The sequence below is a fragment of the Melopsittacus undulatus genome, chromosome 13 (genome assembly GCF_012275295.1).
Source record: "Melopsittacus undulatus isolate bMelUnd1 chromosome 13, bMelUnd1.mat.Z, whole genome shotgun sequence".
In the NCBI taxonomy this organism is placed as follows: Eukaryota; Metazoa; Chordata; class Aves; order Psittaciformes; family Psittaculidae; genus Melopsittacus; species Melopsittacus undulatus.
In genome coordinates, this window is record NC_047539.1 from 1,853,444 (window position 1) to 1,997,622 (window position 144,179).

The 144,179-nt window shown below is 41.2% G+C and overlaps 2 protein-coding genes across 3 annotated transcripts; both read right to left on the reverse strand.

Annotated features, from left to right (window-relative positions):
- Window positions 1-16,876: 16,876 nt before the first annotated feature.
- Window positions 16,877-89,186, reverse strand: USP32 (ubiquitin specific peptidase 32). Of its 2 annotated transcripts, none has more exons than XM_034068860.1 (34): window positions 89,080-89,186; window positions 68,909-69,036; window positions 63,688-63,793; window positions 62,988-63,106; window positions 59,884-60,043; window positions 50,392-50,523; window positions 48,862-48,969; window positions 47,977-48,092; window positions 47,531-47,593; window positions 45,578-45,661; window positions 43,141-43,202; window positions 42,920-43,022; window positions 41,114-41,159; window positions 39,683-39,852; window positions 37,960-38,100; window positions 35,432-35,591; window positions 32,332-32,486; window positions 31,548-31,629; window positions 30,374-30,448; window positions 29,629-29,767; window positions 29,243-29,348; window positions 28,747-28,920; window positions 28,060-28,234; window positions 27,264-27,415; window positions 26,417-26,528; window positions 25,508-25,719; window positions 23,911-24,095; window positions 23,420-23,506; window positions 22,765-22,885; window positions 21,905-22,096; window positions 21,023-21,314; window positions 20,225-20,658; window positions 19,800-19,892; window positions 16,877-19,278 (listed from the first exon to the last, which is right to left on the reverse strand). In XM_034068860.1, exons 1-34 carry the CDS (start codon window positions 89,135-89,137, stop codon window positions 19,105-19,107), a joined length of 4,716 nt encoding a protein of 1,571 aa, XP_033924751.1. In that variant the 5' UTR covers window positions 89,138-89,186; the 3' UTR covers window positions 16,877-19,104. The 2 variants fall into 2 exon arrangements, with proteins under 2 accessions (XP_033924751.1, XP_033924750.1); XM_034068859.1 differs by having other exon boundaries at window positions 35,474-35,591; window positions 40,967-41,159.
- Window positions 89,187-120,200: 31,014 nt separating this feature from the next.
- Window positions 120,201-142,606, reverse strand: APPBP2 (amyloid beta precursor protein binding protein 2). Its single transcript, XM_005154333.3, has 13 exons — window positions 142,446-142,606; window positions 132,349-132,437; window positions 131,075-131,226; window positions 130,391-130,514; window positions 125,846-126,014; window positions 125,040-125,129; window positions 124,510-124,577; window positions 124,320-124,425; window positions 123,842-123,966; window positions 123,560-123,645; window positions 122,986-123,176; window positions 122,395-122,560; window positions 120,201-121,653 (listed from the first exon to the last, which is right to left on the reverse strand). Exons 1-13 carry the CDS (start codon window positions 142,584-142,586, stop codon window positions 121,400-121,402), a joined length of 1,761 nt encoding a protein of 586 aa, XP_005154390.1. The 5' UTR covers window positions 142,587-142,606; the 3' UTR covers window positions 120,201-121,399.
- Window positions 142,607-144,179: the final 1,573 nt, after the last annotated feature.

Sequence of the window (144,179 nt, forward strand, 5' to 3'; positions counted from 1 at the left end):
TTTAGCTAACTGAAAACCATTTGAGAAGCAAAGATAGATGTAAGATTAAAGTTAAACAGAGACCTATATTTTCATTGCCTTGAGTTTTTATTTATTATTTCCTTCATCCTTGCTGAAAAGGAATTCACACAACTCTCATCCAGAAAAGAAATGTGACTTTTTTCCCCTATTTTCTTTATAATGTTTAGGGTTGAGTTTGCATTTTGGGAAGGGGCAGGAGTTGAGGGATTTGCAGTACACTGGGCTGTTTCTGATGTCAGCAGGCTCCTGGAGATTTCCTTTCACATGTGGCATAGGGGTATTATCTGCACACAGCACAATTGCTTTGAGTGTGGCACCTTGCTCAGCAGAGCTGGTGCATACATGCAGCCCAGCAGGCAGATTACAATGAAGGACAGGGTGCTATGGATTTACCCAGTGTAACTTCACCTCTGTACAAACACTTGACTAGGTAGTTAACCAGGATAAATGGTTGCATACTTACCCACTCATTGAACATCTCTGTGTTCACTATTTTCATTACATCCCTCAACATCCCACAAGTAGAGAATGCAGAAAGATATTAAGAGGAAAGATGCTTGGTTTTCATGCTGTTGTACAAGATGTAATGAATGCAAACACTCTGAAAGGCTCATATTTTAGTGCTCTTTAAAGATTTACATGCAACATAGTAAACAGCACAGCCATGTAAAAATTCCTGTAGGAATGGTATCTCCTGTTTTAAAGACCAGTGATGTGAATACTCCTCAGGACACCTCCACTGAGAACAATGTGTTTTGCACTACAAAAGTTTCTTGTATCTGCTGGGAGTAGGTATAAGAGACGACCATCCCTCATTGTTCAGATTATTTACTGAATTCTGGAGGAGATTCTCATTTCATAGCCAGATCTCTTAAGGATGATTGGAAGAAACTATGGAGGATCTGGGTCAACTATTGATTACTGCTAGTGATAAATGATAAATCACACAGGAAACTTCTTAGTAAGTTGTGACTCGGTAGTAATGTTATATAAGCAGTAATTAGTTATGATGTGGAAGAATCTTATTTATCAGGAACTATATTAAAACATAATTATGATGAATAAAAATGCTGAAGAGATAGATAGTCCTTTGTAAGCACTCTTCTGCACCAATGTCATGGTTTAAGCCCAGCTGGCAGCCCAGAACCATGCAGTTGCTTCCTTCCCCCACTCCCAGAGGGATGGGAAGGAGAATCAAAAGAATGTAACTCCCACAGGTTGAGATAAGAACAGTCCAGTAACCAAGGTATAACACAAACCACTACTGCTACCACCAATAAGAATAATGATTAGGGAAATAACAAGGGAAAACAACTGCTCACCATCCACCGACCGATACCCAGACTGACCTTAGCAGTGATTTAGCCCTTCCAGGTGACTACCCCCCAGTTTATGTACTGGGCATGAGGTGCTGTGGTATGGAATACCTCTTTGGTTAGTTTAGGTCGGGTGTCCTGTCTCTGCTTCCTCCTGGCTTCCCCTCCTTCCTGGCAGAGCATAAGACCCAGAAAGTTTTTGGTCAGAGTAAACATCATTGAGCAACAACTAAAACCATTGGTGTTATCAGCACCGTTCCCAGGCTGAAATTGGAAAGCACAGCACTGCACCAGCTACTAAGCAGGAGAAAAATGATTGCTACTGCTGAACCCAGTACAACAAACCTCAGCACGAATAAAATCTGAATAGACAAGTATGACTATTTTTACACAGTGAATCTGAATTTTACACCAGTGAGGAGAAGGGAAACACTACAACCTGCATCTGTGTCAGTGATCTAGTTCAATCTGTTCTCTGGCAGAGGCACCTCTTTGCAACCACACAGATACATTTTGTTCTAGCACAGGACATGGCAATTACAGGATGAGTATTAATACAGTGAATGAATACAAACCTACAGCAAAAGCTATTTAATTTAAAAGCCGGTAAAAGGCAGGAAGGCTTCAAGTGGGACCTTTGGTTTTGTTTTGTGAAGATAGTTATGGAAAAGTAATTTGCTGTTCCAGAGGGTAGCTTCAGGCACCAGACTTCAAGAATTTTGTCTATGCTACATTTGGCATGAACCTTCTTGATACTGCAAAGACACTAGGAAACAACAGTGGCTGCTGAAGGACAAACAGCCAGTCTGTATGCGATAATACAGGGAAAGGGTGGGGAAAGGGACAGAGATATTTAGAAAGACCCAGAAAGAACAGTATTTTCCCACGTACAGAAAAGTTAGCCCAGGACTTTGCTAATCCATTTCACATATGTTGGAGCCAGAGGTGAAGAGAGCTTCGCTTCTGTGACTGAAAACTGGAGTACAATAGAAAATGAAACAATACCGGAAAACAAAATTCACTAGAGATGTATTGTCAGGTTTAAAACAAAAAAGACAAGCAGGGGCTGTGTCAGTTTGCATCACGTCAGAGGTAAATCAGCATCTGGATTGCAGGAAAACAGACGTATGAACTGATCACATTCAAGAGTGCAAAGATATTTTAAGAGATTATCAACATTTGGATGTAGCTTTGCTTGAGAGAGCTCTGTCCTTTGGAAGCAGCAGGCATTTTGGCTTAGGGTTTGTGTTAAATGGCTGTCAGGGTACAGTCCATTCACCTTATGTAAGGTTGAACAGTAAGCAAGGACTCACCAGACTTCAGTGAGTCTTCCCCATTTCTGAGAACACACCAAGCTGACGTAACATGGTTTTGTATAACACATCCAAAAAGCAGTCCTTTTCCATTTGTGGACTGGACCTTGATTTGAGTGCAAGCCTTCAGAGGCCTGAGAGGTGAAGGAGCACATACACCATATGAACACTCGTTCACAACCATCTGACAATGGATGGGGGAGCAGGAGGGGTGACAGGAGGGGCAGGCACAAAAATAATTCCTAATACAATATGTTTTCAGCAGAACATTGTCTCAGGAAGCAGAAAGAGACAAGGAAACCCAGCCATTACTCACCAGAATTGTATTTACATTATCCACATGGAGTTTTAACAAACTTGCTGGGTTCATTGCATGGTCAGCTCCTCCTGCTGACAAACACAACCTCAAAATACACTTTTCTTCTGTACTGAACTAATTTGCCATCACTGCTTGGAGAAAAGGATAAAGCTTTTTGCTTCCTTGCCTGTCCAGAAGTGAATTTCACAGTGAAGACAACATTTGCCAGCATAGCCACATAAAATATGTCTCCATCCCTCTGTAGCTGGAATAAAGGATACAGAGAAGCCTACCTAGTATCCCAGGCTGGTTTTGAAGCTTAATAAACATGCTAGTACCAGATGTAACATCAAACACCTGTGACCCAGAGACAGAGGAGGCCCATTGCCTAGCACCGCACCTTGCACAGGAGGCAACAGCCCACCACAAAAATGACATTTGGATTCAATGATCTTTTACAACCTAAAACATTCTATTCCACAGGAAGCCTCTAAACCCCACCTCAGTCATTCAATGTGTTCCTCGCTGCTTACAGAGCCTTGCAAATGCATCTGCTTTAACACGGGGTGATGCAGCCTTAAGGAAGGAAGATGGAATGCCCATCTGAGGTATGCCATGCCCCTGGCCACTCAGACCTGGAAAATCTGTGCACACCTTGTTTTTCCCAGTGTTATGTCCCTGTTTGCAAGCTCCCCAGCACACAGGACTGACTCACTGCTTTGCCATTCGCAGGCTGTGGGAAGCAGCAGCATGGCCAGGCTGGGGTCCCTCTGAGGGGCCATGATGGGTGGCTAGGCTGCAGCACTGGCTGTCACCAATGGCAGTCAGGGCAGCCCTGCTGCTTAAAAAGTGAGCTGAAAGGGGAAAAAAAGAGGGGAAATATAAGGAAAAAATGGGGAGGAAAGAGAAAAAAAGACCCTCTCAGCACAGCAAGTAACCCACAGACCTCACCTGCTGCTGGCCGCCATGTTCTGAGGTCCCTGTCAGTGAGGCTGAGGGCAGCGGCTGTGCTGCAGGCGCCTGCTGGGACCTGTGTCAGGAGCAGAAGAGCTCCACTTGCCTTCCCCTGGCACAGGTACTGCAGCTTCAGGTGGCAGAGAAGCAGCAGTGAACACTGCAAAGGCCTCACCAGCAGCCTTACCTCAGGCTGGATGTGGAGCCGGCTGTGGAGCGGCTGCAGGGAAGAGGGGTGCCATTTCCAGACCCCACTGAGGAGCTGGAGGCCACCAGCATGGACGCGAGGATGTCCCTGCCCAAGGCAGGGGGGTTGGAACTGATGATCCTAAGGTCCTTTCCAACACGAAGCATTCCATGATGTTGGGAGCACAAGTGATGGAGCAGTGTCGGCAGCATCAGTGGTCTCCTCAGCCAGAGGAGTTTGTCTTCTTGATGCCCTCCATGCTCTTTCTGAACAGACACAACTCATGCAGGCAGACTGGTGAGAATGGGAACATGCAGTTTGCATGGTGAAGTTTAAATATATCCTAAAAGATACCTTCCTGTTTGCGGGTTTTAGAATGAGGAATAAATCCACATGCACCCATAACACCTGACTGGAATTAGTTACACAAGTATAATTATGAGTATAATTAACTACAGTAATTAACTGAGATGCTTTGGGGACATAAATTCCCTCTTTGCAGTTGAATTTGCATTTAAAGTTACATTATAAAAGGTATATGGCTGTCATCAATGTGGGATATTTTATCATCTTTTACTTATTAATATCTTCTGAGACAATTTAGCCATCTCAGACTCAAACATATTCTGATCAAAACAAACACTATTTAATAACTACAGTGTTTGTTTTCCTATAATTTAGCTCCTTGTAGCTAATTCTTTCCATGCCCTTTCTATCATACAAAGAGAACCTTAAAAACTACATTAGTTTTCATCGACTGAAATCACCTTCATAATGTCAACACCCATTCACTTCCCACGTTACTAAGACTACTCCTTGTTCCCAGCACGTAGGAGAATGATTTTGATTGATTAGCTTCCAGATACGTGTGGTTATGAAGAACTTACGAGAGAAAGGAAGGCAGAAGTGTTACATTTTGCTGATGTTGAGATTAAACCCTAAATAAGTCATTTTCTGTCAAGAACACTGTATCTGAAAACCTCAAGTCAGTTGGAGTTTGTTGTGTACATTACACAAAGCACATTCTTACCTGCAGTAAAACATCATGTTTTACATCCTGGAAGCCAGCAGCCACTGCTGAACCTATGAATAACCATGGGAGAAAACCAGTGATCTCCTAAGGTAAGAGAAAGCTGCTGCTTGAAAGAGCAGGATAAAGACATGTAGTCAAGCACTGAGGTGCTGAAGTCTTCCTCCAGCCCCTTCAGCTGAAACCTATGGCAACTGATGGCTACCCAGCTCTGTTCAGCACACGGCTCCAAACAGGGATAGGCAAACGGGAGGATTCACCATTAACATGCATGTCCTCAGAGAACTTCAGTGTTCCAAAATGTTGCTGTAGCTCAGACATTATGGGCAGTGGGTGTTGGGACAGTCCCAGTCCATGGAGTGTCCCTGTGGATGCAGAGCTCAGGTGAAGCTTACGATGCAGGTTGTAAGCAGAAAGATTTCTCAAGCCTCATTTACTTCTATGCTTTCACAATAGTTTGATTGGCAGAGACCATGGTGTCTTATCAAGGGGATGAAGGACTCCAGTGCCACTCATATAAACCTGAAATGGGTTTCTATTGTCCTGGTTGTTAACATTGCAGGGCCAGAGCATAAACGGGAAGTTTGGGTTTATGATATGAATGCACATGTTATGGAACAAGATTGATTTGTTTTAAAAACCAGCTCTAACCACAAAGAGTTCATAAACCACAAACATTCAGATTACATGCAAATAGATATTGAGAATCAGTGCAATTCCTAGTGCAACCATAGGAATGTTTTGAGATTGAGACAGAGGAGGCGACGACAAGAAATCCCAGTTCATGGTTTACAAAGGCACCACATAAAGCTTATTCAAAAGAAAAAGCACATGTGACCATTTCTCAGCAGTGACCTTGGTGACAGATTCCACCTCAAGAAAGAGATGTCAGTCCAGTGAAACCTGGTGGCTTGTTCTGCTGACACAAGGCAAGCACCTTCCTAAAATGTAGTAGGATAGAAGAGATAGGGAGGATAATGCAATATATAGCCACATTGTACACAAGAAGGAAAGGTTAAGATTCAGGAGTAGGTGGCTGCCTTTACCTATAGCTGACAGACTCAATCACATATAAATATTCTTTTTATAATAGCATTTAGTAGATATAAATGGCAAATGGAAATGCTGGCAGCATTCCACAAAGCCACCCAACGGCTCCTGCGTGTCACAGCATGACACTGTAATACGGGTTCATCCATTATCAGTTCATTGGCTCCCTGCAATACGTTCTGGGACAGGGAGTTAGAGAAGTGGGGCAAAATTGATCAAATCACATTTCTGTTCAAAAAGACAAAGTGTAAGCCAGCCTGCAAGACACTGTCCTCTATGCAAAGTACTATAATAGTAATATTTTTAACTGCTCTGTTACAGTTTCCATTAGAAATGATTGTAAGTTCATATTTAAGTCAACCTTCATGGGGGCAGATGGCAGGGAATCCAAACAGTGACAACTAGTATGACTTACTATTGTGATGGGAGTTTGACTTTTTTACCAGTCTGCAGTAATCTGTGCTGGTTTCCTGAAGGTGGGCTCCTACAGCCCCTACCAGAGAACCAAGGAATTCAGGGATAGCTTTGGAAACAACAGTAAATGGCATTTCTCCCCCCAAACCACCAGTTCTCTAGAAAGCTGCTGTCCACTGTTTGCATTTCCAAAGTCAGGCATTTAGGCTCAAGTCATGGACACAATTTTAACCTAAATCAGCCTGGAACACTATTTGTTAAAGCAGGGGTTCTTTCATGAATTAAATCAAAGTGATTTATAGTGTGAAACTGTAACCCAGGCAGGATCATCTGTGTAAAGGCCAAAGGCACAAAGCTGATAGACTGAAGTGCCGAGGCAGGGAATAACCTATCACATGAGAGTCCCTCCAGCAGGTAACTGCAAAGACTCCAAGAAATACTATTCTGAAACAGAAATTCAATTAGGGCCCTTACAAAAGCAATAGTCCCACATAGGGGACAGCACAGCAGCCAGAAGCTAACACAACCATGTAGTATACAAAGGGTATGAACTGCAAAGCAGAGAGCAGAGATTTACAGCCACCCTGCTAGCAGCTGCATCATGTGCTGTGACAAGTTAAAGTATCAAATCCATCTTCAGACTGACCTTACATGTATCAGAGTGATGCAGCTCTGAGGAAAACCACACACACATCACAAGGCTTTCAGTTAAATGGTGAGAATAGATAGTACCAACTGTGTAAAGAACCCTAGTAGAAATAAAGGCTGTCAGGACACTCGGAAACTGCTTCATACTGGACCTGTTCACTCCGAGCTAGGACGTACAACTGTGGATGCAGAAAAGCTCCAAATAGGACGAGTGACCTGCCTGTAAACACGCTTAGTTTTTGGTATTCCAGTTATTTGGGGAATATTTGGTACCTCTTCCAAGGGATTGTCAGCACAAGTCAGTTCAGCTAGGCCAGGTATTCTACACTAACATTAGCTGGGGTAAAGGCAACTGTGAGCAGACTGAAGGTCTCTATAAATTGGGCAGGCTGTTCTCTAGCTGATAGAGCAGAATAGCAGCCAAAATAAACCTGGCCTCTCTCTGCAAGCCTTCTTCCTCAAATACCTTCCTTTGGAGTAAGCTTTTATTTTAAGCAGAATACATAAACAAAAGAAAATGTTAGTGTTTTACTATTGTATAAATGAATCCAAAATACCCTTTCTAGTCACCACCAAAACAAATCATTGCACCAGTTTGAAATGGTGGGAAACTTCAGTTTTCCTTTCATTGAGATGGAGAACATTGTATAGTTAGACACTCCTTTGGGATAACATGTATTTTCATGGATTCACCTAAAAGTTATCACATATTCTTTCATACCAAGGCTTCATGCATTAAATTTGGCACTGTGGAAAACAGCAACTTCCAATGGCTTTTGCTAGAGCCCCTTAAAACAACAGCTGTCCACAGACTTCCTAAAATAGCAGATATTTGTGCAAACCCATTTTCATATTTCAATGACTGTAGCCCCTTTCTTTAGGCTAGTAACTGTGCAGCAGTTTTCCAGTAAGCAGTTTACAGCTAAATTAGAAGACACAGAACCCAGGTAAGGAAACACTCCCCTGTCCCCCTTTTCCTTCTTTTTTTCCAACCACAAAGCAAAGAAAAAGAAGTTTTGTTTCCCAGACTGAAGCAATCTGAAGCATCAGAGCTCAGGTTGCGGACGTGTCAGCTTTTCCATGGCTGATTCTGTTTCCTTCAGCTATTCTGCATTTATTTTTAAAAGGTCATTAAGCAAGATACAAAAGGTGAAGTGCAATGTTACAGATTTATAACCTGCCTGAGCACTTGTTAGACAAAGGGTCAATGCTGCCTTTAACACAAAAGCTTAGGTAAAACAGGCGTCTGCTTTCTACCCTGCAACATCAAAGCCCAGCAGTTAAAGGAAGCAAGACCAAACCCAGCTAAGAGTGAAATATATTAGGAGGGGATATTCACATCTGTGTTCTGTCCCTTACCTTCCTTTAATCGGCTGTTAATAAATGTTATTTATTTACTTGAACTCTACCCTTCTTCACACTCAACTTGTCTTTTGCTGCATTAGACTGCCTGCCACTCACATGAAAGAGAAGGCAACTTTAAAACACAGCTTTGATTTTGGCCAAGTTAAATCCAATAGGTCAAACAAGAGCCCAAGCTGCTTGTCCCTGCAGATTTAGTGCTAAACGCTAGTAACTTTTCAGGTCAGTCTTAATTCTTACTACTTTCAAGTGCTGCTAGTTTGCCTCCTATCTCATTAAGCAGTCCAACCTTTGGATAATACTAAAAGCAAAATGTAATGAATTCTTCAATTGAGTTGCCATTTGAAAACTTCACATACATGAAGGCAACCACATCATAGCTTTCATTCATAATCGGTTAAAGATACATAACTGGGGGGAAAGGTAAAAAGTTGAAACCCGCAGCGTGACTTCTTTGTTCATATCTTATGGTCAAATGGATCCTCTGATATGCTGCCAACTGTTTATCAAAAAGCTTCCACTAAAATTCTTTGTTACAAGTTACATACAGGGGCTGCCTGCACTCAAAGAGCCTGTGGGCCCAAAGATTTATTCCCTTGTGTGTGTCTTTTAAACAGGAACATTTCTGTAATCAAAACTGAAGATAAAAAGGCAAGAATTCATTTGCTTGTGAGCAACGTCATAAACATGAGTGCGCACTAAGGGTGAACACGCACCATTTGGATCTTCCTATGTGGAATCTGTTCCTGCCCTTGAAGAAGCATGCGAAGGGGTTTTACCCCAAATCAAATAGAAAACATCATCTAAAAGGAAGCCATCTTGCTAGCGGATCACAAAACCTCCAGCATCAAGACTGAGGCATGATTTAAATTGCTACATGAACATCGAAATATCAGAGCTTGAAATTCAGCCAGATCTGCCCTTGGGAGTTTGGAAATGAGTTCAAATCATCGGAGGACTCGGACTGAAGGGCCCTCAGAGGTCTCTAATCCAACCACCTGCCCAGAGATGGGTCCTTGTGCAGACCAGGTACATGAGGGTTTCATCCAGGGGGTGCTGGAAGCCTGTCCCACGCTGCACTGCCCGTCTGGGGAACAACTTTCTCCTTGTACCAGGTCAGAACCACTCTTCCATGAATTTCTGTTGTCTCCATCCCCCTGCCTTGCACCATTGAAGAGGCTGGCAGCATCTCTGCAGTTGCCCTGTCTGTCCTGAACTGGAAACGGCTCAGGGAAGCACACACTGTGCTCTACAAGCACTGAGCAGAGGAAGATCATCACTGCCCTCAATCTAGTGCCTCTGTTCCTGCTAACAAGGCTCCGGGTGTTCTTCACCTTCCTTCCTGCTGAGCTCATTGTCCCAGTCTCTTGTTCATGCCCAGGCTGCATTCTATCAGTGTGCGTTCATCCATCCATTGCTGAGCTCTTCCTCCCTACCTTGGGTAAGCCTTGATGCACAAATCCCATACAGTTTGTTCTCCCTGTGGCACTCCAGTGGCACTGGAACTGAGTGTGGTCCATGGGGCAACTGTCAAGTGTTGATGGAGAGCTTTGGAGGAGGGATCTACTTAACAATGTAAGGTCCAGACCTCTGCAATCACACTGTTCCTTGCATTGTCTCACTACTCCAAACATCGTAATACAAACATTGGTTGTAAGGCTGTCTTAATTTGCTGCTGGTGGTGTTGGATGCTGTTCCTGGCTCTGAAGCAGCAGCAGCTTTCTTTTGTTGCTATCCAGTACTTAAATAACGTGCTCTCTTCAGTTTTCCTGCAGTATCTCATTGGGACCCCAAGGGTTATTTATAACACGTATAAATATTTTCTCCAACAAAATGCTGCATTAAGTGGAGGAACAACTTTAAATCCACAAACCACCTCAGCCACTGCACTTTAAACGTAAAGAAGGGTTTCAATGAATGCTGTGCTTTCTAGATCCCAGTTCAGCAAATTTGAAACATACCCAGAGCTACTGAAACACTGTCCAAATGTCTCTCTGATGTTAAGACTGAGTTAAGGCTGTTGCCTCAAAACCATTTCTCTAACTCCAAACCTAGCCAGCACACAAGCCACCACCTTTCCAATGAATTAATCGAATTAGTGTCTTCCTGCTATCCCAGTTTGGCCAAAAACCCTCTCAAATGGTTGGTGTAAATGCAATGTAAGTTGCAAGATGCTTTCAGGAAATACAAAGCTGGAGAAAATCTAGCATTAAGAAAAGCTGCATTTGCAGACAGGCTCTGAAAGTCCAGATAAGAGACGTGTCTGTGACAGAATCCCAACAAACCAAAAGTATTTCAGAAAAGAAAATGTATTTTATTATTTATGAAATTAATCTATTTTTTAATCCACTCTATCTGCAAGCGTTAGGGCATGCCCGAATTCAGTGATGACACTAAGTGGAAGGCTGGACTGGATCACCTTTTCTTTCCAACCTGAATGAGTTTATGATTCAATAGTTCTATGCAAAATTATACACCCTCCTATTATTAATATCTATTAAGTCTATGTTACACACTGCAGAAAAGGCAGTTGGTATAAAACAACCCCGATCCCTTCAGTTTGAGTGGAAGGGAAACATATCTGTTTTGTTCATGAGAGAAAACGCCATCTGCCCTGGTGAGGCTCCAAAGAGCTCCCCATGCTTCCTGCTTTCTGAAGCAGCACAATATTGCAGCATGTGACACACAACTGAGAAACAACTCACTGAGACATGTTGGGAGCAGCTTGGATACACTCCTTCCAAAATCCAGAAAGCACTGTCATCACACACAGGAGCTCTATGAGCTCACTCCTTTGTACTCTGCCCCCAATACAACTCTAATGCTGAAAAGAACACCATCAGCAGTACTAAGATAAATAATTGCTGCATGCAGTAGTAGGGGCTCTGTATTTTCAGAGAACAGACATACACCTTAATAAAAGCTGTGAAGCATCTGCTGCTATATTGAGTTTTGCAGGGGATGGACCTACATGAATTCTGATAAACAAAACCAGTGAGCAACCTGCCAAGGGATATCTCTTTGCTCTCTGGTCACAACTGTTAAAAGCTGGAAGGCTTTTGGAGGTGCAGTAAGACAGGTAATGTGGGAGAGGAGATTCAGCTGCCTTAGCTCTGGTTTTACACTTTTATATTGACAAGAGACATGAATGGCCACAGCCAGCACTGAGGTAAGGGTTTATGCCTAAAGACCAAGGAGAACATCAGAATCTGAGTGCCACACTGCACTACAAGCCAGAAAAACCACACTGCTCCTTGAAGCCATGGGATGCCTTCACCTCTCTCCAGACACTGACAGGACAGTCAGGAATTACTCTGATGGAAGCCTGCACAGTGGTAATTGTACTGGTAACAAAAGGTAGAATGGCAGCTTCAAATCCATCAAAAGGAAGCATTGAACTGTTAAGAGACCTGTCTGGAATTACCCTCTATCAAAATGAAAGTTGCATTTTGCCATTATTTCTCCTCATTTGTTTTCTACACCAACAGTGAACAGCGAGTGCCTGCTGGCCTTTGTACAAATAGATGTTCTTTTCATACTTGTTTAAGTCATAAAATGAACATCCATCCATGCGTTTGTCATCTCTGCACTCCTCACAAGCTTGTGCAAACACAGGAAAGCAGCTCGGGTTGATTTTATCCCCACGCCTGTTCTAGGGGCATGACCACACCACCACCACATGAGATGCAAACACTGCCAGCAACCAGCTGCATTAGGGCACAATGATTAACAGAGGTAGAAATTTTCCTTGTGATTTGCAGTCTTGAGGTAATTTTTCATGAAATCTGAATAAAACACTAAATTTGATTTCCCAGTATCCTTCCAACTATGCTTTTGGGCGAACAATTACATGAGCCTATGACATGTCCTACTGATGCTCTGATGTCCTGCTCCATTATCTTTCCTCAAAGCCTACTTCCGGAGTAAAGCACTGAACTGCAGAAAGTAGGAACACTGCTAAAGTCTGGCTCACTGGTAATGATTATTTAATCCCCAAAAGGCAAGAACCTTGAGTTTGTGTGTCTATATGATAAAACAGCCAGGATATCACCCACCTGTTTGAGTTTCTTAGTGAGTTAGTAAGACTCGAAGTGAGCAACTAGCACAACTGAGAGCAGCACTTCTACATCCTATAAATACACTTGACATTTTTGATTTCTGTTAAAACCAGAAGCACCCTTAATATATGTTTAAGTTTATGCCTGATTTTGCTAAAAGGACCTTATCAAACATTGCTTTTAATTTTCACAAACAGGAAATCTTTTACACATGAACAAGGAAGTCGGAGGTTTGTCCCAAACAAAAGGCACAATCTTCCAAGCTTCTGTTGGGTTTTATTTTCCTGAAACCATAAATCAGCAAGCATGGATGGCTGCATTTTACTAACTTCTTGCTTCAATTTACTGGACCTAAGGGAAAAATGTAACAAAAGCTGCAATTACTACAGACACTGATCCTCCGGGCCCTCGGCCAGCTGTGCCTGCAGCCCATGGGGCTTTCTCAGGACACTTAATGGCCTCGATCTGCAGATAATGAATAAATCTATGATACAGAGAAAAGCAGTGATGCAATCTCCTGTGCCAGCTAAAGGGAGAGCAGGGAACAGGAGGATACACTCTGGCCATAACCAGCAACCCCAGAACAGATGAGAACAATGGGATGAAAACGAAAAACACTTCTGGAGTTGGGCTTTTAAGATCTAAGGGGAAGTGAGAGTGGTCAACTCCTTTCAGTAGCAGGACACTGGTGCACCCATGCTTCCTGTCACACTGGGGGAAGTAAGAGGGCTTTGCATAGGAAGGTACTTTCCCCCTCTCTCCTAGGAGAGAAGCCAAAACCCATTCAGTTGATGGACTTTACTCAAGGTTTAAAGGAAGGCTACCTACCTACCTTCAAGTGCAGACCATGTATTTTTAACACTTCCAACACACATAAAGGTATGTGGGCAAATTTCCAGCACAACTCATTCACAATTGTTCCTGTCTTACAAAATAGGCCCTGCAAATTTCAGAGTCTCCTCATCTGAGACTCGTGCAGTTGTGATCTGGGAAGTAAAAGGCATTCAAGAGCAGAAAATGGCTGTGATTCTTTTTGGCAGTGGTATGATCCTTCATCTATTTAATGGCCCTTGGCACCTTTCTGAAGCAATAAATGATGAAAACAGCACATGTGAATGTGACTGGTAACTGTAATTTCTGATTTTCTAAAATTGCACTTTCAATACCTAAAAGCCTTAACAGAGGAAAGTCATGACAGGAACGACTACAGATCATATAGAATCATAGAATGGTTATGGTTGGAAAGGACAATAAGATCATCGAGTCCCAACCCTACTTAAACAACACTTATGAACACTTATTAACAACACTTGTGAAGAATGATGACCATGAATGCTCTGAGAACTCATCGCTAGGTAGTAAAGGTGATGCATTGAGCAAGTGTCCTCATTTAATACTGTGTGAACCTCCAATTGCAACTGATAAGGACAGCAAGAGATAGCTTTCTTTCCAAAGCATAATCCCTCGTGATAGTGATGCATCCCCAATATCCATTTAGCACCTCCAAGGGCCATAAAATAAGAACAATAGTCCATTTCCAGGTAAACATGACCACACTGCTTTGGGAAACAGTCAGAAAACAAACAACCCCAAGTGATAGGTGGCTCCTGCCAGACCAGCTCTTACTGCGGACTTTGGTCCAGTTGCCAACTCAACCAGATTCACTTCCTTTTTGGAGGAAAGCGTGACAGTACTTGCAGTAGGTCACTCATAGTCAGCGTCTGCTCACAGGAAACATCTCAACACTGTATACAATCGAGAAGAAAATACGTGAGCAAACACTCATAGACGTAAAGCAGCAGCAGGAATGTATCAGTACACCAAGGCTGTACATAAAGTACCTTCAGATCCTTGTTTCAAAGGCATTGCTTCCAAGAGTGAAATCTTCACGTACATAAGGGATCATTTCAGTTTTGCAATGGATTGCTTGGTAAGAAGTGTCATTATGGTTAACAGTGGACAAGGGATTCAACTGAGAAAATATCACTTACCTTTTGTAAACTGAAGGGTTTCAGCTGAAAATGTAGTTGATGTAGTTTGCTTATCAGTCACTGGAGTTAGCCTTTCCTTCCTTTTCCATGGACCAGCACCCCAGTGAGTCACCTGCAGGAGTTCTATTTTCCTTCTAAGCTGCAATCTACCTGCAAGCACACACATCCAAGCAGCAGCAAGATCAGTTCTGACCTAGCTCCTGTGTGCTTGTCTCTGAGCTGTTACTCTTCTACCGACTAAGATTTTTGCCTTGAACTTTCCAGTTTGTTATCCTTACATCTTGCAGCAACTCACAACTTAGGATACATCTGCATGCATTAAAATAATATCCACAAACACAAGCATCGTGGATGAAAACTATTCTAGATGAAATCTCATATTCAACCTGCAGTAAAAAGGTCAAATATTTCCTCAAATAGAACAGTCTCTTTCTTTCTTTCCTTTTTCAGTCTCTGTGTTATGACCTGACACATGCAGGGAGTGCTTCCTCTAGCAGTAACATTATCAAATGAGCCAGATCTCCAGCAGAATTTCCCTTGCTAAACTCAGTATGTGTACTCTGTGCAACATATTCCAAGGACTGTGGGCCATGCGCATTACCCTCACAGCTATTTGGATGCAGGAAGTCTGCCTTTCTAAAAAGCCACCGTTAAGTCTGTGTTTAATATGAAACTCCATCTTCTTTCTGCAGGTGGGACCAGAAACCGGCCTTCAGGATGGCTTCAGGTTTTTTTCTCCTTAAAGACACCCAGTGGCCATGGTGGCAAGAAACCACATTTGCCATGACTTGTAAAGAAAACTAGAACGTAACCAAACACATTGCCCTGTGCTGACCACAGCCACAGTACAGGGACCTGCTGTGTGAACTGAGGCGAGCTTCCAGCAGTCAGATGGAACAGATGACCTCCTTTTTCCCAGCCCAAGTCATTCCATGATTTTACACTTAGGAGGTTACAAACCACGACTGAAGGAAGCGACGACCGCCTGTGCCACAGTGTGGGGCTCTTCCTTCAGCTACAGGGAGGAATTTCCTTTGCTACGCAGCAGTTTCATTCCCCACCTGTGCAAACTGCAATCTGGAGAGGAGCAGGCATCTGCACTGAGGACACACACATTATTTCTTGGCCTGTTCTTTTGAAGAGTGTCTATTTTAACTTACAATTTTCCTTGTGTGTCTGTGTCTTGTATGAATCACATATCGAGAGAAGGGTTTTTATCTCACATCCTGCTTGACCCAAAATGCCTACTGATCGGTTACACAAGCACTATTAAATGCTTACATGCAGAATTGCTAAGCGTCACTTAATTCACATTCATTTGCATGTAAAGAATTTTAACTGCAGACACTGTTCCCCCTGGTGAGGCAAATCCCTCTGTGCCACCACAGGCAGAATGAGTGCACTGAAACATGGGTTCAGGTTTCTGGTCACACAGGGGAGCAGGCAGGCAGTGCTGCACTGACCCAGCTCCAGCTGAGAGCAGAAGTTCAGCACATGCCATTAAAAGGTTCTCATTGAACCCTCCAATGATGGAAGCTGATTTTCTCATCATCCCATTCCTGGAACATTCTAAAGACAAGGTTTTTTTGTATCTAATTCCTGTTCAACTCAAAAGGAGCCTTATTTACCACAGCATGAGAACCTGGAATGAAATTATTACAGCTCAAATTTTAATTGTCCAAGTACACATCCAAAAATTAGGGAATTGAATATAGATAGAGGCATTTAATTTCCTAATACCACCCCCCAATAACCTGCAGAAGGATTTTCAAGGGTAGGTAAGAAGGAATTCCATGCACAGCCAGTGTGCTTCTAAGCCATCACTGATCTCACTTCAGCTCTATGAGAATTACACCATGGATAAGAAAATGTGAGAACCACTAACTTAATGTGCTTTAGTGCACTAGTTCTTCAGGCTTACTTGTAAGAAGGAAGGTCTCATTCTCTCTCATGTATATAGGCATGTATTTTAAGTGATTAAATGGATCAATTCTTTAAAATAAGAACAGAATGTTCTCCAAAGGAAACTAAAATAACTTAAGCCCAAAACTTAAGAGGAGCTGAACTATCTGGGTATCTCAGAACTAAGTGCTGTGCTGGACAAACTGCAAAGAACTGCTCTACGCTTACTCACACGTTTCAGTTTTTCTGATTGACAAATACATTTAAGCTTAATGAACAGTACAGCGACTTCAAAGCAGGCAAACAGCTCTTAAAAACCATCTGACAAGAAGTGACACTTCATCTGCATCCACAGTATTTAATTTGCTTGAATAATATAGTTACAGATAAACAGGTTCACTCCATATACAATTACCGATACCTTTTTTTAATACAGTTCATATTCCAGTACATCAACACTATTTTATTTACAAGGTATTTATGTACATTAACATCTTTCTAAAGTCAGTGCATTGTCAATAAGTTTTATACAATAATTTACAAAGTGAATGTAGTTAATAGTTAACTTAATAAATTTACTACTAATTCATGAATTAATTTAATTTAAAAAAATTAATTACAACCAATGTAACAAACACAGAAGATCAAATAACATTAGTAGATTGTGCTACCTGCTTAAATTAAACATCTCAAAGTAAATCAGCTGAAAATCTTTCACTTTTCATGGAGTTTGCAGAGGGAGGAGTAGACAAACGGGTACTGAAAAAGCTTCTAACCTAGAAATTCACAAGTCATGTTTGCTTGTCTTCAGTCTCAATGCTTAGACCACTTTAAAGATAAAAGACCATAGAGGATAGGGAGCAACACTTTACAAGAAAGACAATACTTATTTTGGAACTGATTTGCTTCCCTTTAAAGAGGCACAACCTCCAAGGAAGACAGGGAGGTATTTGCCCAACTAAAGACAGCAAGACCAGTTGGTATCATTTCTTAACTGGATAAATCTCAGCTCCTTCTGGAAATGATAAACTTACTGGTAGGTCTGGCATTCCTGTAAAACACACTAAAATGAATCCAAACATTTATTTCAGATCAACCGGATGAGTATCGATGCTGTTAATGAAGATACAAAACCTAACGAATTTGGTAGATGATATATGACAGAATTAGTAAGCTGCTTAGACTCAGCTGAAGAACAGAAGGCCAAAAGAGTGAAACGTTTATCTTCATTCAGATATGCAAACGATTTAACACTGAAAACGTTTAAAGAAATGCCTACTCAAAAAATAACCATCCTTCTTCCAGTCTCTGCTAAGACTCAGTCATGCTTTCCTGCATGCAATAAGCCCGTTGACTTAAAAGAGCATGTTGCAAGGGCATGGAAAGCAATTCTGGTTTCACTGCAAGTATATGCATAACCTGTTGCAAAAAAAACCAACCAAAATTTGAAAAGGCAACCAAATTTTGACAAAAAAAAACTCCATTAAATCATGAAACCAAGAAAGAAAGTCCATCCATGAATGCTACGACAGCTACCTGACAGCCACAGCTTCTTCTCTGTTTGAAATACACAGTGGATAATTCACAGCCATTCACTCCAGAGCCCTTACAACAACAAAAACAAACTCTGTTTTTGAATTTAATTATACGAATCTTTAAAAGTGCAAATTTAAAAGCAACACCAGTCATGAAACATAAGCTCAAGCATCTCTTTCCTTCCAAAAGCTGGGAACGTTCTGTGCAATGTGCACATTTTAAGACGCCACGCGTGCAACCGCAACTACTCTCTCCAACCTGAAGTTTCTTCTCGAGGCATCTCAAGAGTCTGAGATGGCACTCTCCAGGCAGAAAAGCCATTCCTGAAACATGTTGATCCGCACAGCCAACATGTGGAGAAAAGACAATTATAATAAACCATTCAAGTGTAGAAATTAATCTCTTCTCAAATTATCATTTGGTTGTGCTCCCAACATACAGAAAGAAAGCAACTGACACACATCAGTGGTGGCAAAACTGGAAACTTCTCTTACTCTTGATGATAATCCTTCATGTTTGTGCACTTTTCACTCTCTTGCTTTCCCTGTTTTGCCAATAAAATGCAATAAAACTGCAGGAAAAAGGAGGTAGCAATATCATGTTGTCCAAAGACAACACTACAATTTTTTTCCCCCATTATCTTAAACCTAAAGAGACCCTTGGGGGCTTGTTAGAACAGTTGGTAAACTCTACACTACTTTGTTTAGCTCTTGTTTGGACTGTTTAATTTAGCTCTTATTTGGTCCTAGTTGGCTTTTCTCAAACCATTTTACTTAAAGGCCAATGGCAGTCTCAGCCTGATGTCTAACATCAGAAATGTTTAGAGCATGTAGTGAGATAACAGAACAAAACAATACTATCTTTATATTAACTGCTATTTAATTGGGGTTTTCTTCTTGTGCTTTCAGGTCACAGGGTACAACAACTACACTTACGTTATCTGGTTCAACAACATTTTCACCAAATGTAAGTTTCAGGATGTTATCCCTCACGTTCTCTGAACAGTCCATGGAAGATCACCTGCTTACTGTAAAACACAGTACTTCTTATAATCGGACTCAAAATCTTCGTCCATGCTGCTCGTGTCTGCCATCTTTTTGCCGTCTATCTTTGGCAGAAATTGTGCATAGTCTACCCCCTGCTGCTCATAGAAAAGAATGTAGGCAGAGTCCGTGTCGATTTCATCGGGATGCAATTCCTGAGAAAGAGAAAGGCATGCTCTGAAACATGCAGGGGGACTGTTGCTTTACTGTCACTGAACTTAAAATACACCCAACTGCCCTGGAAACCATATTTTTAACTGTCTATTTACAACAAGAGGAAATCCATTTTCCTTCTCCCTTATTACAGTTATCAGGCTCCATTATTTACTTGAAAAGTGTGACAAATGTTATAGTGAGAACTGGAATTGCTTAGAAATATCGGAACTTAATTATTCAGTAATTGAATACAAAACTGCCAGCATCATGAAGAAGTATTCTTGGCCTTCCATTTTTAGTAAGCTTTCCATCAGTGTATAAAATAAGCATCTTTCCTTAACCATAGCAGCAGCTGATGAACAGATGTTAACTTGGAGAAAATACATCTCGTGTACAGTTTCAGTTAATTTCCATATTAATCTGATGTGACTTTTGAGACGCTCCTGATTGCAAAGAGCAGTTCACACCAAATGTTAATTTCTCTGGCTCTAGGTAACCAAGACAAAAAGAAATGATTTACCTTACAGCTACTGTCATTGTAGCAGTACCACTTGTTGTTCGGGTTTTTGGCATACGTGACATAATGACCCCCTCCCATAATTCCTGAATGGCACTGAGGAAGATGAAAAAGAAAAGAAATTCTTTTCTTAACCCCCACAAGTCACAGAATAAATGATTCATGATCTTTGAGTGACAATAGTTCATGACAATCTGTACGTCTAGAGCTGACTAACTCTGTACACCCAAGCAGGAAAACCACCGTGCAGAGACACACTTTCAGCTGTACTCAATTTTATGACAAATTAAGTTTTGCTGACAATGGCTCTGCTTTGGTCTCCTCTCCAATATATCCCTGCTTTCTGTGATGAAAACAATGGAGTAAATGACTTATTCAAACCAATGCCACACAAAGACAGTTTACCTGAGTAAAAGAAGTCAACTTACCGAAATTGCATATAGATTGTAAATTGGGTTAACACATACTTCTTCTCTTTGGTCATCTGTAATATCATCCTCACTGTGGTTATCAATTTGACCGTTGATGCTGCCATTACTATATGCATTCTGCTCACAGATGTATCCGTTGGCTAGAGTCATCTCATTTTCCTGAGCAGTATATAGTTCACTCTGGCTACCACCTAAGATACGCCCTCTAGTAAGAGCATCACCTTGATCAGAAGTAAATCTCTGTTCCTGGTCAGTACCGTTCTCTTTACTTGCATCCAGATTTTCTTTGCTACTCGACAGTTTGTTTTTACCCAGTTGTGGCAGCCGCAGACGCCCTTTACCCCTTCCTAAAGTCCTTGGGCTACTATTTGGGCTACTGTTTTTACTTGAAGGACAGCTGGTTCCACTTTTCCTCCCCAAGGACGGAGATGCTAAAACAGAAAACATGCAGACTACTAAGAGAAGAGATTTTGTTGGAGTGGGTTTTTTAATAACCAAACACTGAAAAACACTGTTTCACTACAACTAATGAGTAGTATATAAAAGTAAGATTATCCTTGCACACATATACACCTATAAACTCAAACTTAACCCTTTTAAGGAGCACATTCCTCACTATTTACAAAAGCAGACAGGTCCAGTATCTATTGTGACCAGGGCAAAACCCAATAGAAATGAGTGTTTCAAAGTAAAGTACAGTGCTTTGGCCAAAGAAACATTAAAATTTTGCTCATAATATAACTCCTCCCCCCCAGGTATCAGTACTGACTGGAATTTTCCCCAGTTATTACTTACCTTTGATATTATTCAAGACAGTAGTGTTAAGGGAGGATGGACTTCTGTTCAGTACATCTGCTTCTCCCACTGTGTAAGTGATCGGCACATCTGTTTTCTTGGCCTCCCCCTGGAGAGTCCGTGGTTCTGGAAGGCTGTCAACCTGCAGAGTTAGCTGCTTCCTTTGAAAATGACTTGGATCCCTTTGTACCAAAAAGGCACTTGGGTCAAAGCTTTCTCTGGGAAACTTAACAATTTTCTGAGACTTTATCCAGCGGCCATTTACAAACTGAAATCTTTTCAGGTGAATGATCTAAGAAGAAACACATTAGAGAACATTAAAGGAGGACAATTCCATCCCAGTGAGTAATTCCACTGTTTAAAAACAGCACTTTTACAAACCATAAATTTTAGCGTGTGCAAATAAAACCCAGGAAGCATTGCTGCATGTGACAGGTTGCATTTTGGGATCCAGGGGTAAACTAAGGAACTACTATTTTCATGGGGAAATGATGAAAAAGGTTGGTTGGATTCAGTGATCAGCACTGTGGGTTTTGAGTAACCCACCAAATCTGAAAAGCAACAAATGCAGAGCTTACACAACTAGAAAGAAGATCATGTTCCTGGAAACACTGCCTAAGCGTGAATTCTATGTTAGAACAGATGACACTGAATGCAGAACACCACCATTTCCTGCAATCTATCAGCTAAAAAGATTCAGAAGGATTTGAGGTTCATTTTATTTGCCTGCATTACAGAAATGCATGATGCAAAGTCAATGCCCCTCATGAGACTGGGAATAAAAGCTAATCTTCTTATTCAGAGCAAGCGGACATATGGAGCAATTTGTGATGAATGCACTTTGGTTTGGTTGCTGCAGAGGAAAATTACACAAGATCATACCAAAATAGGGGGAAGTCTCCAAAGATCCAGTTTTTTGGTGGCCAAACAGTGGGTCTTGCATTTGGAACAGTAGTACATTTCATCCTCCCCCAGTTCTTCCTCACTGGTGAAGGCTCTAAGACAGCTGTCCAGATTGATGGGCTCTGCTTGAGCTCGTCGGCTTTGTTCAACACTTTCATGTTCTTCTACAATCTAAGGTGAGATAAAACTGTATCTGACTTGGAAACACGTACAAACTGCTCAGAGGAAGGCTCTACTCACAGTACCATGAAAATAACATCAAATAGTTATTTAAGATTAAAGGTAAAAACTAGATGCCCTGAGTTTTAGCAGATATTTTATTTCAATTAAGAAGAGGCAGACATACAAATACCACATTGTCCTTACTCTTGGGTTCTACCTACAAAATTATCCATAAAGCAAAAGTTTATGGATTCAAGCCACAAGTCTGAACATCTATTCTATATTATTTCTGCTACAGGCTTACTTTCAGATATGTTTTGCTGACTCAGAGGAAACGAGTTTACTCACATGCATAACTGGTTCATAGCACTGGTGTGCTTAGAAAATGTATCAAATTAACATACTTTGTAATACACCACGGAGGCTAGATCAAAAGCAACTCACAACAGATCGAAAATGCATTTCTGTGGTTTCTTAAAAGCTGCCCTTCCACATTATGGTCACATAAGAGGTCTAACATTAAGACATTCATTTATCCAGTATATACTGTTTGATGGTTACTGATTTCAGTTTAACAGAAAATGGACAAAGGAAGCATCAAATGAAACAAAAATGGTGAAATGGGGTGGGCTTCAGAGCTATGAACGAACAGCAAAGGGTTTACGTGGCAATTTTACCCGTTCCTGCGACGTCTGGTAGCGCAGATGGAGCGCTGTTGGATCCCAGTCTACAGCAATATAAGCATTCCCAACACAAGCTCTATCTTCTGTGCACTCAATTTTACAGCCACGACAAAATCTAAATCAAGAAGTTCAATAGTTATTGGACAGTTTATATACCACAAGTTTCACATTACTTCACACTCTAATTCTGCTCCTTATTCTATCATCAAAGTCTCAAGCCTTGCTTTCAGTGTAAAAGAGAGGCATTTCTATAAAATACTGAGTGTCAGTTTGCTATTTTACTGCAAAACTTTAACAGAGATGAGAAATGGAACCTGTGTACTTGTGTATAATGCTGGCAAAGCTTACCTGTGACTCAAAAGAACTACAGGTACTTTACAGCATGATAGCTAATGTAAAGCTGTGAGTAGATGATCAGAATACCTTCCAGCAAGCATCTGGAATTTTCATTAGTATGTTTTTATATAGGGAAAATTCCAAGCCTTATCATCCAGCTTAGTTCTTACTCTTCAGATGTGAGCTTTGGTTAAATTAGATTCCAGACTGTTGTTGTTTAGTATCACCTCTGAAATGTATCACAAATCCATTATCATAAATCACCCTTCTGCTGGAGTGATCCCCTTTCTTAAATCTAAAAAGGACAATTTACCTGTACCAAGGACACCAAGCACAAGAATTTCCATCCTTCTGAACGACCCTGAGGGTGAATGGATACTGGTACCCCATGCTATCATCACTGAAACAGAAGAGAACACAACATGAAACATGAGCACTCATTCAGACTGCCAAGCACCTTCCTTCACGGTGCTTGCTATGTTTACTTTATCAGCTCCCCAGTTATAATTTGTATTAATGAAGCTTGCCTTTATATTGCCCCAATTTGTAAGACAGAATTAATTATCAGTCACTGGATGAGAATGCATCAGCCGATTTGTGTAAAGCCACCTCTTGAGTGCAGCTACAGGTTATACCACATTTAACTGCAAATGCAGTTAAAGGATTAGAAGTTATTTATGACTGCCATTATTGTAAGAAGTCAAAACTAATAAAGATGAACCTCAATACTGTTCTACACCTTGTAAGCAAGTCCAAGCCACTGTATTATGTCATCCAAGGCAAAGACTGAGATGCCAAACTCACCAGTCTTGTGCATGATTACTGGCTTCCTGAGGCGGGAGAGGGCTGGCAAGCCTGGAAACCTGAATCCACACAGCATCATAGAGGTCTCTCTTCCGTGTATGAACTGTGCAAGGAACAATCAGCGGCATTCCAAAGAGACTGGGACGATTCTTCTGAGATGAAAGAAAATACAGTTCTGTCCGCATCTGCATAGGTGAAATAAAAGAATGACTCAGATGTAAGTATGCATGAACTCACTCACATTACCATCATTATGGGGATGCTGACCTTGTCACTTAGTTCAGGCTTTGGCAATTAAAATAAAGCATAAACTCTATTAAAAGCACTTATTTCAACCATTTTTTCCCAGTATGATTACTTCAAGTTTTGCACACTGACCTGAAAACCTTTTTCTGTTTTATGATACTATGGCAATGTTATTTAGGCATCAGAACATAAGTTTGCATTTCAACCATATTTGATATTTTTTATGATGAGTATTTCTTACTTTTCCTACCACGTGGTAATACTGTAATGCAGACACACACCTCATGATGCTAGTACCTGTCCCAAAATGACCTCTACACTAGGCATGCTAATGCCTGCCAGAGAAAGAATACCTTTATGTCTAAAAGGAGCACTTGTACAGAATTTATTCCAAGCAGACAAACTAACCTTTGTGCTACATCTCCCATAAGAAAGATTTCATGCACTGACTTAAAGACACAGGTACAGCAACAGCTACTGCCCTGCATAAGGTTTACACCCCTTCCTTTGGTAAGATTTTGACAATGACAAGCATGGATTCCTGGAATAGCTTCTACAAAAACTTTCCCTAGTTTTTAAGCTGTATATTTAGCAGCTTATAATGGCTCAGAAGTCTTACACCAATCACCTGTGAGAGTCTGCAGAATCTGAATCAAGGTAACAGTGATAACAGTGGTTAGCAGCCAGTACTTGAGCGAATAAAGCAAAGGAACCTCATACAAACAGAATAGAAAGGGAAGCTATAGGCCTCCTGGGCCATATCCACCAGGCTCTAAACATCAGACTTTCAAGTGTCGACACAGTACACACTTGATGTGTGGCTACCTGAGGTGTTCAGTCATCCAGCTTTGACATTTAGAGCTCAACTTTACAAGATGCTTTCACGAAGAGTATGCCAACAGAATGACCCAGGAATGTACTATATATCTTCACACTGTTTCCACGTAAGAAATAAAGACTTCCACATAATGGATAAGAAATGCTTTCCTAGCAGCTCCTTTAATTAGAAATTTTTCTCCTCAAAGAGTCTGTAACATTTAATCTGGGACGTAGTGAACACCCAAGTATGCATCTCAGCATTAGAGAACTGGGAAGCATGCCAGTACTCAGGGAAGAAAAATACACCAACATTAGACATTATGATTTAAATTCACAAGAGTTGTGTTTCCATAGAACTGGGTGCTCACTTACGAGGGAAATGTATTCATGCTCCTTCTTAAGAAATAAGGACTAATTCATCATATAGGCATTAAGAAAAAGCTTTTGCTGGCTTTCCTTCAAAGTGTGTTATGCCAGCAATTCATAACAAATGAATTAGCTACTAACCATTTACTAACCAATAGCTACTAACCATTTTTCTGTGGACTGCAATGATATACCCTGTACATGGACTATCAGAAAGCAAGGGCACGTGACCGTTGAGAGTCCAGTTGGCAAGGTTACGCTCAGTTCCACATGGCACTACAGTATTTGGCATTCCGTTTGGAATTAGAGTTGGTTTAGGAATGTCCCCGTTCATCATTATGTTGGGTGCTCCATTAGCTGAGGGTCCAGTTGAGACATCTGTAGATAGACAATTACATTTGCAGTTATCTACAGTGACCCAGAATTGATGGTGTGATTTTTATCCTTTCAATTCTGTTCAATGCGTTTTATGAAATATCTTCTACTCTCCTAAGACCAACATAGAATCATAGAATAGTTTGGGTTGGAAAGAACATTAAAATCATCCAGTTCCAACCCCCTGCCATAGGCAGGGACACCTCACACTAAACCATGGCACCCAAGGCTTCATCCAACCTGGCCTTGAACACTGCCAGGGATGGAGCATTCACAACCCCCCTGGGCAACCCATTCCAGTGCCTCAGCACCCTCACAGTAAAGAATTTCTTCCTTATATCCAATCTAAACTCCCCCTGTTTAAGTTTGAACCCGTTACCCCTTGTACAACTCTGCAAATCAGCACATGCAAGAGCAAAGAGTACCTGAGGTGTTTATAACCCACGGGCAAAACCACAAACAATAAAATCAGAACCAAAACTGGACACCATGATTCCAAGTTTTCACATGTTCAACCTTGGAGCCAATCCACAATAAATAAAGTATTTTATGTGTTTCTTGTGTCTTTAACTACAGTAAGTATATAGTGATCTTCAGACTGCTATCCTGGGCATGATTTGAAGGTTTCCTCCTGAATTTCTCCAGTACCTAAGCACAATGCATTTGAAATTAACAGGAAAATGAGTGTGTTTACTTTTACCTGTCTGCACAGGACTCGATGCTGACGTAGGGGATCCTGGAATTGGTATTTCAAATGCACACAAAAACCCACTCACTGATAACCGGACTTTCTGGTTGTCTTGAGGAAAGTTCTTCAGTAAGAAAAAGTTAGTCAGACATGTACATACTTCTACCTGTGACTCTGAACATGCTTTGTTATTTTGAAAACATCTATCAGTTCAGCTCTCCCCTCCCGTTTGCTTTCCTATGCCTTTCCAGAAGGAAAATAGGAAGCCAACAAGGAGACCTTTACAGATCTCTGCAACAAGACCTGAGAGAGTTATGAATGGTTCTCTAACCAGACTGAGAGCATCTAGTTTCAAGCAGTTTTAATCCTATTCAGTGACAGCAAAATAATCTGTATTACATACACACACTGCAGAGAATGAAGCCAGTCACTACTTAGGCCTCTGATGTGTTGACAGTGTTTAAACTCATCACAGCACTCTAACTTGAGATTTATTACCACAAGATGATTTTATCCTTTTTTTCCCCCTGAAAATATCATTAGTAATCAATTCAATTAAGCTTCTCCAAGCTTCTGCATTGCTATTAATTCTGTTTGCAAGTGGTTTATTTTGATTCAGCTTACTCTGATTTAAAATCTATTCAAAGCAAGTCAAATCACAGTTTAAGAACAAAATCAAAGTTCATCTGTAGATGTAACTATGCTGACTTTTCAGTCATACTTTTAGTTAAATTATTTCACAGTTCCTGTAAGCAAAGCTTAATGTCAAAAAGAATGAAGAATTATGCCACTGTACACAAATAACAAAGAAAAATACCAAAAGTATGTTAAAGCAATAACTACTTTCTTTTGTTCTTACCTTTATATTGGAGCTATGCACCTCTGCAAGTAGAATCTGTTCTGGTTTCAGCCCACAGAGTTCACTTAACTGTTTTTTCAAACCTGTATACTTTTCATCCATGTTTAATCTCAGGCCGTATCGAACAGGAGTAGTACCATCTAATTTAATTACTTTAAAGGGCAAAAGAAACACACTGGTCAGCAAACCATGAAAGTTTCAATAAGAATATTACATTACAGCAACTTACTTATTAGAAAGCACTTTTTGCCCCCACTTGAAGCTATGATTTTTTCTACCAGTTTGTATTTCCAAGGTCTGCAGACAAGTGTCACAACACCTCCTGCTGCACAGGCAGTAACAAATGGTTTCAAATTTGGTGTCACTGTTTTAACCATCTTTCCTTTTGCCTTTTCTCCAACAATACAGGGGGTTCTTCATAGTATAGCTCATGATCCAAGTATTTCTTGCTTATGCACTCCCCCCCAACCCTTCTTTTTCTCTCTAGGGAGATTTAAGACAACCTCCACAACACAGTGAACACAAGGATATTGCTCAGAATCTCCATTTTCCATGTTTCTGTATTAAGTCCTGTAGTTAAGGCTGAAAATGGGTTATCCATGCTGTTTTGAAAGGTTTTATTTTAGTTTCACTGTATTCCAATGCAAATTATTTTATTCTATTCTATTAAAATGGTTATACTATTTTTCAAGCGTAAATACTAGCACAAAATGTAAATGTTTTATAGGTGTTCCACATATAAAAATGTTTATTTTAGCAATGACAAGTTTATAGGCAGTTAAACACTACTACTCACCTGTAATTTCTAAGTGCATGTAGCTATCCATTGGCAAGGGCAAGGATAAAAAATTAAAAGGGTCAAACCTAACACTTATATGTCCACAAGTTTTACATTTTACTTGGGACTTCAGCTGCCCATGGAATAGATCAACAACAATGGATCTGTTTCTTCTCAGGTGGTTTTCCCAGGCCTAAAATGAAGCACAAAAACCCAATACAGAGTTAGAAACTAAGGACTATTCGCTTCAACTACCAGAAGCAGGATATGCTGGAAAACCTCCAAAGTTTCAGTGGCTATGGAAGTCAAAGTATTTCCATAGAAGTTCTTTGCCAATTTCTAAGAAATAGAAGTACTTGGTTTCAACATGATTAAATTAAAGTTATTTCAATTAACAAGTTATGACATAACTTAAAGTACTTCTGAAAGGATCATCAGAATCTTGAAATATTCTGATACTTCGTAATTTTGAATTGTTCAAAATGATCATGAGCTATCATCTTTATACCTTTATTTTAGTATTCAAAGCTCATTTTCAGCTCAAAGGTGAAACTGGCTCCCGAAATCACAGCTCTAACAAGTTACAAAAGGTCATACAGTCCTGACAGTATTGCACAGACAGCCTCATCAGCAACTTAGCAGCATAGTACTACAAGGGGTGGGGGGAAGCAAACAAATCCCAAGCCCAACATTTTTATCCCATACCTCTGCTGCTACTTCCCAGTCTGGTCGACCATCACTGTCTTTGAGTTCAACATACGGCTTATCATGAACTCTGTTCAAATCCTCATGAAGACCATCCAAAAGAAAAGCCAAAAGCTCCTGTGAGTCTTGCTGTTGAAAGCCATTAAATCTTGGAGCATATTTTGCTATTGTCCACTAAAAAAAAGGGAGACAGAAAGTTATTTAACATCATGTAACAAAAGTTTTTACACTAGATCAGACTATTGTAGGCAAGATGCATGCTGTCTGTGAGCACAAATTCAATTACCAAGAGTTAAAGAGAACACTTTATGATTTCGGAATAAGAAACAGTCAGCTTCTAACATGTGAAATATATGTCCAAGTTTCTTCTCTTCTCTAGAGGAGACTGAAGTCCCAGAACCATTACAATACAGGTAACGTCAATTAAAAGTGCATTACAATGTTTCTGAAGAAATTCTTGCTTTCTGCCTTTACACAGCACACATCACAGACTTACCCGCAGCTTTAATGGTGCTATATTCTTCTGAGTTCCACTCCACAGCTCCTGAACCAAATCCCCATAGCATTTGGCCATGTGTCCTTTCATTCCTATTGGATTTGTCCTAGAAATCATACAGTAATTAATATCACACTAAAATTAAAACACAGTTCAAGCATGGGGATAAGTAAGAAAGTGCAAAGGCTTCTTGCTGAACTGTTTCAAGTCTCCCAGAAACAAATGTTGTATTTTCATGTAAATAATCAAGAACCTGCTGTAGAGCTGATGGTTGGTAACACTGAACTTCAGGATTTATTCACACTGTCTGCTTCCAAAGAGCTGAAACTCATTTTAAAGAAATGCTACAACACTGAAAATGCCAATGGGCTCAAATAGAAAATTACCTGTTAAGCTCATAAAGATGTCTTCCTGAGATGAAATACCGTGTTAGAGGTTGTGTGTTACTGACACACTGGATACTGGAGTTCATGAAGCACGTGTTACCCAGGTTGCTTAATCCAGTAGCACCCTTTTCAGTAGGAACTGAGAAAAAGAAAACATAATTATAGCAATTGTGCAGATGTGAGACATTCAAAACGGTCTATCAGTGAAGTGAAGAATGTGACCTTTTCACAGTAACGAATTCAATTTAACCTGCTCCCAGTTATGAGACTACAGCCACATAGATATGACAAAGGCCCAGCCTGTTCAAAATGCCTGCTCTCAACTCCACTTGGCAGAAATTGAAGTATTCCGTTTGATCTGATCCACCATGGCCATCAGTACAATCTAGACAAACTATTTTCAGCTAAATTAATTAAGGTACTGAAGTTTCTGGGTTAACTGGTTAAAATCTTACTTTACTCCTTACCTTAAAAATAGGTAATAGACACAAAATACAGACTTTGCTACATACCATATGCTACTGTTGCATCTGAACAGCTATATATTTATCTGCCTGTACATCCAACCCTCCCATATTTCCAGCATCTCAGTTAATACAGCAGAAAGAACAAGCAAAGCAGCAGAGGCATAAAAGACCTCTTCCAGTGTTAAGAGCACATAGATTAAAAAGAACTGTTTCAACATAATATATCCTCTTGGATTTTTCTTCTCATCATAATTCAATTACTATAGTGAAACACTTACCTTTATGTCTGTCTATTTTACTGCTGTTTGCTATAAAAGACATCTCTTCCGGCCAGCTCATGTCTTTGTTTCGAACTAGAAAGAGATATGGTGTAAGGATTTGTTTAAATGGTTTGTTACTCTAGAGAGCTCACACAGCTCAAGAGGCTGAACTCACATCTTCTAATATTTAATACTTGGCTTATTTTGAGTTATTATTTTTGCTCTTTTCATTTCAGTGTTTCCAATCATTATTGGAAGTTGTTCTAACACTGCCATCATTCCAACAAAGCCACTCTTGTCTTTAGAAAGTAGCCCTGAGATTTCTTTCCTGTCAGATGATAAATTTTTCAGTACTTATTCTAATATTTAATAAGCATCCCCCATTAAACAACTTGGGCAGAAACAATGCAAGACCTAGATTTCTATATGACCTCTGGGATACAAGGACAACAGTAAAGTGCATTATGTATGTACTCTTCTGTTTCTCATCTTAAAAACTTAGCCAAAAAGGTCAAACCAGTTGAAAACTCAGCTGATCTGTGCACCCTGATACCTCTGACAATGGCTTTATGTGTTTGCGACAGACAGCACCACGTCATACCACATGGCAAGAGGATGTGACACAAGAGACTAAAACAAGAAATGCTAAGATTGCTTATGATGCCTTTGCACCATGACAAGAGCCAGTCAAGCAGCCAAGTCCAAATGTGCTAGGTTCTCTTCCGATGCACAAATGAAAGCAGCTTGTAATGAACATCTTAGAAATGAACCCAACATTGACTGACACATGCAGTTTTCTTCCCCTTTTGCTTTGTGAGAATGTGCTCCTGCAAATAACATAACCTGAGCTCTTGTAAAATTAGTGAAAGAAGAATCAGGTAATGATAAAGCTTCATATACCTCTCACTGCTTTCGTTAAATCTGGTATTTATTACACTGGTTTATTTGAAGTTTTTGTATTTCTTCCTGTATTTCTTTCAATACATACTTATATAGACAGAGATCTATTTACACATACCCTTCCTTCCCAAAACAGTTACAAGATTCAAGCATTTGGGCATTATGCCTATATATTTGTGTAGTTTGGGCAACTACAGAAATGGGTGCTACACACAATTCATTAACTATATATACACTCATATAAAACTATTAGTTTTTAGTGTGTAAACCAATTACAGGCCTTTTTTAATACCTTCTATTACTAAATGCTGCTCATCTTGGATTTTAAGATACTCCAGTCTGTGATCTTCATCATCCAGCAAAGTAAGATAGTTCTGCAGGAGAAAAAATACTTTATATAGTTACTGTTTCTACATCTAAAATTCTCTGAGGATATTTTAATCCCAAAGTAATGAAATTAAGAGTATTAACAACTTCTTCACAAAAGTGAGAACACCAGGTTCCGAATCATGTCCATTAAACACAGGAGCTCACTGATCTCCAGAAGCATTTAGTTCAATGCTTTAATTTTACATGGTATTTCTCCAGAATGGAGAGAATTACAGGCATGATTCCAAGGAATACACTCTGCTTGTTTACTGTGATTTGGTCACATACACATCTGAAAAAGATCCTGGCTAGCTGCTGGCTTTTGTGCCAAGAGAAACCTACAGCATCATCATTCGTGTCAATGAAATAATATACTTTTGTTTCCATTTAAACCAGTTTCTATGAAGCTTCAAACCTTTTAGCCAATTGTTAAATACATGACAGGATAATTAAAAGTTTACCAGGCTAAGAGGGAAAAAAGAGATGTTTTCTGGGTCATTAACACTACCGGTTGGAGTGCACAAAAACCTCCAGAGAACAAGTGGCAAGAATTTCCCAACCTGGGCAATTAAATGGAAAGAAAAGCTACATCCTTGTTTTTTTCTCCCTCTGCATGTGTATGTAATAGCTTCTAGAAAAGAGGAAGATACACAGTATCCAATAGGTGATTGAAAAGAAAAGGAAAACGGACAACAGACGGACATTACCTCACTGTTGTATAACCACAGGCGCATATCTTCTTCCTTGATTCGTAACCTCTGGGAGAGATATTCGTGTATCTCTTTAATCGTCTGCATTCGACTAAAGCAGCCGGTGTAAGCCAACACTCGCTTTAAAGGAGCATTCGGTGAAGGTACATTCCCTGGATTCACAATCATAAGAAAAGGGCAAAAGGTAACACATATACCCATAGGCCAGCTGAAATCAGATCAGAGACAACTTATACACTACCTATACTAAAAGTACTCCTAGGTACGCTGTTCTACTGCTTTTGTTTATGGATAAAAGGAGTTAGATTGAAAGCTATTTGTTATCAACCCTTCGAGACAACAAACTTACTATAACAAAGCAGAAAAATTTACTTCCCTTCATACCAAAACCTATTAAAAAACTGCTCCCCTAAGGTTCTCATAGGAAATAATAACTTAAAAGAAGTTTTAAAGGACTGAACTATTCTTTATTTCTCTTCAAAGCATTAAATTTCAAGAGAATTTCCTTTTTGAGAGAGCATTGTAAATAAAAAATGTCAAAAAAGACAATCTGCCTATTCTTGGCAGCGGCGTGACTTTGCTTCAGCTCTGCTACGGAGATGAATGCTGATCTGTGAAGATGAAATCAGCCTGGCACTTTCACAATAGGAGTATTCTTAATAACTAAATTCCTCTCCATATATTCTGTGACGATGCCTGGGATTTTCACCAGAACTGCTCAACACTCTCACGTTTGCAACACTGATTAATTCCATCACTCCTGCTCTTTTGTGTAATCCGAGCTCATCTAAAAGATTTGCACAAGGGATGAGACCAACTTCACATGCTTTATTTGTTGAGCTTCCTTAGTTTTAACTTGGGAAGTTGCACACTCCTCCCAGAGAGAAGTCTACAACATATTCATGAAAAGCTTTTATTATACAGCCAGTCTTCACTGGGCAACTGCATTACTTAAGTACCCAGAGAAGGGAGTGTTCTACTTTCACTGTCAAGAGATTAAGATAAATAGTACCACATGAAAAGATGCAATATACCATGCGCTTCGACAAGAGAGTAAAACTCTACTGTAATAAAGGCAGCAAAGCATCAGTTTTGCTTCAGTATACCAAGCAAAGTACTAATTTTTTAAAAGAAAACATAAAAAGCATTTTCTGAGATTAGGTATCAGAGGATTAGTTGTAAGATTACAGCAAGAAAGCGTATCTGAAACCCCAAAAGATTAATTACTGATTGGACAAATTAGTGCAGAGCAAAATTATTCCAAATCAAGATCAAATCTGGCACATCGAAAGATTCTCTTTATTTGAATTTTGGCATTTTAGGGTGTCCAAACAAAGCAGTTTCCATTTTATTAGGTCAAGAAGGAAAAATGAATTTGGGTAGCAGGCAGTTTCTGCAGCGGAACTCGATCGAGCAGGCAGCTGCATCCACACATTATGTTCTAGATTCTACCAAAGCAGTGAAGAATTGAGCATCTGCATGAGATTTTTAAACAAAGGCTAACACTAGCAAGGCTAAAGGATTTAATTAGTCAGGAGAGCCTATTTCTGAGCACGGGTTACTGTGGATGCATATGAATACCTGCATGTATCCAAACCCACATGCATGTGAGTGTCAGGGATGTGCATGTATGCAATTATGCAAACTGGTAACTGCCAACAAACCCTGCAACACTTTTCAGCTGAAACATGAAGCTGCACTCTAAGGACTGTTCTTACATTGTACCATCTTTTTGGTGAATATCACCACATCTATGGCACATGTATTTCACTTTCTACTGAACTGTCTTTCAAAACCTCACCCAATAGTAGGCTTCATGTTCCATTAACTCAAGTGCTTCCTAAAGATTATTAAATAAGACCTCAGAGCAGCCTTCCAGTATCTGAAGGGGGCCTACAGGGATGCTGGGGAGGGACTCTTCATTAGGGACTGTAGTGACAGGACAAGGGGTAACGGGTTAAAACTTAAACAGCAGAGGTTTAGATTGGATCAAAGGAAGAAATTCTTTCCTGTGAGGGTGCTGAGGCACTGGAATGGGTTGTCCAGGGAGGCTGTGAATGCTCCATCCCTGGCAGTGTTCAAGGCCAGGTTAGGCAGAGCCTTGGGTGCCATGGTTTAGTGTGAGGTGTCCCTGCCCATGGCAGGGGGGTTGGAAGTGGATGATCTTAGGGTCCTTTCCAACCCGAACTATTCTATGATTCTATAAGTTTGGGCACTAAATCCTGGCTGCCCAAGTAACTCAGAACTCGTTGGCTGAACAGTGCTCATCCAGCCACACCTGGAATAGTTTTGGTCCTGGCTGTATAAAAAAAGAGATGGACAGGCTGGAGAGGGTCCAAAGAGCCACAATTATGCAAGGACTGGGCAGCCTTGCTGAATGAACCGGGTTTGTTCAGCCTAGAGAAAAGAAGGCTCAGGGGAGACCTTGTCACCATGTTCCAGTATTCAAAGCATAGCTAGAAAGAAGGAGACTCCCCATTTACATGGAATCACGTGGAAAAGATGAGGGGCAATGGGTACAAGTTACACCAGGGGAGATTCCAACTGGACACAAGAGGAAAATTTTTCCCAGTGAAAACAATCAGCTTTGGAATAATCTCCCTGGGAAGTGGTGGATTCCCCAGTCTTTTAAGATTCAGCTGGACAGGATGCTGGGCCATGCTTTGCCAAGAAAGACTGGACCAGAAGATCCTTCCAACCTGATATGCTATGATTTATTATACACCACTGTACTACCAGATACACCAACCCCAATGCAGTTGCATCTATCCTATGGCTACAAAATTAACTACCACCAGGACTACCCAGACCTGCCCTTCTCCACTGTTCAGTTTATGCAGTGCTCATTTCTCACTTTCAACTCACCAATCTACTTGCAGTAACTACGCAACTGAACCCGCTTCCCTGAAAATGCTCCCTCATGCCTCTTCCTTTCAAGAGAAGATAGGAGGAAAGCCTTTAAATCTTTACCAAATGCTGATTGTGCCTTTCAGTTGATTAGCTGGTGCACAAGCACAGTGGGAGCAAGCTTCTACAGCTGTGGGTCTCGCTTGCTTAGAAACTGCGCACTTGTATTCTTGCTGCATTCTTAAGTTACCTCTAGGTAAATGCTGAGGAAACATTCTCAGGCTCATCATACCCATATTCACCCAGATGTTTGACTGCTGCGTTCGAGTGGCAGGCTGCTGTCTCAGGAAGAGCAGATAGCGAGGAAATAGCTCTAGTTCAGGCACGTTTGTTTTGCTGTTTTTGATCACCTAGTAGAGACATTTAAAGCACATTTTAGAGGCTGCTGTTCAAACGTGTAGGAGATGCCAACAGGAACAGGAAATAAGGATGAAAGCAGATGGTTCAAAATATAAACTGTTTTATTATTATGAGAAATCTTCTGATCTTCTTATGGGGTCTTAGGCAATACCCACAGGAATAGCAATTTACTCAATTCCAAGCACTTTTGGAAACTTATTAGTTGCAGATTTTCCAAAGCAAACACCTTATTTAGTGGAGCACAGACTCCTGTGCCACACCAGGGAGAGCACAGCTTTGTAATTCCTGAAATACACGTGAATCTACAATGAAGCCCATTAATTCTATTCAGTGTGTATTTCCACGTAAAAGTTTCACAGCTGTTGAAGAAACACACATGCTGAAGGCATTTGTTCTGAAGTTTATCAACAGCATTGAATTAAAACCTTCATATTGTAACAACAGACTGAAACTTCTGCTCCATTTTTATACATTGACAGAAAAAGCTTTTCAGTCACCATTTCTGTGATGACTCTGCTGTCTACATCCAAATGCAGACATCCATAAACAGCAGAAATGTTCCCTATTTTTGCTTTAATTCTGCTCCACATGAAGCAGAAGAAAACAGCTTAAGTTGTGAGAAGCACTCTAATGCACTGAAGTGCATTAAGCTTCAGTTCCAATAAGGATGACATTTTCTGGAAAGAAGCAACATAATAGTCCCTACTGTGGGGTGGGAGACAGGGACTGTGAGTGCCTGTTTATGTGGTTGCAAGTAACTAAATGTCAAGCTATTCCTTAATTATGGACTGAAAAGCTCCAGTTTATACATACATTACTTATAATCTTTTACAGACAGGATACCCAAACTCAAATCCTCTCATTCTGAACAGAATTCTCTTTCTCAAATGACCCCATCACAAAAAACACATCTGTTCATGTATAAAGAGATATGGCCTTTTCTGGATCAGGAAAGGTGTTCGTTTCCATGGAGAAGATGTGGGAGGAGGGTAACAGAAGCCAGTGATTTTTCACTGTAAAATAATTGCCAGTATTACAGCTAACAGACCAAATCATCAGAAGTCACACAGCTAATTCCCTCCCATTTGTGACACTGAATATTTGTGACACCAACCACTTAATCTCTATTGTTACCAAAAAATCCCTTAATTTCCCTTTTTTTTGTGTAGCTCCTGTAAAAGGCTACCTGACACAGAATAAACCAACCACTACATAGAATAAATATCTTCAACAGAAACTGAAGGAAGTTCCCAGTGTTTTTAGGTGAACAGACCAAATTAACTTCCATTTCTCCTGCCTCTAAAATCAGCCTGTCTTTGATAAATTCAATATTAATAATTCAAGGCATGCCAGCTTTAGCTCCAAATGATTATGACCTGTTAATCGTTTTGCAATGTTACACATAGAGAAACAGAGAGACAGCTCAGTAAATTGTGAGTAAATGGTATGATTCAACATTGGCTATTGCTGTGTAATTACTGCTTCTCCATCAGAAATCTCGTTGCTCTTTTAAGTGCACCCAAAAACCCCAGAAACTCATTGGGATAACACACTGATTATGAGCCCACTTGGTCAATTCCACTCAATATACGGCCCTTTCACATCTGAACATTATATTCTGCAATACGTTCTGCACTGTGCCTAAAATTAATTGTTAATTAAAGATATTACAGCTTGAATATAGGAAATGCCAGTGTCAGTCACAAAAAGCAGTTTCAGTTCCAGTTTTTTTTCTTAACTAAACGTTCCTGCAAATAATTGTTGCTTCTGAGCAACAATTCTGACAAAGAAGAATTATTGCCTGATTTTGTTCACTGAGTTCACCTATGGCTTTCTGCTTTTTAGATCTTCACCACCTTCCGCATTGTGCTTTCTATGACACTGCACCCAAAGGACAGCAACTGTTCCCTTCCTCCCCACTTCATGAAATTCAAGAGAAGAAATGCATTTTCAATGCTGCAGGTGCCCCACTTGTAATTCCAGTGGTTTTGCAGACCTTAAATTTATAAAAATGAGTGCTTTGAAGCCAAGTCTTTTAATCTGATCTCAAGCTTACTTTTGCCTGCTTTAGTAATCATGATCAGTTGAGCACCACTTCTGCCCTGCTGCAGTATCTCCTGGGGATTGTGGTACAAACCTTGTGGTACATATCCACAACTTTCTATCCATCTCCATTTCTGCGACTGCTTTTCCCCAGCCTGCTCTTCAGGGCTTTTCATTTACACTATCCATTTTGGATGATGTGAGAGATGACCATAAAGGATTGCCTTGTGCAACTGGCAGAGCTCAGACACATTAGGCTGTTTACATTATCTTGGTGGTTATGGCAAGTAAACTGTGTCTATAATCACAACTTACCGGCCTGGGCAAGGACAGATTTGCTCCATACCAATGGTAAAGTGCTCTCCAAACTGGTTCTGGTACCATTACATAGTCCTTTCCTTCAATCAATTGCGGAGATCGTTTTAGTCTTCCACCCTCCATTGTTAATGATGCAGCCTTGAAACAAAAAGGGATGTTGTCAAATCTTAAGTGGAAAAACCAGTACACAACTACAACGATTTTAGTTCACAAACACACAGCACTTTGTAATTATTAAAACAACTTTTAAGTAGTAATTAGCAACTGCTCTTCACACTGAAAGCTGGCATAGAAATGCAACAATAATGAACCCTCAGGTTTCACTATTTACTTTCTCTAAAAAGCTGTCCAGTATAAAACCCATAATAAGTTTCTCTCTTGTGTCACACTGACAACTGCACACAGAAATGCAATCCTGCTCATCACTGATGGTGCTGGTCTGTGTTTTACATTCTGCTTCCATGAATACTGGAACAACTGTCAGTTTTGCTTTATTATTTTGTTACCTATATTCTGAGCTTATGCAACACCAATAAACTCATAGAATCATAGAATGGTTTGCGTTGGAAAGTGCCTTAAGATCATCCAGTTCCAAACCCTCTGCCATGGGCAGGGACACCTCACACTAAACCATGGCACCCAAGGCTCTGTCCAACCTGGCTCTGAACACTGCCAGGGATGGAGCATTCACAACCTCCCTGGGCAACCCATTCCAATGCCTCACCACACTCACAGTAAAGAATTTCTTCCTTAGATTCAATCTAAACCTCTCTAAGTTTCAACCCGTTACCCCTTGTCCTATCACTACAGTCCCTAATGAACAGTCCCTCCCCAGCATCCCTGTAGGCCTCCTTCAGATACTGGAAGGCTGCTATGAGGTCTCCACGCAGCTTCTCTTCTCCAGGCTGAACAGCCCCAACTTTCTCAGCCTGTCTTCATACAGGAGGTGCTCCAGTCCCTGATCATCCTCGTGGCCTCCTCTGGACTTGTTCCAACAGTTCCATGTCCTTTTTATGTTGAGGACACCAGAACTGCACACAATGCTCCAGGTGAGGTCTCATGAGAGCAGAGCAGAGGGGCAGGATCACCTCCTTCGACCTGCTGGTCACGCTCCTGTTGATGCAGCCCAGGATACGGTTGCTTTCTGGGCTGTAAGCACACACTGCAGCCCCCTCATGTTCATTTTCTCATTGACCAACACCCCCAAGTCCTCCTCCTTGGGCTGCTCTCAATCTCTTCTCTGTAGCTGTGCCTGGGATTGCTCCGACCCAGGTGTAGGACCTTGCACTTGGCATGGTTAAACTTCATGAGGTTGGCATCAGTCCACCTCACAAGTGTGTCAAGGTCCCTCTGGATGGCGTTCCTTCCCTCCAGTGTATCAACCGAACCACACAGCTTGGTGTCATACTTAGATTGAAAGCACTAAAGTGTTCAGTTATTAAAATATTTCAATACTGAAAGTTGTGTTCGATTTCTGAGTTTCATTTAAGAACATTTTGAATGTTTCTCTTCTTACAAAGCACTTTATTGTAGCCCCAGAAGTAGAACACATTTTTCTCCTCTTAAAGTAAGAGTAAGAAACCCCAAATTTGTTACACGACAAAGCAGTGTTAAACCACAATCAGGCCACTAGCTGAAAACAAGAAAGAAATAAAAGGCTGTGATGAAAGGATGCTAAAAGGTATTTTCTCCTATATATACATGACTCCAATGCATTTACCTTCACTGGTTCTTGTGTTACTAGGGGTTGGTTATCGATAGCTCCTGGCTTCTGAGGATTAAGCTGTAGCAAATTATTCCCATTGGTTCCAAGGAAACACTGGTTATTATTGTCCGAAGTATTATGCTGCCTAGCAAAATCAGTCCCTGGTGTGCCAGGGTGAAGGTTATCTGTAATGCAACACAGGAGAAAAAAAACAAACCCAAAAACCTCAATTTCAGTTCATGATTCCATAAAACCATAATGGAATGAGTTAAACACTTGTATCCTTTTTTGTTTGTTTCTAAAGGTGGTCATTGATGAAGCTTTTATCCTTCATACTTCAGTAAAACATGCAACTCTTCCAAACTACAATGACAAATATGCTGTTACTCTCAGAAAAGAAGTGGATGTACAAGAGGCAAATACCAAAGCAGATACTTACACAAATATTGGTTTGAAACAGCCTAAGTTTGTGTGAGTAAATGTGTTTAGCATTTGCTGTCTGGATGTCTGAGTATCAAGCTCCTGAAAATCTCACATGCATAACTGAATATATACATATAATATATATATATGCAATAACAACTTTTTAGTTTTTCTCCTCAAAAAGGCAAATGTTTTTATCTCACAGCATCTCCTTTGGTTATGATGCAGAACACTAAACAGAAGGAAAAAGAAACTTGTCTCCCTTCCTGCCCTTTGTCCATCTCCCCTCACCCTCACACCAGAAACAGACACTGGAATTCATCTACTTAAAATGGACATTCAGCTGCCTCTTAAATAAAAAGATAAATCTCAAATTCTCACAAGAACTGACTGAAAATTATCACTAAAATCTCTTCTTTCACAAAGCTGGCTCCTGAATTCTGCACTCATTTGGATCACGTCCTGTTAAACTCTAAGTGTGCTTTTCCTAACTTCATTTCTGCTTCTTTCCTCTTTCTATTATCTGAGGTCAACCCATTGCAAGACACTACAATGCCAGCTGGGTATGAGCTAGAAACAACTTTATGTGAAGAGGGGACAAAAAAGTCCACTCAGAAAACAAATGCTAGGACAAAAACCTGTAAATCTTGAAACAATTCTGGAACCTAATCATAAAGTAACAGATGAACTGCTGTTCTAACAAGGCTGTTTCTTATCCACCCCAGCCTGAAAAACCCTGTAGCTCACCCATGTCCATGCATAAGCCACTTCTGCAATCTAAACTGTTATCTTCACCTGGAGGAATCCATGCAGTATGTAGCTTTCTCAAAACCTGCTCTACATTAAACCTCCAAGGAAAGAAGATGTTATGCTTACTGCTGCTAGTGGTCTCTGAGGCTTCTGATGCTGTAGAAATATTATCTGAACACTTCTCTTCTGTTGCACTGAAGTAATTAAGACCTCCCATTTTGTCTTCTCCCTGTTCTGAAGCATTGGCTGCAGCAGCTATGAGTGAATTCTTACCTCCACTCAAGACAGATGAAGGCTCTATCACAACAGGGTTTGCATCCTAAAATTGGTAGGCAAGTAGAAAAGTTAATGATAAGCCAGTATCAAAGATGTTTAGCATCAGCCAAACCAAGCACCAAAATTCCAGCTGTGTGACCACCTCTGCATATCCCAAATGAGCTTTATAGATAAAACAAAGTAGAATTCTACATGTGCAAAAGCAAACAGCCAAAATGGTTAAACCAATGGAATCGACTCTTTGGTAGAATACAAAAACTGCAAAATACCAGAATTATTTCCTCTATCTCAATGCACAAGAAGACAACCATTTTAGACAGCTATAATTACAGTCTATAAATACATGAAGATTTGTCCCTGTTGAATTTCATATGGTTAAATGAGAACACCAGCACAACAACAAAAACATTCTTTCCTCAAACCTGCAACAATTTAGTCTTCCCTAACTTTGTTTTGAAACAAAGTTCCCTTGTTTCCCTTGGAGAAACAGCACTGCAAGGGCAATCTGGCTCAAAATGAGGCAAAATAAAGGGGGAGAGAAAGATCTGCATCCCTCCAAAAGTGTAACTTGACCAGTAGAGACAAGATGCAAGAAGAATCTTAACCAATTTACAGCACCAGCCACAACATGAAATGGCAATAAATGAGAAAACGGAAGAAAAAGGGAGCCTCACTGAGCCTTAGAGAGGGAAAAAGAAAATCCATGTAATGAACATCACTGATAAAAGGGATTTTTCCAGTCTTATGTTGTCCCCTATTTACCACATCACTAAAGATCATATTCTGTCAAATGACAAACTGTGCAGTACAGCTAAAAGTATAAAAATGAGACTAGAATGTATGCTGGAATTACAGTAATCATTTATAGAGTTTCATGGAAATTCCAAGTGTTCTCTTTGCTGAGAGGCTGACAGAATGACTAATGGCATCGTGCTATTATGCAAAGGATTCAGTATGAGATCTTGTGCATCTCTGAGCACTTACACTATGACAAGGATCATCTTATCTATTATCTCAGGCATTTAAGCCATCATTTGTCCAATTCACTGTGCATAAAGAACAACTGTATTGCATTGTTATTTAATGCATATGTTGTATTTTCTGACTATTTTTAGTTATTTGTATTTATAAGACAACTCAAATACTTTGATGGTTATCACTATACCAAACTTTCCTGAGAAATAGTTTACTTTTGGGTAACCTGCAAAGAATATTTATCTCCACCTCAATTAAGTGTTACTAAATTTACTAAGTATGATTTCTTCTGTAAAAAATCAGAGTGATGCTTTAACTTGAAAGTTTAAGTTGGAGGGTATTTAAAGAGCACTCGGTGCCTACAAGGTTTTAGTAGGACCCCCCGATCACCATCAGGTACTGGGCTACTTTTCCTCATTGCCTATAAACCAAGTACGTCAATTCCCTCCTGTTTGTCCAGAAAAAGCACAACTGTGTATCTGCGGTCCAAAGTCAGAACCAATACAGGCAACTTCATTATCAAACTAATCCAAAGACTTAAGCGAAGTACTATTGTGAGAGTATGCTTTTATTCAAACAATATTTTGACATGCAGGAATGATGAAGTGAAGCACAGAAAGAGATGACAGGTTAATGAAATTACACTGAAAACCTCACCATGTGGCAGTGATTCAGCAAAACAATCTTTGCCACTAAGACAGAGAAGATGCTTAATTTCAAGCATTATTGGTTAAGCAGTCATTTGCTCCATGCTGTTTTTTTCATCCACATGTTCACAGGTTTAGAGAAATCACTTATTCAGTACATTATTATTATTATTATACTTACATATTTGACATATTCTTTCCACTGATGCCACCACGGCATTGCAATAAGAAACCAGTTGTGCCCTGGTTGAAGGCCATACCTGCTTTCTCTTTCTAACCAGCCTCTGCACATAAAGAATGAACAACATGAAGCACCAGCTGGAACAGGGAAATTGCAGTCCTTTTGAAAAGGACTAAAAGGTGATTCTGAAACCCATTAAAAATTCTGAGCAAAACATGTACCTAATAATCTGCCCTTCCTCCTCTGGAGTGGCAGGTCGTAGCCCCAAAACTATATGACACACCTGGAAGAAGAAAGCAACTGTTATTGAGAACCAAACCAGTATGAAAGCACTGGGCAAATGAAAGAAAAGAACATGAGACTTTTCTGAAAATCCTTCTGAATCATGTAGCAAGACTACCTAAAATTGAACAAATCACTAAGAAAGCAGTATTGTGAGCTATGCGATTCACAACCTGTTCCCACTGTTAAGACGAAGATACCTAGAATGACAAATGACCTACAACAAATTAAGGTGAACAGAGAATGAATTTTCAGGGCTGAAGCGCATGCTATAAACGATCACAGGAACTGACATGGATCAGATACACAAAATGTTAAGGTGTCTGTATGTATTGGACAGAGGGCATGAGGAACAGGAGCAATGCAAGTGGTTGGGAGAAGATAAGCGAAAGGTTAGGGAAAAAAAGCAAAATGGGAAGTGGGATTTTATCCCAAGGACAAGACAACAGCCCCAGATGGCTAATATTTTACTCCTCTCTTCCTAGGAAAACCATCCCAGCCTTGCTGCAGTGAGTACATCTCTGCTGGGCTCTCCCAGCAGCTCCCTGCCACAGGGCATGCGGCTGGGAGGGCTGAGCAGAGAGGAGCAGGCTCTGCAGGAGCCTTTGTTTCCCATTGCAGGAGGAGGGTCAGCTGTCTGGTCTGCAGACAGTTCTCAAATTGGTTGCTACTCATAACATGATTTATAGTCTTTTCCTTATGTCTCTTTGGAGGGTATCAATTTGCGTCTCAGCTGGAGATTTCTAATGACTGGTGAGATATCTTATTTAAATTTATACTGCAGTGTGAGGGACCATTTCACATTCTGAATACAACAAAGGCCATTGGCTGCTGGGAAGCAACAGATTTTCCAGCACACACAACACAGCTGGTTCCAGTGTTTCTTTTTAAACTCATGGAGCACTGTGCCAGTGTCAGATTCTTCCTCTAAACTAACCCTGCTGCAAACAAACCAATTTGTTGACAAGCTTTCCAGGGTGCTCCACTCAGACTACTCAGCTTTTGTCTGCAGATGAGACACACAAGCTCATGACAGCTTAAATAGATGCCCAGACAAATCAATGGCAGACTCTGTCCCCTGTGTGAGTGTGTTATGAAGCCTGCAGCATGAGATGGGGGTGCCTCATAGGATAAGGTTTATCAAAAGATGCTACACTCAATATATTACTTTTAATGATGATTATCATGAAGTGTTCATTATTTCTGTTTCAGTCTGGCTCAGATATTTGTTAGTTCATTAATATTAACTTATAATAGGATATTTAATAGTAGACGGTCCAAAAATAAAGACAGCCCTTCTTGAGAAGGTTGCAATGTAAGTGAAACCTGATGCAATCAGAGACAGAAAGAATCTGCAGAACTTTCTGATTTTATTCTTTTCAGCTGTGGTGTTGTTGATGGCCCCAGAATACTCTCCCCTCAGTCGCCCTGAAGCTCTTGGAAAAGTATAGTTCAAAATACAGTATATAAAGTAGTCTGGGGCCATAACCAGGAGAATGAGCCACATGCAACCATAATTATTGTAAAAGCCACACAGCTTCTCCCTGATGAAATATGTTTCTGCTACAATTTGACCCTGTAACCATTTAAGCTTCATGGTAAGATGAGAATAGAGCCCACTGGTTCTCCCTGGTCTTCCTGGGAAGAGGTGAAGCTGTTGTATGGGCTGGAGGTGAATGCTAAATTGGGGCAAATCTTCAAGGCTCCATTCGGATTATTATTACTTCAAGTATCAATATCTACAGCAAATGTGTAAGGAACAAGCTGCAGGGAATGAAAACACACTTAGGGGTTTATTTTCTGTACAAAGTGAGCCAGTGCTAAAACATGAATAAATTATGAAAATCCAATTCAAGCTCAATTAAAACCAAACTCAGTACACACTTAATCCTCAGCTTCTGCAACACAATAGTGATATGATATCACAGCTTTCAAGGACTGCTTCATTAAGAAAGCAATGAAAGGTTTCTTAGAAGGCCTTAACAGAAAACATAAAGGGAAAGTGGTTGCAAAGAGTCAGCAATACCTTTTCTCATGTCTTGTGTCACTTTCTCAGCAAAGATTTGCAAGAACTGGTCAAGAACAGCCTTTTTCTAATGGAAAACACAACTGCTGATACACTTGAAATTTCATTGCATAAACAGCAGCCTATGTTCACTTTAACAAATTAGGCATCTCCATACACTAAAAAGAATAATAATCAAATAGAGAATCATTCTGTCAAGGTAATGCACAACTGCAAACCCACATGACTTACTGCAAGAGCCAAAGCAGTAAGCATGGTGACACAAATGCTACCGCTGCACTTTGTGGCCACACAAAAAGCTCATGAATTATTTGCCATCATTTTTGAGTTTAAATTAACTCTAAACATACCTGAAAAAGCAGATTTAGAAATTCATTGGCAAGTGCACTCTTCACACTCCATATCTGGTAGTCCTCCAGAGTGAGGTGTCCAAGCTTAGATAAAAGCAGGAGGAAGGAAATGGGAAGGAAAAACCATCAAACCATTAACCTATTCCTATTACACTGCTCATTAAATGTGTCACACCAGGCAAAAGCCAGTAAGTTGATAAAAATTAGCATCTACCTCTCTGCTAATAAAATTTGATGCAATCAAAGAGGAAAAATGCAGTTTTAGCATAACCTAGGCAGCCTATAACAGAGAGAACCAAAAAGCTTTGAGAGTACAGAGGATGAACTATGCACAGCATGTAACCTTTGCTCCTCCTCTCCACTGTTCAGAGTTAGTATTCATGCTCAACTGCAGGAGTCATATTTTCTCAAACCATGAAACCAGCAGCAGCAATATGTGACTGGTTTTGTGTCCTACAATGTGATTGCCCTGACAAGATTAAGACAAGCTAGGACTCTGATAGTCCAAACAACCTCTGCACATGCAGATATTTGCATCCATTCAGAACCCAACCATCCTCCTTTGTGGCTTGGGAAAAACTATTTTGGATGATCAAGTCCTTGTGACCTTACCTTACAACACAAGTCCTATTAATTCTTAACCACTTAGCATAACACTGACCAATGTCAGAGGAACTTGTGATTTTCATCAGTTCAGTGACAGGATCAATCTGAATTTCTTATATTGTACTATCATTCAGAGCCATTTTTACAGCAGTGGCAGTTACTCTGCCTCTTCTTACAGACCATTTCCTCCAGAGTTCATATAGGTCAAAGCTAACATATGAAAAGAGGTTAAATAATTTATGTAATTACTGCACCATCAGCTCTTTCAGCACTACATCCACGATGCAACTATTAAAGATATACTGAAGACTTAGGGAGTTTCTTTAACTCTTTGTGGAAACAAGACTGCAATACACTTGCTTATAAAGTACCCTTCTGAAAAAAGCAAACACTAAAGCCTTTACATCATGAAAGAAAGAGCTCAGTGAAGCTGCAATTTCTACTGCTTTGGTAATAGAAGAATGAAAACATTTGCCTACCACTTTGTTGGAGTACAAGCAGGCAAGGCGAATATTAAAACAAGTAATTAAATATTTCTAGGCATTCCTTATGGTTTTTATTGAATTATTTATAGCTTCCAGACACTCTTCCTAATTAGTGAAGCGAAAGATGAAATAATGGAAGCAACTTCCTCTCTATTGTTTGCAGATGATAGTGCCCATCTTGAAAAAGCAAGAACGTAATTAAAGGTTTACACACAGCCAACTATAAAGCGCAATATAAGCTACTCAGGCTTTTTGCTGTGTGTCCTGACAGTCATGACAGATGCCTCCACAGTTTCATGAATACTTAGCTCTGAAACAATATCGCTGGTATATAGTTCACTGGTTGTATACAATATTATTGCAAGCAAAGTAGCTTGATAATGATAATGCATAACTTATTACTGAATTAATATAACTCTGTCCTAGCACAGGAGGATAATGTGTCTTCCACAGCATAAAATATAAGATACACTAATGCACTGCCCCCCTTTTTTCACAAGATCATTTATAACATGAAACCAAAGAACAGTTTCTCCAGAACAATAGTCAAGCATCAGATTTAAAACTGGTATTCATTTTTCAAAGCAAAACCTTGCAAACAGGATGGGTATGCTTCAAATTGGTTTTGTTGGTTATGTATTTTTGGTTGAGCTTCCTATATAAAAGCTGGTTTATAAAACTCAAACATGTTCCTTCTCTCACAGAACAATGTGGAAAATTTAATGGAAAAGTGACATTTCTTGAGAGTGTCTTTTATTGACATGTCTGTGCTTTAATGAAAGCCTAAGATTTTACTTTCTTTCCTGTAAATAAACTGAAGAAGCCAGGGTATAAAAACAAGGGAAGAACTTCAAATTCCTACCTTTGTGTTATCATGCATATTCAAAATATCTTCTACAATTTCAGACAAATCCATGTTCAATTCCTTAACAAACAAAAGGGTTACAAAAGAGAGTTAAATTCCCACAGCAATCCCTGGAGCTGCATGTGTTCAGAATAAAAATACAACTAAGAAATATTGATGGTTCCTCCATGTAATTCACAACTGAGTGCTTCCAGACAGTTGTACTTTTGTACCTAAGGCTTCTTTATATGAAACAATGGACATTATAGTCACACCATTCTGCTTTGGTCAAAGTTACACAAGGTAAGTTACACCCAAATATCAATACCCCTCCGCTAAGGTAAGTAGTTCAAGGAAGCCTGTGTTTCACTGAAACCATGTTCAAACAACATTCCCATTCCTGCTTCTGAAGGATGATTTTAAGAAAGAGAAGCAACTGAATAAAACCCCCAAACAGAACTTACAGGTATTTTATCAGTACGGTTATCCTTCCAGACCTCTAAAAGTGCAACCACCATCTCCTTAAGCTCAGTGCGAGACAACACACCATCTCGGTCAATGTCAAAAACCTTGAAGCAAACTGAGAGAAAAGGAAATTACTTTTCTATGTCAGAACTACTCAACAACTATTATTTTCTGCGCTTCCCTTGCAGAATGTAAGTCTGCAGAGTCACAAGAACCTGATTTAGTGCTGACAGTTCTGATGAGGCAGGATGCATGTGTGGTAGTGAGGAAATGGAGCAGCTGTGTTTAATAAACTGAAATCTAGATTCTTGCAATTCCGTGCTGTGTTTTCTGATGTGACATAGAAGGGAACATATGTGCATCCAGAAATTTCCAGGGAATGATAGCCTTTAAGCTGCAGCAAGAGGGCTTTGGAAAAGTATGGAACAAAGGTATTTCAAAACACAGGAATCTTGCAGGGAGACAGCTTAAAACTGGACAGTCAATCAGCCAGAACATACTTTTCACCACAAAACAACCAAATAGGAGGATCAGATTATATTATATCTAATGAATATGTGTTTGCATTTCCTTTACTGAGATCCACATTTCTGCATCATAATGCAGAACACTAAAAAATAACTTGTGAATTTTAATCTTTTTCCCCCAAACAGGTTGATAATTTATATGAAGCTATGGGTAAGCGGCAAAATATACAGAACCAGGTTTAATCATCCTTTATAAAATGAAGCCTTAATAATTAGAATTCCTTTATTTTTTTAACTTCTGCAGCCTGCCTCACACTTATCCAATGGAAACATTCTAAACACGTGGAAACAACTGAACTTCATTGGTCAAACTGTAAAGCTTCTCTAAGATAAACAGTTAACACTTTGCATACTTACACTTCTGTCTTTCTGCCAAGGGTCCCCTGCAACATGCTGAGAGCCCACAGGAAATTTCTTTAAAATCTATGTGATTGTCTCGGTTTTCATCAAAAGCATTAAATAAACCTGCAAACCACAAAAGCATCTCCTGTTACAGCATCTGGCTGGAAGAGCTGACAGTCATAGTCAGCATTTACATGGTGGGTTAATGGTTAAAAGAGAAATACAAACACTTATAACTAAGCATAAAAAATGTAATTAAGCCCTACTAAGACCATTTGAATGGTGAATCAGATCACTCTTGTATCAAGAATTCTGAACTGTAGCCTTATTCTCACACCTTCCTTGTAATGATTGATTTACAGAGTGTCCACCCACCCCAGCATGGGCAGGACAAGCAAGGAACAAGATGGCAAAGGTACTCAGATGCAAGATGCTTTCACTCTTCACAGTGCCTGATAGAAACAAAACTCACTAACTAACACTGCATGTTTTGCCATGAGTGAGTGAGGAGTATCAGTTACCAGCCTTCAAATGATTTGAGAGTTCTATTCATTCAGCACATATAACTTTTTTTGTCCAATAATCATTTTTTTCTCTTTGTGCAAATGACTCAGTTGCACTATCCACAGAAGACATATTAAATGATCAGAAACCATTTGAGTTTCCCCATAGCAGCTGCATAAATTTATATCACTAAGTAGATAAAACACACTTCCGAGCAAAAGGATGTGGGGAAATATCCCTGTTGAATTGAACATAAATTCTGGTGTTTTAACAGCTTGCATCCACTGCAGATGAATTTCCCACTTTGTGCTTAGTGTTGCCACTTGTCAGTAAAGCTGACCATTTGGTGGTAAAAAATCATCATTCTAGGACTGCAGACAAGTACTAGAACACAAGCAGAATGTTACTTAATGTCCTTATATTGTGCAGTAAATGGCAATTAGACAGTTGCAACCTCCACTTATTACCAGAGTGGCTTCAACTTGAAAGACCAAGCTTGGTTATTAATGGCTAAGTTGCAACACACGAATCTCCTGACCAACTCTTCTGAACAAAATCTTCCTTCACTTCCAGTGTTTGGGTAGACTGTTTCATTGACTGCATGATACAGCTTCTGACCTGCACACTGAATTCTCATTTAACAGATGAAACTGATATTTATCAGTTTAAGAATGGTCTTGTATTTTACCTCATTCAGGGACAAGAGTATATCTTGTCATTAAGGAGCACAGTGAAAAAATATAAGCAATCACAGGGCAAATTATACATAAAATTTGACATATTTCCTGACAACTAAGAAGAATGCAACACATATCACTTCCTTTGTCATTCTAGATTTCCCGACAAATAGAGATTTCTCAGGCATCTTTTCTGCTCTGCAAACATTCAGAATTCAGTGGAACAAATCTCTCTAATTTAAGCTTAAAATACATTTTTAAATAGGTCCACTGTTAAAGCCATAAAATGTACATGTCAGTAGAGCATCAGGTACTGAACACCTCAGCAACATCAGCTCCTCACAGGTTTGATTGAATTCCATACCTTCACTCAGAGATGGATGAATAGGAGGGGAAACTAAGGGGGCAAACGTTTCTAAATCAAAGCGTCCAGTTCTTGATTGAGCTTTTAGCAGCCAGTATCGTTTTTCGAGATCGATGATGTCAGATTCTTCCACTGTATAAGCAAGAGAAATAAAAGGAATTGTTGGTAATACCTAGACCATGTTAGAATTTAGCACCAAATAAAAATGCAGCATTATTTGTCACAACAAAAAATAATGTGCATTTTTTTATACCCAGCTCCTGCTTACAAACATTAAAAATGAGCAACAGAGAAATAAAGATCCAATTTTACCTTGTTTATCTACAGAATCATGTCACCATCTAGGAATTCCCATCAACAACACACAAGTGTTCAGAGATACAGAAATGAACTTTTCCACTGCTAAAGGCTAGAGCAGTCTCTTCATTTTCACTTATCTCTTCTTGGTGAATTGCACAGGCAGATTACATGTGCAGTACCTTATTTTCCATAGGATCTAGTATTTAAATCCTCTAAAAGGATGCAAAGCAGCATGTAAAAAAAATCCCAGACTTTCAGATATATATATCTAAAATATATATATTTATATAATATATATATTTATATAATATATATATTTATTTATATATATATATATAAAAGTATATAAATAGTACTTGGCTGCTCTTGAAAACCCCATGTTTGCAAGTTCTAGTCTTCTGAGACAGTAACAATGCTAAATTTTAACGTGACTTTTAAACACTGCATCTCATCATTAACTTTTTCTAAATATAAACCACATTTGTTTCACTTTATTTTTACACTACAGGCACACTCAGGAACCCAGTCAACATTGGGGAGTGAAATACAAACCTAGAAGATACTTTAAAGGGAGGAACTTACAAGCTAATTTACAGAAGGGAGGACAAAAAGCCAAACTCCCAGACTAACAATGAGTAAAGCAAGGTGCTAGGCAAAGGAGAATAAAAACAGGCAGAGGAAGAACTTGTGTTTTCTTTCAAAACCTTCTATACAGATTTTGGTCTCTATGTTTTATCCTTGGAAATAAAAAATATAGATAGATAAACATGCAGTTTCTGCTCAACAATAGTTTTAACCTTTTTATACATGCAAGTGTGTCACAACACTGCTTTAGGTCACTACAAATTAATTGGTTCTCAAATAGATATGTAATGACAAAGCTGTCTATATTAAGAACCGCTACGTGTGATCCCATTCCCAGATGGTTCTGAGCCTTTAAATCCACGCCAGCTTTCTAATAGGTTTAACTTGAGCTATTTGGCCTGGTTTAGTCAACAGAAACAATAATAATCCTGTAAGGCTTAAGAACAGAAGAGAACCCAAAGAAGTTATATGCCAAATTGAAACTTTATTGATTTCTTTTCTTATTTCTGTCCTAAGTAGTAGTAACTTGCTCAGAATAGTAACTTAGGTAACGTAAAATAAGAATGAATTAGTAGTAACTACCCAGCACATCATGTAATGCATCAAAACTTACATAGTATCTTGCTCTCAACAGCAGAAAGTGTGGAAAAATTCTAACAAAAGTGCCATGTCTGAATGAATCTTTCCATGCTGCTGAAGAGTGCATGGGATTTACATCTTCTTGTAAAGTATTTTTGGACAGGCTAACTAGAAGAGTAAGATCAGTAAAACATGTCCTCTTTTTCCTTTGTACAGTCAGTACAATCACTAGACCAGCCATACAGTAACATTCAGAGCATCCACACCAAAGCTACAGTCCCAGGGCCACATTAAACTAACCCAACTTCAGGCTGAAAAGTTTACCTTCCCCCTTAACCCCAGGTATGGGTGCAGCATCCTCATTTGCATCATTATCAGCTATTGTGCATCTATAAAGTAAATGAGGTAAGAGAACTGATCCAAAAATAAAACTAAACTGATTTTCCCCTTCTCTTCTCCCTCTCCTTCCTATATGGATCAATTCCTTTATCTGGCTTATCATCTCCTGGCTCTTGGCTACGTTGTAAACATAAAGTCATTTGGGTGTGAAGGGACCTCATAGATCACCTGGTTCCAACCTCCTGCAGTGAACAGGGACATCTTCAATTATATCAGGTTTCTCAAACTCCATCTAACCTGATCTTGAACATGTCCAGGGATGGGGCATCTATTGCCTCTCTGGGCAACCTGGTCCAGTGTTGCACCACCCTCATCATCTAGTCTCAATCTACCTTGTTTTAGTTAAAACTATTACCCCTCGTCCTGTCACTACAGGCCCTACTAACAGGTCTGTACCAAATCCATAAGGGAACAGTAATCTAGAAATACAAAGGAATGTTACTCTACTAGAATAGGAAGAGGAAGAGAAATGAAGTAGTTATTTCTTTGAAGATGAGCACACAGAAATATCATAGGTGCTTTGGACTGGCACAGATGTAAGCAGCTTCGCAGTCCTAAGCTGAGCAGTCAGGTGATGTTGAACTGCACTGCATGTGGTATGTTCCAAGACACAGAGGGATGGCATGATGTAACAACATACATGCCCCATAATGGCCAACGTATCAGATGGGGGCAAATCTACCAAATTAAATGCACTCTCCTTCAGTCCTGTTGCCTCTGCAGGTACCAGGGTGCTACAGTATTGATAAGAAAGAGCTTACAAGACATGACATTAAGACTAGAGCACCAGTATTCTGCAGGAAATCCAAGAGAAAGTATACTTGTGGAGTTCCAAGAACAGAAATAAACAAAAAGTAAAATAATAAAGGCATAAGCCACTTTATGAGACAGAACCATAAGCACATGAAGAGAATCACTGTACTATTGTACTACCTAAACAACTGCACAAAAAGGGCAAGTTTGTACTGGCATTTAGAGGAATTGCACATACACATCATTTCCCTCATTAGCAAACACAAAAGCATTATGCTAACTCTCTTGAGCATACACATGTAAATCAGTTTCCTTTTAATCTACCTTTGTGACTGGGAAGAATAACAAATGTGCTAGTTTGCTCTCCATTTGTGAAATAATGCAACACTAAGAATATCCAGAACAACAGAAGTTCACATTGTCTTTACTGAAGAGTAAATCTGCAGAAGCCAGCTTTAATGGCAGGTGCATTATTTCTTTTTAGTAATTAAGAACTGCAAGCCAGGGTCTCTGGCCAAATAAAACATTCTCCACATCTACAGGAGAAGCTATTTGTGCTCCAGTTTTTAAACTGTACTTCACAGATGGTTTTTACAGTGCTAACTTTATTGGTTTATTGTTTTAATCTCAGACAAGAAAGGTTATCAAAAAGCATCTTATCTGCAGTTCTGGTCAGCAGTGGCTGAAATAACATCATCATTTAAAAGACAAAGAATAGCTGGTGAGTATTAGCATAAATGCTACGTTGATGTTATAGCCAAGGCAGGTCCAGGCTATTGATTTTCTGCATAAGAGCTGAACATTTTAGAAAGGGAAACTGAGAAAGTGGTAAATAACATTTTTTGTACTGATGAGACTGAAGTAAGGTGGAATCCAAGTCAAAATGTGACAAAAGAATACTTTTCACTCATAGCAACAACTAACTGAATTGTAGCTCACTGCAATAGTTTCACTTACATAAAATACAGAAGGATTTATTGGATTACAGCACACATGAAGGAGTAATTCTGCAGCTGAAAAGCCAGCTCTTACAGAATTTGATTTCTCCAGAGTGATTTTTGGCACATAATCTTGTAAATCAGTCTCGGGATATGCTGTGCACCATCTATTCCTCCATAAAAGTAACCTAAAAGAAATCTCTTGCAATTTATGATGTATACATATAATCATATTTGGTAGTGAAGTTTAAATGAAGCCTGATAAAAGCAGACTGCCCTTATTATCCAAACATACTGATGTGTATGAAAAAACCTGGTGTGTTCTAAAGAGCTTTCATAAAACGGATTTTACTTTTCCAAAGTATGGGGTTTTTTTCTCCTGAGTCCTGCTCAAATCCCATGAGAAGTGTGAACTGGGCTCTCATTCAGCAGTTCAAATCTTAAATAACCTCTGATTATATTTAGACGTGTACCTCATACATCCATCTATACAATGTAGCCCAAACCATCAGCACAGCCTGGCTTTCTAGGCAAGTAAGTGCTCATTTTTATCAATTAGAAACATGATCTGATTATTTCAGCTCATGCAGAGGTATTACACATCTGTGAAACTTCACCATATACTACCACATTACTACCATGTGCTATTTTATATATCACTCATCCCTTGTCCATTAAACATATGAAAGCCTTTCAGAGCTGATCATGAATAATCATGAATAGTGTTTCTTAGCTCAATTCTCTAAAATGAGACAAGTATCATTCGAAGAACGATAATGTCAAGCACACAGCAAGTTTCCTATTGTAAAGGAAGGACAAGTAAACACCCTCAGTAAAAAGAGGCATCTGAGAAACTGTAAATATACTAAGAATGTGTTAATTTAAACCCAAAGGCCACACTAAGATGGACAGTCAGGTCACACAACAGTGATAAACACTGGAAAAAGCATCCCTCATTTCAATGCCATTCCCAAGGAATGTATGCCCTTCTTAAACAATACAAAGGTAGCAAGCCATGAATAATCTTCTGTCAGGAAAAAATTAAAAGCCTGTTTTAATTTTAGGCACTATTTATGATAATTCTTTATACAACCAGAATTCATTATGGATTTCAGTATATATGAAAACTTTAATTTTTACCCACCTATTGGCACAATCCTCTCTGGTTCACAGCAGTAGAAGCATACCATATTCCCAGCATTTTAACGGAAACTGGGTTTGCTTTACTGTTTACCATGATATCCTCCACACAAACCCCAGTCCCTGGTCATGGAGAGCACTCTTCATCACGCAGCAACAGAGCCAGAGCCCCTGAGTGACTGAACACCAAACTCTTCCTGACAGACCACACCTGTTTATTGCTTTCAGATTAACACATGGAAGGCTCCGGGACCTGGGCACAGAGAGCTGCTTTACAAGACACAAAATAGCCTGGGAACTAAGAGGATAACTAAGTGACAAGATGCAGATTAAGTGAGACTGAGGCTTCTTCTTATTTGCCTGGTCTGCTGTAATATTTCCATCTTTTTCCTTGTTCATTTGAAATATGGACACACATTAGAGAAGGGAATATTATAACTTCAGCCAAAATCCTTGTCAGACACACATTCTATGCATTCATCCAGCAGAATATGGATTATCAGTGCCATAATACAGGAACACATACGGAACAGGTATTAAACATGCACTTAAAGGCACCTTCCACAAATCTGAAATATTCAGAGTTTTCTTCCAGTGGCCTTCCACGTATCAGGATGAGATGGTGTTTCAAGAGTGGGTACCACAACTGAATTAGGGTACCTACAGAGCATGTATTTTACATCCAGCCTTTTAACGTGAGCAACGTTAAGTCATCACTTCACTTTTTCTTTTATAGACTCACATCTTCATCTTATAGTAAAGCCCTACAGGTTTATAAACCCATCTCTGACAGAAGAGGTTACTTCTACCACATTCAGTTTCAAATTCATTGTGTTTCAAAACCTCACTCTTCCATTTCACCCATGCTGCCTGGTTAGCCAGGGTTTCTCTCATTTATTATGCTAAATTAGCAACAACTTTATGCTCTAGAATACAATTATTATACTGATTACACATTGTCTTAACTGCATCTCAGAACATGAGAGCTGTCAGAAAAAACAGGAGCATTTTGATGAATATTTCTGATGACAGAAGAAAATGCCTTCAATTCAAAGGAGAATTAGGGTGCTATTTAGTAAGAACTCAGTGACACAAGAACCGGGTAACAATGAAGTACAAATTACAGTCTTCCAGTTTGAAACCAGTAACCCCTCTGATAAATGGAAGTATTCTCCCCCTGAAAGAGGACTGAAAACCTAAGTATATAAGCCCATCACATGTCACTGAGACACACCAAAATGAAACAGTCATGAAAGAAGGCAACCACCACCTATGCTGCACCAGAAGAAATCACTCCAGCCAAGTGAAGGCAAGCAATGAGGACTCACCTAGAGGACGACAGGTGTCATCTGAGTCTGAGAGGGAACAGAAGGAGCACCTGGTCTGAAACAGACCCAAACTGTGCTCATTTTACTTTGACAAAAAGGTCAAGAAGAAACATAACAGTCACTTGCATTTATAGTGAAGGGTAAAAAGGAAAAAGAGCAGAGACAGTCTGAAACCAAGGACATTACTGATGGAAAATGAAGATAAACTGCCCACAAATACATGTAGAAGATGTACTGGCATCATTTTCCCCTACTGGATAAAAAACCCCAACAAAACAAATAAGCCTCAATATCTCATGAAAGAAATGACACAGTGACCCCCAGGGTCTGCACTGGGGGGGGCGGAGGAGATCTTTCCACTTCTCATGTTCCTGTACATGACTCTGACAAACCAAGCCACAGAAAGCTGTGCTCTGCAGGTACAATGGAGTCTGCTCCATTCTGATACCTACAGGAATAAACCAGTCAGAGCAGGCAGAAAAATGACATCCACCAGTGGCCAAGGACTGTTGTATTATTGAGTTACTGCATTTGGACTTAGAGCACTGGAGAAGGTGTTTAATTTGTAATGATTTAGGATGCATAATGATTTGGGAGAATATTCCCCTGCAGACACTGTTTGTATTAGTAGCAGTCCCTGAAAAGATTTACCTTGATTTGCATGCTCCACCACAGTGCTATTCAGGATGGCATTTAATAACAATAATAAGTAAGAAAACCCAAATTCCTGCTAGTTGGTCAGTACTCAGTGGCAGGTGACACCCATATCCCTGAAAGTGATTTTTAGGAATAAAGGTCTAAGAGAAACTTAAATTATTTTGGTAGTTTCCAATTTAAGTGATTTATATTTATGATATAAGTGAAATGGAACAAAATTTGATTAAAAGCAGCGTGTGCAACTTCCTGTAACTTTAAAAGTTCATTTCTAATTACGTGTTGAGGAATATAATTGAAGTCATCTGCATACCAAAATAAATGTTATTTACAAGCAAAACAGTAGAATTCCTTTGTTTCCCTGGTAGCTTGGCTCATTAAGCAAACCTAAACGGAGTTACTGGTGCTTTGCAATAAAATGTTTGCTGTCTGTTTCTAAATCAGTGTTAATAACTTCCAGCGTTTTTATCGCTGTGATTTCTCATGTCTCTGACAAGACCCTGAATGGGAAGCACGCTGCTGGGAGAGGAAGCAGGGCTTGGCAGCAGGGGCTGAAGCAGGAGCCAGGAGAGGGCGCGCTGCAATCCCAGCTGGAGCGCAGCAGCAGGTGAGACATTCCCAATGGCACCGCGGAGGTTCACAAATTGCTGTTCTTTTTACAGGAGAAGAAACTGGACAAGCTTTGCTCTCTCAGTGTATTCTGGTAAGTGGGTGCCCAGATCCACTAAACCGTACTGCGGGTACAACCGTTATCCTAGGAAAAGTATTAGAAACAACCTTCACTTAGAGAAGTGTCAGAACAGCTCTTCCTGTTTTACACATTAAGATGTGTACACATGTTAACAAAACTTCTGTACTAAACTGTTCACTTTAGACTGACCCAATTAGACCTCAATTCCTCCCAAGTGCTCAAGCATTGGTACTCCCCTTACTTCTGCATCTGTTGGGTGGATTCCTGTACTGCCTGAAATCACAAGGGAAATCATCCAATACATTTTAAAGAGATGTATTTGTCCCGACCTGCAGAAGGCTGGTCAGTTCACCTGCAGGTTAGTTCAACAGTTCACCTTCATATTATCTTAAATTCCCATCAGTTTACCGTATATATCATCTGAAAGATCCCAGGCTGAAGACATCCTAACACAGACAACTACTTTCTGTTGCAATTATTACAACACTCCACTGGGAAATCAAAAACACGGTAGCATTTTGTCTTATCTAGAAGTCCAAAACTAACTGTCATATGATCTTTCCACGACTGGTTAAGTATACTGAGCCTGTGGACAGTATGTGGCTTGAAACACATTTTACCCATTCAAAAATACATGGAAGGTACATAGTTTTCTGGAACACAATGAAAAGCTTGTCCCCCAGATCCGACATGCACTTAAAGATCCAATAATGACTTCAAACTGCCTCAAATATTTTATCTTTTTAATCCTAACAACAGAAAACTTACTTTTTTCACTCAGTTCTACCATCATTATACTCAGCCAACAGCTTATAAAAGCTGTCAGTAAAGAAACAGAGACCATCACCACCCACTAGAAAACACTGGATTTCTCAGTAATCTGACACAATATAAAGCAACAGAAGTTAAATAAAAACTTCTGAAGAAGTTTTAATTTCAAAGCATGGAAAAATCAAAGACAAGCATTCAGAGGCATGGGGTAAGGCTTTCTTTGAACACTTAAGGCCACAGGCACTTGACAAGGATGGAGGCACAGCACATCTCCATTCGATACAGCTTGAGAGATTTTTTCCCAGGGCTGAAGTCTAGAAAACTCAAAGAGTTGGTTTGTTTGGGGTTCTTTAGCATACTTCTTTCGCTACCTTGCCTATTAGACCTCAGAATCTTCTGTAACCTCACTGTCTACTGCAGTCTCATGTAACGCAAACAATTACTTGTCTATAAACTTCTAACTTTATTATGCATTTTCATTTCAGATGGTCAGAACAGAATTTTAATGCTCACATTTGAAACCAAGAGAAAAACCTGCATGTTGCTTTATTCAAGTCACCCATCCATTTAAGAGATTAAATGCCACACTGACACCAACAAAGAAAATCTATGAGAGCACAACCAGATTGCTCAAATCCCTGACATCTCAATAGCGAACACCCTTCTCCAAGGGATACCAAAGTCCCTTAGATGCTTTACTGCAATGTATGCTTACATTACACTTGCACATCAAGTATAATTTATCAGCCTTCTGGTTTTACATTTAATTTAAAAAACAGCTGCTCCTTCTTTTATATCAATATAGACATAAGGAAGCACTTGTTCTTTGGAGATTATTCCTAAATGCAAATGCTGAGGACGTTTCTGTTTAGAGAATTTAGCTCCCTGCCTGTATCACATGACAGGAATATTACTTATTTTACAGCAGAACACAAATTAAGAGGTAAAACTTGTTTTTGAAACAGGCATTATTTTCAGAACTGCCTCCACAGTTTTATGATTCACAACATCTGAAAGACCAAATATAAACCCAGTATTAATGTCAAGTCACTTTAGATAAATGTTTTTGTCGAAAGAGAAGATATTTCTCCCCCCCCTTTTTTTTCTCCTATGAGAAATATTATAATCTCAGTATTGTCATCTCTTAAAACCAATAAGCCACAGTGTCCCTGTTCTTAACGTTTTACAGGTTACAGCACAAAAAGCAGAGTACAGATTAACAGAGAAGAAATTTCCCTCACTGAACATGTATCAGCGTAGTGAGATTTCCTGAACAGCTACACAAGGCAACAGTTTCTGTCTCTGGAACAGCTTTGAAAACCACACATAATAGCACCCAGCTTCATTTACTTACAGTGTGTGACTCCAGCCAGGGTTTGATAGAAGGTAGGGGTGTCGCTATCATCTGTGAGTGTCACATACACACCTCCAGACAGCAGCCAACGGGAAAACGTGAAAGCATCTTTGTTGTGCAACAGCCAAATCCTGAACTTCTCATAGTTTACCTTTTCACCCTGTAAGAAAAATAAGGAAACAGGAGCTGTTTTCTCTGCTTTCTCAGTGCCAGTAAACAGGAACTGGGACAATCTCCCATTAAAAAAAGTACTAAAATAATTTTTTTCTTTGGAACCATGCCTGCTTTTCCATTTCATTCTGAAATCCAGCACTGGGAAGGAAATTAAGACTCCTCAGCACTCTCCGTATTTCAACCACCTACTCAATGTGGTCTTTGGGAAGTCATTTACTCTAAACCTCAGGTTAAAAGGATTAGAAGAAAACCAGTTACTTACAACTCTAACAGAGGGTATTTTTATGAATTTGAATTTATTATGATAGATAAAAGCTCTTCTGTGCCAAGCAACAGGTGCTATAAAATCACAAACATTCTGTTCTATCTGCATGAGTATACAAACAGCACAGAAAAAAATGATTTTTGAATAACTAACATTATGATTAACCATGGGAGTTGCATGTCTATTTTCTGCCTCTACTGACCAAATCCCACTTTGAAGCATACATGTAAACATGACATTCACAGTATCTCCTGAGTTTAACTTCCTGAATATCTCACGGAGCTGCCTGTTCAGGAATACATAAAAACTGAAGACTCACAGAGTTTAACTGCTGGAGAGGCTGTTTAAACCATTTAGTTGAGTGGCTTCCAAGCTGTGGCCATGAAACCATAGGGATCAACACACTAATTTCTACAAGACCCACAAAACTAACTAAAATAAAAGCAAACCTATTATCAGTAGACAAATGCATTATGTGGAGATCCTCATCTCCATGGGAAGTAAAGAGGGGTCTGCAAAGTGAAAAAGGTTTCAAGTCGTTGATTATTTAAACTTCCCTAATATCACAGACCATTAAACTTCACTGAATTACACCTCTATAGAATTCAGTAATTTGCATTTGGCCACAGACTATCTGCAACTGCCAACTATGGAAAATGGAAAATCCACTTCTTCCTTTGTCCGGTTGCTCAAATCACCATTATCGCTAAAGTATTTGCTTCATATCTCAATTGTAGTGGATTATTTCAGGTTCCAGGTATTCATTTTTATTCCTCTTTTTCCTAAAGAGTGTTACATTTTTCATCAACAAACACATGCAGAAATATCCCAATCCTTAAATCTACTATCACAGATTTCCACATGGTTCTAATTCAAGGAAGTCAAGATGCTACATTGCAATTCCATCACCAGTTTAATCTGTATGTACCCACAGCAGTAACTGACAGCATGGCCCTAACCTTCCTCTTACCAACACAATTTCTGATCCTTCATCCCCTCTCTCATGTGACTGCAATCACATTAGTGCAGTCAAGTGGCAAAACACATCTAGCTGAGAAATAACCTACAGGACTAGGAGCTACAGGAAAAGCGCTTACTTCTCAACCAGATCAGTTTCCCAATCCTGTTTACCAAGGCATCACACAAATACTTGAGCCAGCACAAAGGCAGGAGAATGAATGACAGACAGGAAAAGAGTAACTCAACATAGTGGGCTTCGCAGGATTTAACACTTGCTAAGCAAAAAAAAACCCCAACAACCTCTACTGGGAAGTTAGTAGAGAAAAAGCAGGTTTTTGCTTGAAATTCCTCTAAGAGCTCAGATTCGAGAGAAAATCATATACTTTAAAGCTAGTATTTCTAGATGAGTACATGCAATAATTCTGAAGAACAGAAGTACCTACAAACCTCATCCTTGAAAGCATAAACTCATCCACCATACGGCAGGCAGGAAGGCCCACAGCAGGAACATTAAACTCTCTCATTCTCCAGCAATGACCTGGTATGGTTAACAGGCCAGTAAATCCTGCTGAGTGACTTATTATACTGTTTTCATTTTAAAAGAGAAATCAAGATACATCCTTTTCTTGAACAGGAGAACAGTACAAAGCCAGACTGATGCTTCTCTTCCTGCAAATCTTCATTAAGTATTTCTGGATTTCTTGGACAGCTTGCAGTTAACTTTTAGGGTGTAATTTATCACACAATATTGATAGGGAATTATAAATAGGAAATACTGAGGTGGGCCAGCTCCAGAAACTGGACTGCAGTGTACGTATGATTTATGATTCCAGCCAAGAATAAAGAATGTAATCATTGCCTACAAAGCCAACACGATACCACTGACAGATTAAATGAGCTGCCTCAGCCAATGCCCATAACCAAGGTTATCTTCAATACACTACAATAAAATTTAGGTAATTGAGTAACCTGATATCCGCAAATAAAGCTTCTAGTCAACCAATGGAATGTATAATGACAGCTAGGTTCTGCTGCTCTATAGTCCTCCAACAACAAATGAAGCAACCAAAGCACAAACCTCTGACAATTCAACAGGATCACTAGTGCCAGGGAAGTATCTGTAAATATTTAAAAGTAACAATAGTCTGTTTTAGAGGAGGACTTCAGCAAGCCTCATAAAGATTGCATCTCTCAACCAACCCAAAGCATAAATAAATGTTGTAGCTCTGGGCAGGCACAGTGAGACAAAACTAATACTATAAAACTATTCTTTTCAAGCAACCAGTGCTGACAGGCATTTTTAAATCCAGGATGCAGATTTTCTTCTCCCTCTCAGATCTGTGTTCTAGATTTCTTCCCCACTTGCAACAAAATGTCCACACCAATGAATAAATTCCCACTAGTGACATTAGTATTCAAATTTATTTGATAACGTGATTACCCTTAGGAAGTGACATCTTTCAAACTAGCACCGTAAGTAAAGCAGCATGGAGAATGCCTACATTTACATACTAAGCTGCTATTCACATCAATACAAATCACATGTAATATCAAAACATAAAAAACTATGAGCTTTTATCCAATTTAGACCAGGTCAATTTGTTTCCACACATGCATGAACATGTCTATGTCAGAGGAAAACAAACTACCCAGTCTAATTTTCACATTTGTGTAAATGCAGGAGGCTAAAACCTGTATGAAATACCTCAGAGAAACATTTCTTGAGCGACTCTGGGACTTTCCCATCCACCACATGCAGCATCTTCTCCATCTCTTCCCGGACAACATAACTCCCAGATTCGTTAGAAAAGAGACTGAAAATGTCTGAGGAAGCAGAGATTTGTTTAAGCAACAGTTTTCAAATACCAAATTTACAGCTGGCTGAGAATACTGGAACTGCCTCTCCAGCAACTAAAGGACTAAAATCTTAGGTTGATTCCATTTCAATGTAGCTCAACAAGGTTTAGGTCAAGAAGTATCTCCTTTTTCTTTTATCACTGTCTGCTAATCAAAAGGAAAATAAATACTATCACATCAGACTAACAAGGAAGACTAAACAACAGAAGTCAGTAGGCAGATGCCTTCCTTTGTTTTGAAAAACATCAATGCCATCCTCCTTCCTCTGCCCACATACAGTTATCAACATTCTTTCTGTAGGATCCTAACATTTATATTCATGATGACTTATCAAATATTTCACTTTGTTGAGCACAGAAAACAAAAATGCAGCAGATTTCAAAATATACAGCTAAAAATGTCTAAAAATACTACATTTATTGGCAAATATATGCCCTGGTTACATATAAAAATAGAGACTCAGTATATCACAATTTACGTTTACTTTACGTAGGGTATTTTACACTATCCATTGTCCTGTTGCTGTTGTTGTAAAAGACGTTACTTACATTTTGCTTTCTCTTCCTCCCTGCCTCTTGTAAGTAGAACTAATCCGACTATCAAGTTATTGAAGTGCAGCCCTTTGGATATTCCTCCAAATGAACAGTAGATAACCTAGAATAATAAAACAGAGAAGTTAACCAAGAAGTTAACATGGAGATCAGAGGTGTCAGAACTAAAAGCAACAACTTATACTGAGGCTCCACCATATATGGTTTTAGGCTCGTCACCTCACACTCAGCTAAACACACTTCCAATATTAATTCTGTTACACTTCTGCAGCTCCAGTACCTATAAAATAGCCTTTCCAGGGTCTTTTATTTAGGGAAATGTGGGTACTTTTCATGAACAGCAATATAAAAAGCATCCTAGAATCCTCCAATGAAGAGAGCTTCTTGCTTGCTCATTGGTGCTACTTCCCCAGACTTCTTTATCAAGGTAGTAAAGATGAAGTCTCCTCCAGACTAGGCTTTGATAGTCTCAACACCATCAAGAAGTTGTCAAGCATCAAGTGTTTCATTGCCCCAAACACAGGAAATGCATTTCCAGTGAGTCATCAAAAACTACAGCTTTGAAAAGATGTGGCACACACAAAAAACCTCACAACTTTTCATCAGCTATACCATAACTATCTCACCACGCAAGTGCTGGTAGCATGATCATTCCAGCTTAGCACTTCCCTCTAACAACAGGATTTAAAGCTTTCTTACAATACAATCAAGACTTCAAATGAGAAGTTACTCAAAAGATCCACAGTGTGGATGCAGTCAGTGGAAGGGCTGAAGCATTCATCTTTCCCATGGAAAGTCTGGACACTGCAGCTTGCCTTGATAGCATCTTAACAGTGATTCAATACTGATATACGAGATACGAAGTTAACAGCAAGTGCTTTTAGTGAACAAGAATTACCAACTTGCTTACTGCAATATATTACTTCACCTTGCCTCTAATAATACAGAGCACAAGTGAAAAGATGTATGCTGTACTGCACTTAAAACATGGACTCCTGCAATCCCAAATCTATTCCTACAAGCACCAGCACTTTATCAGTATGACACGAGCAAAATCTGCATTAGGTGTTAGAATTTACATCAGACAGAACTTATCAATTATTCTTACCTAGAAGAATTATTACAGTGTCTATGTCTTCTAATTCTATTTTCTTACCAGTATCACACTGAGCATCTAACCATAAAAAGAAAGTATTAGGTCTAGCTGATGGGGAACTATTACTGTGAAAGACCAGAACAAAGTGATTTATCACTGATCATGGTCAGGATAGCAGACTTGTTTGTTGAACTTGTTTCTTAAGTACAACTTCTTCAGAAGGAAAGATAAAGAGATCAACTTCTATTAGGAAAAGTATTGTGCACATTTAAAATAGTATTTTCCTTGCTGGCACCTGAATTAATTACATTTTAAACATGCAATATTAAAACCAGGATGTGTAGACAGTTACGTATTGTTTTTTCATTTTTCTCCAGTAAAACCTTGAGTATGTTCTTTATATGAGAATTTAGCCAAATAGCAATAGCAGACTTCAGAAGTTAGCAGAGCTTCACAATTATAGTGGACAGATCAACTATTTTGCGTGTTACCATTCATTAGGAGAGTGAATCATTAGTAAACCTTGATGAAACCCACAGATCTTAACTGCAACACTTATGTCACTTCCCGTTGCCTTTTGCTGGTTTTTAAACATCTGAACTCCAACCACACACAATTCTAAAGAGCTAAAATAACATTTTTAACTTTTCTGTACCTCCCAAGCTCTGTTTGGGTTTTTCCCCCCTTTGAAATTACAAATGTTGCATAATGAATTTCATCTTTTTTTGCAAGCCTTTCAAAGAAGCTTTGACACCTTAGGGCCCACAGACAAAAATCCACCAATCTACAGAATTAAAACTCTCCTTTCCTTCCAATAACAGCAACCAAGGTGCTGCAGTCAGAACCCTCAAGCAGAAGGCAGAGGTGGAGGACAAGCACTGAATACCAGCCATGTGTATGAGTGGCTGCTCTCACTATCTCAGGTGTGGTTTCCAGCTCAAGGAACAATTAAGCCAGGCCTGGGAGTGACCAAACAAAACAGCCATGGACTCCTCAAGGGCACTGGGCGGGTCTGGCTAAGCCACACAGTGGCAAAAATGAGGGAAAATATCTAACAGTGGCTAGCTACATTAGATTTACTGCTGCAACTGCCCTTTATGCTCTGTGTATAACCTGGTGTGGAAAACATATTGCTGTTCCCTTTCCAACAGTAGGAAGCAGACCAGCAGATTTCATTTGCTGGATATGTTCTTGACAACCTCCAAAGAGATACTGGGCAACAAGGTAGTAAAAACTGCTAGAATTTTGTTCACTTCTCTATCACAGTTATTACCAGACATAATGCTGCAGCAGACAAATTCCCTGAAGACACTCTATATAGCTCTGTGCATTACCTTCAGCAAATCCTCTCCTTGTTCACCCATCAAGCTATCCCTTTTCATTGCTATCCTCTTATTAAAAGATGTCTGAAGGCAAGTACATGCAAATGAGGCCAATAATACCAAAGGACCCAATTCTACAGAAAACATTATGCAGAACCTGCAGCTTCATTCCACTGTAAGACACAGCGCTACCCAAATACATTAACTTCCCATAGGGTGCTGAGATCATCCTCTTCTATTACTCAAGTGTAATCCATTTACAAATGCTTGCAGGGCTAAATTATTAAAACTAAATTTGTGCTCTATTTGAGCACAATGATTGTATATGCTTCATGGACAATGTCATGGCAGAAATTTCAATTCCACACTTCCTACATCTAATCATTCTGATTTCACAAGATGCCTTAGAGGCTACATTGTGTGTGTAAGCAATTTACCTTTATATGTACATTGGAATCATTACTTTTTTAGAAATATGCAGTTAGCTCCGCTGAATGCTATAGTTTAAGTCCCAAAATAGCTATTTTTGATTTAAAAAAAAACAGAAAGAGCACAAAAAAGAGAATTCTTCTGTTTCAGATTAACAGCACTTCCAAAACACAGAAACACATATAGGAACAAAGAGATGAACAATCACTCGTTTTCTTTCACAGATTTTAGTAAAACATGATCTTTTCTTTATACTTCATTCTCCATCACTCCAAGGTAACTTTCCTTTTAGACTAAGAACAGCTATGTTATAAATTACCTCAAATAAAGCTATCTCCTATCTTCATCCAACTGAAAGCATATTTCTAATTCATACCCATTTCTGAGCCTCTTCCACTGATTTCTGTTGAGCTTTGTATATCTCAGTTCTGACTTCAGTTAAATGCCAAATATTACATTCCATAGAATCACAGAACAGTTTGGGTTGGAAAGGGCCTTAGGATCATCTAGTTCCAACCCCCAACAGGGACAACACTATGGAAGGTTTTTAAACATGCACAAGTGCAGGAAGGTAACTATTTTTTTACAGGTATTTATACACACACAATATTTATATCCATGGAGCATTTAGATATTTCAACATAACACATTGACTGTTCATGATATAAACACGGAAAAGGAATTCTACAGATAATGCCCAGTGTATTAGTATTATACATAATTACACCCATGGCAGTGGCACTACTTTCAGTTTAGCTGCTTAATCATTCTTTGGGATGAGTTTATAAGCACTGGCTAGTTACCTAACAATACATAACAGAGATTAGTTCACATTTCTAAGGAAGGAGCTCCACAATTTTTCACATTAATGTGCTGTTTGGAAAACTTCTAATAAAATGGACCATCAAATTATGATGCTATGTTGTATTTCCCAAAATTCCTTAAGACTGTTGCAGCTTTACTTAAAATAGCCACACCCGGGCAGCATCATGGTAATTTACATTGCAGAATGTAAAATTTAGTATAATTATATGGTACATAGGCATAGTTTTTTACTAACTTAAGTCTGATGTGTTATGTTTCATGGATAACGTCTTTAAAAATAAAGTAGAAAGGAGGCAGCAGACATTTGAAACCCACAGTCCCTATTTGTGACCAAGTTTACTTCACTCACATCAGTAATTTCACCCTAATACTTGCATAATAGGGATAAAAAAAGTACAAGTTAACTAAAAATAAAGTTCTTCACATTTTATATTATTTCAAACCAACCCTATACAATGTAGGCTACATTTTTGGTTTAATCTTATGGTCTAACAGTCAAAGTATCCAGACAACATAATCAGAAATTAATACTGAAGACAAGTTTTAAGCTATAGGTAAATCATATATTTTCTTTTAATTTCATAGTGCTAACACACACTGCATTTTTTCCTGTTATGTGATTGAATACCCACATTAAATCAAACTGTTCATTATACTATAAGAAGTAAGTAATACCCTTTTTGGCAATACTTAGGAAAAACAGATGAAAAAAGAACATAGAAAAGATTAAGCTTAGGATAAAAGTAACTACCACAGTGTTAAACCTTTTGCAATGCACACTTCACTACTCACATTATCTAAATAAAACTGGAAGCCTTGTATGCTGCCTGTGAGGTCAGTAACACTGAAGATGCCAGAAATAGAAGCTGTGATTAGAAATTACATGAAGCAAGAGACCATTCAAAAGGTCTGGCTAATCTTTTTTTCTTCACCGAGAGTATTTTAATTTCTCTCTCAAAACAGGGGCAACACTATGAAAGAATATAGTTTTTTAAATATGCACATGTGCAGAAAGGCAACTTTTTTATAGATATATATACACACACCGTATTTATATTGCATATAAAATATGCTGGATTCTGGCCATGTTTCAGTCCATTCATATGTTTATTATACATAACATTTTTTTAAGAGCCTGTAAAGATTAATCTGCACTTTAGAAAGCAAAGTAAAAACTAATGTAATCTCAGAGAAACCAACAGCAAGTGCATCTCCAAAGTACATTAAATCCTCTGTTATAATGGCTACATATAGTGTTAAATCTTCCCAACCTTTCATCTAGCCAAATCTACATCTGGATAGTCACCTTTACTTTAAAGTCATCTAACCACCTATTAGTTGGGCTGGAATCAGACACTCAATCAAGCACATATCCCTGACAACCCACGATCCAATTCTGGAACGTTACTGTCAGAGAATGTACATTGTGATATTGTATGAAAAATGGACAGAAATCAAACGAGTTGGTGTATGAGTGCAGCCACCTTTGTGTGCATTAGCAACTGTGTGTATGCCTCCCCAGAAAACCAGCGAGTTCATAGATTACCTCAGCAACTTTTGGAGGAACTCCATCACCGAGAACTTCCCTGATGAAGCACTGCTGAGTCATATAATACGAGAGGCCACAAGTTCTCTTGAAAGCATCTTTCAGTCGCTTTAGCTCTATGTCTGTAACTGTGTTGCGTGAGGGGAGAAAAAAAAGAGTTGGTCAGTAAAGGTGCTGTAGAAATGTTATAGTTTACAGACTCAAAATCCCATCAGCCTTATATTTATCTTAACAATAGAGATTGGAAGAAATTAAATGCACAATTTCACCTAAATAGTGGGAAAACCTGACTACTAGAAAATGAGATCTAGTAATCTAACTCTTCCAAAAAGAAAGAAGTAGACCTAAAGTTAAAATCAATGATTACAACAGTTCACTGCCTAAGTTTTCTCTGCCTGCAATAGCATATTATTATTTGTTCTAAATTAAGCATCGTTATTGTCACACAGAAGGCAAACAAGCTAGCTTTATGATCAATTTTACATTGCATGTAAGCCAGAGAAATGATCTGTAACCAACAGTGGTGAGTATTACTAAGAGCAGCTGCAGCAGCACACTTCAAGCAGTTTCATCAAGCAACCAGTCTACATTTCTGGATTAAAAAATAAAACTATTTAAGCACCACTTTTGTGCTCATAAGACAGTTCAGCAAATCATGAATTTAACAGGAATTGTACCGTTAAACTTTGCACTAAATGTAATTCCTCATGTAAGATTTTCTGGCACAGCCAACATCTGCTCACCAGCTAAAACCTGCTCAAACTTGTTTCCAATCTGTAAATGTTAAGTTTGATGACAGACATCCCGTTCATACATGAGCTTCCTGAAAAGCAGCCCCTGCTTCCAGATTGCACAAGCATAAAGCAACTTTGTAATGAAGTGTTGAAGTATCTTGCTGAACAAAACAAGTGACCTGGATCACACGTAAGTACCACATAGTGCAAAAAGAGCTACCTACCATCTAGAAGCCAAAAGCAATGATGCTGTACATGATAGCTGCTCTACTGTATTTATAGTAAGGCATTTTCCATGCCCTGATATAACAAGCCAGACAGAAACAATACTGACATGGCCAAAAGCTTGTCAAGCTTTTTGTCAGCCAAAATAAAACAGGATATTTGAGAGCTTAATCCAGCATTCTCTTCAAAGCTTCTACACTTCAATTCATTCATCAAAAGAAAAAATCACTCCTTAAATCACATTGAAACATTCCTCCCTAATTCTAATCCTAGTCAACACTGAAACAGACCAGCGACTTCCTGAGCAATTGTGGGTAAAAACAGATATTGATATATGTTTCTTTTCAAATTTTATTACAGATTCTGGGGACTTTTGACCAAAGAAACCAATCAAAGGATCTAAGAAATAAACCTAAAATGTGACATCCCACCACCATTGCTGCTATCAGTTAACATGGACGTGGCAAAAGACATACTCAAGTTATCATCACCACATACCTTGTTTTTACAAAACAAGCATACTTCATATGGCAGATGAATGTTGGTATAATATTATTACCTGGTTTATATGGTGTATAATTTCACTGTTTCATATTAGCATCCGTGCACAGAGTCATTCCTTTGTGTCTTTCCATGGGATGCTTTAATGAATGCTCAGTGTTGGCCACACCAGTTAAAGCTTTCTTGCCTAGCTAAGTGGAAACAGACTCTCAGATATGATATTTACAACCTGAAGCACCATTCCCCACACTCCCCAGCTCTTCTGAATTACAGACACAGGAAGCAAAAGAATTCTGCAAAGAGCCAACCCCCAGGCCACAGCCTTCCCTCCAAACATGCGCAAGGAATTAGAAGTGCTTCCCATCAGGGATGCTTCACCTCTGCTCCTCCTCGCTTCTTCTGCACACTGCAACTAAAGCAAGTTTTCAGCCAACAGAGACAGCTCCCCACCACATGTTTAATGGGTAAAAGCTTGGGATTGCTGAGGGGACATAAAAAGGGGAAGCAACCAGCTTTGTTATTTTGGCAAGGTAAAGCAAACAACCCAGATCCTAGAGAGACTCTAGCAACAGTTCTTTGAGGAAGATACTTTAATTCATTGTATTTTTTAATACACACACACCCTTTTAATACAAACATACTCTGGATTCTGCTTCTTTTCTCCCCTTTGTCAATTGCTGTTGCTCCTCACCAGCTAATTCAACCTGGTTTGTGGTCATTTGGCAAAAGAAATACACATACAAAGCACTAACTCACCAGACGCTTATAGCTTTACACCTATTACAATAGACTTTCAGGGAACATAATTACTGCTTCCTGCTAAAATAAGGCTGAAACATACATAACATATGCAGCCACTTTCTACAGGATTGTGTCACTATTGATGGTTACAGGTTTAGCTTCCTGGCTGCAGAGACAAGTCAAATAATATTCATCAGAAATCATGACAGAAGTATTTTTTCCTGCCATTCACTTACAACCACTGACTCTGTGTGCTCTGATCTAATTCCTAAAGGTTTCTCCCCAGAATGGCAACAAGATGGGGAGGAGCAAAGGAGGCTCCATAAGAACTCAGCTGCACACCAGTTCCACACAGTTCTGGTTACCTTCCAGCTACTGTCACTGCTGAGCCCATATCCTGTAAAAGCACTTCTCAATGGGAACACAAGTATAATCCTGTTGTCTTACTCTTGAGCACTATGTTGGTGTTAGAATTAATTACAAGAAATGCAGCAGCCCATAGCCATGTAAACTTCCAATTACTGGTTTAAGAGAAGATTTTATTTATCCAATAAATGTGAACTGACTACACTTAACAGGCCAGAGTATGGAGTGATTTTAGTCAGGTACTTCCCTAATCATAAAATTTACTGGCCATTCCTTTATGAGATTTACCTGTATTACCAGAAATAAAAGTAATTTCTAATACAACAACCTTAACTGCAGACCATATTACTACTCCATTCCTAAGTGTACAAAGCAAATTACATGTTTGCAGTAGACACTGAAATGCAACCACCTTTCTGGTGACAGAACAGCATAGAGACAAACTCTAGTGCAACTAAGAGCAGTGAATTAGTTCAGCCCTGGTAGTGCTGCAGTTTTCCTGTTTCATAGGGCAGTGAAGGCCTCTACTCCAACCAAATAGGTCTCACTGTATTGAGTAAAGATGACAAGCAGAGTGGGGAAACTTGGACCAACTACATCCTGGGAACACATAGCAGGCAGCAGCCATGGGTACTTCCTTCCAGCTACGACTGCCAAGGGTGTACTTGAGGCAGTGTTCAAGAATAGGAAAATTCCATACCTAAATATCTACCACAGAAGGGACTGAACTGCTGCTGAAGGTGAGGAGAAGGTTGGGAAGACTTGGTCAACTGAAACTTCAAGAAGAACTGTTGGTGTATCATTTAATAGTAGATGATAAGCTGATACCACTAGTCCATGTTACATTCCAAAAGCAAGTTATCAGTGCTACAGACCACTTAATATCGTTGGTTGCTGGCAGAATCTACAAAACAGGTCACGGACTTACAGGAAAGGTAATTACTTCCATTCTTTCCCTGGGACATATTAAAATGACTGATGTTGGCCATTTAAAATCATCTGTAAAGCTTTGTAAAAATAAGTTCATTAGACATTTTAGATCCAGGCACATGAAAGCACTACTGAAATGAGCAGAGCATAAATTAAAGATATTATCAATGTTTAATATGAGTCTGGAAGATAAATAAAATATCTGAATACAAAAACCCAACACCAAAGTAGCAATTATTCAACAGAGACAGAACACGACGGCATGGGGAGAGAAAATAAAACCAACTCTTACATTAGGAAAGTAACATTTCTAGAAGCAATACGTCTATGACTATAATGATATTAAAAAAAATGGAGCACTGATATACCCACAAGCCATGTTTTTTTCTCTCAATTCCACAAGTTTTGTGCCCATGGAGGTATTTTTAATCCCACCTTTAGAGGTAAATGTAGCTAACAGCCCCATTTCCTACACTGACTTAAGTTCCTTCATCAAGGATATTCACTTTTTCCAAAGGAATGACTTTCAGGAGCCAGTTGTCCACAAATGCCTCAAAGAAGAACATTCACAAGCTGCTTTCACTACACATACAAGCAGACACTACACCATCAGATACGCTGTTGCTGCATTCATAACCTGACAGTGAAAAACAGAACACGTAAGGCTTCCCAAAATAAGCTTATAGTAGTCAACAGAGCAAACACCATCTCCACATCACTCCTACCAGTAACAGGTGGCACAACTTCAATATTAAAAGCCGCACAATTGGAACTGCACATCTGATTCTTCACACTTGAAGATTACAGAAGCTAACTTTTTACTGTAAGGTTGTAATTCAAAAGAATAAAACCAAGCTTCAGTATTTAGCTACTGTATTGTAAGTCTTCAAAACATATCTGCCCAATTCCAAGAACCACCACTGAAACAAATGGTCTTTTCCATAAAAGGAACAGTCACAGACTGTGCCATTCTGTCTAGGTAACTGTACTTACACAAACCTCCTCAATGCTATGTTAGCTGGATGGTTTCCAGTAAAGTTAAAGACAGTTTAACTGAAGATTACTGCTGCATCCAACTCACCAGAGAATATTCGAGCCCCAGTTTGTTTAATAATGTTTAAATGAAACCATGAAACCTCAGCTAAAAATGTCACCACTGAAAGTAATTGTAATAAACCTACAGCTCATCCAGCTGCTGAGGGTGGTTTTGGTTTAATGGTGTTACCTACACTTAATACTGTTTATATGGATTTACAACTCTACTAATTCTTTTAAATTCATATCTGTCCAAGTAATGGTTTGCACAATGCCTTCCAAAACAGTCCTGTGCTGGGAGCCACCCTCTCTGTATCGCTTTCACTCCACATGTTTATCACCAAGTCATCATAGAACTTTCCTGTTAGGATCAAACTGCACGGAAGCTCAAATTATGCATGCTTAGACCCCTAACTCTAGACTTAAACCTTATTTTGCCACACATATAAAAGTGACCTGAATTTCAGAGGGGATCCCCACCAGCTGCGTCACTGGTATAATAAATGGGAGCTGCAGGGAATCTGTCTCAGAAAAAAAGGAAGATGCTACATTGATGCAGATACCAACATTCTGGGCTTTAGATAGCATGTTCCACTTGAAAAAGAAAGGCAGGCAACACCCCTGAAGTTACTGCCCTCTGCCTCCTTAAAGCTAAGAGGGGTGTGTAAAACCAGGGTTAATTATCTGCAGAATTTACTGTCTACTGCTCTGCAGTGTTTACATGTGCTCAGTCAGCTAAGCTCAATACCAAGTTTTGTATAAAAATTGTAGCCCAAAGAGTATACATAAAACCATAACTGATGTATCACAGTTGCTCTTCAAGAAGCAGATACTATTCTTTTTTGCTTAGCCATTCTGTAATGGTGAAGTAACAGCTTTAGATATACCTTAAGTTCTGTTGAACTAAACTAAGCCGGAGGAAACCAACCCTTACAATGGAGTTTTGGCAAGTTTTGCAGACACATTCTCTGTTCATTTTATCTTCATTTCACATCCTGTAGCAATAATCCCACCCCACCTTCTTGTCTTTGGCTTGGAAAGTTTTTAAATGCATTGTGAGTAATGTATGGTTCAAGGTACAGCACAACCTCTGCACTTCAAGACAAAGGTCATACTGAAAAGCCCAGGACAACCTCATACAACAAATATCCATGCAAAACTCAGCAAGCTGGGAAGCAAATACCTGTCTCAGCAAAAGTTACTCTGCTGTTACAAGACTACTAGTAAAATTTACTGAGTCATCATAAAAATATGACTACATAACTAAATACATCTAATACTGGTACTTTTGCTTGTTCACTTCCTGATTTAGAAACATAGAGGAGAACTGCTACATCTAAGCCAATTCATCACTAATCGAAGTACCTACATTGCATACTGTGTCATAAATCCTTAGAGACTAACGAATCTAAGCTAAGGTTTGTGCAGATCACCCCAATACCATGCTTTATTTAAATACTGCAAGAAAGGAGTTTTAAACTTCCATAATTTACTCTTTTTTAATGAGGCAGCACTAGAAACACTACTGAGGCCAAGAATATAACTGCCATGCACTACAGCCCCTCTTGGCACCAGTAACTAACCTGCACCTGAAGCAAGGACCAACAAAGAAACTTATCTTCCTATCTTTCAGCATATGGCTGCTCTCCAATGCCCTTGCAAAAGAAGTGTAAAGATTTACAGAGGCACAGAAGAGAAGCAACACCTTCTCAAAGGTGCTTTAAGATGCAACAGTCCACACGTGAATGCTGAGCATTGCAAGAAACATACTCATTTTTAAGGGAACTTGTCTAAAGGTTAAAAGAAGTGGTTAGTCAGGCTTAATGGATTTATTACAGCTTATATAACATAACTACAATACACCTTCCCTGTGACACGCTCAGTGAGAGCAAGTACAACGAATGCATTTTAAATTCCTATTTACTATTTATCAGGAAGGTCAGGCCAGCCACAAAAACACGTTCCTTTGCAATGATTCTTCCCCTACCCACCAAAATGCAGGCACAACTATTGTAAAATGCTGTGGTGATACAGAATGACATACAAACTGCAGCTTTCAAAAGCATGCAGCTGTCTGTTGTAGGAAAAGGTCAGAATAAAAGCACAGCACTTGAACTCTTGATACTGCCCAAGACATTCAGGCGAGAGACACTTAAACCTCTCCATTTCTTAATTGTCTCAACCCTCAAATGAATACAAATTCTAATCTACATCAGACAGATGTTTGATAAATGATCTACTCTTTAAAAGTACTGTAAGCTACTACTAAGAAGCTTCTTTAATCAGTAAAAAGGACAGAATTCCAAGAGTTTAACTGAGGGTAGGTGGAGTTAATCAGCCTGGGCTACTATAAACTGAAAGCCAGTTTACATAATCTGTAACTAACTGGACATAGACACAATGCACATACCCATTTTCTTTCTTTTCATCTTATTAGAGAAAGCAGCTGAAAACAAATGACTGGTTTCATAGCCTCTATTTGCACCAGAACCACAAAAGAAACATGCATATCATCACTTCCATTAGTATGAATAGCAGTAACAGCACCAAAAAGCTGATAAAATCTTTGTCTCAAAAGCTTAAAATATTTTATTTGGCTACATGAAATCATTTATTCTAGTATAAAGGTGGCCAGCCAAAAAAGAGAAGAGAAAAGCCAAGGTAAAAAACCACAGTGTAGTGACAATGCTGGAAATCAAAACAGGAAACTAATTACTACATAAGCAGGAAGAGAAAAAACAGAGGATAAGAAGTTCATTTAAGGTAAAGGGTCAATAAACTTGGAGCTCATCTGACTAAAGTATCTTACCTAGTAGGCTGGTACTTTTCCCCAGAATTGGAAGCATCCAAATGCCCACAAAACTCTACAAACACATACACAGAGTTAGAACTTCCAATGTCACTACTGGATGCAAGCCAGCTTGCTACATCAGGCCCCTAAAAACCCCATAAAACTGAAACCAAAAGGACACCACCAGCCCTGCAGATCTCAAATCTACAAAGCAAGCGGTAATTTGCCACCATGAGCACAGTGTTGCACTTATTCTGCACTAAAAATAACCAACCCTGAATTTTAACAGAACAGACAACTCGACCATCCTTTGGAAAACCAACTTCACCCACCCCAAACCCCTCCTGACTTTCAGCTCAGGTTTGAAGAACTCTAATATTTGGATTTCTAAGCGACAGGTTTACAGGTTCAATATCAAACTCAAAGGGCATATAATTCTCTATCCAGACAATTATCTTCCCTGTAATCACTCGCTCAGTATTTCCCCCAGGAATCTTCATCCTAGTTATACATGGAAATTTTATTACTTTTTTCATTAGTCTTTATTGTGACTTAATGGCTGCGGTTCTGCAGTTGTCAAGAACCAAAGCAATTACTAAAAAGCTTCAAAGAGGCAAAAATGTGCAAGTGAACGTAGAGCAAGCTTGGTAACAACCCCAAATAGGAAGAACAAATTGCAAAGTACAATTGAGATAAATGAACCAGCTCTGACTAAAAAGAAAACCTCCACACCCACCCCTGTATGCCAAAAAGGGATCCACTGGAGAATATTCTGGGGGAAAACAAAGCCAAAATATCCTGCCTCCCCTAAGTTTTTGCTCCTGTCTGTTCTTTGAGGTTTGGTAGTAGTGGCTCATCCTCGTTTTAGACTGAACTATAATTCATATCAAAGGTTTAACATCTTGTGTGCGGAGACAGAAGATTTCGTTACTACAATAGGATTTGCCAATTTTCTGTAACATGAATACTTAGCACTTATGTGATGCTTTTATTCTTCAAAGAGCTTACTTCTCACAGTTACCATCCTCAAAAAGAATGCCAGTAATAAGCATCACCAGCCTGTTTTATCCATCTATAAAGTCCATCAGGACACACAGACATTACTATTTGGATTGTGTTTGCTTCACGCAAAGCTAATCAGTCCAGGTTCTTTGAAGACAGACAGACAGACAGAAAGAAAGAAAGAAAGAAAGAAAGAAAGAAAGAAAGAAAGAAAGAAAGAAAGAACTTGAGGAAATGGCCTCAAGCTGTACCAGGGAGGTTTAGACGGAGATGAGGAACAATTCCTTCCCCAAAGGGTGCTCAGGCATTGGAACAGGCTGCCCAGGACAGTGCTGGAGTCACTGTGCCTGGAAGTGTTCACACACTGTGTAGATGTGGCCCTCAGTGCCATGGGTCAGTGGTGGCCTTGGCAGTGATGGGAACGGTTGGACTGGATGAGCCTAAAAGGCTTTTCCAGCCTGGTTGATTCTGTGATTCTGTGAAGTTAAAAGAAAAATATTACTCACTTGCAAGTCAAGTGTTTTGGCACAAACACACTGCACATATGTACATATACACACAGCTGATGGACAACAAAAAGCTCTGTGTTCCAAGTCTTCCTATTCTCAATACATTTGTTTATATAATCTCAAACACAAATGCAATGCGAAGTATTTTTGTGTCAGGTCACAAATTAATGTCTTCTGTTAGACTGTTATAAACACATCACCACCACTCTGCTGCACAAGCTGTAAATGGCTTACAACTCAACACAGAATCACAAACAGAGACAGCAGTCTATATGGTCAAGAAATAAAACAAAACCATGTTGTTCATTTCAGGACCCTATTCTATGGTCAGTAGAACACCAAGAACTGAATCAGAGATATATTTAACAGACAAGAGCAAACAATCAGTATCATTATTTCCAAACTCCATTTCCACTGCTGCACCTACAACTAAGAGAAATCTCCACTAACATCCAAGGACCAACATTTTGAAGCACTATCCTGAAGGACACCACACCAGCTTTAAGTATATCTGTGCTCTGTTAAAGAATTTGTCTCTAGAAACATTCATCATTAGATGTATACTATTCCTAAGGTCCTACTTTCAGAAGAATAAACCAGCCAATTCAGATACACCATGTAACAGCTGCCTGGGAAACAATCTTCCAGTCATTTCACTGCTGCTGACCAGCTGAGGTTGATGTGATGACTCAAACTGCAGAACTCCATATAAACACGCTGTTGTTTCACACAAACTGAAAAGGTATCAGAACAACTTAACACTAAAGAGCTACATAGCGTCAGCAGTTGGAATGTCTCCTTTGAATCCCTGAAGAGACTCACAGGATACCCTCAAGGACATTACAGCCTCTGCTAGAAGCAGGACATCTAGATAATAACCTATGAACATTTTAAATGAAGATATGTTTATGAAATATTCTGTTCTTGTAATATTCATGCTTCTGCAGATATTTTGCCCGTGTTCTACATTAGAATTAGTGTATATTATGGCTCCTTCCTCCTTTAACCTGTCTGCATTGCAATCTACTCATTACTGAAAGAATAAGATTAGTTTACACAAAATAGTTACACAACTGTTCTTTAAGCAAGGTGATTAGAAGACAATGCTGAACTGCAGGTAACACAATGAAGTGGGGAATTTGCTAGTGGTGAAAAGAGTGATTCTAATTCTTCAGGAAAAGAAAAATGATGCTGTTGGCTGGAGGACTGGAAAACAGGGATGAAAAAGTTCTTCTATTATTTTTCCACTGATAACAACCTTTGTTCACATCCTCACAGAAGGCAGAGCAGGCTACACTGACTGTACTAACTGCTGCTTCTTAAAACAATGCTGCTCCAGCTATGTGAAGTGCTAATCCACTTATCTAACTTTTAAACTAACATCCAGGATTTAACTATATCACATTGTCAAGGAAAAAGGGGTAAAAGTCTTTATGACAAGACTAGGAAATTTCCAGTGCAAAGTTAGATTTTGTTTCTGGATAACACCTAACAATGAGAAACATGGATTGAAAGGAAGTGCTTCTTCAGCCCGAAATAGAGTCATGAAACCATATTCAAGTTCATTTTTAGAACAAATTCAATCTGTGAAACTGAAGTTCTCATAATTACTCTCCCAATACTTTCAGTTCTTTTTCCTCTACATCCACGGCCATTAAATCTGGCACCTCCTGTTCTGCTCAGGTTTCTGAGTTTCTCCCACATCTTTTTCATTCAAGGTTTCAGAATTTTAGAAGAAAAAAAAATCCAAATTAAAGTGATAAAATTAAACATTTAAGACAACTGTTTGTTGTAGAGCTCCACTGAGACAGTAGCATATACCTGTTAAAGCATTTCAGTTCGTGACTTGCTGCCAAAGCAGCCTGCCACAGGACAAAACCTGAGCATTTCCACTACCACTTGAAATTAAGATAAGGAATATCAATTCAAAACACAAAAGAAATGTAAGTACCCATTCTATATTAAATACTTGACATGAAATTAAATCATATGAGCAGATGACAACTGAAAGACCAGCTCACAAAAAGACAAGACACAATGAATAAAAAACACGGCTTATGAGGAAGAATTCCAAACGGCTTTAATAGGTTTTATTGTTAAAGAATGAAGAATACATTTTTCTACAGAATGCAATTATCCCTTCTCTTCTGGCCTGGTGACACTGCCTCTCATAACTTCTTGGTCCAATTCAGACTCTAAGAGAAACTCTGAAGGGTTTCTCCTTTATAATAATCATCAAAATAAGTGTTTTACAAGACACTGAAAGGTATCATTGTGTTTTCTTTTGTAGTTACTGGTTAGAAGCATGTGTGGCACTGATGACTGACGTGGCTGCCTCCCTGCAGGCTAGTTCTGTGCTGCCTTTCCTTGAGGCTCATGGCATGTACCTGTGGAGAACATGACTAGAAGAGAACTCAAATCCCCTTTAAGGTACAGGTTGCCTCACTGGCTGTTTAAAAACAAGTGTATGGTAATGTGTAAAGCCAGATGATATTTCTGCCCATTTCCTCAGTTCGTCCAGAGATACTCATTATGATTAAGGGGCTGTCCTGGTAGTTTCAACAGCATCCAAGTACCAGAATCTCCGGATTGCTTTCAGCACATTGCACCTTAATGCATTACTGAATGCATTAACCTATGCAGATTATGAATACCATTCCAGAAAAAAGAGCATTATTTTGCCCCAAATGCACCACAAGCCAAGCACAATAAGCTTCTAACCTTACCAGCATATTTCCATGGGATACAAGAGGCTCATTATTGTTGAGACAGACTAAAAGGAGAGGGGAGAGAAGGGTGTAAACATGTCAGAGATCATGGCATGTCACTGGATATTCCAAGTCACCCTACCTGTGATAGCTCATTACTTTAGTGGCAGCAATGATTCACATAAGTAACTATTTCAGCACTTGCACCATTTTAACGTAAGTTATGCATACAATGGGAAATAAACCCTGTCCAAACTGTCTTGACTATCATTTGTCTAAACCTTTCTCAGGCATGTCCCATTTTGCGTCAAAACTATACAAAAACCTTGCTGTAAATCAACAAAATTACCCTTTCATTTTCTAGAATATACTAACTTATTAGATTATTTAACCAAGAAACACAGTCTTCTGGTTCCTAAAGCTCAGCCATGTGTCCATAGTACACTAAAATCACAAAGGAGATTTTTTGTATTGTCATTATAGTGAATGATTTACTGGTCTGCACAGGAAAATGCTGTGGCTGCAGCAGTTCTTAAACAGATTTGGTGAATGACTACGAAGTGTATGCAGACACATTTTGTTTCAAACCAAGACCTGAACCCAGCTCATAGCCTCTAAGAATCAGGAATCCAGAAGAGCTTTTACACTGATTTCATAAAACTGCAGTTGAAAGAGATGCACTCTTTCCAAACGCATCCCTACCTATAAGGATTACCCAGCCTTGCTCAACTGTAAACACAAGCTCATTAAGAAAACACTTCAGAGGTGTTAAAATTCATAGGTAAAAAAGGAAATGCTAAGTATTATACACAGCTAAGCTGAAAACACTAAAGATATACAGACACAGTCCTCACTAGCAAAAGTAAGATGTCCCTGAAGAAATCACAAAGAGAAAGTGCATTAGGATTTTGCCACTCTTTAGGCAAGCAGGGTATTTTCATTCCAGTAAGTGCTAGCAATAACATAGTATTCAAAGTTTTGTGAATTAGATCCTTTCAAACTCTTAGGCAGAATCTACCTTAATGGCTTTTTCTTTTACATTCATCTTTGCCCAAAGGCTTCATTGTCTCATTATGTAAATGACTTTTTCATATGAAAATTAGATGTTAAAGATGCTTTTTGTAGTTTTTCAATACTGCAAAATATCACATGGACATTCACAGTAATTCAGACTACTTAGAATTAACCTCCAGAACTTTCTTCCTATAAAGAAGCTTTAACTAGGAAATCATCAGTTTTATTATGAACAATATCAAAGACTAGATTGTAAAACGCAGTTCAGAAAACACGCATGCAGAACTTGAAGACCTGTATGTATACCTTCAGCACACTTTCCACTGCATGTCCTTGTAGAACACAGCTAGCAGTTAATGACACTCAACTGGAGCTCGCCTGAAGAGAAGCTGGGCAGCTCAATCATACGCTGTGTGCTCCTGAGTAGCCTCCACTGAACACCAAGTCCCACATGTTATTCAGAATAATTCTGTAAGTTTCCACCAAATAGTTCAGTACTGATAATAGATACCAAGGGCACAGCAACAGAGTGGACAGCAAACACCACACTCATTACAAAGGCAAAACTTTTCAGTTAAGGGCAGGCAGAAAAAGTCTCACTCTTATACTAGTGAAGAATACCACTTTACAGGCATCCATAAGTACCCAACTCCAAGGTTCCACAATGAAACAGCAAGCATTTCTTGGTGCAATCCCTCAGTCAGCTACAGTAAAATAAGACCACAATTCCCAACCCAAGGAGGAACACAGCACCTATCCAGCCCTACAGGACTCAAGTGGATGCACAGCTCCTCATTGAGCAAATCTTTACAATTAACAGACTACTAGGAAATAACCCAGGATGCCTTAAAAACCCCAACTGAGCAGCTCTGGGTTACAACAGCCCTTGCAATAGCTAAGTCAGTGGACAAAAAGAGTTATGGTATTTGAAAATGCAACACTTGCTCTATCCCCTCCTCCCTCCTTTTTCTGTATGCTCACTGTATTTGGAACTTCCAGGATGAAAAAGAGAAAGCAGGATTATGTTAAAAATAATTAGTAGCTAAGTCATACAGATGCCATAAGAGCTCAAGGACATACGACTCATTAGACCTACTTGGCACTTCCCATATACCAAATAATTTAGAACCAATGTAGAAATTCACAACCTAACCAAAAATGTACTCAACTTTCAGAAGATATTCTGTTAAATTACAGACATTAATAACATCTGGGGTTATTTGTTTCCAAATACAGAAACATAATAATCAGCCCTATCACAAAGCAGCAGTTCTATAATAATCTTGATTTATAGGATTACATAGACATATCGTGCCTCACCTAATCACATCACTCGCTGATGTTACGTTCTTTTTCATTCTCACAAAGCCTGCCATCCCTTCACAGGCCCAGTTTTTGACCATGATTTTTGTCTAAGTCTTAAGGAACTGAATGCTTTTCTGACTTCCCTTTGAGGAGAAGGGGGTGAGTGTTGTTTTACTCATTTCTTCTACAGCGCCAGCAGCCAGAAAGTCTGATGCTGTTATAAGTCAAGTACAACAGGACTCAAGCAGTCCCCTCTTTCTTCCCCCCCCCCCCCCTTCATATTTCATTAGAGATGCTCCACATCATTTTGAAAAGCTTCCAGTTTCTATTTTGGTCTTATTTTATTTTCCCTGTAGAACACTGTCAGGTAGACATAAGACCCTGATGTTGTATTTCACAAAAACAAGGCTTTACAAAATTCAAGATGAACAGAAATATTTCATAGAATCTATATGGTAGGAAAGAATCTCAGGAGGTTACCCAGTCAACTTTGTGCTTGAAACTGAGCCAACAGTGAACTCAGCCCAGTATGGGTATTTAATAAAAACAAAAAGCCAGGAGTGAAAACTAGAAAGTGATCAGAAAGAGGTGCCCATTAAAATAATTACTTCAATGACTGAAATACAAGAAACAAAGCAGGACAAGCAACAGCTGTATGACCTATGAGATATATAGGCATATAATCTATACAACAAATACATGTTTTGAGTACTCAGTTTTAGTCTACATCAATAGAAGATAATACATTGTGTCTGTAATAGCCTGATAGTGTACTTTCAGCCTCTATCAAGATGTTTAACACTCAAAATCAGGATTTGTTCAGCTTACCCTTTAACTTCCAGCCAACATGGCTGGAATATTATATATTTACACTCACTTGGCAGCTTTCCTGACCACTTTGATTCAAATCTCTAGTACCACGCTGACAGGACAAAAATGCATCTAATACTATGAAACTACTGTTATGTAGAGACACAATTCACCTGCTGAAGTGAGAAACCAGAGGACTCCCAAAATTTACTGAACCGTATTTAAAGGTTTTAAGGTCTTTTCACTTTAAGATATTGAACTGTTTCTTGTTTATGAGATACCTACATTCTTAAACCCACTTTTATTGCTGCAGATACAGCATTTGAGCACTTACCAAGGTACTGCCCCACTTGGTACAGAGGGACTTGGCCACCACCTAAGAATTACTGAAAACCTACTAGAAAGCATGCAGTCAGCTCCGTCAGGACCACAGCATTCACAGAAGCCTAAGCAGGAGACAACATTTCCCTCAAATTTGTAAGTTTTCAACTGGTATTTTGTAAAGAACTTCTAAAGACAACAGAAGACATCTCAGGAAAGGAAACTTACTGTTAGCTAACTTAAGTCCACCGTACAAATGTTCCTCATTCCAATAGGAAATAACTTGAGCAGTTAAAAGAAGAGGTTGAAAACCACTGAGTACACTTCTCTAAACTTGGAACCTGAACTGAAAGAAGAGAAAGTGGTCACTGCAACTTAACAGATGAATGACTGATAAATAACCTCTCCTCTTACAGCAACCTCTTTTCATCAGTTCGTGGAAGCAGAATTCCCCGAGTCATTTGTGCATTGCAGCACATGCTCAACCAGGACTACAGAGGTACCCTCCCGAAACAAGTATCAGAAGTGAATGCCAGAGTTGTGAAATAATTACTGCTCTCTGAATTTGAGCAGCTACTTGCAGCTCTACAGATTTATAAACAGGAAGCGTGAAGCTATGCATTCATACCTGCTTTAATTGTAGGACAGAGACCTAAAGTCATCAAATACTGGCTGACATAAGTCTTGCTGTATAATCTACACTGTCTCAACAGGGGATCCTATTCATTGTGAGCTAAAAGAAAAAAACTGCCTGACAGAGACCAACATATCCCAAAGAATCTTCACCTGCCTCTGGCATCCAAGCACTGCTTTTCAGATGTGAAGGAAAAGCAAGTACAACTGCCTTCATGGGATACAGAAAGAAAAGAATAAATCACTAAAATGGTTCCCTGACCATTTTTCCTAAAAATATCATCTGGGATTTAAAAAGTTAATTTTATAATCAGGAGTAATAAAAAGTGATTTTCTCTGGGCTCAAGGGCTGAGTCCATGGATTTTGTACCAGGCTGAGATTAAGACAACCTCAAATAAATGATTACATATTTGCACAAGTTGTCCATCATCCTTTTGTCAGATTTATTATATCTGTACCTTTGAGGATGTTAATGATCAGACACCACATATATATGCCTTGATTTAAATAAAACAATGTAGCTATTTCTCAAATTCAACCAAGACACAAAAGGTCATTAGCAAGATTTATCCTCTGCCCATCACAGAACATCAGTCATTTTTGGGAAGCACACTTTTTTTGGCTTAAAGCGTGTTTTCATTGCTTTGACAGGATTGATGTTCTCCAATTGGTGGCATCTTTGAGATGCACAAACATGAAAGAAAACTGCCTTCACAAATTACTATTTCATGACCTCTCCAGAGGAAAATCCTGTGAAATTGATATACCTGCAAGTTTTCCCTCAGTATTAGTCAGTCTGTAATTGAATGTACATTTTTAAAAGACAGCACCATTTTTGTTCTTTCTTTTTGCTCTTTTTCTGAGATCACTGCACACAAAACACAATGAAATGGATCTATCTGCAGCCATTCATTTCTCCAAACAGTATACTCACTGAGCACACTAACACTGTGGCAGTTCTCCCTTCTTTACCTGGATTTAAGCAGAAAGGAAACCTCACCATCCCCTCTGGTGCAAATTTGACAGACCTATCTTATTCACTGACACTTCTTTGTAAGCAGCTACCCGACTAAATATTTAGCATACATAAACTGAAAATGGTGTGAATTAACATGATCTGGTTTAGGCAGCATTCACAGAAACTCTGACTATAGATTCTGTAATCTCCTAATTTCCAAGTACCTTCATAAATTTACACTGTCTGTGATTATATTCTGAAAGTTCCTGAACACATTAACAGTCACTGAAAAATGCAGTCCTTTGGGTTGTGGAATAAATTGGCCATCAATACCACACAGCCATCTCTTTCCTAGGGAATCCTTATTGAAATACTCTGTACACAACACAGCTCAGAAGCTTTTGTGCTGGAGCTAATACAACAGTAACAGCAAGTTCTTCCTTTTATAAAGTTTTATTGGCCTAAACATAGCTCTTTAAGGAATGGAGTGTCAAGGCTGCCAGCAGAACAAGCAAAAGATAAGGCAGACTTTAGAGTGCTACCTCCGTGGGGTAAAGCAAGGCCTAACATTGAGCAGCTCTCAGAAAGAATGAGGACTCAAATCAGAGACACAGTTGGAAAAGGCACCAAACCAAAAAGGAAAGTCTGCCTGACCTGAGGCACTGCCCTAGGAAACAACTGCTGTTGCAGCTGAGGGCTAAGAAAAAAAGGCAACAAGCTCAAGAGCCACATTTCCAGTTTATGCCATCACAAACTTAAGCTTGATAAAATAACCAATAATCTCATGCCCATTTTGGAATGAAGCACTTCTTTTACTTGACCTATAATGAATTGTCCATGAATTTCACCTCCTTACAAAGAAGTCATCCTCAGGAGGAGGTCTAAACGGTTAGGAAGAGCTCTCACCACAGGTTCAGAACCCATGCCTTTTCTACAGCAACAGGTAAAGTAGTGCCTCTGGCTACTATAAATAAGATGACTATAACCTGGCAGTGCTCATAACAAGAGATGTCTAAAATAGCATCCCTTACTTTTCACTCCCAAACTATGCAACTGGACACAGATTTTACAGAACATAAGGAAAAAGGGAGACTGATGAGACTCTGTGTGACCTGCACTGGTGGACACAAAACAACTTCATCATCCCCATCCTCACAGCCACGTCATCCCCAGTGCAGTCAGCTGTCTGTGCCAACAAGGAGGAAAAAAATATATGTAACTGCAGTCCTATCTCATGCTCAAGGGTGAAAAAGGCCATTAACACAAGACTGCTCTCACGTTTTCATCTCCTTGAATAGAAGTTATATTTTAGCTATGGTTATTTATATTGTGAGCATTTAACCACAAAAACTCTCCTCACCTTCACAACCTTTGGTTACTCCCAAAATGGAATTGCAATAAATCAAATCGCAGCCATTCACAGCTTAAAAGGCAGCCTTGTTTTCCAAAGCTTACAGAACCAGCAGCACTCACTGCATTCTTCCAGGCATTCCAAACAACTGAGCTTAAAATTAGCAAAACTCAAAAATATGACCACAATAATGCGCACAATTCTACAGGTCCAGGTAACCACTACTGATTACATGTGAGGAATTCCCAGTTGAAGAATTTGCACAAGGTGACCTCATATAAAGCTTTCTGAGCATTTAACGGCCAGGACACAATGTTACAGAAGGTGGATCTAACAGGACATAAAGATATTTGGCTTTCTTTTGTTAATGTTTATGTTTATCCACTAAGGCTGTTTGTGGCCACTCTAACACCACAAGTACCAGCATGGCTCTGTGCAAGTAAGAATGGCCTAATAAATAATGTTTTGATAACTAGCCCCTTTTATACATACAGTGATTCACTGGTTAAGTAAACAATGTAGTTATTTAGCAAAACATCAATTTATATTAGAGAGCCTAAAACAACTTTTCTGTTCTCCTGCAGAAAAACAGTATTAAATGCCTCATACGGATAGAATAACATCAAAGCAAAATATTCCATTCACTGTGGAAGAAATAATTTTAAGTAACTTTCTAAAAATCAACCTCATAACTTTAAAAGAAAACAGTATTATGTCAAGTAAACTTTGCATAATGAAACATCCAGAGCAAGGCAGAATGAGAGTTTAAATCAAATTCAAAACATTTGATTTTTCTTATTCATGGCCTCTGGAATATACATGTTGACCAAATGAAGGTATTCTCCACCACAGAGCTTATTTCAAACACTTCTTGTTCTATTCAACTTCATACCTCTACCAAGCTACATTTATAGCTCCAGTTCCTCTAAAAAATACATACACCGGTGCTTTTAAAGACTTTCTATACTCTTACTAGAAGTGAAATTCTTCAAGGCTGTTAAGATTAAAACCTGCAAGGAAAGGGAGTTTGCATCTTACATGTGCTTTTCCTGCTCAACAGTACGTTACTCCATTTCCTATGGCATCCCTCAGAGAATTACTCCATTTCCAGGGCATCCCTCAGAGAATTCTCCATTAAAAATAAAGATTTAATTTAAAATGATTTTAAATTCCATTTCACATTTGCTTCTCCTTCAATGAACACCCAGCATCCATGCACACTTTTCCCTTACCAATCACTGCGTGCTTCTCAGATTTAAGTAGACATAAAAAGGGCAGCCATGTACTGGTTTGAGCTTTACAAATGTTATCAATGCTTTAAATATCAAACAGGTGAACTGCTTTAACTGTACTACATCAGACCAATGCACAACTGAGCAACACTTACTAAAATAAACCTCTATCCTCCCTGCAAACCCTTTACTGCTGAAAATTACTGCCCCTCTTTGTCCTTGGACTTGGATATCAGTTCTAGGCAAGGTAGCTGATAGGATTTAGCTTGCCCGTCGCCTTGGAGCCCTGCAGCTGCAGGCATTCCGGTTGTTTATGTTTCCCCTTCACTAGTTCCTCTTTAAATTCTCCAGGAGGCATCTAGAAACGGACTAAACCAGCAACATACATAATAACCCACTCAAGCTACATCCATCACCCAGCCCTGCGATGCCGGATGCGCGCTCCCTATCGCGGGCAGCAGCAGGTAAACACGAGGAGCCGGCAGGTATGGGAGAGCCGCGAGGTGACAGGAGCAGCGCGGCACGTCCCGGCACACCGGGATGGCCGGTGCTCCCAACGCCGTTCTCCAGGGGAGCCGGGAGAGCGACGGCAGGGCCGAGGGTTGCGAGGCGGCAGGAGGGTCTGAGGCACTCAGCGCCAACCGGGTGCCTCGGCCCGTCCGTTCCCTGCCGGGCCGGCTGCGGGCAGGCACCGGCAACCGCTGCCAAGGCGTGGAGGCGGCCGGGAACGGAAGCTCCTGCCCGCGGCTGCTGCCCAGGCCCCAGGGCTGAGGCAGGGGGATAAATAAATAGGGGAGGGGAGGAAGGGGGCGGGGAAGGAGCCTGAGGTACAGGAACGGCGCAAGTGCCTCCGCGCCGGGTCTGTCATGGTGGTGCCAGGAGCCGCCTCACGCCGCCCGCTGACAGGGGCAGAGCGGGGCCCCCCCACCCGCAGCCGCCGCGCCCCCTCCCCGCCCCACCGAGGCTCGCTCCGCACATCCCCCCCCCCCCCACACCCTCCTCACCCCTTCGCAGGGCCTCGTCGTAGCTGAGGAAGCCGATGCGGGACTCCTTGGCTCCCATGGTGCCGCTCAGTCCATGGCCTCCCGTTCGGCCGCTGGGCGCCGCGGACCCGGCCTGCGCCGCTACCGACTGGGGAGCGCAGGGCGGGGGGGGGGGGCGGGGCGGGCCGGCGAGAGGAGGCGGCCGCGCGCCCTCCCCGCCGCCGCCTCCTCCATGGCGGGTCACGTGAGGAGCCTGCCCGCCCGCCGGGCGGCCGCGTCACGTGACGGGGGAGGGCTGTTACGGCTGCTTCCCCCTCCCTCCGCACCCCGCTGACGGACAGCGCGCGCCCGCGTCACGTGACGCGGCGGCACCCCGCCTCCCCCTAGCGGCTCGCCAAAGGTGGCGGCGGAGCGGGAGGGTCTGAGGGCACCGGGGACCGGGCCTTGCCCCATGGAGGGTCTGAGGGCACCGGGGGCCGGGCCTTGCCTTGCCCCATGGAGGGACTGAGGGTACCGGGGGCCGGGCCTTGCCTTGCCCCGTGGAGGGTCTGAGGGCACCGGGGGCCGGGCCTTGCCCCATGGAGGGGCCGTGGGGGCAGCCCGGGGCCGGGCCTTGCCCCATGGAGGGGCTGAGGGCACCGGGGACCGGGCCTTGCCCCATGGAGGGGCTGTGGGGGCAGCGGGGGCCGGGCCTTGCCCCATGGAGGGGCTGCGGGGGTAGCCCGGGGCCGGCAGCTGGACCCGTAACCGGCAGCGGGCGCGGAAGAGGCCGCCTGAGGCATCCCGGGCCCTGGCTGAGGGCCGTGCTGCGCAGGGTACAGAGCGGAGGGGCCTGTGGGGAAGAGCGCTCCCCGGGTTGGGCACACACGCACCGAGGGAAAGGCGCAGCGGAGCCCGAAGGGCCGGTGTGGTCACGGCAGAGCGAGGGGTGCGGGTCTGTGTCTGCGCTTCGGACCTCACAGGGGACCGCGGCTCTCCTCGGGAAGTGCCCTAAGGAACACTGTAAGCGCGGGGGGACAGTAGAGTGTTCCTGTCCCACTAAAAATGGCTTTTCTGAAACAGAAACACGGGCTGAAGGGTAAAAGGATCGAAAATACTCCTGTCCTCTGCTGTTCGGAAGCATATTTGCTTTTGCTGTTCAGTCCACACACAATGCGAGGGTTTCTCAACTGGTTTTGTTATATTAAGCCTGGTGCCATACCCTGGGTCACTCCCGAGCAGAAAAGGAGTTTGGAAGAAAACACTGATTTCCAAGGGCAGCTAGTTCCAAGGATAGATCCTGCACAGAAACAAAGCCTATGAAAACATCAGTTGCAAGTCATTCCCTAAGTTCTGGTTTCTGTACTGAGGGATCTTACCACATCAGAGCTGGAGAAGGTCAGGCCCAAGTTACTTTCTTGCTGATGTAAGTTCACACGTAGGTATTTTTATAGCAAACATTCCAAACAAATTTCATCTCTGATACACAAAGCCAGGAATGCTGCTTACAGAGGAGCTTAGCTTGAAGGCCAGATATCTCCTCATGCAGCACTACTCGAGTGCAAAGATGCTATGAATGAATGAAGCTCTTAAAGTGTCTTTACATTGTTTGAAATGTTGGAAACATACTTTACCCACCAGCCACTTGTTACATATTTATGTCTTCAAAAGAATTTAAGTTCCTTTATATCCTCGTACTCCTGTGCTGCCTTTGCATGCCTCTTCTCCATATAGTCCCTCACCCAAGCAGCTTTCCATATAATGTAAACTCTTCAAAATATTTGAATGAATTCAACAAAATTGGCAATATCAGTCAAAAGCATAAGTTGGCAATATTAGAAACAGCCAGAGAAGTCAGTTTTATCTTGTGATTCAATAAAGTATTGCAACCCCTAATGATAGCATTCCTTGTGCCATGATCCATTTGTGATGGATCCCTTTTTTTAAGTATTAATTTGCAGCTGAGGAGACATGGTTTAGTCCCCAGCTTCACTGTGGTGGTATTGATGTGTCACTTTATGTCTAGTGGTAATCATTTTGGCTCCTCTGAATTACAGAGATACCGATACATGGAGAGTCCTGTTTTGCTTGGGATGGGCTTCATTGGGATGCAGTCACATACCCAAACTGGCAGAGCAGTTACAGAAAGCAGCTAGAGCAGGAAGCAAACACCATGGTGTTGTAAGACAGCTTCACACCAATTTCTTCTCGTTTTCACACTGATTTCTCCATGACTACTTATCCTTGCCTCACCTCCCTCAAGCCTCTTACTTTCAGTAAGTTATGTTATTAAATAGCAGCAGCAAAGTAGCAAGGCTCACTGTAAAACTGCCATAACACTCCCAGGCCTGTTTCATCTAGAGACATAGGAGCAAAGGAACCTGCTGGGACAACAATTCCCATCCACTGCTATTGCTGCCACTGTGGTTTAACTGCTGTCCTGCATCCATTCAATTCTGTATTGCAATGTGGATGAATTACCAACACCCCTTTCTGTATATTTACAGAACCAATTCTATCTCTTTTCAGCTTAAAAAAGGATAAACCCTCAACAAGTGAAGCTGTAATTGCCCCCCTCTGAAGTACCTCATCCCACCAGTTCTTACCAGACTCTGCTGCTTTGAGATCACTATTTCAAGACTTTTATTCCATTTTCACAAGGCCTCACCAGCACTTTGCAGAACATTCCATTTTTATCTGTTTTGTCTTGACAGAACCTCTACTTGTAGCACACAGAGCTGTTCATTGGAGATTACTAAGCAGAACAGAGGCTTTAATGACAACTGGTTCACTTGCTAAATCATGAAAAAATTAATGTCTAGAATTATAATTACAAGTCAGATCCTGCCACCAGCTTCAAGTATAGTCACAAATGGCTGACTTGGTATTTGATGCAAATGAGGAAGCAGAATTCTCTAGTGAGGAGTTCTTCTAGAGGAAGGAAAATGGATTGGAATGATGGTTAATAATGTTGGTTAACACTTCATATTTTAAAAACCACGCTCTTTCCAAACTGGTTAAAAATATGCATTACATTCAAGCTTGCTGCTTTTCACAGCTAAGTTGTTTAGACTTACACTGCATTTTTGTGACTTTTAAAACAAATCCAAACTAAAGTGACATCTCTCTTATGTCCCAGAGATACAAATGATGTCTAACAAGCAGCAGAATTTTGTTTGAAGAGTGCTTTAAAATAATTTACTTGGTCCATTCTATGTACCATGGCTTGCACCAAATTTAATAACACAGATACTCTAGATTGGAAAATCAGACTGGAGTCTTAAGATGGCAGTGTCTTTGTTCAGATTAAATTAAGCATGTTCTCAAAGGCATTGAAGCAGGAACCTAGAGATAAGACTTTATATGCTAACCATGGATTAGATCTGGCAGTAAGTTTTTAATGAAGCCTTGTTGGGGAGCATAAGATAATAGATGTTGCTACTATTTAAATGTTATGTCAAAGGTAAATCAAATTAAGATACAGTGAATTTAGACTTGTATTAGATGAATGGAGCTCCTGTCTTCTAGCAGAAGAGTGCTCTATATGCAAATCTAACTGGCCACGTGCCCTTTTGATTGCTGGTATTTATTTAATTAATCACTAATCACAAATTAATTCATAAGCACTTAGCAAATACCTTTAAGTGTCTTTGCATCATTGTCAAGTATCTGTAGAAAAACAGACATTTACTGCTGCACAGAAGCTGCAGGAGGCTTGCAGCAATGTGGCAATCACAACCAATTCTTAAGAGAGCAGTGTAAGTCCCTAGGATTTCCTTATTTAAAAGTCACTAAAAACCAAAGCCAAAAATGCAAGTTCTAGGCCCTGCTCTCTTATTTTTCTCTAAATCTCTGCCTCTCTTTCCCCAGTATCTGTATCCTGCCCCAGGATATCATTAATTCTTTAAGGATCAGTTGATTTTTGCAAACTACTTCAGAATATATAAATATATGATGCTATTCTATGTAAATGCTGCACTCTGTTCTCCAGAATAGTGACAGTCTTTATGCTGAGTATGATATTAAAAAAACCAAAACCCATGAGGCTACTCTTTAATATTAGTACTTAGTTAAAACAAGATTAGGAAGTAGGACTGAAGGGGTTTCCAACACAAAGATGAAGAAGCATCCAGAGAACTAAAACTAAAGCTGAAACTGCCGTAAGTGTTGGATAGAAACTGATGGTCCAAGAAACAATACAAAATAGCACGAGGGAATGAGAAATTGATAGAGGAACCCTCATGTCAAAGGCCAAGGTCAAATAGAGCTGAAGGAGTCTCAAATTTTGTGCTTCCACAGGACGTGCCCATAGCATTAAAGATTCTCTGAGTCTCCATATCTCATGAGTATTTCCCTATAATTATTACTTAGTTGTAATATTTTTTGTAAAGTAGCTTCATATTATTATTAGGGATTATTTACAGAAAGGAGAAATCTGCTAAAACATGCTGTGGGATGGGTCATCCTTAGGAATTGATGTATCAGGAACCCAGTAAAGGAGTTTTGGGGTTTTATTATTCCAGCAAATGAACTTCTGGCCATCAAAATAACATCTGTGACTATGTGAGCATGTAGAAACTCAAAACATCATTTAGGGCTTAAATCTGTTACACATCAAAGGTCAGCACTTCAATCCACCCTCTGTTTAAGAAACTCTTCCTTTTCTGGCCTGGGCTGCCCCAAGCAACTGGAGGCAGGGAAGTGAAGTCCACTGCAGGCATTTAAACTTGATCAGTTTTTTTTTGTTCTTTTGGTTTTTTTAAGGCAAAACCCCAAACCTGAACAAAATCATGTCCCACTCTACAAGCATGCAGAAAACTTTGTTTCCTGAAACGGTCACAGAGCAGAAACATAAGAGCAGAATTTATTATCACATATAATGGATTCTGGCCAGACAAGTCCTACTCACTACACTAGGATTTGTTCTTTTAAGACATTTAAGTGCTTTTGAAATGTGTATCCCAGATCTCCAGCGCAGACACAACTGAGAGAGCTATCTTCACCCCTCAGTCTGGAAGGAGACTTGGTACAGGACTGTAAGAACTGATTATCATCTGTCATTTGCATTTCTTGTCACCAGTGAGGATTTGAGACACACTGTGCCAGGCACTGTACAAACATGAGGCAACTTCACTCCTCCTTGCTTCCCAGATAGTGCTGAATGGAGTGCAGCAGAGCACACCTCAAACGTCTGCAAAGAGCAGAAGGTGGGAGGGAGATGAAGATGCAGTTGAGGGTATTCGGTCAGTGTAGGCCTGCAGTGTTCATAGCAAAATGGTTTTGTATCTTTCTAATTATAGTGAGCTAATGAATGAGAAAAATACCTTGAATCATTCTCTGCCAGTCTAATTCTGGTGTTATTAGAGGGAGAGGGGAAGATAACAAAAGGCTTCCTCAAAGAACAACAGAACTATGCTATCGTCAACATGACCTTTGTAGCAAAACACTGCAGGGGAAAAGGCCATGGCTGTTATGGTTAAAGATTTAAACAAAAACCAAAACAGATGTAATAGGTACAGAATTCAGTTTTAATAAGCCCACTTGTAACTACCAGAAGCAGATAAGAAAATAGAGTCTTAATGCTATCTTAACACTAACACTTTCTTGGGAACCCCACCCTATTTTTAGTCATTTTTGTGGTGTTTTTAGCCACAAATATTCTAAAGGGATTTCTGCAAACCCAGTTATCATCCCACCCATTCAAGGGACGTGTTAGTGAACACAGTGCTCATCAGGGCTGTGGTTTGGTGTCACCAGGGGACTCTCAGAGTGAGATGGTTTGGACTTTTCATCCTTATTCAGTCTGAGGGCACTTCTCTTTTCACACCTGCCCTACAGATCCCCACTTCCCAGCACTCTCATGACTGGTCCAAGCAGGGGCTTCCCCACCCGCACTGACACCATAACAGCCAGGCTGTGTACCCCTGGCTGCAGTCAGCCCCTGCTACTTCCCAGCAGCAGCAGATGACACTTCACACCTTCCTCCCTCCTAATGAGTCAATACCACATAAGCAGGGTGGGGAGGCAGGAGGGAACAGCATGTCCCTCCCCCTGCCCCAAAGGGCTGAACTCTAGTGACAGTACAGTCTGGAGGTGACAACTACTGTACGCAGGCAGTAGTGTCAGGAGACCTGTGATGCACACCCACGTGTGGCAAACACCATACCTGTATATCAGGTTGTGGCAGATACGGGAAGAGAGGTTTGGACAGGAGTGCCCAGTCCTATGGACTGAAAAGACAGCAGGTAGAAGCATCCCAGAGGTTCTGAGCTGTGGAGTACCTCTGTTTCATTTCACCAGCCCTTTAGATGACAATGAATTCATATTTTTGCTGAGCTGATGGTTTTGTTCAGGGAGTTTACAACAGGTTTAAAGCCACTCAGAACTGCTGCTCAAATTACTACTCAATACATGATTTCAGCTTATGTTATTAATAGTGTTATCTACACAACCAAGGAAAATGAGGCACGTCACACGCATTCTTAGCTATTTTAAGATCTGTGGGTAAGCAGTCCTCCACTTCTACTGCAGTTGCCTTTGAAACCCACAGAAGAAAACACCATAAGGCACCCTCCACTCTTGATGCTCTCTTAAGTAAAGCTTCCCTGTGTGTGGAAGTGTGACATAACCACACTTGAGGCCCACAAAGAACAGTAAAAACACCCTTTTTTTTTACCCTGGCAGACTTTGCTGATGTTCCCCCAACCCAGAAGGTGCCACAGTTAATGAAAGTCACAAGGTGAGTGGAATGCATTAGAAATTCTTATAAATATCACATCCCTCCTGGTTTCCTATCGACCTGTTTGATTATGCCATATAGAGAGAAAAGTGTGACAGAATTAACCAGCCTGCTGGAGTGAACGCTGTAGGAACAGAGAAGCTTTTGCAAGGCTGTTGTTAGCACTGGAAAAGAGAAACTGTGACAAAATAAAAAGGCAGACCTCAATCCAGAAGCACGTCAGTCAGCAAGTGAGACATGCTATGATTTATCAACGTAACACAAATTGAGGGGAACGTAGATCTCGCACCTCAAAGTGTTGTATCTGTGCAGATTAAGAGTAGCATCTGTCATCAGGAAACAATGGGAAAGAAAAATGTTTGATAAAAGCTATTCTGTACTCTCTTGTAGGCAGAAAACCATTGTGTCATTGGAATGGAAGGAAAGATGCCTCTGCAGTTCCATCCTCAGCAGCAGAAATACAAGTGTTGTGACAAGAGGAAGGGCAAATAATTAAATAACAAAAGATCAAATGAAAGGAGTGACTAATGTTTACCCTGTTTCAGAAGGTCCAAATCCCACTGTAGTAAAAGGATGCTTGCATCACCCCCAGAGCACAGCAGCAAACCAGGGCCACAGCAGGCAGTGGCTTACTACTGTGGCACAACAGGGCAACTTTCCCTTTCAAAGAAAAGGCTTCTTTCTTCTCAGCCCAACAGCTGCTGCACACAGGGTCTCCAACATCTTAGCAGTTTGATTGTTGTACATAGAAAAAGCAATACCAAAGCATAAGACATGTAACAACTTCATGAATGTTTTGCCAGCAGTTTATACAATGGAAAGCACATCTCAAAACAGCAGGGCAGCAGAGTAGTGTCATGTCATTTGGCACATCCTTGCACTTCCCTTAATGCGGTTTCAGATCTTGGAAGGGAAGGCCAAAGCATCTTATTTGCTAATTAAGGTTACACATGATACAAACACTGAACAAACAAAGGGCATCCCCAGCTAGAGAGACCTGCCAGCCCTCATGACCTTGCCAACAGAGATGTCTCAGTTCAGTGCTTCCATGACACAGATAGTGAAAGAACTTTGGACAACTGCATAAACAAATGTGTATGCACATGCACACATTTTTATGCTGGTATGCACACCCTACCTCTGATCATGATCCAAAAGTTACACCTCCCTGCTTGAGTTAAGGACGCTCCAGCCACCCTGCAGACACAGGCGTAACAAATAGAAGACATGAAAATAACAGACTTCTGTGGTGCCAAATGGCTAATGATAGTAATTAAGGATTTTAAAGTTCTTTACCAAGGGGTATTATCTAAGATAGCATCATGCCTGTAATCTGGCCACAGTCAATGAAGAACTGCTGATCAAGCCACCACCGAGGCAACAAAAACAGTCCAGTGGCCATCTGCTCAAAGCTCTGCATTACACCTCATCCCCCTCCGTACAGCAGTGAGCCACAACAGGATGCAGATGACCAGACTGTTTAGCTGTCATTTCAGCTGAACACGCACTGGCTGTTGATGTGTTACAGTGGACTCTCAAAATCAAACATGACACATCACTGCTGGACAAATAGCTCCTTCAACAGCCTGCCACTTTTGCAGGTTGATTGTACCCACACAGCAAGGTAAGTATCAGGGGTTGATCAAAATTTTGCTTACTATATTAAGCATTTGCATGTGGTTTTATTATATAGAACACCCTGCTAAATGATCCAGAAAAGCCTTTGGCACTCACTCTCCCTTTGGTTAGAAGCCCAGCTACTCCTAGAAGAGCTTTTGGCCTAGCAGTTCCTTTCAGCTACTCCACTAAAAATTAGGCCTGGAATATTGAGCAGACTCTTGAGCAGGTTCTTAGCAATAGATGTAAAGTTCAGGGTAGCTGGAGATTCCCAAATTGTTGCAGCTTGAAAACCGGTTCATTCAAGGAAAGGAGCGATTTGAAGTCCTTATAAAACACTTGGACACCTCAATGATGGACAAGAGTTCTTCACTCATTTCTCTTTCTCTTACCACTTCCCCACTGTTTTTTCCACTTTCAGTTTCAATTTATCCCTCCATTTGTACCACACAGTTAACTAACAGCCTTCTAGTTGAGATTCTGCTGGTTTTAGTGATGAGGTACCAGCTGTGCAGCCCTGCAAGCTGGTACATGTATGACCTTGACATTTACTGTGTAGCCAATCAGAAAAATGCCTTTAAACAGTGTTTTCTATCTCCCAGAGAGCATCTCTCAATTTTCAGCATTAGCTATATATCATTTTATAGCATCCAAAGCATTGTGCAAACATTAGCCAACTAATACCAACAAAAATCACTCCCCTCCCAGCCTAAAGACAATAACAGGGTAAGTAACAGTGCCTCCATTTAACTGAAGCCAGCCTAGGGAGGCTTTGGCTTGCTTCTCTGCAGGAATATTAAAATGGAATGAGAATGAAGATAGCTGTTAATTTAATGTCACAGCTAGGAAACCGAAGGTCTTCAGATCACACTTTCTCCTCAGTCTTTTAATTGCAAAATTATACTTCAGGATTTGACACAAGCTTCTCACCTCCCTATTTTCAAGCTACTAGGAAGCAAAACCAGACAAAAAAGTACATTTTTCCCCCTAATATGCAGAGCCTGCACAATGCTGTAATTTCAAGTAGGAGAAATCCTGCTAACTACCAGCATATTCTAACAGTCCTTGTGATTTTACAGGAGGCTGTGTCAAAGTAAAGCAAATTATAGGTCAGAATGTGCCAATCTTTTTACCATTATCACTAATTCCCCTTGTGACTTATGCCCTCACCCCACCCACCAACATGTGTTTTACCAGGTTCTTCGAGCCTCTGGCTCCATAATTATTCATCACACTAGATTCAGCACCAAGACATTCACAGCATGTTCTTCTCACATTTTCTTTAAACATTAGGTATAATAGCAGATAATAGAAGATTGAGATTTTGAGGCCAGAGACATGGGAATTTGGGTGGAATCAGATGACTAACAGAATTTTTGCTAAATAAAAGAAAAAAAAAGGAAAGGGGTAAAAACAGATTCTTGAGAAGACTCATTCCTGCCTTTTTTTACTGCATAAGCACTAATCCAGACCCTACAATACTCCCACTTCTAGATATGATGCTTAGTAAATCATTCCCAATTTCACATGAAATTTTCATTAAAACAGTGGGAATGTTCCCTAAATAAGTTAAATCATTACTTCCTGTGAGCCTCTTCCAGATCCCACACTTCTTGCCGTTGCCATCATGACCTCAGCCATACCTTGACCAATGGTGTCCCAAAACCCCTTGCCTGGCACCCCGAGTGGTTCAGCCCCACCATTCTGTATCACCATCCCACAGCCTCTTCCCCTGCAATTAGATTCCACCTTCTGAGTAAGAAATGTATGCCCTGCATCTGCCTAGCACCTACCACAACAGGATCTTACCAGCTAGAGCCCTGGCTGTGAATTACACAAGCCATAAATCAGCAAAACCGACTTTTTCTTGCAGGTTAATGTTATATAAGTTATGCCTGCCAGAAAGTATAAACAGCAAAAACACACACCTCTCTGCATTCCAGCATGTTGTGGAAGATCATAAAAGCACTTAATGTGGTATTTAAGCCAGTTAAGCTGGATAGCACAACTGCTGTAATTACCAACAATTCCCATATGCCAGACAAAGGATCACGTTTTGCATTTTCAGGCTGGTAGGAGGGAGTCAGAACATTGCAGAAATGAAATGGCATGCACTGCTCTGCCTCTCCCAGCAGAGCCTACCTTTCACTACAGCTACCCCACTGCACTGTCGACACGAGAGGCTGGAACCCATCACATAAAAAAGCTGGCCTTTTATTGGGTTATTATTTTAAGTATAACAGGGTGATGAATGCTTTAAGAAAGAGAAATGAAGCTGCTTCTCTGGGTAGCTACATTCTGTAGGCTGGAGGGGAATTCCCAAAATTAACATTAAAAACCTAAAACTAAAGAAAAAAGCCCCAAAATGTGACTTCCCCTGGAAAATCCATGAACTGAAATAAATGTTAAGTGGAAATTTAGAAATACTCCTAAGCACTTGCATCCTTCTTGCACACAGGGTCAGGCATAGGGCAGCGTGATGCGAGGGACAGGTATGGGAGCAGGAGAGAGACAGGCAACAAGGCAGAATGTGCATGAAAAGGGCAGCAATGACAACAGAGGGAGGAGACCTGAATACTACCAAGAGCATGAACTTCATTACCCCTTGTAACCCTGGGACACATCACATGCCCAGAAGCCTCACCACGCTGTGTGCCAGCAGGCAGCCAGCCCAGCAGCACTGACTGCAGTGGAACCTGAGCCAGCCTGACACTCCTGTGCAAAGAACAAGATCACTGGAGGCAGATACTAAAGTCTTCTAAAGGAGAAGGGAAAGAAGATACAGATTTGAGAGCCTCTGCCATAAAGGAAGGCTTTGAAACTGAGGGTACCGTGACTCAGAGAGAAGAGACCCGATGCAGATGGTCTTGTGGCCCTGAGCCCAAATTGCTCCAACCAGTTGTTATTTTCCATCCTTTTCATATATGCAGATACAACACTATGAAAGTTTTTCTCCATTGAGTCTTTCAGAGAAAAGCCTCCAGATTGGGAACAAAAACCAAGACAGGAGAACCCCTTCTGAAGCCTGATGTTTTATTTCTCTGCAATAGAGAGGAAAATCCCTTCTTATTCCTCTCCAGGTTTTATGATTTTATTCCTCTCCATTGCAAAGAGAGGAAAGAATCTCATGGAAGAGCAGCTGTTTTCTGAGGGCTCACAGCATGCCCAGGGTAGAGCTGTGAATGTAGAGCACAGGACACACACAGAAGGAGATCTGCAAGCTCCTAGCTTCACCTCCCCAGCAGAGCTGTGTGCAAGGGGGCTGGCACTTTGCTCTCTGACCAGGAGTTAGTTTTCTTTATAACTAACAGAATAAAGCATCATCAAGTTCTGCACAGCCTCCCTAAAGGCATCGTTTTCTTGATGGGCATTTCTCTGTTAGGTTGTCTCCTTCTCTCTCTGTTTCAGGCTGTTTTCTTCCGTTTTGAGACTGGGAGAGCACTTTCCCTAGGTCCTAGAGCAATTGGGTTTCCCACTTGGTTGTGCTCTGCTGTTGCTTTTCAAGCCCTCTCTTCCCTCCCCAAGCAGTGCTTAATTCTCCCATCTCTCCTCCAGTTATGTAGTTATTTATTTATTACTCCCTACTTCTAGGTTCTGGGCTCCTGTTTGGTTTATCTGTTTGGTGCCTGTCTGCATATGTTGCTAATCCCATTGAAACCTCTGCCACATTCCCCAGGCAGAGCTGACCTTTTGGCACAGGGGTACCAGTCTCATCATTCCCCAGGCTTCTCCAATTCATCGCTAAGATGGTGGGTAAATCTGTTAGGGAGGGGAAGTGAGCAACACAGATACCTTGTAGGGCAGTTAATGATCCAAAAGATTTAAGGAAAGATAAACTATATTCCAGAAAGAGATACCCAACTTGTTATAGAACTGATTTTATAAGGAGCACCAAAGAGACAGTCCTATTAACATCTCACTAACAATGTCCATTTCAATCTGGTTTAAAACCTGAACACTTGTGAAGCACAGTGAGAAGGAAAGCCTTTAACTATTCTGTTTCTCACAGGCTGCAACTTGCAAAGTACGGAGGAAGCTGATAATGCTCTTTCAGTTCCTGAGGACTTCAAGCAGCTACATGACATTAGCAAACACCATTAATAAGCTGAAAACCTAAAGACAAACATCTACAAAACTACTGAAGCATAAAATAACATAGGAACACTTGAAGATACGTCTACTGACAAGGAGGTGTCCAGCACCAGATGTTAGTCACTGGTAGCTTTGGACACTGGCTAGCTATGTCTTCCAGTATGGGAATGCTTGGGACACACCTGATCAGATTTTGCAAGAAATGGATAAGAGATGCAGATGTATTTATGGCTTTTACACATACCTGGCTACAAACCATGTTTGGGTTTTGTAAAGAGCCCTTCATTCAAACAAGTGGTGAGATGAGCAGCTCCCAACACTTAACTATAGCCTGTGGTATATTACAGTGCCTCTAATAATGCCATATAGAAACAACTAAATAAGCCCAAATTCTCTTTCAGGTCTCTTCCCCTAATACAAGATGTTCTTAACCTGAGCAGGGAGAAGTCTCCATTTGGCTGTGAAAGTTTCCATCGTCCTTAAGCACCAGGAAAGGAATTTCCACATCCAATTAGGGAGCTCCACCCCTGCAGCCTGAGCAGCTGTGCCCAGTATCATTAATCACTCTACCAAATGAAGCATTCACCACCTTCCTGGTAAGAACAGGTTACTGACAAACATTCCTCATTACAATGCCATTCCACATTACAATAATCTTTGGTATTACACTGCAATACATCTGGCAATGGTGTTTGATTTTATGTTTAACTAAACCACGTGTACATGCAGTTGGTTTAAGTATAATGTAAAATACCTGTGTGTTTATCTGTGTTTATCAACCTTCCTTCCCTGTGTCCCACAGTAAATAAATATTGCATCAGATGTCTGCATGTATTATATGCAACCTGACTCATCACATCACATGTGGTATTCATGCTAAATCTGCCTAAACCAGCAAATAACAAATAGCAGAATGAACAGAGCATCTTCACAACTGTGTCTTTTTCTGGCTACCTGCCTACTCTTGCACTGGAAGAGCTGCTGTAATAGAGAAGTTTGTTAGTATTTGCAATTGCACAGCTCCTGGAATACTAAGACACTAATATAATAGAAATTGATATTCACAAAAGAGCTGTCAGGGAAAGTTTTCCCTAAGGTGCAGTGTTACAGTACAGTGTGTTTCACTGGCACTCAGGCTTCCTTTCCTTCAAGGGGAGAAATATGAGATACATAATCTGTTTGTACTCCTGACTTTTCCCCATCCAGTAAGAACATTGTTTCAAAGGACTCTTGCCCCTAAGTAGGCAATATAATCTGATAGATTTACATTGATGTGGTCTGGGTTATGCCATCTTCCAACATGGTAAGCTTCAGAGTAAAAAGCAGCATTGTCCTCTAGAGGGGCATGTGGAGGGGAAGCACCCACAGACTTCCAAGCGCTCAAAGGCACATCTCATGCCTGTTCTCACAGCAGCTGACTTGTCCACCAGACAAACATCATGAACAAAATGAGCTGAAATCTGACTCGGTGATACCCAAAAACATCAGCTTCTGACAGGGCAGTTTTGTAGCTGTTTGGTCAGAGTTTGGCTTTGAACATTATTGTGCAGTTCAACCATGAAAAAGGCATTTTGCAACCTCAGCAGTCTAGTCTTCTGCTCTGCCACTACACCAAGTAATCTGGAGAGGACTACTAACATCATTGCTCCACTGTGAATCAGGTCAATGGACAACTCCTAAAGACAGCGAGATCCTGAGATGTAGACTGGCCAGGAAACTCCAACTATACCTTCTGTTTGTGTGTTTATGGCTTCGGCTGAGCTCTGAGTGGAGCATACACTGAAAGGTAGAAGAACAAAGACTGGGATTTTCAAGGGGAACTCAAGGCCTTCTTTGTCCTCTGAAACAGTGAAGTGTACACATGATAAGCCAAGAGAGCCACTCCATGTGGAGGTCACATGCTGTGTGGAAGCAGTAATCTCACAAGGACACTGATATGGCCATGCAAATACGGGTTATGCCTACGCTAACAACTGATATATGTCCCTAGAGCTCCTAAAGCGCTTTTAATCTAGCTGCTGATGTGTGTGAAAGCCTGTGCTGAAGAAGCTTCATTCCTCTTGTGCTCTTGTTAGCCTGGAAAATGCTGTCCTTCAATACCCAGTCTTGAGGGGTGAGAACAGAAGCTGGCAACTTCTTTGTTAAACCTTTAGAGGTATAAAGGAGGGGAGCTGCCTGCCATGCTGGTGACAGATGTCCTGACTGCAGGCAGCAAACACAAAAAGTGGGTGGTTGGTAACAAGTATTCAGAAATCAGCTGAATTCTCAACATCCCTTTCAACCAAACCATCTCCGACATAGTCCTCCCAACAATCAGGCTGAAGCAGCACAGGTACATTTACCTGTGCTTTGTTCTGCATAGCTTACCTTATGTTAAATAATACATAACATACTGTAAAATCCTAGTATAGCTTAAACAAGTTGTAACATACCTCAGATGGTCAAAGCAAACCTAACTGCAAAGCATTAGAAGTTGTCTTTGCATCAGCTCAGCACCTGCCTGTGTAAGGCTCCTGCATCAGAGCTGACAGCAAAACTTCAGATGTGGGGGAGGAAGCAAAGCAGACACAGGAGGGAAAATGCTGCAGACATCTTAAGGTGAGGGCTTGTAATAGATTCTTGTCATTATTGAGTTCAATCATGGGGAAAGGTCAAACTTACCTAAGACAGCCTGAAAACAAGAACCTGTCTCTGTTTCAAGGCCCATCAATAGGCACTTTCCCAAGGCTACTCCCTGCACCAGGCAGTTGGCTCAGGAGGTGCTCAGCATCTCTGGCTGCACAGAGGATGCTTGACCAAAAACACCCAAACCTCTGCCAGGAGCAGTGCTGGTCCCTCCACACAGCCATGCCTGGGGAGGCCTCAGAGAGAGGGGCCTTTGTACAGCCCTTGGGATGACTCCCAGTGCCAGAAGCGACGTGGCACAGGAGTACAGCTGAATCACAGCTGCAGCACTTACAGTAATTGTCCAAGGGACAGAACAATCGCACTTGTCTGACTGGTCAGGGCACGATGGGAGCCCAGCACATTTTTCTTTGTGAACACATTTCTCCTTGAAGTACATTTGCAAATCAAAGTCCTTTTATCTCCAAAGCCTTTCCAGGCTTCCTGGCAAGTGCAATTTATTCTAAGGGGAGCTTTAAAAGAGATGTTACCCAGGAGAGTGAGATCTCACTGCTGTTGGCTTTCACTGCCATCTGTGAAGGAAGTAACCCTGAATTTCCATTACACTGTAATAAGAACTGAGGTCTCAACTCCAACCAGTGCCCTGACAAACACCTAGGATGCAGCCTGAAGTCCCTTTTCCTGGTTACAACTCTTCACCTCATCAAATAGGACTGCCTCTGTTACAGAAATCATCCCCAGCCCCGTGTAAGCCTGGCTTTGTCGTAGGGCTGGTGCTTCCCTGCAGCTCAGAGTTGGAGAAAGGCCTGCACTGAACTTGCTAGTGGCACAAGCCATAGAGGAAAACTGATTGCTCACACCAGGAGCTGCACCCTTTCTCATAGACAGCTGATGTGACGCACACAGCCAAGTGTGTGACTCAGAGAACAGCACTTTGTGCCACATTTAGAGGCCAACCCAATCTCAACTGATGCACAGTTACAGGTGCTGGGCTCACTGCACCAACCAAGAGCCTCAGAGATGCCACCAAGCTCCCACAGATGCAGACAAAGCAAGCAAAGGACATTTCCCTCCCGTTGCCTACAGGAGCCATTGACAGCATCAAATATCCTGACCACTACCAGCAAGGGGAAAATCCAGGGGGTTCTGCCTGTTTTAGGACCACAAATCAATGGCAAGACTAGGGAGCGGGGGAGAGGTGACTGCCCCAGAGAGCTGCAGTGTTGTGGGGCTGGTGGGTCTCAGCAGTTGCCACTGTTGATGGAACTTAGAGACAGTGTCCGGGTACCCTGGTTACTCCAGCACATGTTGGTGCAAACGTGGTTCTGTGGCAGTTCTACCTGGCACGAGTGAGGTCCCAGGGAAGGGAGAGGACGTCTGCATCCCATGGAGGAGACAGGCTTTAAGGATGAAGTGGATGGAGCCATGGCAAGGGACTGCAGCAGGGATAGCACAGCTGGCCAGGTGAGCATGGGCACAGAGACTGGCACATAGTGGGGGCAAAGCAGAGCTCAGCTTCAGTCTCACCTCTGAAATGTGGTTTGGGATGAGAGCTGCAGAAAAGTAATGTTCCAATGGAGCAGAGCATGTCAGAGAGGAAAGGACTGATCTTCATACACACTTTAGCATGTTTTATAAGGCAACATAAACTTGTGTTTAAGTCAGTTATGTGGGAGTTGCTTTCCAAAAGATGAGTGGAGGAGCTACCTACACAAATGGTGACACAAAGGAAACAGCCATCACCCCTTGCAAGAGAAAACATCCCCCTTCCCAGCCTGGGAGATGCGAGTTCAGTGGCTGAGGATGTTTGTTTTCAATCTGGCGTTGCAACAGGTTGGCCACAGTACCTTTGCCATCAATACAGCTGCGCATGGAGCAGTGTGGCATTACAATGAGCCCATTGTAACCGTGTATTTCCACTTAACAAGTGGCTGTCAGCCCATGTTTGATTAATGCCATTAGAAATGAGTGGCCATTGTTTACCTTGTAATTTATCAGAGGTAGGATTTCCAAAAGCGATTTCAGGTAGGCACCTAATTCTTATGGACTTTCAGTTAGAATACCTGGATTCATGAAGCACCTTTGAAAGCCCAATCTGAAATGATGTGGCAGGAAGAGAAATGCTGCTAAGTCCTAGGACAGGGTTTGTCCTTGGCAGCTTTTAGAGAGAGGATGCAAGATTTGTATGAACTGGAAGACTAACCTGTGCCTTTGGCAATTTGCAGGCTGCAGAGGACCTGTCTGGCACAGTGAAGGAGGCAGCCCTTGGAACGGGCAGTGAGAGCACCCCACAACACAAGACCCTGCTCATCTGTTGCGCAGAAGGCCTTGATAAGGACACCTTTAAAGTTGTGAGATACTGGGTAGCAGTTAGCTGTAGAAAAAGTCAGTGGCATCTCAGGGTTTTGAGAGGGAGGGAGCAAATGAAACCCACGAGTCTGGCAGAGGGAGATAAAAGAGAACACGAGACTTCATTCTGTAGCTTTCTTCCATGTCTAAAACCTTTTACCTCCTCATTGTTTCCAGTCATGTGGATGCTGCAGCACTTTTAGTTTGAAAACAAAGAAATAAACCACAAACACACAAACCCCCCCAAAAAAACCAAAACCAACCAAACAACAACAAATAAATCACATTTCACAAACACAGGTTGGTTTATGGGAATAAGAGCTGCTACATTATCACTTCTCATGACATCATGTGCTTCCTTGGCTAAAGTGGTTTGATTCCTCTGCATCACTTACACTGCAGCAACCAAAGCTCCATCCCATACCATCCTCCCCCAGTATGGGAGATAACCTTCCTGTTCCTGGTATATCATGGCGTAACCACACATGGCCCCATTCATGGTCTAATGCACATAAAAGCCAAAATGACACACAAAAGGGAGGGCATCCATACACAGGGTTTGCTCTTGCATCACGTGTGAATGTTTGCAACACATCCCAGGTTTGGCCACAGGAAGAAGCAGCATGAGAAAAAGCAGTAAAGCAGTTTCCTTTTCCCCTCCTTGCAGAACAGCAGCTGTTTTGTAGCCTGAAATTTATACCTTTCACCCCACAATGTTAAAAAGGAATTCCCAGTCTTGGAAATCCCTCAATTCGCTTTCATATCACCTTTGGCATACTTTGCCTATGGCATTGCCAACCTTGAGATGTGGAGGAGCAGCTCCTGCAGAGCAGTGGGAGTGCTTGACAGAGGTCCTGCTGAAGACCCACGTCAGGTCCCCCATGTCTCTACAGGAGACACTTAAACATACCACTCCTTCAGGGCTTCCTGCCCAGCTACTTAACCAGTTTACTTAGTGAAAAGGAATGCCTGACACCTGGGTTTGAAGTGCTGAACACCTATGCCAACAATTTACATATAGTGTTTTTTGCAGTGCAAGGAGGTTTTGAGGCCCTTTAAGTCATCACTTCGGAAACTGGATTTGTCCCAGTACCACCTCATGAAGAAAAGACTGAAGTATGTAAAGAAAAGTTTGGCCATCATTGGGAACTCCATTGATCAGTTTCTCCACAAGTTCTGCAGAGGCTCAGAAGTCACACACTGGCAGAAGTAAGGATCTCCTCTTACCTGGCACGGTGGTACCACACTGGTGATGCTCCCAGCATGATAGGCTCCTGCCCCTACTGCTCCCTGCGATCATTTAGACACTTGCTTTGGCCATGTATTTCCAGGCACTGGAAATCAGGCTGGGTGTGTGCAGGAGGCTTCTATAGCTGCCCCAGCTGCCAAATACTCACAGATCTAGCAGGTAATTTTATCAGAGGCCATGTGGTACCTAGTCCTGCCCAGCACAAGGCCAGTTTTAATATGCTGCCCATCAGCAACATCCCTTTGCAAGTAAAGGGGCTCCTACGTAGCCACCTGAGTTAACAGGTAACCCTTCCCATGCTGAGGGAAGCAGTTCTTTGAAGGTTTATATGCTTGGGGGGGGAAGAAATAAAACAGAGCAAAAATCTGTGCAAAGGATATGTCAGTGGCTACACTTGCCAAGCCAGAACTAGGGAGCAGATGAGGAAGAGGGTGAAGTTTGTACTCACACAATCCACGTCTTTCTTTTCCCAAGGAAGTTATGGCAGTTTGTCTCCCTCTTCTCAGAGCTGGAAGCAGATCAATTGGAGAATATGTATGTATACATCAAGAAAAACCAAATGGATAAGTTTCAAGTAAGCGAATAGAAAAGTTAATACAACCATAAGGTGTTCCTGCTGTGATAACTTTAAGGGGTACCTGTTCCATGCAGCTTACACAGACTGATCCATGTCAAAGGAGAGGGCCACAGATCCTGAAGATATTGCCATTTCCTACTATAACACAAGCACTGAGCTATCACAGGCACCAGCAGCCTTCCCTGGCTAGCACTGGGAAGCAGAGCTGGTGGCCTCAGCACAATGGATTACAATTTGGGGCGCTGTTTCTGATCCCATGTTTCTAGTCAGGCTTTACAGACCAGATTTGATCCATAGTTTTATCTAATGGTGTAAAGGTTAAACTTTGAAACAAGCAACTAGTTCAGGTACAGCCTGTGTTAGCCAAAGCTGATGTCTGTGTCTGAGCATCAGCTATAAAGGGAAACTGCAACCAATGACTCCAAAGGGTTAACCCGTGTGAGCAGTCTCATAACCAACCATAAACATATCTGCTGAGCAAAGGCTGAGTACAGCAGGAGGTTCAAAGGTCCATGAGAAGCACATACTTTAAGAAATGTATTAAAAATAATTAAGACCAGATCTACAATGAAAACAAAACCAGAGGAATCAAGTGGGAAACTGCTCTGAGTAAATCAGGAATAAGCAGCAGGAGAGACCTGGCTGGGTTACCAGGACACTGCTTGCTTCATGTTAAAAAGGGAGCTGTGGTCATCTGATAGCTGGCAGTGATAAGGCCATAAATAAGTTTGAGGGCACAGGTAAACAGCTCTCTCCTGCAGTCAGAGAGCAAGGAGGAAGCCAACCGTGCAGGTTTGGCTTCTAGTTTACAGGGAAACGGAACTATTTATTTTGAAGGCTCCATAAAGATATTCCAACACTGAGGAAATCAAACCCATCATAAAGAAACAAGAAAGCCAAACAAATGCCTGTTGCTGGCACGGGACACAGGAGATTAATTGGGAGATACTTAAAAAGCAACTGGCAGTCCCAGGAGGGAACAGGCATTCCTGCTGCCTGCCACTTGTGAGTGCTGGGGAGGGGGAAATCGAGCTCCATTTCCAGCATGGCCCTTCTCAGAGGCTCTGCCGAGCCCAGGACATGACCTGGCTAAGGACAAGCCCCACTGCTCCTGCAGCACACAGACTGATGGTAGCTCCCCATTGCCACCTTGGAATAAGCATTAAAGAGTGAGTAACCTTCCCAAACATCTTCCCATCCTTTTTGCTCCCCTAAAGAAAACCCACAACCCAATGAGACATCTTCTTGTCCAAGGAGGAGGGGGGAAGAAAAGCTCAAACAGTGGGTGATAAGCATTAGTCATTGTGCGCTATTGGGACACACCGGCATGTACCGAGGAGCTATGGCTGTGCCAGGCTGGGGACCAGGCTGCCTCCTAAGAGAAGTGACAAATCCTGCCGTTATATAAGGGTTGACAAATGCCTTTTGTTATGCAAGACAAGTGGGAGAAAAATAAGCATCTTTCGCCCTTTGTGGGAAGGGAACAGCAGTCGGCTCCCTGCTAGAGCATAAACAACAGGCTGTGGATCCAGGGGGGATCGGCATGCTCGGCACAACAGAAATAGATCCTTTGGAAATGCCTTGTTATTTAGATGAGTGAGCATAAAAATACAGAAACAATGTTTAATTTGTGATTGAGGTTGTCAGTGTGGTGATTTGATAACGTTGTGAGGTTCGGTACAGGAGAGAGGCAGGCGAGCAGCCATCTGCTAGCCTTGCTCACCAGTCTCAGAATTAGGGAGCTGTTCTCCTTGCCTCACATTTGGGCTTTTAGGCTTTTTTGGTTTGCTTGTTTTTAATTAAAACCAAACCAATCAAGCACGTCTGAATTTAAACACTGGTCCCAAGTCCCTGCTTCAGACTCTGTGAAAATACCAGGGCTGCTTCTCAGAGCTAGAAGAGAGCATCGTTTCCCCTTGCAATCTGCTGGTGCCCGTACGCTGCTCAAAGCTGTAGTAATCAGCTCCATGTCTCAGGCTGAGTAAAGAGCTGAGTCTTCTGGGCTCTCTGAGGCTTTGGAAGCGTTGGTTTGTATTTTAAAGGAAGTCAAGCAGCATGAACACTGGCAATGCAAAAATCCTGCTCTCTGGGATTGCCTCTGGGAAGGAGGCGCAGCAGCTGCTCTGCATCCAGCTCCATGCTACCATCCCACCGCCCTTAGGATGCCCAGGGCACGGACCCATCGCCATCCGCCTGCCGCCCTCCCAGCATACAGTGCCATAAAGCGACAGTGACATCCAGTGGCAGCGCACACCCGTCCACAGCATCCCCAGCCCCGATGTGCCTGTGCCCCATTGCACACACTTAAGCCTTTGTTCAGATGCAGCCACCCAATAGCACTCACAGCTACGGATGAGCTGCCCAAAGTGCCTGAACAACGACAGTCCTCTCCCCACCCTCTGGTAAGGGTTCTTGTGTCAAAACACAGAGCTTTAGGTGCTTGGGTAGACTGGGCTGTGTGAGCCAAGCTGCACTGGGAGCTGAACTGGGCTCCAAGGCAGGGGAACAGTGACAGCACAGAGAACACAGCTCTGCAGTGCCTACCAGGACCTGCTGCTGGGTGGGATGGGGTCTCAGATCCCAGCTGCAAGGAACAAACACTGTCAGGTGAGGATTTGTGCAGTCAGTAGTCATTTCTCAGCTGGCCACACACCAGGACCACAGTTAAGCAAGAGTTATTGCCCAAACATGAGTCAATGTGTGGTGTTTACTCATATAAATATCTTTTAAAGTGTTTTTTGTTGTTCCCTTTTTGTTTTTAAGCAATTATGCTGCCCTTCAGAAAACCCATATTCACAAGAGGAACTGAATTGGCCTTACAGCAGATGGAGTGTCCAGAGAGGGACAGAGAGACCTGCAGGAACAGCCATGTCAAAGAGACAGTCACCATCACACCCAGCGGCAGCAATGACAGGTGAGCTCAGCCACTGTCATCAGCACCAAGCAGGAAAAGCATCTTCCTGCCTGAGGAGAGACATTGAAATGTGGCATTTGTGCCAGAGGAGCAGGAGGTGAAGAGCAACCAGTGGTGGAGCTGGAGGAGCCAGGCAGGTTGAACTGCTGCCTCCAGAAGAGACTTGGGAGTAGGGAAGGCAGCAGCAAGAGAAGCTACTATAGCACAAGGCAGTAGTAAGGAAGAAGACGTCTCTTTCTTGGCCCGTGTCAGTCAGCATTAATGAGTGTGTCTTTACATAGCAGTCTGGATGCTCAAAGCATAGTTGTGGTTTGCCTTTGGGCCCACCCCAGCAAAGCCACACACTTGTCTTCCGGAGCAAAAATGCAGACCAACCTGTAGCAAGGGTGTTTGCAAAGCAGTCCCTGGGAGCCTGTTTACTCCAGCCAGGGCTCAGCCACAGGCAAACCCTGAAGGGGGGATGGAGAAAGGGACATTAGAAACAATTGGTGCCAAGATCAGCTTTGCCACAAACAGGTGCCACAGTCTGCCTGTGGAAGGAGGATTTGTCCCACATAAGCCTATTTTCAAGCTGCTAAAATGCAATCACATGTCCTGTGGGAGTTCTCATGCACTCATAAGCATCTTGCTTTTCATCTCTTTCCTCCCCAGTCTATTTACTTCTAACAAGAGTCCAATCTGGTGTGTAACAGCTCTGAGAGCCCTTCACATCCAAACTCATCAACTAAGTCTGAAAACCAAGAGCTAGATGGTGTGATCCAGGAGGCTGAGGAGTCCCACAGTAACCTGCTGGCTGTGTGACTCCAGGCAACCCTCCCCTGCTTGTCTGCTCCATGGTAGGGATGGGGAAAATACCACCCCACCAATTCCTACACTGGTGAATGCATCACACACAGTGCATGGAATACCAGGAATTAGCACAAGTGAAGTATAACGACCATAGCAAGGGTTTGGGGCTGTGGGTTGCTCACCAGCAGCAGCCCAGTGCTCCTTCATGTTCCTGGTGACAATGTACTTGTGGGATTGAAGCACACGCAGACTCCAAGCAGGAAAGCCCCAGAGGCAGCCTGGGCACAGCAGCACCAGCTCCTGTAGGAGACAAAGCCTCCCAGAGGAGTTCACACCTTCCATTTACTTTGTGTCTTGTTGTTTTTAAGGTTCCCAGAGAACTTCAGAGGCAATGGGAGGACAGGAGCTGGTTACTGCAGCCTCAGCACCTGAATAAAGAGCAGGGAATAAAAACAGTCTCCATGGTTTCCTGAATCCACAAAATACTGAAGCACTCACAGCATCATAGCAACAAGCCTGGACCCAAGCACAATGAAAAGTAGGCTATTTTAAACCATGTGATCCTATTTGTTATCCTGGAGGTTCCTAACAGTGCATCAGCATTGAGGCTCCATGGGGGATGTGTAAAGCATCAATCTACCTTTACTACATCCATCTTTTTGCATAAACCCCAATAACAGAAGAGCAGTGTTTGTCAGGAAGCAAACAGCTGCTCCTTCCCTATGGCAGAAACCCTTTATCTGAGGAGAGCAGGATCCGTTCCCTGCTTGTTTCTACTCACACACACACACAAACCCTCCACGTGGTCAGCAGTCACTGACTGGGGAGGAGGGAATGAAAGAGGGAAAGAGACCAGTATGGAAAACACCCTGGTTAGAACACGTGTCATAAGTGTTCCACACACACTTGCTATTTGTAACTGTGCTGGGCAAACAGCAGCCACGCATTTGGCCTGTACTCACACCAGTGTTCTTGGCACATCTGCAGCTGACACCCACTGATCCCCACTGGGGTGGCTGTAGCCCTGTTTGCTTGCTGCTGCTGCAGAGACTTGTCTGAGAGCTGATGCTTCAGGACAGGAATGGTGAGAAAATAGCAACAGAACTGGTTGGTTGGGGCTTTGGGCTTGGCTAGGTTTGATTTACAGTGGAATCAGGGACTTCAGAAAGCATCAGAAAGATCTACAGCTTGGCATAGAAATCCTGTAGTCTGACCTGTCGGAAAACCCCAAAGACCCTTCCTTCCTCCATGCCACAAACAAGACGGGTGGGCAAGGGGCTTAGTCACTGGCCTCAGCTCTGAACCCAAGCACGAAGAACCCCTCCTAGATCCCTGTGGAAGAGCAGATGACACAGGTCATTTTTAGAACCAAGACAACAGATTTCCTTTTTAAATGGCATCTTGGATGGCATCCGCAGGCCTTGGCAGCAGGCACTGGTCCCTGGCTGCTCTGCCATGGGGGCACCGCTGCCAAGCACATGCCTGAGGCTGGGAAGGAGGATGTCACATGGAGCCTTCACCAGGCAATGGATTCAGCTCCTCACAGGCCTGGTTCAGCAGCAGAACACGAGGAACCCTCTTCAGGTGATGGAATACTCCTTCCAGCTGCAGGTTTTGACCTTCCTCCATAGCACATGCTCTGTGACCCAAACACAGAGGTGCAGGTGGCTGCTTCAGAAACAGTGTGTGCCCTCAAAGTGTCACTGTGGTTCAAGGCAGACCTGAGCAAGATTAAACCCTGCTCAAGACTTGGATCTGTAACTTTTCCAGTAGGACTTGAGGTGACTTAGAAACGATGGGAAATCTGTCAAGGAAAACTGAGCTCTGCAGGAAATAACCTGTTTCCTGACCAGATGACAGAGACAAAGGGAAAAGGTTTCACCTTTGGAGCTCCCTGCTCTAAGTGCACGGGAAGAAAACCTTTGGTGTCAACTACAGGATGCACCAGAACTACTCATGGAGACTACAGGGATTGCTTTATCCTGCTGTTTAAGTGTGGAAGTTGGCAGCAGGGGTGCTACCAAAGCAGCCTTGCACAACTGCAAGGCTTGTAGTTCTCAATGCACATTTCCTAACTCGGGCTGTTTGCTCTCTTCCACTGAAACGGAGCATTGGGGAATTCAAGGAAGCGTTGCACAACCCTGGCTCAAAGAATAACGTAGAACCAAGGGAAAAGAGACACAAACCCTCATTCCCCCTAAACCACAGCCTGAAGAGATGCCAGCAGAGGCCACAGCTGGCAGTAAGTCCGGGTCAGTAAAGCCCATATTTTGTGCCATAGGAAGCAGCAGCTCTGTGCAGTGGGAAACCAGAGCTATCAGGAACAAGCAGAGCCTGCAGCTGTGGTGCCTGGTGGGAGCCTGTCACCCTGCATGGACACCCCGGGACAGGAGCTGTTCCTGTCTGGGATGCACCAGACCTGCCAGCCAGGAAGAGCTTCCTGTGCTTTGGGAAGTCCAAGGGAGCATAACCCAAGCCCACCCCACTGGCCTCCCCCAGCAGCTCTCCCCAGCCTGGTTTAGGGGGAATTAGGGTCAATTCTGTCAACATGGGGAACAGCCTGATCCTTGCCCATGGCAGGGTTTGGGACTGCTCCAACTCACCTGGGGAACAGTCATTGCTGGGAGGCAGCTTCATTAACTCGCAGGACAGCCTCATACCTCCAAGTGTCCAACACCAGGTCCCTTGTACCTGGGCAGAAGCAGCTTTGGGGTTGCTGTTGTTGATTTCTCTTACCAGCTGAAGCAAACATGCTTTTGTTGCCTCCTTCTGTTGGCCTGTGCCTGGCAGTTTGGCTTCAGCACTCCCCAAATATCAGTGTTTCCCTGAGGAAAAGCATTGAGAAAGCTGCGGGAACACAAGGAGACGCCCCAGGCCTTGCATCTTTCACCCATTTACACTTGCATGGATCCTACAGATGGGCTGCACAGCCACAGAGGGCAAGGCCCCAGCCCTAAGGATGTCAGCAGGGCTGCCTCTGGAGCCAGCCTTGCTGCACAAGAGGGGAACCTGGCACAGAGGCCTCACCTGAGCTCCTCAGGGTGCAGCATCTCTGGGCTGCACTCAGGGGCTGGGTGTTTGAAGGGGTTTTGGCCTTTGAAATGGAAATGGCAGACGTGTGACAGGAGCCCCTGCACAGCTGGGGGGTTAGAGCTCATTTACAGGTACACTGAAAACCAGTGTCCACCACTCACACCTGAGGGGTTAACAACAGCTCCAGAAACACAGTTTCCAGCCCGTCCTGTGCCCAGGCAGCCACAGAAAACGCCTTTGCCCTGTGCCTGCTCACCTGGATGAAAGCCTTGGTGTCCCTGTGGCTACCTCAGGGGAAAGCATTAGTACCAGAAGGTCCTCGGTGACAAGGCAGCCACATTTACAACTCAGTATAAAGGGTATCAAACACAAAACAAAGGGGCCAGCTACAATGGAAGCACCCCCAAAGCTGCATGATCAGAGATCTATGGAAACCCAGTCATCTTGCTCAAGAGAGCCTGGCCAGCCGAGCCACAGGGCAGGACAAAGCTAACATGGGCAACAGAGATCAACCCAACTTCTGACCTCACTCTGGCTTCCTGTGACAAGGCAGAAACAGCCAAATACCCACTCTCAGCCATGTCGTGGTGAGGAGCACAGGGGCAGCTGCTTGTTGGAAGCAAAGTTTTAACCAGATTCAATGCAGATACTTGGAGATGCAGGAAACACTCCATTTATTAGGTCAATAATTCATTGTAGCAATACAGTTACAGAATATCACAATGCTGGTTACAAACATAGTGTGGTTTGACGGGTACAAAGAATGCCGGGCACTGCAGTCCATGAGGAGGAGGATACGGAGCGTTAAGTCTTGACACGACAAGTAGGGTGGTCTCCAAGGTCTAGTAATGATGGAGATACTTTCCTATCAATGAATGTGGCACTACAGGCAGAGATTCTGGTTTAGAGGAGGGGGTTGTGTAAGTAGTTTGATTTATTCAGTTATACAGTTCAAGCAACATCTTTTTTAAAATGCTATTAAATTAAAATCCCCTGTAGTTCAATAAAGTATAAAAATAGTACTGAACCTGGCAATATTCAATCAAATGTAGAGTTCATTCACATCGTTAAGTCATATATTGTAAAGTTGTAGTTACCATGGCAACATCGCTTCCCATCAAGGGATATACATCAAAGAAAAGAAGTTACACATATGGTACCTGCGACAATTACTTAGCGATCCAACACTGAACTTGTGCACCACAAACCAAGTCTCTAAATAGCTCTATATATTTATATAGTATATATCTTTGTCATCTTTAAACTTTACTTCTGAAGAAAGGAAAACAAAAATGTGCACTTCAACAAACTCACTAAGGCCACTCATGCTATAGATACCGAGGATTGCAAGGACAGATTGGTACACAAGACCCTAGAGCACGTGCCTTTCCATCACCGAAGGGAAACTGGTTCCACTGCCTAAAACATTCCTGAGATTTAGGGACAAAAAGCATTACCAGTGCTGCCAATTCCTCACATGCAGTTTGTTTCCAGGTCAAGGAAGTTTCCTCCCTGCTACTCAAGAGGGATCCATGACATACAACGTGCCACGGGCCAGTTGTGTTGAATGGGGAGTGACCCACACCAAGGAGTCTGATCTGCAGCTGGCATTTGGGCAGTCATTGGTGTTATAGAACAGGAAGGAAAAGAGAAGGGGGAAACAACAACCTTTAAAGGAAATAAAGTGTTTTCTGCACAGGCAGCAGAGGGAAGGATCTCTGCTTAAAGACCGGTAATGGCAACATCTCCACTGTGCTACCCACTGCTGGCCTGTGGCCTCAAACCCCACCGTATCAAGTGAAGGTTCTGTCAATAGCTTCAATCATGTTTTAGGCACGATGCATCCTCCTGTTTGCACTCTCCCCATACGTAGGACTATAAAAAGGAAATCAAGTTAAATGTGCATTTGTCGTACCATGAGAAGCAGCGCAATGGCACCTGGAGCAAACTTCACACTGCAGCACATTGAAAAACTTCATTCTTTCAACTTCCAGAAGAACAACTTTGTCCTATAAATTAGAATTCAACAACAAAACCCCTTCAACATTACTTAAGGAGGAGTCCCAGCCAGCAGGTACCGCTGCAGAGCACCTGTGCGGGCAGGGACACCACAGCAGACACTTGGCAGGTTGTTATTTGGAGGCTGGAGAGGGACCTGCATCAGGGACTGCAGTGATAGCAAAAGGAGTGATGGGTTCAAACTGAAACAGGGGAAGTTCAGGCTGGATCTAAGGAAGAAGTTCTTTACTGTGAGGATGGTGAGGCTCTGGAACAGGTTGCCCAAGGAAGTGGTAAATGCTCCATCCCTGGCACTGTTCAAGGTGAGGGTGGACAGAGCCTTGGGTGATATGGTTTAGTGTGAGGTGTCCCTGCCTATGGCAGGGGTTTGAAACTAGATGACCTTAAGGTCCCTTCCAACCCAAACCATTCTATGACTATAATTAATACTGTGCCATCAAAGTGACCAAACACCCATTAGGGACCAACAGTCACGGTTGTTTTACTTCAGGTAGCTGAGGGATACATTGATTTTCAAATCTTCCTGCAACTTTTATCAGTTCTTAAAACCTTCGTGTACTTCTTCCCTTCCCCAAACCACACAGAGCAGCCCCAGTCCCAAGAAGAGTGGAGAAATCCTGATACTACCTTCCTCCCTCCCTCCAACTGCAGCATTTGCATAAAGGAGCATAGAGATCATTCACTCAAATGACACTACACTGAAAATGAAATACTAAGGGTTTCATTTAAACAACAGTTACAATCATTTACTTTAAGGTGACCCCTGTCCTCACCACTTGCATGCCATTACTCTGGTGTGATTACATTACTTACCTTCAAGATGCATCCCCCTGGATTTCCACTCTCAGCCCTCCCCTGTCAAGCAGCCCCAAGCAGCCTCTATGAAATGCCAATAACTCATTAACTCCCTCTAGCATCTGGAGTCACAGGGGCTGTCACACAGCTCCCTCCCCAGTACTCACACTCAGATGTACATGGAAAGCCTGCTCTATGGGCACGGCAAGAGAGGAACGCCCCAGCTCTGCTCCCAAGGGAAAGCCGTGGGGATTGCACCCTTTGCTCCCATGTCTCTGCCTGGTGCCTGAGCCATGGAATATTGCAGTAACACCACCAGATCTACTCCAACCGCACTGGCATGGAGGAACGGGCATTTACCTTCCTCTGAAGTCATCCAGTTGGACCCCTACTTTCTCAAAGGTACCAAAACGTAACAGCAGAGACAGCAATCACTGAGCAACAGCCCCTTGTCTCAGTCACCAGATGCTGGTATAAACATGTTCTAAGAGCTCAGTTTAGGAGGCACAGAACCAAGAACTAGAAAGGTTGTATTTCTGTTATTACATGGAGAAGCAAGTATCACACCCGCAGCAAGGACAGCATCAGGGAAGGTTCCATGCTCTGCAGAGCAGCAAGAGAGCATTTTGCAGGCAACTGCAAAGTTGTTCCACGAACCTCCTGCACTTGAACAACTTTAGCCATTGGCCACTGCCACCTTTCTCCATCATTTACATGCCTTGGTGTGACTGGAGTTGTGGAGATGCTACAATGAGATCAACTCAAGAGGCCAGTCAGGATGTAATCCAGTCCCATGAAGAGCATGCTATGGGTCTTACAAGGATTGCTGCCAACTGCTCTTGACCAGGTCTCTTAGAGTCTGCTACCAAGGAGATCTTGGGTGACATTTAGGACCTTAGCTCCTTCCAGACAAGCCAATGCACCAAAGTATTAATGTGCTGGTAAAGCAGCTTAGGGAAAGAAAGAGAAGTCCACCCAACCCAGCAAGGCTGGAGAGCAAAGCTACAGTTAAACCAACTGAACCAAGGCATTTGGTTGTCAGAGACAAGCGTGACACCTCCCTGTCCTGCCCCGTGCTGGACCCTCTCCTGGCTGCCTTAACTTGAAGGCAAATAGTGAAAGACAAACACAAAGCAGAGGTGAAACAACAGCAGTGGTTCATGTAGGTATCAGGCAAGCAACACCCCTCGCCCCAGACACAGAACCTTGAGGTCTTTGAGATCCCTCAGTCAATAGCTGGAAATGGAGAGCCAGGACTGGAAACCCCAAGCAAAGAAACAGGCTGCAGATAAAGGAAGCACAAATCCATGCACCCAGCCTGAAGCTTTTGAACACTTCTACAGTACACGAGATACAACACAGCTCCTTGAGGACAATTTTAGGCACACAGTCCCTGCCTAAGTTCTGACACCAGTCATACACACTTCATCCAAGCAGTTTTAACAGGACATAGGCATTTGTAAGAACTTTGTAATTCATCAGTGGGCATTCAGGGATAAAAACATTCTGCCTTGCAGACAGTTGCGTGGTTGTAGCACCTCACACAGCCATAAATAAAAACTCCTAGAAATAAATGAGAGTTTAAATTCACACATAACTAAGCTGGATTTCCACTGAAGAGCCATTGAGGTTATACTGCAGTCTTAATACCACGGGGATGTTTTTTAATGCAAGTACTTCTTTTCACATCAGTGAAGATATTCCAAGCATACAATCCTTAACTCTGCATTCACTAATCACATAACTGCATTTCAAAGATGGTATTATTCAGCCTTTTCCCACAAAAATATACTTGAAGGCACCAGGATATGAACTATCGGTCTGTTCAAGTTCAGTTCTTAAGAGTCATGGCTGAGATTCCTGTTTCTGCTCTGCACTCTTGTCTTGAAGACCACCACACAGCTTCCCCTGTCCCAGACTTCATAAAGGAACCAAAAGCCAGACCCCAAAGATGCTGCTCAGACCAAGCCCTGGAGGAAGCGTGCTCAGAGCCCCAGCACAGACTGGCCTTTGACAGCCCACACACAAACCCCTGAAAATAGGGGCTGTGGGGAAGGAGAAAACCCAGAACCGACAGAATGTGAACTACAGGAGCATGGTTTGTGCTGCTCTAAGAGGAACTGAGGTAACAGCAGTGAGCTGTTCCTAGTTTGCTACGTTAACACAGACCTTCCAATGAGATTTAGCTCAAGATTAAAAAGCACAAAGAAAACAAAAAACCAACACCCAAACCGAAAAGCCACGCAACCAAGCAGCCCCCCCAACAGCAGAAAAATTAAGACAAGCTAGTGAGATAGGCATTATCAGAGGATCTTTACAGCTCTTTACAGCTCTTCTGCTTTTTCAATTAATATAAAGGAATCGGTTTCTGGTTGTACTCTTGTTTAATGTAGAAATGAAGCATCACAAGAAAATAAAAAGACCTGTTTGTGCTTTTTGGCATTTTCCACTGACCCCTGCGGACTGTACAAGGAGTTGTGTTCTCCAGAAACACAGGTTGAACTGGATTGGAATACAAAACTATTAACTGGTATAAACAAGTTACTGCCTCAATTATTAGAGTAAGCCCATTCAAAAAGGAGAGAAAGAAAAGAGATGGCTGCAGGAAATAGTTAAAGCATTTCTAGTTTTTGCTTGTGGCATTGACATTAATATTTGTATAAGCTCACTAGGTAAAGACATGCCATCGCAACCGCTAAAGAACGTTCACTTCCTAGGTTTGTATCTATTACATGAATATAATTTTGCACTGATCATACATCTAAATGAAATAATCCTACTGTAAAAGTGAATGCAGGGGCAGAAATATTAAATTAAAGCCACTGGTCCAAAAACTGTTTCTAGCAGGCTGGTCCACTTTCGATTCTCCTGGTCCTGTTCAGAAGATGAGCACTCTCGGTTGGTACCAAAGAAAACTACGACTGCTGGTCTACTGGATCCTCTATCACTGATCGATGAACACTGGTCCAGTTCAGGGTGTTCACAACAACACATGGTGGTGACTGGCTTAACCCCCTGGCACGGTTCACAAAGAGTATGCTGCTCTCCAGAGTGGTTCTTTGCCACTTTTCTTCATAAGGCAGACCCAAGGCTAGGGCATCCTCCCTTCTCTTGATATTTACGATTAACTTTGCTATGTGTACAGTAGAAAGACCCTTCTCCTGTAACTTCTTATCGTACAGCATTTATTCTTTCTATATATCAGCAGAAAGCTCTTGATGAAACCTTCCATTCATAATAAGAATGCAACTCTTTTGAGCTCAAACAGTTTTATTTAAGGTTTTCTGGCAGACTTTCTGCAAAGTAGCTTCTTTTGAAAGAAGAGAGAAAGAAGGGGTTTTCTGGAATACCAAGTTCAAAATGTGAGCCGAACTAAACATGCCATACACATGCTGATAAGAATTTAACACACATTCATCCGTATGGGCACTCTTCAGTAGACTGGACCAGTGTTTCAATGCAAATTCCAGCCCCCAGAGAACTACATGGTTTAGATTTCACAGTATGACTTTTCCCCCTGTAACCTGGGGGGAAAAAACCTTAACTGGTTTATTGACCAAGTTCTTAACTACTCTGTCCATCAATGTTCTGAGACATCAGAAAAGACTGGACCACTTCTTCAGTGGATTGAGGGCTGGTGCTTACGTCCTCCAGAGCATCTGTAACAGAGAACTGCCGATCCCGCAACCGGTTCCAATTGGCCAAAATATTGTGGTATTCAAAAACTTTCTCGTAATTGCCAATGGAATTGTACAGTTTAATGAGACCTCTGTAATCATATTCAAGTCCACTGTATCCTTCCCCAAAAAGCTTCTTTCCTAAAGAAATCCAAAAGAAAACAAAATTAAAAGGTTACATCTTCTTTCTGGTGTCATTTTTTAACCAACACCATCAACCTTTTTGTTATGGTCAATCAAGAACCCCAATGATATGCAAGCTTCCTGGAGGATGCTCTGAATTCTATCTACCTCCTACTTTCAGGATATTGGAATTTGTCCTCAGGGACTCTGACTGGATCATTAATTGCACTGTAGCTTTACATGCACAGTCACATAAAGGCTCTTCTGTAACGCACTGTACAGAACTGTACAAAGAGAGAAGGTTGCCAAGCTGAGCCACAGCATGGCCCAAAAATGCATTTGATTTGGAATTATAAGTTTACTGCAAATGATAACAGGCAACAAAAATATTTAATGAGAACACAGTCAGGCTGATGGGCACAATAGTTCTCCATTCCTTTCACAATTTAACTACATTCTGCACTTCCAGCCACAGCTCCAAAATGTAATCTAAAGACAAACGTCCAAGCTTCTAATTACTCTGTTTCCAGATACTTTCAAGAATGAATTCTGATGAAGCACTGAGAATAATACAATTCCAGAATTCAATTCCTGGGAGAACATTCAAGAAAAAGCATTATATTTAGATTGCAACCACATACAAAATAAACCAGGCTGCATTGCAGTAAGCTGTTTACTAAACACTTGAATACATGACTTAATAATGTTTCCTGCAGTACTAAACCTTCTATACAGTTACACATTTTAAGAATCACCTACCAATTGCTATGGACCTCAAATAGAGCTTTTCAGCATTTTCATACTGGTTCATATCATAGTTATAGAGAGAAGCTAGATGGCCCACTGACAGGGCAACTTCATAATCTTCTTGACCTAGAAGCTGCTCCTTAATCTGAATTGCCTTGATGTGCATTTCTTCTGCTTCCTATGAGGATCAAATTCACAGAGGTCAGTCAGACACCATGCACCATAACATAAAAAAAGAGGAGGAAAACAAGGCAGGTTCAAAGAAAAGTAACTATGGAGAAGCTAAATAGTCTGTAAGTATTTTATAAAGGGAAAAAAGTAAGAAAGCCAAAACTTCTTCAAGCTCTTAGTCAAGTGGATCAGCAAGCAGTATTGCTCTGTCATCAAGACTGCTGTCACCCTGTCTCTGAAGTCATCATGCATCTCAGTGGATTCTTTTTGTGCAAAGCTTTAGGGAGATGAATTATAAAGTACAAGTTTTCCAGTTGTAAAGCTACCAACTGATGTTATGAATCATGGACACTGAAAATCATCGTTTGTTGTGGCAGATTTACAGGTGTCTGCAGATTTTAAGTTAAGACCTTAAGGTCAGTATAATCTTACCTTAAACTTTCTCATGGACTGATACAGTCTTCCAAGGTTGCCATAGTGTTTTGCTGTTTGTACATTGAACTCCCCAAAGGCTTTTTTAGCTAATTGGAGTGAGGACAGATGCAAGTCATGAGCTTCCTGAAGTAACCTCTGCTCAGTTTCCTTGTTGTGACAGTCTATTGCAATCTCCTCCAAGATAAGTGCTGAATGTGGGAGAGGAAAACCAATGTTACTGTGGCCCAAACACAAAGAGGTGTTAACCGTAGGCAGCTGGAAGACTCCTATCCAAGACACCTCATCAGACTTTGTGTTTATTACAAGCTGTTTTCAAACAGGTTACACCAGATACCAAGCTCCCAACACGTATTTTTATACTCTCTGGTCCCTCAAAGGTGAAGTTTTAAAGAAAGGATTTATGTATTTTACAAGTGTGTTGGCAGAGGACACTGAGGGTTACAAATACTCCAGAGTGACATCCATTTGAGTTAAAACCAACTCAAATGACACTGCCTCTGTTTGTGAATCGAATCAACACACCCGAGCGAGTGATTTCAAACAGTCCCTGTAACAGAGTGAAAGGTCCTACCTTTAACTCGCTTTGAAGATGCCAAGAGAAGATGGTCTTCTGGAAGAATATGAGTTATAATGCCAATAGCACGTTCAGCATGGAATCTGAAAGTTTAAGTAACACATTCAAGATCCATATATATAGATATATATAAAAGTTAACAGCTGATAAAATATCAGAACATTAATGTAAATAACTGAAGCATTTAAATCCTAACTGGACAGTCTGTATCATTTAAGAACATTTTTCTCCCCTTGCAGGACTAACTTTGCTACCAGTGCCTCAAACACTTGTACTCACAGTGCATTGTCAAATTTTCCAGAGCTGTACTGGTGAACATATGAAGAATAAGCCAAGTCTTCATGAGCTGTAGCTACATGGATGTTTTTACCTCCAAATACTGACTGCCGGATATCAAGAGCTGTCTGAAAGAGTTACAAGAAAAGCATTTAATCTGTCAATACACAGAAAAAAACCCCAAATCAATCTCTCTTGTTGTTAAAAAGGGGGAAAATAATCTACTGGCTCTGAAATTCTGTGGGCCTATGTACTTGAGACACTGAATATATAAAAGCCACTTTGGAGTCAGGGGGAAAAAAAGCAAAACCCCACATTTGAGGGTACTTTGGTGTTTTGTGTTTAAAGAACAAGCATTGCAGTCATTTAATCAACTATTATTCATCTCCATGAATTAATGCATGTGAATTTCAGCAGAAACATTCCAGAGACTATGAGGATGAAGGGAAACTGAAGACACAGACTTAGTCCTGCTGCATACCTGATAGATGGCAACAGACTGGCATATATTGTCTACATTGAGCAGGTAAAATCCATAGTCTAGTAGCGTATCAGAGTATTTGGGGTGCTTGGCTCCGAAATGCTCCCTGTAGAAATACATTTCTATTACAAACTGAAGCAAGGGAAATGTAAGTTTGAAAGGTTTGGGGTTTTTTTTGAATGCCACTTACCTGGCAAGGTATACTGCATGTTTTATCAGCTGCTCAGCCTTCTTAAATTCACGTTTTACAACACAAGCCTACACAGGTTGAAATGAAGCATGTGAAGAGGTGAACACCCCCAACTCATCTCCTCCAGACACTGATGCAGTTCCTAACTACTACTTTTAATTTCAAAATATGGTTACTAAAGGATTTCTCAGTTATTTAAGAAAAGGTTGACAGATAACATTCATAAACTTCTAATTTATCCTGACTAAAGGGCTGCTGATGTACCTAGTCTAGATCAAACAGGGAACAGAGCGCCTTTCCAAGGAAGGCTCTCAGATTAACTTTGTCGTGATGTTCATTTGAATAGCTGGAGCTCAAAACCAACCCTCCCCCAAGGCTGAGAGAGAGGTGGACCAACTAAACACAACTAACAAGCCCTAAGGCTCATGAAATGAACCTGGTTACCCAGGTATACTGGAGGTACCACCTATGCTCACCCATTCTTGGTAGCAATTTAGTTACAAAAGAAACATGGAAGAGTTTTAATTCACCTTTGAAGCTTGTCGTAAAACATCCACTACTACTTTTACAGGCAGGCCAACTGTGATCTCCTTCATGGCTTCTATGCACCATTTATAAGCCTGTTGAACAAAGTTACCAATGTAATGAAGCTGGAACATCACAAGGTTGCAATATTAAGAAAAATTATTACTTGTCTATGAACAGTATAATGGTCATTTACAACACAAAAGGTAAATACTGCTGATTACTTCTATGTAATGAAACTCGTTCAGAGATGTGTTAAAGGTCAGACTTAAAAACATTCTTACGATTAATACTGAATGTGTAAGTATTTTATGCTAGCTTAAGGCATGTATTATAACAACCTGCACTGACAAAAAGGGGTACTTTATAAACTTCCAAGTAATCCTCACGATTCCTATTGTGTAGGACAACTTCCTGGTCAGTGTACTTAAGAGCTACAGGACAACCACAGTTTATACAGCGGTTACACTTCAGGCAGTTTTTGTAAGATAGGTGCAAAGAATCGTTAGCTGTGTTCAGCTATTCAGTTTTACCTATGAAAACCAGCTTTTTAATGCAGTATTTCCTTTACAAATGACCAACACATACCACTAATTATCACACATCATTTCTTAATGATGGTCAAAGTACTCAGAACATAGAAAAATGTCAAAACATCAAGTATTCCTCAGGCACTGCCACACAGGGACCAAACACAAGGATCAGGAGCTCCAGCTAGAGAGACTAAGTGAATACTGAGCCAGTCATGGAACATCCAAGCAGATTTCATGACCAGCTTTCTGAAGCAAAACAAAACCCAAATCCCACTCACCTCATCGTAGTGGCTCTTGGCAAAGAGCAGTGCACACAGCTCCCCGTAGAGCGCTGCTTTGTTCGCCTGCTGGCCGTGTTTTGCAAGTTTGTCCATGTAAGACTGAGCCAGTTTGAATGTTTCCTCTCCCAGGTGATATTTACAGTTACCATTTCGAACGTGCAGCAACCTTAGGAATATGTAAAGAGATTGTCTAAAAGGCGTCTGAATAAACCACCTCAATGTACAGTAGTGCCACGGAGCTGCAATTTGTACTATACGTACAACAGAACCAGGCTGTCATCCCAACAAAGCTGCACTGAGTTCAGTACAGCAGAGATATTTACTGTGTAACATTTCAGTACTCCCCAGGCTTTGTCTCTTGCATGGCAAGAGCTGCTACTGCTGGAGATGTCAACTGATTTTATGTATTGATGCAGTTCTACATATTCAGAGCTTGAATCACTTTGGTGTGGTGGCTTTGTGTTTTATCTCTCCTAAAACACTCTTCTCAACACTGATAAAATTCCACTTCCAAACCCCTATAATATACAGTATTAAAACCCTTCTACCTCCTTTTCCCAGTACAGTAAACTGAAACAGACACTGGGTAAGCACAGACATTGCTAGCTCTCACACATCTCTGCGCTTCTCCCTCTGACCACAAGTAGCCTGGCACTTCACAAGGGGGCATTTGTTGTTTAGGGGGGTGTCTTCACAACAGATTCAGTCACACCCATTTAAGATGATATTCAGCACTGACTCAGCACCACCAGAGAAGACTACATTATTGAACCAGGTCACAACTCTAAAACCCCTCTTCCCCATCTTGGCCCATCTTCCAGCCTGCTGCCTTCCCATTCGAAGGATTAACAGAAGCTTCATGAAAAACAACAGCTAAATGCATACAAGAAAACACAGTACTACTGAAACACACTCTTGTTTCTCCAGAGAAATAACAACTTCAGCTTCTGGCATTGATTTAAAGCAAAAGTAAAGACTTTTTTTTCCCCCCTCCTTTAGTGTAGGCTGATGCTTATTTACTTTAAAGAGATACATTCAAAATGTGTGTGTTATCATATTCCAAGCCTAAAGGGCAGAACTCTATTCCCACCCATTGAAGGCTAAGAAGAGACAGCTGCTCCTTCTCTATTGCAAATGCCTGCCATTTAGCACACATGAAATGTTGGTAAATTAACCTCCATTGTCCCTCCTGCAAATCTGTTATTAGACAATGAGTAATAGAGATTGAAAAACATCAGGCAGGCCCTCATAGACTGAGGACAACATGACACAGGGAGAGAAATACACAGAGTGAAGCAGATATAATGCTGTACTGCAGAGAGGCTACAACTCAAAGTGGGAGCTCAGACATAGGTACAGCATTTTTTTCCTTTTATGATACATTATGATAGATCTTCCAACAAACTGGTAAGGGAGAGAAGGAACAGTGAGGTTTTTGATCAAATGTTTCTCTTCTCTAAACCCATTTCCTGTTAGCTTTTGATCCAAGTAGCGATTTAAGCTATTGTAGCCGAGCCTCCTGCAGTAGCAAAACAACACATTGAAGCTTGCCTTCTGAGTTCAGCCTGCCTCTAACTTAGTCTCTCCCTACACCTTCCTAAGGAAACGTATCATCAAACTCAAGCACTAACAGGAGAGGAAATCGAGTTCACGTATTCACAAGAAGGGAGCACACAGCAGATGTGTGAGCCATGCAAGAGAACATCAAAAGAAATGACAAGACCTTCAAAACACCCCTGAAACAAGCTGCATAAACACCAGCTTTCCAATGAGAAATGCAGCAACACCACTCAAAACCAGGAAAAAAGCAACAGCCACATTTTTCCTTAAGTTAGGTCTGAGAACTGAACACGATGCAGAAGTGCACCATGTCCTGGCTGACAGGCTGCAGAACACTATCTAGCATTCATGCAACAAGAGAGGAATTTGAAAGAAACTTGAGAGCAAAACGAAGCTATTACAGTTTCCCTAAAGTAGGAAACTATTTTGTCTACACCATTCAGTTGGGAGCTGCTAATGCAACGTCAAAAAGAAGCCCAAATCCCATGTAATGGTATAAGCCAGTAGGGATGGTGCTGCAATTTCGATAAGCGCCTGGGAAAGATAATATCCAGTATCTGGATGCTGCAGTGATAGGGTCTAAAACCAAAGAAATCAACCAAAAAAACCAGGCTAAGCCTAACCCAATCCTCTAGGATAAGCACAGTTTATGTGATCCAGTTTAGAGTACAAGAAATCCTTTATTAATCCAAAGGAATTTTAGAAGATAGAGCCAAGAGGAAGAAAAAAATGCCTTAGGACATTTATGCTAATAGCTACGAATCATTTTGCTGTCTGTAATAATAGCTTTTGGAGAATAGCTCCCCCCCCCATCATTCTCTAAGAGCATAAAAACATAGAAAACAATGTTACACAGCAGTTTAGAAGTCCAAGAATATCACAAAAAAAACCCCAAAGAATCAGTAAAATGTGAAACAAGTGAGAGAACCATATATTTGTACTATATATTTGTGCCTTCTTGTTTAACATCTAATCATGAGGGACAGGAAACCAAAAGAAGCACACACATGCAGGAAAGTAGCATACAGGCTTGTAGAAATCTCAGATTTTCACATTTTCTCAGGTTTCTCCATACAATTTACTACTGCTAGTACAAACAACCACCAAATTCTATATACATAACACTAAACTTTGCATGTTTTTAAACTTCATTCTATTATTAATGCAATGCATTCATTTCCCAGAGATCAGGCTTTTGAGCTTTTAGAGTAAGAGCAGCCACTTTTTTTAAAGAGTGTCATATTTTTAAAAGCTGGACATGTTCTCTGGAAATTCCACCTACCTCTGGTGCAAGCACAGCAGTAAGGACAAGATATTCCACAGCAGGGATTAAACAGCAACAACAAAAAGATTATCTTACTGCCTCATGACTTCAAAGCTGAGTATAATGACTGTGCTCTCCCACAAGAAGAGTGTTCCAAATTCCTTCTATTATCGTTTCCAAATAAATGATGCTGTTATTTGACTGTTTGGGAGAGGCCTGAAAATAAAGCAGTGTCTCCTCATTCACAGCGTTTCCCAGAGGGACTCAATGTTACAAGGAGGCTGGCCATCAGTTGCCCAAACTGAATTAACATCCTCAGTTCATTCTAATATCAGATGGTTTTTCACAGCACAAAGTGAAAAGCATCTTCCCACAGCTGTGTGGGCTGTACACAGCTGTCCAACAGAGTCACCTTTTTGACTTCATTTACCTTCTCTTCATTTCACCCCCTCTTTGGAGAAAGGGAGGGAGTTCATTTTTCAGGCACCTTCTCCAGCTTGTCAAGCAGCCTGATACAACTTTTAGATTAATTAGAGAACGAAAGACCAAGTACTAACAGCACTACTATATATATCATCCCCCAGCTCTAGGAAGGTGCACATGTGCCCTGTGCCCAGTCTTTTCCTGGCATCATCTTATTTCTGGAAGAAGACTCAGTGGTAGCTGGCAGGGCAGAACAAGGCAGAGCAGCAGCCACTGTCAAGGCCCTCTGGTTGGCACATCAAGTAAGTAGCTACTGGCAAAGCCTATTTATCCTTCATATTTGTCCAACCATAACATGATGCACGGATTTTTTTTGAGCAGCTTCCCAAAACAAGCTTTGTACTCTATTCAGATAAATACAGCATATACTTTGTTGCTCATTACAACAGCTAAAAAGAAATAATCCTATATTCACTAGGCTCACTAGCACACACTTATTCAAACACATACTTGGAGCATGCAAAAGAGGTCAGTCATGGTGTTACCAACAAAAACAAGCCAGCTACTTACTGCCAGCTGCAGCAGGGCACCACACATTGAGGTACAACTAAAAACTCAAAGATAATCTTTGAGGCCTCTGTGAATGGAAGGGAAAGCTCCAGGGATAAGACAACAGCCTTGAGAAACAAGGTACAAATGCCAAATGCCTCCTAAAAGCAAAAATTCTTTTCCAAATGTTTAAGCTGTGGCTAAAGGTGTCCACAAGAACTGGTCATTTAAACATTTACTCCATCACACAGTTCGGTAGCACAGTTATAGAGCAAGAGAACTCACTGGATCCGCAACCAGGAAAGGTGTGGTTTTCTTTTATTTCTGTCTCAACTGTGTTTACATCACTTCTGTTTGGATTTGCCAAACTCTTCTTGTCATAAATATAATTTCAGCAAACACCAACACTAACACTTCTTCATATGCAAACCCCCTTGAAAACACCAAGGTGCTGGACCACTCTCACCATCCAGCATCTGCTACCCATGACACATTAAGCAGAAAGGCAAAATGGCTTTTTTTTTCACCCCCACTGAACTGTGCTGCCAGTTTACGAGCAGAAAACCCAGGGATTAGCACAAAACAAGCACCTCCTGAGCTTCAGCTCTAGCCAGGAAAGTATTCTAGTGCAGCAGAACACTAAAGCGAGCACCTGAAGCTTGATGGCTCCAAAGCCACATTAAGGGCATAAGACATATTAATGTGTATTTCACAGTAAGATTTATAGGAATTAAAGGTGAGCTCACCTTACACAGCATTCTACAGCACGAAACCAGTGAAGGATTTCATCATGAAGGGTGCATAACTGAAGGCAGGAGAGAAATACCTTCTCGGCATCACTGTACCAGCCTGCATCTGACAGGAACCCCCCTGGGAAAAAAAAAACAATATAAATCAAGAACAAAGAGAAATTTGAACAGCAAAACACCTTTTTAAGAGAAAAAGGGTTTGCCCAAGTATTGTAAGGAAACTTATTACTTATTTCACAGAACTGCATATATATAAGAATCTTGTCAATGTTAAACCCTCCAGGTATGAATTGAAAAGGATAAAATGTAATAGTAGAAGAATTCTCCTTCAGTTGAAAATGACTTTTTAATATTACATAGCCTTCCTACAGTTTTCTGTCAAGAAATATTTACCAATACTAAAGTTATGCAAAGTCTTAATGTTAAGAATTCATATCAACAAAAATTTTAAATCTAAAACATCTGAAATAACAAAGATGAGCCTAAATATTCTTAGATACAAAAATCCAACGCATTTTTCTTGAGACACCAACTAGTTTTCTAAAAACTACATTCTAAAACCACATGTGCTCTTTAAAAAGAAGCCACAGACATTAACAGGAAAAAAGATAAGCATTAGCTTAACTGAAGCTTGCATGAAAGGAAGGATCACACTTTAAACGGCCTATCATCACCAGTTACCTAAAACAAAACCAATCTGTATTGCTTTTTCTTTTACAGCAGAATCCGATTCTGCAATGTAGGAGCACCGTCTACTGAAAGAATAGGCCAGTACAGAAGCAACTTTTACTCCATGGTCCATCAAAGCCTGGAAGCAGTGATGAAGCAGATGCCTGAAACACAAGAAAACAGAATTTGATTACAGATGAAGTTTTTAAAGCATTGCAGCCAGTTGGCTCTTGAGTGCCATGAATTCAAATGAACAGTGATTCAGAGAAATTACTCCAACCCTCTCCCAAACCAAAAGCAGATGAATACAAGCATAGTTGTCAATCTCAAGGCTAATGGATTACAGTTGTTGGATTATCCAACAAATAAAGTGAGTGTACATGAAGTTCTTTACTAGGACACCCTCCACTATATGCAAAACACAAGCTACCCACACAATACTAGAACTGGAAAACAACATTTTCAGCTAAAACTTCGTGGGGGGGAAGCCTGAAATCCACCCTCACCCCACAAGTCCCATTGAAATTGCCAGTAGATGAGCAATGACGAACCCATGAACATCACACACACAATGGGAAGGAGGCATGTCTAACAACTCAAAATTATTCCAGTTACAAAGAATGTCAAGTTCTGAGCGTAACACCACAAATTCAAGTATTCAACGACAGGAAAGCTCTTTAAACTTGGGCAATCCTATCAGCTTGATAACCCTTCACTTAGGATTTGGTACTAACGGGTACTTCGGCACTGCTCAGGACTGGCTGAGTATTGATCAGTTGGTGGTGAGCAACCAGCATCTTTTTGCATTGCTTGTTTTTCTTATTTGTGCTTTTTTCCTCTCTCTGTTGTTTTCTTCTCCCTCCCCTCATTTTTTTAAAAAATAATAATTATTATTAAATTAGCTTTATGTCAACCCCCAAGTTTTCACACTGTTAGCCTTCAAATTCTCTCCCCATCCCACTGGTGGGTGAGTGAGCAGCTGTGTGGCTCTCAACTGCCTACCAGGGTTAAACCATGGCACAGCAACAACAAAGAAAGCACTCTGGGGACCAAGTATCGCAGATGACTTTGCACATTTACATAGAGGTTCTACTTGTTTTATTTTTGGGAACAGAGAGAGAGAGATAAAGGCTTCGTAAGTTAAAAGCTCATCTGTAAATCTAAAGAAATATTTTTATGGTTACCAGACAGGCCAGTAAGACCAAGAAAATTAGAGATCTTCCAAACGCAAAGCCTAGATCAAGAAAGAGCTGAAATGAGATTTATCAGTACATAAAGATACTTACCTTTTATCTAAAGCTCTAAGCACCTTTGCAAAAACTTCTAGTTCACAAAATTCACTACCCAGCTGACATAAGCGGCCCTGCTGGTAAAGCTGAAAGAAAAAGAGAAATACATTTTATCGTTTAAGAGCGAGTTCTTACTACAGCTTAACAGAATCATAGAATAGTTCAGGTTGGAAAGGACCTTAAGATCATCCAGTTCCAAAACCACTGCTATGGGCAGGGCGCACTCAATCCCACTGTCCATATCAGTGATGAAGATGTTGAGCAAGACCGGTCCCAACACCGATCCCTGAGGGACACCACTCATTACTGGTCTCCAGCCGGACAACAACTCTGCATGCGACTTTGTCCACCGAGTGGTCCACCTATCAAACTGATGTCTCTCCAATTTAGAGACAAGGATGTCATGCGGAACAGTGTCAAACGCTTTACAGAAGTCCAGGTAGATGACATCAACTGCTCTACCCCTGACCATCACTTCCACAGCCCCATCATAGTAAAGACTTATGGTGAAATCTAGATTTAAGTCTTGAAATACAGCAGACATAACAGTTCCACTGTTTGTGAGCCACAGAAGAAGTAACAGTTCCACTTTCTCCATACAAGAGCACAACTTTGGTGTTTAAAAACTGAGCACACTATCTATTAGAGCTCCATAGGTGGTTTCAAGGGGGGGGAGAGGGTTATCTATGAATGTGTTTAAGTGCCTATGTTCACCTCCATCATCAAAACAGTAAATGACATACACTAGAAAGCCAAGACAAAAATCAAGAAACCTCTAAAGTCAGCAAAAAATACAACAGCTTGTTTCATGCCAAGTTCTTTGAAAACATTTTAAAATTACACAGAATCTAGCATACAGGGATGCAAATAGATTTATATATATGTGTTTGTATGTATGTAAACTCCAAAACGCCAGTTCTACAAGGAGTGAATCACCAATACCCAGAGCTAAAGCCAGTCGTGAGCCCACACCCATTAATACCTGAGCTCATACACATAAAGCCTGCCTCAGTAAATAGGAGAACTCAAGTGAATCTGTGCATGCAGTTACTAAAAGCAGTGGCTAGTTTCATGCCTAAGCTGATTTGTTTCTACAGATAAGCAAATATATCAGTTGACTTGCTCATAAAAAACAAACGGTGGAGACAGTTCTTTACGCAAAGCACAGTTAACTTGCAGAGCTACCTGCCACATTATGCTCTAAATACTGAGAATTTACCTAAGTACAAAAGCAGCAGCACAAATATACGTCAAAAATCCACTGCAGGCTAGTAATTCCTGACATCTTGAAGCCCCTGAACCACAAATGACTGCAAGTGGGGTGGGTATGTAACTGAAGGTGGTTCCACTATACACTTGTCATAGCTATGCGTGGCATCACCAGCCACTGCTAGAGGTACAGTACTGGGTCATACAGGGATAGTGCAGTACAACTGTTATTTTAGCTGTTCTAGGAAAAAAAGCCCACAAACACCACACACACCCTTTTAAAACTCAAAAAGAGGAATAAAAAGGGAGAAGCTGATGGCTCATGCCTCTCAGGCACTTCTCTAGAAGCTCCACCTTTAAACACAGGCCATTTGAGATCCATTGGTGTTCCTCTGTGGCATGTGCTACATGATGCTACATGAGAAGTACGGCTACCCTTATGTAACCAAAAGTAAGACCAAGAGAACACATTAGAGATGCTCAATTATAAAACATGTATTTACTGAAAGTGTTAATATTCCTCTCAGTTTTAGTAATTCATAACAAAACATTTTATTGTGGAGCATCTTGTGGCTGGTTCACCTTTTTTCTCCAACAAAATTGGAAGCAGATGAATTGGGTATTCAACACACAGCATGAGAGAAAAATCTCCTCCAGCCAGAAACTTAGTTTTGGTCAACTCTTACAAAAGCACATGACACTGATTCTACAGCACAGCAAGTTTGTTATTTTAACAACAGATCCTACAAAAAAAAGACTTCAAAAATACTGTGACCTAATAATGTCAATTGCCAGAAATGAATGTTTTCCTTTCAGTGCTCTATTTTGCTGGGAAGAGGAAAAAAAAAGGAAGTTTTTCAAAAAACAGTGCAAGTTTGCATGCAAAGTTACTCTTCAGATAAAACAGTGCCATGTCCCTATACTTCAAAGGGATCAGTTTCTTCTGAAGCCATATTCTCTCTGGCAGCAAAAGAACATCTAGTCTAGTGTATTTAAAAACTACAGCATGGTTAAGTGTCCTCATTTTCTTCAGCACAGCTGTCTAACGGTAACTGTTCTATAAACCCTAGAAGATATTTTCCACAGTCAAAAAGAAGATTAAATCCTGCCTGGCATTCCATGCCCAAAGCATCAATAATTGATGAGATCATTTCTGGAAGAAAACAAGACTCAACCCAAGCTATTTTACCAGGACTTAGGACAACTGGAAGTACTATCCCATATTCAACAATTAGGCTTTCAATCACCTCACAGCACTAACTAAAAATCCCAGAGGTTACTCTGATACTAGTTTACCAAATACTAACTGCAGTAAGAGGTTTCAGAATTAATGTATTTATGAGGTTACATAATGTTATGTGCCCGCTGTTACATGTGATAAACTGCTAACAAATAAATGCCCTGGTTGGGTGGGAAGGAGGGGAAGGTCCCAAACTGCAGCCTCAATTTTGACACATCTATTATTTTCAAGTAAAGTTTGCCTTATGGCCCAAAGGTCCAAGCCTGCTATCTGCACATATCGCAGTTCAAAGATAACCACTTGCACTATTCTGGCCTACAAAAAACCTAACCTACTTTTCACTGGTATAACGAGAAATACAGTAGCCTTGGGACCCTTACCACACTATTCACCCCTTCCCTTGACACACTGGCAAGCATTTCTAAGGAACAGCCTGAAGTCTCTTGAAACAATGGGAGAAGTTACAGCAATATTTTAAAGCAAAATTTGACATGGAAATAGTGAGTATACGTCAAAACTGTGAAGCAATTCCAGGAGATGCAGTAACACTCGTTTGTTCATTGAGAAGCAGTTGCAAGCACTGAGGAAACAGTTCTCTCGCTAAAGCTCTAGAGAGACGAAATTCCTGACCACAAGCCTTGCTACAGAACATGAAAAACAAAACAAAATAGTGATTCAAGAAAAACATGTCCTGACAAGAATGGCAGAGGTTTGGACTTCTGAAGAACTATTCTTTTTGTGAGAAACAGATGCCTTTTGGACACAAAATTAACCTATCTGGAGCTTAGCTGAGATTCGTTTTTCTTTAGCTATGGAAAAAATGAATAAAAGCCTTCTAATTTCATCAGCTCACCCTGACACATTAATTCTGGCACTCAATACAGGAACCAAGTGATAAATTTAATATACAGGCTTATTACATACATGCACAATCAAGCTGTTTTGCATAGAGTGAGAGAAAACCACTGCATTTCTCCTCCAGGATCTGAGGCTTAGTATTTGATTTGGAACACATCCACCTAAACACGCAAAGCTGCATATAGTGGTATCCCCAGTCAAGCATATTAATAATGCCAATCTGTAATTTATCTATTATTATATCATCACACATATAATTCTATCAAAGTACTTGTCAGATTTCTCTCTCTGGAGAGATTAAGCTGAGCTCAAACTGCATCCTAGCAAACCCCTGGAAACAAAAGGCAAATATGTGTTAAACTGCTAGCAAATGCAAAGCCCAAACACAAAGACAAGGCGACAGTCGTAGCACCAGGATTCTGGGCTGTTTCACTGCGCACAAGAGAAAAAAGACTTTCCAAACCTTAGGAAAAATATTAATATTAATTTCTTAAAGCAGCTGGAGGTTAATTCTAACCAGTTGTAGGAAGACCCTCAAGGACAGGAATTGTAGCATACACAACTTGAAAAGTATGTTCCTGTTGCTCCAGTCTGGAAGAAATAATATGGAGATTTTGGTAAGAATTAAAAATACAAGGAATTCCAAGTAGCTCCCAGCATGTTTAGTCATATCTAATTCTAATGGGGAATTTTATGCCAAATTCGGGAAGGACTGTATAAATAATCAACAAACATCAGTATCTGGGAAAAGAGGCTTGGCTGTAAACACAATCTTCCCTACTCAACAAGGAAGGATAAAGTTTCCCCGAGAGTCAACCGTGGAATGAATCAATCAAATGACTCTATAGATGGGGTGTGGGGGAACAGCCTTAGAAAATAATCAGAAATTTAGGGCCATTTCATTCTTTTCAGTCAATTTCAAAACCACCTGCAAAGCTTCTGGACAAGCACTAGTTCTACTGGATACTGTTTGGGGCGTAAGAAATGCAAGCTTCACAGCTCTGAGAAAATACTGCTAAATACTAGGCTTTATGAACCTCCCTCAAATAATAATCAGGAAAAAAAAGAAAACAAACCCAAAACAACCTTACTGAATAAGCCTAACTTCTGAAACAACTTTTGAGCCTACTGCTTTCACACACAGCACACTTCCTCTCATCTTCCCACTCACTCTTCCTTCTGTACATCAGCAAAGCTTTTTGCATCACATGTACACAGAGTCCAGCACAAGCAGCATGAAGCCTGAGCCTTAGTCACACACACGATTCTCCACAGCAGTAAATGGGAAACCCAGCTTGCTTTGAAGTTAAATCAGTACAAAGGAAATGAAGTGGAAATTGGAATTATTGTTTCAGCGGGAGCTGAGCACCTCTGTTCAGATGTGACCTCATTATCTGAATTATGATGAGTTCTAGTGTTTAAGACTCAACAATAAGGATACTGAAAATATGGGGGAGCTAGCACACATCAGGATAAGAAAACATGCCCTAGATTTAAAGGTTCAAAGAGGAAAAAAGGAAAAGCAAACCAAGTAACAGGAGTTTGAAGACATGACAAGGAAAGATGGTTTGGTTCCAACCTAAATTTAGACTACAGAACTAAGGCAAGTGTTAAAATTAGGAGCAATAATTGGAAAAAACCTCATGAAGTGACAATTTTCCTTCACTATGAGGCTTGAATTAAAAAGGTGATACAAGGACACTTGGTGAAGTCCTACTGCACCCATTACTCAGACTATAACCAGATCGTCAGAACGGTTGGACGTGTGTGCACACATGCAGAAATCATGATCATTTCCTACATATACATTGCATTTCTGACCCCCGAAAATCCAGCAGCATGAGTGCAATCAGGTCTGTATGAAGTCACACTGGTCTATCACAGCAGAAGCCCTACAAAATATGACCTATCTACTCTGCAATTTTTTGCCTCCCTCACACACCACCTGTACTCCTCTGATCAGAAAGCCTCAGAACTAAAGCAGCAAAGCTACACTTTATCTCGTGGGTAGTTCACCCTCTTCACTCTCATCAAATACCCAACAGACTGAAGCCTTGGGACAAACTGGTTTTATTCTAATTTAGAGAAATAATGCTTATAATGATTTTTCATCAGTAAAAAAAAAACAACAAACCCCAATTCTACTGCAATGCAGAGAATGGATGTTCTATTGCTTGTTGTGAACAGTCAGCAAATTCCTGTTTATTCATTTTACTTGGTTCAGAGAATACCCAGATGCAACCCAAGAGCTTTTATTAGCCATGCTTGGGCTTTTTTGTCTTAGCAGGATACAGTGAAGAGATGTGATACAGCAGCTACACTCATTGTTATAGAATTTGGAGCTATCAGGATGTAAACTCAGAATCTGATGTTTTGATTCACATCAAGGTAGGAGCACTTCAGAAGTTTAATCTGCCACTTCAAAGAGAAAGCATAATTATAGTCTTCTGGATTTTGCCTAAAAATTAAATGCAAAACAAGTTAGAGTGCAATTACTAAAGGTTACAGGTCTGCACTAACTAACAACAAATTAATGTCATCTCCAATTGTTCCTGTGGTTCATGATCTCATCACAAAATGTGCAAAGAACATTAAACCCAAATGGTTTTCAAGGAAAATCAGTGTAAAAAGAGAAAAACATGATCCGGAAAAGACATTCCAAAAGGAAAATAAACATTGCATGAAACTCTTTGTTAGCTAATATGAGACCAAGGCCATTCTGCTAGTGTGTAACTGCAATAAATATCTACGAATCAAAGAAATGAGATCATTACACAAAATAGAATGTAAAGCTGAGACACAGGGGACAGAACTGAATTCTTTATAACAGGGTAACCGAACAGTCACTAAACTGGATATATCTTATTTCTATCGCCAGAAAAAAAGATTCTTTACATTACCTCCCTCAAAACACTATCCTCTCCCCAACAAACTACAAAATATTTAATTTTATTTTCCTCATTTTTTGATTTCTTGAGGATTTGCAGTTTATTCCGGCTGTCACTTGCTTTTTAATACGGAATTTTGGCATTTGCAAACACTGCCTGCTAGGCATATCCTATTTAACATGAGATCCAGCATATTTTTTCTTTGGCTTCTAAAAACTACACCTCCTCTCTCTTTCCCCCCAAAGGACAAGAAAGAGAACCCAACTAGTTCTACCAGGAAACAACACAAGCAGGATATACACAAACCTGGCAAAGACACAAAGGAAACAAAATATGATATGTTTGCACATCTGTATTTTTCCCCTTTCAGATGCAGGTGTGACTTGTAAACAATAGTACTTATTAAGATCTTCAAAATGCAGCTGAGATTAATAAGACATTTAAATATTTTTAGCACAAATATAGACTTGAAAATTTCATCTATATATTCTTTTTCTAATGGTTGCAAGGAAAAGTTAAAGACAGTAACACCCTTCTGGACCACTACAGTTTTGCTGGTTTACTACAACCATGATTACTCGATCCTGCCTTGTTTTAAACTTTAGTCATTGCTCAAAAACAATACAGAAAGATAAATACACTTACTATGAGGAACCTGCATGCTTCCGTCACCTCGCAGCACAGCCCAATTCTTACCAAGTCCACAACAAAGAACATTCTGCAACTATCCCACATCTGATTCCTTGTTAACTGCATATGTTTATAAAGCAAGCCCTAGAAGTTAACAATTCTGGAATTTTAGAATTAAAAGGAATTGCATTTCTTAGGGAATGGGAAATAAAGGCAATGTATCATAACAACAGAGCCAATCACTGGATTAGAGGGTGCCCTGGAGAAAAAACAATGACCAAAGACACTTCACTAGCATTTTTCTCCCTTTGAAATAATAACACATTGATTATCTCTGCTGTTGCAATAGTTGTGTAGCTTACCTTGCCAATCAATGGGAATAGGCTGGCAAACTGTGCAAGACTGGCAAATGTTAAGTTTGAGTGGTCATACCAATATATATGAATAAAAGAAAAATATGAGCATGATAAAAGTATGTTTTGTATTGCCACTTCCAATGAACATCTGTGTATCAAAATAAAATCTGACTGATAAGACCTTTAATTTCTTATAAAATCAGCAGCAGTTTCTCCAATATCCCAAGCTACGATTAATACCTGGATAACAAGCCATTACTTAAAAGTTGTTTCTAGTCTTTAACATACATTTTTCTTCCTTTTATTAATCACAGAAAGTGATTCTCTGCTTTTTTCAAGGTCTAAATGCAAGTATATTAATACAAATCCTCAATTACAAGTCACTTTTCCTCAGCTGTATTTAAAGAATAATTACTATTCCATATGATACTAACAACTAACACCCCCTCAACACAGCAGCAACTACTACCACCAAAGTCTTTTGGTTTGTCTTACTTGAAAAACTATTTGTGACTTTGGAAATTCTACTTCTGCTTTAAAGAACTTGCTGGTCAGGATGCAGTGAACACAGCTCAAGAACCTGAAATGGTGTTTAATATTCACGGGATTTTGAAAATAACTGTATCCAGAACCAAAACAGTAAAACAAGCATCACACACAACACGAGAGGACTGTCCAAAGGTGTGATGCTGTCCTCATCCTAACCTAACTCAGCTATGTCATTTGTATTGCTGTAGACATCCAAATATAGACATCAAGAACCAGTCACTAAGCACTGTATAGGTGCATATAAAATGCAAACACTGTTCCAAAAGACTTGTAATCTGGGCTAGGCTTCAAGCTACTCATTGCAGGCAGACATCTCTGCATATAGAACACCACTTAGTAAGGGCAGAGGCCTTCCTCTCAGCATCCCATCAAAGATTAAGTTACATTTGCTATAAGCTAACTTGAATGTGCCTATTGAAGAGCACAGGTCACCTACACTGGAAAAGTGTTAATGACCCAAGTAGTGAAGACATGGAAGACCAGCCTCCCATTGGCAGCAATGGCAAAACACATGTACTGTGTAGCCAGGTTTTATTTACTCTGTATGGGGACATCTCACAGATGTGTATTTGTAAAAGGACTATGGGTGCACCTCACACATTTCAAGATTACCAAAGACTGTCCTGTTGTAAACCACAGAAATAATAGGAAAAGCAATGCAAATTGCTGTCATTAACAGAGATTATACTGGCTAGTGATTAGTAAAATGAAACATTATTTTGAGGATTTAGCATGTTTATCATCTGCCCAACAAAATGACATACCAATGTACACAAGCAGAACAAACAGATTAGAAAGTCTTTAAAAGTCAGATATACTGCTGGTTCATTTTTCATCATAGAACAGCTCCACATGATTCTGATTCAACACAACCACTGAAGAGTGCTAATAAAAGGATAAGAAATCAATGAACTATTATGCTCACACACAGATGAGGTTTTAAGCAATCTGGGAATAATACATACTTGGATGTACCAATACATGCCAAGTATGTATTGGGGGGGGTTGGTTTTATGCTTTTAAAAGCCACCAAGCACCATCTCAATGAACACCAGGACAGGCAATGCCAATAAAGTTTATTTGTCAATGGTGGTACGTACCAACAGTTAAAATAAACCCCAAAATACCCTTCCACGTTATTAGCTCCCTATCTTTAGTCTTAGATAATTGCTATACGTGAACCACATCATTATCTGTGAGCATGCTTGTGTGGTAAAAAGGAGTTTCTATGTTTCTCAACATATAAGGCAGACAAATAATAGCTAGTTTTCTGTAAGCATACATGCCTCTTTCAGTGCTACAGAAACAATTCCTGTTTAGTGAAGATCAGCCTTCCTTGTAAACACTGCTATTACTCTGCATATGTGAGGGACCAGTACGCCCAGTCATAAAGATTCATCTAAAGAATCACTTCATTCAGTACATCCTGCAGTTTTAGAAATTTGCTGACAGAGGAAAGAAGGGTTATCCCCCATCTTAGGGGTTCCCTTTGTTCGGGGTTATTTGGTGGGTTTGGTTTTGGGTTTTCTCTTTCTCTCCTGGTGAATGCTCATTTCCAGCTGTTCCTGCACACAGATGAAATGCCCATTTAGTGGACAAAAGAAATTAATGGACCATCTCAGTGTACCTTTAGCTCTGGATATTTTAAAGCTGAATGAGAAACAGCCCTTTCAGGAAAGAATGATTTAAGGCTAATAAACTGTGTCATTAAATGAGTCTCAATTCTTTTCATCTGGTTCCTACCGTATCATTAAAAAAGATACAAGAGAACAGCAAACTCCGCTCCTTCTACCACTGACATCACCTTCTCCAATACATTAAAAGGAAAATATATATACCAACACAGACAACGCGGTCCCATTCTGCCCCTACCCGTTCTCCGGCTCCAAACGCGATGAGGTCGAGGAGGCATCATCCCCCCCGTTCCCAGGCCTCACCCCCAGTCCCCAAGGGCAGGCCCCTTCCCCATGTCCTCCGCAGCGGCGCAGCCCCAGCCTCCCTTCCGCGGCCCCGGGCTCTCCACCACCGCAGGCCCCCACAACCGGAGGGGGAAGCCGCAGGCCCCCGGCCCTGCCCGAGGCTCCTCCGGCACCTCCCCTCCTTCAGCCGCAGCCCAAGCGGCCCCACATAGGCCCTCGCTCCCCCAGCCCGTCCTTCGGGCCCTACTCCGCTCCGGCATGCCAGCAGAGCCGACATGGGGACGGGGCCCGGCACCCCCTCACCACCCGGACTCTCGGGGCAAGGCCTGCAGCAGGCCGGGCGCGGAACTCTCCTCCCTCCTCCTCCCCCGGCCCACTTCTCCTTCCATCTCCCCCAGGCCCCGCCGGGCCCGGCCGCGCTCGGCCCCCCGCCACCTCCCCGTACCTTGTAGTACACGTCGAACTGGATGTTCTCGGGCAGCGAACGGATGTCCCTGCGCCTGGCCCGCCCGTAACTATCCACCACAGCCGAGATCGCCGTGTTATAGAGCGTCTCGGGCACCCACTCCAGCTCCACCGCCGCCATCTTGGGTGTGCGGAGCCGCCTTCCCCCCACCCACCACCACCCCCCCCGCTCCTCCTCTCGCGCCTCACGCCCCGGGGCTCCCATAGCCCTGCCCGGGGAGGGAGCGGCGGCCGCGGCCGGAGCGAGGGGGACGTGGTGAAGAACGGAGGGGACTCATGCTCCTGAACGTGGGGCAGGGAGGGAACCCCAGAGCAGTGATAAGCTAATGTAGTGCTATGGGGTTATATCGAGGGATTAAGGGGAAAATACTGGGGAGGAGGGCATGGAGGTGAGGCAAGAAGTGGGGTGTTGTGGTAGGGCTGTAACTTGTGGCAGGATGTGGCCTAGCTTTCAGATGACCGCCATGGTCAGGAATGGTGTCTTCCCCACATCCGACGTGGGGTTTGGGGCTGGGTGGCTCTGGGGGCTTTGTTTGCACGGGGAGAATGGGGTGGACAAACCCGGAGGCCTCATAGAGGGAACCTTGAGTTATCCCCTCTCCAGGACCTGCCCAGCCCCAGACCAAACTGAAGTGTGGTAATTACAGCTTAACTTGGGGTAATATACTGCTAATATTGGGCCTTCTATGGCTTTCAGGTGTGTTGGCAGCTCAAGGTGAGCGTTATTTGGGAGCCCGGCCTTTGAGGGGAGTTGCTAACGTACCTAAAGTGCACCCGCATCGCCTGGTGTTCCTCGTTGGCTGCTGTGTGGTAAAAACACCGTTTTACCCCTTTAAATTGACTCTGTGATGCCATGTGGAAATGACACTATTTTGTCAATATCTCATTGTCTTTATCAAGTGGTCTGGGGTCTGTTTTTCTTCCTTATTTGCTTCCCATGTGGGGCATGCACACACCACTAGGAACATATTGGGTACCTCTCAGACACAGATGGTAGATTTTAGGCAGAGGCAATTAGGATCATTTGGTCTAAAACAGGCCTGTGCTGTGTTTAGCCGGTGATTTAGCTACCCCAGAGCAACACAGGCAAGGACACTGAGACTACTACTTAGTGTAGATTTTGGTATTGTAATAAATTAGTATCACTCAACTTTATCTGCTATATTAAGGCCTTAAATAAAGTTTTATTGAGAGTTAAATATTTTCCATTTTTCAAGCTTGTTATACACTGGATAGAAAATAAAAACCCCAAACCGAGGTGCACTAAGTATACTGGGAAATTTTTCACCTTCTATCAAGTCTTATTTTGGTTTTCTGAGCTAATGCAGGACTGCTACTGGGATGTCTTGTTTTTCTTTATTTTAAAACTATAGGAGACAGAGCTTCTGCTCTTTCATTTTAGGGACTGTTTTGAATGAATTGTTGCTATTCTTCCCTCTCCCCATTTTGCGAGAGGACATTATTCTTTGTCTTTTACTTGGAGAAAGAAATGTTATGGGGTGGGAAGAAAGGAATGTGACATAAACAGACCATAGGAGATTGCTTTGTCCTTTTTGCTTTTGCCTATTGCCGGCTTCAGTTTTTTCTTGTATTTTTTGAGGCAGTGGGGATTTTCTTCAGCTGGGGAAAGGCAGCTGGTTTCTATTGGCAATTAGCCCCTCAAGAGGCAGAGGCTATTTACTTCAGTTACTTCTAGAGAGCTGGTTTGGAAGGG

What these genes read in the sequence shown, in the direction of transcription:
- APPBP2 (XM_005154333.3), bottom strand. Translation starts at nt 142,586, where the DNA reads ATGGCGGCGGTGGAGCTGGAGTGGGTGCCCGAGACGCTCTATAACACG. An exon ending in AGTTCGACGTGTACTACAAG is followed by an intron (nt 132,438 to 142,445) that starts GTACGGGGAGGT and finishes TTTTTCTTTCAG; the next exon opens with CTTTACCAGCAGGGCCGCTT. An exon ending in ATCTTCAAAGCGAGTTAAAG is followed by an intron (nt 123,177 to 123,559) that starts GTAGGACCTTTC and finishes TCCCACATTCAG; the next exon opens with CACTTATCTTGGAGGAGATT.
- USP32 (XM_034068859.1), bottom strand. Translation starts at nt 89,137, where the DNA reads ATGGGAGCCAAGGAGTCCCGCATCGGCTTCCTCAGCTACGACGAGGCC. An exon ending in CATGCACTTAGAAATTACAG is followed by an intron (nt 27,416 to 28,059) that starts GTGAGTAGTAGT and finishes TGCCCTTTAAAG; the next exon opens with TAATTAAATTAGATGGTACT. An exon ending in TGTCTTGAATAATATCAAAG is followed by an intron (nt 20,659 to 21,022) that starts GTAAGTAATAAC and finishes TTTCTGTTTTAG; the next exon opens with CATCTCCGTCCTTGGGGAGG.